Source organism: Hevea brasiliensis, chromosome 16, assembly GCF_030052815.1.
Source record: "Hevea brasiliensis isolate MT/VB/25A 57/8 chromosome 16, ASM3005281v1, whole genome shotgun sequence".
Lineage (NCBI taxonomy): Eukaryota > Viridiplantae > Streptophyta > Magnoliopsida > Malpighiales > Euphorbiaceae > Hevea > Hevea brasiliensis.
The window spans coordinates 64,442,325-64,586,503 of record NC_079508.1 but is presented as its reverse complement, the minus strand read 5'-3'; the positions used below and the strand labels follow the sequence as shown (position 1 = coordinate 64,586,503).

At 35.0% G+C, this 144,179-nt stretch overlaps 11 protein-coding genes, 1 long non-coding RNA gene, 1 other non-coding gene and 1 pseudogene across 23 annotated transcripts; 8 read left to right on the top strand and 6 right to left on the bottom strand.

The window, feature by feature from the left end:
* Nucleotides 1-7,390: 7,390 nt before the first annotated feature.
* LOC110658890 (nuclear transport factor 2) lies at nucleotides 7,391-14,003 on the bottom strand. 4 transcript variants are annotated; one of them, XM_021816658.2, is made up of 10 exons: nucleotides 13,920-14,003; nucleotides 13,780-13,839; nucleotides 12,260-12,446; nucleotides 11,131-11,425; nucleotides 10,784-11,019; nucleotides 10,529-10,706; nucleotides 10,113-10,234; nucleotides 9,941-10,006; nucleotides 8,130-8,193; nucleotides 7,391-8,020 (listed from the first exon to the last, which is right to left on the bottom strand). In XM_021816658.2, exons 3-10 carry the CDS (start codon nucleotides 12,443-12,445, stop codon nucleotides 7,782-7,784), a joined length of 1,386 nt encoding a protein of 461 aa, XP_021672350.2. In that variant the 5' UTR covers nucleotide 12,446; nucleotides 13,780-13,839; nucleotides 13,920-14,003; the 3' UTR covers nucleotides 7,391-7,781. The 4 variants fall into 4 exon arrangements, with proteins under 4 accessions (XP_021672350.2, XP_021672349.2, XP_021672352.2 ...); XM_021816657.2 differs by having other exon boundaries at nucleotides 13,780-13,975; XM_021816660.2 differs by having other exon boundaries at nucleotides 10,892-11,019; nucleotides 13,780-13,975.
* Nucleotides 14,004-16,119: 2,116 nt separating this feature from the next.
* Nucleotides 16,120-17,851, bottom strand: LOC110658861 (phenolic glucoside malonyltransferase 1-like). The gene has a single exon (XM_021816626.2). The coding sequence runs from the start codon at nucleotides 17,633-17,635 to the stop codon at nucleotides 16,208-16,210; it is 1,428 nt and encodes a 475-aa protein (XP_021672318.2). The 5' UTR covers nucleotides 17,636-17,851; the 3' UTR covers nucleotides 16,120-16,207.
* A 36,828-nt stretch (nucleotides 17,852-54,679) lies between these two features.
* LOC131174742 (uncharacterized) lies at nucleotides 54,680-55,680 on the top strand. The gene is made up of 2 exons (XR_009144973.1): nucleotides 54,680-54,791; nucleotides 55,363-55,680. It is a non-coding gene; the product is annotated as an uncharacterized LOC131174742 (long non-coding RNA).
* A 9,279-nt stretch (nucleotides 55,681-64,959) lies between these two features.
* Nucleotides 64,960-66,563, top strand: LOC110672953 (phenolic glucoside malonyltransferase 1). Its single transcript, XM_021835889.2, has one exon. The coding sequence runs from the start codon at nucleotides 65,060-65,062 to the stop codon at nucleotides 66,458-66,460; it is 1,401 nt and encodes a 466-aa protein (XP_021691581.2). The 5' UTR covers nucleotides 64,960-65,059; the 3' UTR covers nucleotides 66,461-66,563.
* A 2,588-nt stretch (nucleotides 66,564-69,151) lies between these two features.
* Nucleotides 69,152-70,726, top strand: LOC110672995 (phenolic glucoside malonyltransferase 1-like). Its single transcript, XM_021835953.2, has one exon. It carries the CDS (start codon nucleotides 69,235-69,237, stop codon nucleotides 70,639-70,641), a length of 1,407 nt encoding a protein of 468 aa, XP_021691645.2. The 5' UTR covers nucleotides 69,152-69,234; the 3' UTR covers nucleotides 70,642-70,726.
* A 2,197-nt stretch (nucleotides 70,727-72,923) lies between these two features.
* LOC110672957 (phenolic glucoside malonyltransferase 1-like) lies at nucleotides 72,924-74,371 on the top strand (annotated as a pseudogene).
* A 7,660-nt stretch (nucleotides 74,372-82,031) lies between these two features.
* Nucleotides 82,032-84,204, top strand: LOC110672943 (transcription factor TCP13). Its single transcript, XM_021835877.2, has 2 exons — nucleotides 82,032-82,211; nucleotides 82,687-84,204. The coding sequence occupies exon 2, from the start codon at nucleotides 82,787-82,789 to the stop codon at nucleotides 83,885-83,887; it is 1,101 nt and encodes a 366-aa protein (XP_021691569.2). The 5' UTR covers nucleotides 82,032-82,211; nucleotides 82,687-82,786; the 3' UTR covers nucleotides 83,888-84,204.
* Nucleotides 84,205-88,602: 4,398 nt separating this feature from the next.
* LOC110673002 (transcription initiation factor TFIID subunit 8) lies at nucleotides 88,603-92,723 on the top strand. Of its 4 annotated transcripts, none has more exons than XR_009144944.1 (3): nucleotides 88,603-88,657; nucleotides 89,063-90,463; nucleotides 91,830-92,723. XR_009144944.1 is itself a non-coding variant. In XM_021835961.2 (2 exons), the coding sequence occupies exon 2, from the start codon at nucleotides 89,161-89,163 to the stop codon at nucleotides 90,301-90,303; it is 1,143 nt and encodes a 380-aa protein (XP_021691653.2). In that variant the 5' UTR covers nucleotides 88,603-88,657; nucleotides 89,063-89,160; the 3' UTR covers nucleotides 90,304-90,525. The 4 variants fall into 4 exon arrangements, 1 of the variants encoding a protein (XP_021691653.2); XR_002498399.2 differs by having other exon boundaries at nucleotides 91,790-92,723; XR_009144945.1 differs by having other exon boundaries at nucleotides 88,627-88,657; nucleotides 89,092-90,463; nucleotides 91,790-92,723.
* Nucleotides 91,625-97,025, bottom strand: LOC110673001 (protein LONGIFOLIA 1). Its single transcript, XM_021835959.2, has 5 exons — nucleotides 95,964-97,025; nucleotides 95,301-95,353; nucleotides 93,198-95,198; nucleotides 92,972-93,122; nucleotides 91,625-92,648 (listed from the first exon to the last, which is right to left on the bottom strand). The coding sequence occupies exons 1-5, from the start codon at nucleotides 96,118-96,120 to the stop codon at nucleotides 91,843-91,845; spliced, it is 3,168 nt and encodes a 1,055-aa protein (XP_021691651.2). The 5' UTR covers nucleotides 96,121-97,025; the 3' UTR covers nucleotides 91,625-91,842.
* Nucleotides 97,026-102,719: 5,694 nt separating this feature from the next.
* On the bottom strand, nucleotides 102,720-107,771 carry LOC110672940 (uncharacterized). Of its 4 annotated transcripts, none has more exons than XM_021835872.2 (7): nucleotides 107,634-107,771; nucleotides 104,710-105,328; nucleotides 104,546-104,627; nucleotides 104,323-104,389; nucleotides 103,703-103,888; nucleotides 103,496-103,556; nucleotides 102,720-103,190 (listed from the first exon to the last, which is right to left on the bottom strand). In XM_021835872.2, the coding sequence occupies exons 2-7, from the start codon at nucleotides 105,101-105,103 to the stop codon at nucleotides 103,018-103,020; spliced, it is 963 nt and encodes a 320-aa protein (XP_021691564.2). In that variant the 5' UTR covers nucleotides 105,104-105,328; nucleotides 107,634-107,771; the 3' UTR covers nucleotides 102,720-103,017. The 4 variants fall into 4 exon arrangements, with proteins under 4 accessions (XP_021691564.2, XP_057994118.1, XP_057994117.1 ...); XM_058138135.1 differs by having other exon boundaries at nucleotides 104,710-106,627; nucleotides 107,634-107,740; XM_021835873.2 differs by having other exon boundaries at nucleotides 103,046-103,190; nucleotides 103,693-103,888.
* A 13,007-nt stretch (nucleotides 107,772-120,778) lies between these two features.
* On the top strand, nucleotides 120,779-129,022 carry LOC110672967 (putative methylesterase 11, chloroplastic). 2 transcript variants are annotated; one of them, XM_021835923.2, is made up of 5 exons: nucleotides 120,779-121,389; nucleotides 125,864-126,103; nucleotides 126,755-126,898; nucleotides 127,548-127,679; nucleotides 128,402-129,022. In XM_021835923.2, exons 1-5 carry the CDS (start codon nucleotides 121,033-121,035, stop codon nucleotides 128,678-128,680), a joined length of 1,152 nt encoding a protein of 383 aa, XP_021691615.2. In that variant the 5' UTR covers nucleotides 120,779-121,032; the 3' UTR covers nucleotides 128,681-129,022. The 2 variants fall into 2 exon arrangements, with proteins under 2 accessions (XP_021691615.2, XP_021691617.2); XM_021835925.2 differs by having other exon boundaries at nucleotides 120,780-121,389; nucleotides 125,867-126,103.
* Nucleotides 129,023-129,577: 555 nt separating this feature from the next.
* Nucleotides 129,578-131,306, top strand: LOC131174749 (protein SPIRAL1-like 2). The gene is made up of 2 exons (XM_058138646.1): nucleotides 129,578-130,554; nucleotides 131,138-131,306. Exons 1-2 carry the CDS (start codon nucleotides 130,312-130,314, stop codon nucleotides 131,189-131,191), a joined length of 297 nt encoding a protein of 98 aa, XP_057994629.1. The 5' UTR covers nucleotides 129,578-130,311; the 3' UTR covers nucleotides 131,192-131,306.
* A 1,259-nt stretch (nucleotides 131,307-132,565) lies between these two features.
* Nucleotides 132,566-133,230, bottom strand: LOC110672969 (60S ribosomal protein L39). Its single transcript, XM_021835928.2, has 3 exons — nucleotides 133,076-133,230; nucleotides 132,832-132,935; nucleotides 132,566-132,747 (listed from the first exon to the last, which is right to left on the bottom strand). The coding sequence occupies exons 1-3, from the start codon at nucleotides 133,076-133,078 to the stop codon at nucleotides 132,699-132,701; spliced, it is 156 nt and encodes a 51-aa protein (XP_021691620.1). The 5' UTR covers nucleotides 133,079-133,230; the 3' UTR covers nucleotides 132,566-132,698.
* A 9,676-nt stretch (nucleotides 133,231-142,906) lies between these two features.
* LOC131175042 (small nucleolar RNA R71) lies at nucleotides 142,907-143,013 on the bottom strand. The gene has a single exon (XR_009145201.1). It is a non-coding gene; the product is annotated as a small nucleolar RNA R71 (small nucleolar RNA).
* Nucleotides 143,014-144,179: the final 1,166 nt, after the last annotated feature.

The following is a 144,179-nucleotide window of genomic DNA, read 5'->3' as shown; positions in this document are numbered from 1 at the left end:
GACCTTCTTCCTTTCTTCTGCTTGAAAGGGGGTTTGAACCCAGAGGGATGCTTCTTGTAATGTGCTTTCTTCTTTGTCTTGCATTCACAATTCTTTTCCTTGCATTTAATGGCAAGGTGAGACTTCTGGCATACATTCTTCAAAGCTTTGCTGTTGTCAATGATATCTTTGAACAGCTTCTGTTGTTCGCACATTTTATCCAGACAAGCCAGAGTCATTTGATGGATTTCTCCTATAGTGATAGCATTCATTGCTCTTCTGGTAGCAGCAATACTTCTATGGAGTTCTGGTTGCAATGCTTCTGGTAGGGAGGCAATATAGGTATGCCGGAGGTTGACATCATTGTAACCATTAAGCAGATAATAACGTTTAGTCATGCGGTAGTGCTTCTCAATGTCCGATCTTTTCAAAGAACGGCGCATATCAAAGAACTCTTGTCTTAAGCGCTTGTATAAGGATGCATCTCCAGAAATTCAAAGAAAAGGCGTTGATTGCTTGTAAGGAGTCAGTGGCAAAATTGAGCTTTCTGATATTCTCCAATGGAGGAAAACCAGTCTTGTAATGTGCCAACAGTTCGAGAGATGAATTCTCTGAGTATAGCATGGGAGTCAGCACCTTCCCGGAGCATTTGGACATCAAGCCAAGCTTTAAATTCTGCAAGGCGGTCTCTCCATCTTGATGGGGGAACATCATTTAAGGTGAACCATGGGCCTGGCACGGCTGTTGTGGAGTGCTGGTAGCCCAAAGTCTAGAATTGGTTCATCATCGAATTTCAACATGGGGGTCTTGAGGAGGCCTGTAGGGCTGTAGTGCCACCGTAGAATCGTGGTTGGTGAAGGACTGTTTGGGAGGCTGTTGGTGAGGATCGACCATGAGCGATGTCGTGATATCCATTCGTCCGTCCTCACTATCATCAGACGAGTCTTGGAAGAATCTTCTTACAGTTACGCTCAGAGGGTATAGACACCATATGTTGTGGAGGAGGATCATGATACATTTTGTCCTTCCCTTTATCAATCTTCCTTTTTGAAGGATGGGATTCTTCTGAAAAAGATGGACTCTTTTGCTCATATCTGGCAGGTGTTGGAGTAGGTCTGAACAAAGGAGATGGGTGATATGTTGGAGGTGGTTCATATGAATAGTTAAAAGGTCCAAAAGGAGAGTAAGCAGGTTCAGGTGTAGGAAGGAAAGGGTTAGAAGTTGTTTGGGCAGAGAAAGGGCTGAATGGGCTGAAAGAGACTGGGGCTTCTGTGGGCTTGTGCAAGTCTGCTTCAACTTGGGCTAATTGTTTCTTCAGCCTTCTTATTTCCTGTTCCTTTTGATTGAATTCTACACCAAATCTCCGTTGCTGGATCAAAGCCTTCAAATCTCTATCAAGCTGGGTAATTCTGCTTTGGAGATCCTTATACATGTTTTGGGCAAAAGCAGTGAAGGAGTCAATCTTTTGATCAACATGCTGAGTCCTGGTGAGGACCTGGTCAATCTTGGAATCAATACGCTGTAGCGTCTTATTCTGGACAGCAGCATTCTTGGTTTGCCAGTTTAAAACTTCTTCAGCTTGAGTGATCGGGGTTGTCTGACCTTCACTATCAACCTTAGTTGAGTGAATGAAAGGTCCGTGGAGATCTTGGTCTGCATTGTGCCAATGGAGGAAAATCGCTTCATAGGAGGCGGTGAAAACATCATACAAGGTTGTACTAGGGAAGTGCGGGAAGAGGAGAAGAAAGCTGGTTTAAGAGGGGTAGTTTCTTTCCTTCCTTTCGATGATCTCAAGGGCAAGCTCATAGATAGGAAGAGGCTTCTTACATTTGGTTTCCTCATGGATACCAATCCATGGGCTACTATCTGGATAGTCTCTGCTGAGAACTTGTTGTGGCTTGCAAGAGGCTCTTCTTGTTTGTTTGGTGAGCTTCCTCCAATTTTTGTCAGACAGGGGATGGTCATATTCATTTTCCCAGTAATTGTCTTGACAATCACAATCTTCATCGCATGCTCCAGAACACAGGAGATCCGAGGCGGTGACCATCTATTTTCTGAGGATAGATGTAATGATTGTCTGGTGTTACTGCTCCAATGGGATAGTAGTCTTGCTCCTTTTCTAATGGCTGGACCATCATGGTCTGGAATACAGGCAAAGAGCCTGTAGAATGTCGAGGAGGTTGAAACGTGGTTTGCACCGTTCCATCAGGGTTTCTCCTGAAAGAAGACTCAGTGATCTGGATTGGCTGAGAGGTTGAATGAAGCCTTTCGTAATTGGTTAACCAATCCTTTGGAATGAGCTGTTCAAGCTCATTTCTAGGCAGTTGCCTAGGTATCTGAACAATTGTTGGGGTGGTTTCAGATGTTGTCAATACAAGCAGAGCATCATTGGAGACAGATGGCTGTGAAAGATCTACAGCATGATCTTGCAATCTGTAGATAATTTGATGGTGTAAGGTGGCCATCATCGAAGAGGTCACTGGGCGATGAGTTGAACCTGGACTTTAAGGGCAGTGCTAAGATGTGGATCTCTTAGCGAGAGATTATAGTTTGGGAAGAATGTCAACACCACGCTCCCAGCATGCAAAGTGGTGAGGCAGGTTCCTATAACCGCATGTTCATACTGCAAGAATCGTGTATCAAGGAGAGACACTCTGAATGGAAGACCTCGTCTCCCATGTAGGCGAGGATAAGTCAGACTCCAAAGTGAAGATGAGAAAACCCTTCTTGTCTCCATCCGGGATGAGTGCGGAGGGATTTCTAACGTCACATATTGTTCGATGAACTCGAGAGAGCATTGGTCCATTCAGGCTGAACATATTCTTTTGACAAAGATCTTCGGGATGAAATGAGAGAACGATAGATCGGTTAAAGATCCGGATCGTCTATAGATGTTGTATGGTGAGAAGAGGAAGGAGGATTCTCCAACCCGAGCATCTTCGTAAAGTGGATATTTCTACGAGATTATCAATTCTGGAGGATAGTGTTCGTCGAAGTGGTGAAGAAAAAGAAAGAGAAGAAGTGAGGTTAACAATCTCTGAGGGAGAAGGGGTTTGGAGATGAGTTTCTAAAACAGGGTTAGGTGTTTGACAAGCCATATTTGGTACGTGGCGTTGTGGCCAGAGATCGCTCTACCTTCTAAGAAGGAGTTAAGCAGTTACTGGTTTCCAGCCGATATACCAAGGTAAGAGAAGATGGCGAAAGTGATCTGAGAAATTAAGAGAAATACAAGAGTTTGAAGATTTCTCCCCTACTTACCAATGAAGTATGTATAATACAAACATAATCAGGCTCTGATACCAAGATAAGCCGGGAGCCCTTACCACACATATAATGAACTCATGCTATGCCTCTTCCCTCTCCATAGGTACTCTCTGGCTGTGCCCTTTTGTTCATTATACATGTGATAACGGGACCGTCGCACCTTAATGTCAAAACAAAGATATTTTTGATACACAGGATCCTCTTAACGAGGCAAGTGTAGAGCATACGTATCTCTGATTATAAGAGTATGATACACATTCAAAGGTTTTCGGAGAGAAGGAGAAGAGTTTAGAAAGCCATGGAAGAGAACTTCAGAGGATATTATTAAAAGGAAACTAAGTCTGTTTACAACTGAAGAGAGCAACTCCTTATATAGGCGAGGAGGCTCTTGACATTACAGGCAACCGGTTAGAAACTGGCTACCGACACTCTTAAAGCAACATAAATAAAGACAAATACACATTATTACATTATTGACAAACTTTTGCTTTTATCATGGAGTGGTGGATGATGATTGAGGTGTCAAAGTCGAGTCATCAGTCGATTCCAAAAAGTCTTTTGTTGGTGAGCAGGAGATGGTGGGTCACTCTGAATGGCATCTCGTGACTCTGTGTCCATTGGATCACGAGAATCTTGCCACATGGGATGGGTCCAGTCAATAGGCTCATCGGTGAGAACGGTTGGGACCGAGTTATGTACAACTCACATGGTGAGGCACTAGTCAATTGTAACTATTGTTGTCACAAAGGTACTGTGCTAGTTGTCTTCTCAATGGTCCCATGGCATTTTTGTCAATAATTGATCCTTCGTAGGTCCACCAGTCGTATTCAGATGCAGGTCGGAGGAGTCCATCGCCTTCTAGAGAAAGGCCTATGAAAAATGAACAAGGTCCTGATGTTGGGCTGAGTAGCGATGGGCCTGTCTTCTATTCCATGGGTGTCTATGATGCGCTTCAGGCTGTAGCGCCATGCTGAAATGGGCTTGAACCATTCTAGAAATCGAGAGTCCTGTTAGTATTGTTCATAACATCACGTCACAGGCCATGAGGGGAATTCAGTCTGTGGAATAGAGTGTAACCATGCACCGGAGGAGCCATAGTTCTTCTAGGATGAGTTCTGCCGGGTTGGATCTTCAAACAGTGAGAAAGGGTTATCGAGGATAAAGATAATGAGGAGGAGTAATCCCCTTAGGGTGTTTCTTGCACTCAGGTAGTGAAACAGGTGATCCCTTGCGAACTTAGCCATTTTTGAGATAGGCTGGTTTGGTGAACATCCAGGGGGAAAACTGTCTGGAGTAGGAACCAGGAAATTGTGCATTGGAGCTGGAGTATGTGGAGAGGATGAGGATGATGCCATGAGGATCAAGGGGAGTGAAGAGGAAGCTTGGATTAGGTGAAGGATTTTTGGCCTGGATAGAAGGTCAGGAACCAAGTTGTGCTTTCCTTTGATATGCTGGACTGTGAATTTATACTTGGCGAACCAGTCCTTAAGCCTCAGTAATTGTGGTTCAGGAAGAGACTTGTTTTGAAGTCTAGAACCTTTGGGAAGGATGAGTGTCCATGACCACGATGAAGTGGTGGCCAATCGGATGAAATTGAATCTCTTTATCCCATTTTTGGTGACCAATATCTCTTTATAGACTGAATGATAATGTTTTTGAGGTTCGGGAACTCTCCACTAGCATGTCCATGAGATATGCTTTTCTCCTTGAATTTCTTCGATGAGGATGCACTTGGTGTCACTAGCATCGATCTGAAGGATGCGGCATCCAATCTTTGGAATCTTTAGTGGTGGCGGGTTTAAGGCCACTTCTTTTAATTTTTGATCGCACATGTCATTCTTCCCTCCATGGTGGGGATCCTTTTTAAGCATCTTTGCAAGTGTGGGCGGCCACATGCGGGATAAACTTCTGATGTAATTGATGATACCAAGGAATTGTATTTGTTTCTTGTCAAGTCCTTATCGAAACTTAATTCTTCCGCAATGTGAGGTCGGTTGGTATTTTCCATCCTTGAATTTCATTCCAAGGAAGTCGATGTCGATTTGGGCGATGAGCTCTTCTTTTACGATAGCATAATTCCATAGAATCCACGATTGTTGAAATGTGGAGAGGAGTGTCCTATGGGCCGTAACATCTTTGGAGAAGAGAAGGATATCGTCTATGTAGATAAGAGCACCGTAGTATGGGCTCAAATATCCTTGTCATGGCCTTTTGGAAAAGCGATGGGGCCGTCTTAAGGCCGAATGGAAGGATCTCCATTGGTATTGGGCCGTAGGAATGCGCGATCTTGGGCCTATCGGAGGGTTAATACCCAATTGCCAAAAACCACTTTGAGATCAAACTTTGAGAAGATATGGGCTTCATGCGCTTGAGTGAACAAGGCCTCGGGCTTTGGTAGCGGAATTTGTCATCTTGAAGGAAGTGGTTGAGGGCTTGTAGTCAATGACAAGCCGTTTCTTTCCTCTTAATCGCTCAGATCTTTTTTCAACATAAAAGGCCTGGCAGGCCCACTGAGAAGAAGTGGGTTCTATGAGACCTTGCTGGAGGAGTTGTTTGCACTCTTCTTGGGCTAGAGCCAAGTCTGTAGGGTTCATCCCCGGGTGTGATGCCTTTGTCGGATTGATATCTTCATTAAGCTTGAACGGAAGATTGACAAAGAAATCGGATTACGCCACGGGTGGCGATGATGAAAATGTGCATGGGAATCAAGACGGGGCCGTAAAGCGACTCCTTGTGTTCTTGGAACTCGGTGAGGCATCAGAATATAACCTTGGGACAGTAAATGGTGAAAGCTCCTCTTATACTTCAATCCTGTAGGAGGATCTTTAAATGCTTACTGTTGATACAAGTCAAAGCCTATCAATAGATCCTTGTCGGAAGATCAGGCAGATGACCCTAGTCCAAAGGATACAAGTGGGGAAGAACCGGATTCCAATTGGGTGCTTAGTGATAAGGCTAGTTTTGAAAACATTTCCATCTGCGACCTTAAAGTATTCTTCATGAGGACCCAGATTCGAGGGTAAGATGGTGGGTTCATCATGCTTTGTGAGCCCGGTATCCGGAAGCCAATGACACTAATGGTAGTTCATACTTACCGGAAGAATATGGATCGGGACTAAAGGAATTGGAATAGTGTCTGGCCATAGGTGGATTGGGAGGATTGGATATGTTGGGCGGGTAAGACGGGTAATGGGCTTGATTCTTCCGAGGTGAATGAGTAATCTTCTTACGATCCTCTATTCCAAGGCAAAGATCGTGTCATCAGCTCATCTGGATTCAACATCATCATGTTCCAGGGAGATGTGAGAGGCCTGCTGTATGTGTTCTTCCCTCCATGGTGGGGGATCCTTTTTAAGCCCATCCTTCCTCCCCCAATCTTTCTTGAATCATAATCATAACATGGGTGAATTGATTACATTGGATGAGAATAATGGCTCCCTTAAGAAAAATCAATCATATTACCCAAGTGATGAAATAAATCTCACTCTTTCTTAGCAAAACAATTCTGTTTTTAGGGTCATATCTCAAATCATATGATTCGCAAAATCTTTATTTAAGAACAGTTCCAGTCTGAATATTATGTTAGCATTTAATCCCAAAAAAAGTTGGGACGGCTATCATCGCATTCAAATAAAACCCAAAAAGGAATCTGCAAACGACACGCAAAAAATCAAGAGAAAATCAGATGGTGGAGCCCAGGAAGGGCCAAGTTGCACTCTTTTGCGTTTCCAAAATTCTGTGTCCAGTGATCTAGTCTGGGTTGGTGCCACGTGTATGCAAGTTGTTAATAAAAGTTCTCGTTTCAGAGCCTTAGTTGCAGGCAAACAGCTAAGCCAAGGAAAAAGCCTATCCAAGTTGCAGATGTGACGTGTCCCGTATTTTGTGGGAAAAGTTAATGATGTCATCGCCAACCGTCGTGTCAGAAGATGCTCCCTTTTTATCATTAGTCCTTGGGATCGGATGGTCGTTTGAAGAAATTTAAAGCTAAAGTTTTATATGAGCTTAAGTTTGACTAAATTGATCAAAGAAAATAAAACTCTATTTCAATTCGATCATCATGATGGGGTTGTCATTATCAATCATGGTTGATTATAACATTCTTATTATATATATATATATATATATATATATATGATGTGCCAAAATGTAGCCATGTACAGAAAAACTAATTTCATTTCTAGATTTGAGTTCCTAAGACATTCTTGCAAATGGATCAATCCATTGCACGGCTGGGATCACCCATGATTACATCTTTGCAACTTCCCCACTAGAGTAACAACAGGAGTTTCTCTAACAGATCACCTTAATCATCGTAGAAATTTCTAACAAATCATAGGGGGAACTAACCTAATTCTATAAAAGAGATCCTAAAAACGGTGGCTAATGCCTTCTCATCTCAACATTACTCCAATTCAGAATCCACAAGTTATTTCTCAAATCAATATGCCTAAAGCAGATCCCAGACTCTTTAAGTGTTGCGCACTAAGGATACCAAAAATATGCTGCCAAAAAATCAAGGTGTTAGGTTTCATGCAGAATTAGTGGTTATGCTTTGCTCCACTTGACCGGCCACCTCTCCCTCTCCCTTGCTGGTAACCTTCACCCCTCCCACTTGAACTCCTGCCTCGACCAGAAAATTCACCCCGATTACCAAACTCATTCCTGCCATAACCCCAGCCACCACCAAAATTTGCACGGCTCCTGAAGCTGTCACTGTGAAATCCTGCCTTTCCAGAAGGAAACCTACCTCTTCCACTACTACCAACTGCATCCACAGCTTTATAAGATATTTGGTTTGATTATTGTACTAAGTTATATGTGAAATACTCAATATTCAGTCCAATGAAGAAATGACTACCAAACATGGAATAAATCTTCTCAATTACCTCGAGTGGTGGTTCTCTTTATCTCAATAACTACTTGATGCCCTCCAACAGTCATGGGTGATGCCTGCAATAGAGAAAACACATTATGATTAACTTCCATTATTAACCATAAAGAAACCGAGAGTAGTACAATATGACCTAGAAGCATTACACATTTCTGAGGATTTAACCCAAAATCGTTTAGAGAGGAGAAAACGAATCCATATAGCCGACCCCAAATTTTTTGGATAAAGGCTTAGTTGAGTTGCGTTGAGTATTAACCATAAAGAAACCCATCATGCACAAATTTGACATTGAAATAAACTATGAATGAATAATTCCAACTTCTCTAGCAGCTCAGTTGAAGTCCATTAATAATCACAGAAAATATAATAAAATTAAAGAACCAAATCAATCTAAATGATCATACTGATATTGAAGAACAAATATAAATTCATATCATATACATTTAAGTATTATTATCAATGTGAGAAACAATGGCAATTTTGAACAGTTGATTAACCATCTTCTCGAAAATATGTAGTTCCAGTCAAATATATAACCTCATATTTCATCTGATTAAATACAAGCATATAACTTCTAGTAGTTAATAATTATTATGCATTAGATAGAGAAATTACGTTGCTTTACAAAAGCAAACCATCCAACTTACCAATTCAATTATGGAAAGTACTTGTAGTCTTGCGCGATAAGACAATATATGCTTTTTCATTCCTTACCCTACCTCCACTCTTGCTAAACAAAGGATAGATTTCACAACTAATTCCATCACAAAATAAGGACCTCTCATTTTAATTTTAAATCAAGTGCTTTAATTCCTCTTCTTGTTCCTCCTTGAATATTATGCATTTTACAGCCAAACTAATCTTAAAGAGGCCTGGCTACCTTATTTCTATCTTCAATATCTTACCATGATAAAATAAATTATTTCCTTCTAATAAATATTCAAAACTCACACCCCCAAACCCCTTACATTTACTTTAATAGAATTCACAATGGCATGCAAGTTAGTTCCACCAATTAAGGGCGGAAAACCATTTTCTTTAATTCTTGTATAGAAAATGATTTTTCAATGCCCCTTCCATTTTATCTATCCCAAAATATTTATAAGCCGTTTCTTGCTTACACCAAAACATCTGAAATATGACATATCTTGCACACACACACACCAAAGCTACTGCCTTGTCTAGCTAAAGAAGCCTCATATTACTTCTACATTTGCATGTCTAAATATTTAATTCAACAGAGGAAGCTGGAAGCCATGTGTATATAAGGACAAATATGCACTCTAGCATATAGGGAGAAGGAACCACTGTTCACCTCTTACTGGACAACTGTCATCAGTAAGTTGATCCAATATCCAGAACAAGAAAGATGCAAAGCAACAATGAGAGGAACAACAAATCCTCCATGGTTTCATATTGCCATAATGAAACTAAACCATCAACACAGGTAAATGGTAAGATTCTAAGAAGGAATAGACCTTGTGCCACTTTTCAGGGCTGATTAATACAAAGTTAGCTTTGCCTTTACAACAGAAATCAAAGTTCCATTAGCTTTCTTAAGTTGTTTGCAGTTGACTAAGGTCAAGTTCTCAAAATGACAGTAGTATAGACAAAAACAATAAATAATCAAAAGGTCAAAATGAAAACAAGCATTTCCTGGAGGTTAGTACAAAGAAAAATGTGCAGCTTAGCTTACCACATGGTTGCAACAAGATCACTCGAGTTTGATGGAATATATATCAAAACTGATCACCAAGCAACATCTTAATAATAGAAGGCGCAAAAAAAAAAAAAAAAAAAGAAAACCTGAATAGCACTCCTCATGGAGCTCAAAGAATGAAATTCCACAAAACCAAAACAGTATCCCTGTTGCTGCACAGACATATATATTAAACAAAGAGCCCATTAAATCCTTATCAGGTAAAATAAGATTGATTGGGCAGAAGTCAAGATGACATGCAAAACATTTGAGACCAACCTTATTATATCTGACTTGGACACCTCCTTGCTTGATTGGTCCAAATTTCTTGAACTCCACCTCAAGCTGAGCAGGCATCATGTTGTACGGCAAATTACGGATATAAATGGAGTGGCCTTCAGCTGTGAATGTAAAGAAGTAACTAGATGTAGTCATGTACAGTTGAATTAAGATACTTTATGTACTTTAAGTAAGACTCTTTAAATGAAAATCCCATTGACATGTATAAAAACCTATCCTTTCCATTACAGTCCCTTTATGTACATGATTTTCTAGTTAGCATGTACATGAAGCACAAAATTTTGTACAGTTGAAGCCACTTTCAGAAAGGACATAGTGAAAGGGAAGGCTGTCAAAAAAATGTCTGGAACACATCCACGAGTGTGCATGTGCATGCACTAGCAATGGCTAGTTACCTTCCTCTTGAGCATTGCTACTTTCAGGGGTTTCATTGCTGCTTGGTACTGATGCTTCAGGCTCTGTGGCAGGTGCTACTGACACAGACTGGTTCTCAGGTTTCTTAGGAGTCACTTTTGCAGTACCAGTAGGCACGTAAACTTTTATTGGAGCTGAACCCCCTCTTGCCACTTTAACCTACAAAAAGAATCATTGAAAATTAAGATGTTATGCATTGCAAATACTTTACTGAAAATCTTCATCTACAAACTCACAATTGATGCATAAGATTTCTTTGGAATGTCCTCTTGAGTGACAGAAGAAGCAGATTCAACAACAGAAACATTGTTCCCATTAGAATGAGATTGAGATTCCACAATCACCTCCTTTTCATAAATTAATTGTTTCTCAGTTTCCACAGGATCATCAACTTTCTCATCAACTTTTTTATCTTGCTCCACAATTGACGTTGCTGGGTCTGGTGCAGGAGCATCAGGAACATGAGAAGGCTCTGAAATTGGAAATCAGATGACTTTCAATACTTGTGAAAGCAAAGGCAGAGAGATAGAGAGAGCAAGAGAACAAGCAATAAACAACAAAAGCTGTTAACACAAAAGCTTACCTGAATCTGGGATTGAGGGGACTGTTGGTGTATTATCAATACCATTAACCGGGTGATTCTCTATTGGTTCATTGTCTTCCACATACCTGAAAACATCATTCAGAACAAAATACCCATTGTCCTGTGGTGCAAGAAAAAATGACTGGGAAAATTTCCTTCTCAAGTTGTCCTGGCCCATCAAGCATCCAGTTACCAACACAGTAACCCCTTCTTTATAAGATTTTTGGGCATCTGCTGTTTTTATTTCTGCCTTATAGTCCTTGAAATTAAGTGAAAGTATCTTTTCATTGATACCCTGTTCCACAAAGAAATATCTATGTTATTTCTTTGCACAAGGTGTCTCTGCAGTTATTAGGAAGTTAAATATTTTGGTACCAAATCCTTAGGCAGAAGACCATCTATCAGCTTCAAATTTCTATAACAAATAGAGATTTGGCCAGAAGAGAAAATGATCAAGTAAATTACACAGCGATGATTGCGAGAAAGGATGCACTTCTCATTATTTATTTGTTTATAGAAGAGGAAAACTGAAATTTTGCTTGTATCCAGAAGACAAAGCTCCTCAAAGGGTTTCATTAATTCGGACACATGCAAAATTTGGTGTTGTACAAAAAAACGTAAACACAACAATCCCAAAAAATGAACATTTGACTGCAAAAAGAACATCAATCTGAAAACAGACATAAAAGACTTAATACTTGTAAGGACAACATTCTGTATAAAACTTAATGCCCAAAAAGGCAGGTATTAATGCTATCTCATCAAATAAATTGTGGTACCTGAAACTTAAAACACCCGCTCTGCTAGAGATCATGATATTAACAGAAGAACATTGGATACAACAATTGAGAGACCACTTGACTTTCTTGAGTGTGTCCAAATCACAATACACCATTGTTGCACATTGATTATCTACTAGTCCTCAAAAAGCCACAAAATAACATGAGAAGTGACTAGACTAACCAAATGATTGAACACCCAGAAGTCAATTTACATGACACAGAAGGGTTTTTCTCATATTTTTCCCCATTAAATACAGTTTTCTGTTCACCTAAATTATTTATGTGGATCCAACCAAAATAATAGGATCATTAGCACAATATGAGAAAAACTCCAGCAAGAAACGTACTTGCATGGTTGCCACTGATGTCATCACACCATTGGCATCCGGCCGGCTGAGCACACTTGAATCCTGATAAAATCTATAAACCAATTCTGGTGAGGTGTGAAGAATATGGTAATACTGTTCAACAAAAGCATTTCCAACCACTTGGGCACTAGGGGTAGTTGGGTTGCTTGCTGATTGCAATGCCATTCTGCCAAAAAAAAAAAGAAAAGGAAAAATAATAAGAATAAAACAGCACTTTCTAATCTGCAGGAGAAAAAAAAAAGAATTTGAATAACTGCATTTAGTGCTTATCAGGACAAGGAAACTCATATGAAATACAAATTCGTGAGAATCAATAATTACAGGGAAAACATAACATTATTCTCAACGTGAGAGGCCAACAAAGGCAACTGTTGCTTTTCAGCTTCTAAGATTTTATAAAAACAAACAAACAAATGCAAATAACCTATACAGCGATCCCATCGCCAAAAGAAAGACCAAGTCATGAATTATAACGAGGATTATTGTTAATTCTTTCTTTGTCTTCATCTAGAGTTGAGACTGCAAAAAACAGTTATGACATGGACTTAAAGTTATTACAACACTAAACTCAAGACGCAAGCATACCTCAGCTAATTTTAGCACCAAATCCAAACTTCAAGATAGTTAACAAGGTGAAAACTACCAGTAAATTAATGTGCTTAATCATATATAAGGGACTGCGTCAAAAGCCAAAAGTTTGCACTGGCTCCTTCATTCCAATATATTCACATAAGAAATGCACACGAGTGTACACAATGTTAATGTGTAGAAATCCATCAAAATGGAAAACCACGGCAGGCTGAGATTGACACCAGAGAAGTAGCTAAAACTTGCCATCATAACCACTGTTACAAGAATACTCTTTCAGCAGGAAGAGTAACATAAATTAAACTAATAATGAGACCAATTGATCAACACCAACAAAATGGACATTATAGGTAATATACTCACATTTAAAGCAATAACTATATCGGCATCCTAAGAGAAACCCTAAATTTACCAAGAATTTAGAGACCTCTTAGAACCCCACAGCTTCTGACTTCATGGCCCAACCAGACTCAAAAAATCCCAAAATTTGCCAAACTAAACAAAAGGAATGAGATCATGGCTACATTGCTCGGATCCAAATACCAGCAAACCTCAAAAATTAAACCTTAAAATCCCTTCGAAAACTCGAAGTTTCCATTAGTGGAAATAACAAAAAAAAAGGATAAAATCTATTAACATCTTGACCAACATTGACACTAATAATGACAAAAACCCATTAAAATTAAATACATAACAAATCTACTCTTATTCTTAACGAGTAGCAACTACCCATTACAATGCCTGATCAACAGAAGAATATTAGAATAAGCCCACTAAAAAAATAGTAAACAAAAAGGAAAGAGAGCCGCAAATAAAACATGAAATAGAAAGCAGAACAAATGTAGCATGTATGAAAAAACATTTAAAAAAAAAGGGTTGTGATCTGCCATGGAGAAGGAGCTAAAAAGTACCTGATATGAGATGTTAAAGCTTGGAAGAAGGAGATTTGCGAGGAAGAGATAGTACAGTGCCTTGAAGAGCAAAGAGAGAGGCGAGGGAAGAGAAGAGAAGAACAGTCAGCGCCCAAAAAAGGGAATAAACCGAAAGCTACCTGTAGAACTATCAAGGTTTGTTTTTCTTGTGTTGGAGCGCACAAGTTTTTTCGGCTCCGGTCAGGTTCCTTTTGTGAAGTTTGAGTCTTATGGGTATTGTTTGCGTCTTGGAGTAACATTATCCTATTCTCGTATAGTCCCACTCCCACCCCATTCTCGTTCCACCTAGTCCTGCTGCTAGCCCCATAATTTCCCTAGGCATTGTTTGATTGGGATAAACAAATTACTAAGCAAAAAAATTATCTTATTTCATTTGCATTATTAAACTAACATTTTAAGAAGCAACGTCATTATATTTTTATTATTATGGAAAATAATTCATCACACTTAGAGTGATAACGAGTCATATATTTTTTTATATTCAACTAAATTAAGTCTTATTAAGACAATTTTAGATAATAAATATTTGTTTTTGAACAGTTTTAAATTTGAAAATTGATATTTATTGGGTATTGCTATTTTAATTAATTCATTATGAAATATATATTTTTATAATCATATTTATAATTTTTTATATTATTTATAAATATAATTTAAATATTTTATAAAATAATTAAATTTTATAATGTAAATTATTAATTAAGAAATATATTTAATATATACTTATAATTAAAATACATAAAGTTTAACAAGCTTTAAACAGATTCATATTAAAAATAATATTTGAACTCAATTTTGAATATGGTGATGTTCGAAAATATTATATATATTATTAACATAATTTATTAATGTATTTTTTTATTTATTATATTTTAAATTATATTAAAGATATTATTTTTTTAATAACTTATGAGCAAATTTAATTTTTAAAAAATTAATTTGTATATTCATATCATAATTTTTACAAAATTAATTTCTAAGACTTTTACTTTTTTCGATAGAGGCTTTAGAATAATTTTTAAATGGGCTATAGCCCATATAATTGAAAAAATCTCTTTTTCTTTTAAGTAGGAAAAAGGTCTTAAATTGTTACTGTTCATAAAATTATTATTGGCTATTTTTTTTATTGGCCATGTGGCAGTTTATATTAAGAGTTAATGTATTTACATATAAGGAATTTTTTATTTTGGAAAATTATCTTAATTAAATATTTTAAATCTTTGAAATTTTAGTAATATTTTAATATTACTAAAAAATTTGAAAGAGTCCTAAAACTTTGACCTCTTCAATTGCATTCATTGTCAATTTAATTTCTATTATGAAATGTATAACAAAGGAAAAAATACAATTTTTTTTTTATTTATATATTATTAGAGGGATGATTGTTGATATCTTTTAATTTTGGGGAAAAATTTTATTACAGCAAAGAAATTGAAATTATTATAATTTATAACTATAAAATAAGGGGAAGAATTTGAAAGTAATTAACCGTTTTACACTAATTGAAAATTTTATGATCATTTTATAATATTATGTTTTATATACACGAGTTTTCAGATTATTTTCTGGTATATAATTTATTCATAATTTAAATATAATTATTTATCTTATTTATGTATATTTATATATAAATCACATTTTTAATTTAATATTCTCTCACTGAAAAATTCTTTTTTAGATTCTATAAACAAGCCGAGCATTAAGTATGTCCTGAATTCACACAAAGAAAAAGGTAAATTTAAATTTATCTATCTATTTATTTATATAAAACTTGAAATTGGCACGTGGTGAATTTTCTCTCAAATATTTTTATTATTAATTATCACTTTATTATTTAATGTTATTATGTTAAACTAAAATAGGGTTAATAAAATATATATATATTTTTTAATAATAGAAATTCATTGGCCCATTTTCTTGAGATAGAACTTTAAACATAAAAATTTAATTTTTTTTTTTAGAGTAAGACTCATGTATTTAAAAAAAAAAAAAAATAGCAGGTGCTCCACGAGAACCAAATAATCTCTTGTTTTTAGTATATATATGTTTTCAGATGGCCGGTTTGGTAGACAGCCTAATCATTTGTCTCCTTGCAAGCTGACAAGGCAATGAAACAATAGGGGTATTTTCAGATAGACAACAAGCGTATGCATGGTTGACGGTTTCATGATGAACAGCATTAAAAAAAAAAGAAAAAAAATCTTTCACAATATAATCACGAAAAACCAATTTTTAACTGGAGCGACTTCCAATGAAAATCAAAGTAATTAAATAATAGAAACTCAAATCCTCAATCAAATAGAAAGTAGAATCAAACACTATCATGAACAATAGCATTTAAAACTAAACAACGATAATAAATTATTATGAAAGATCCAACTAAAAATACTAATACTGAATAGGCAGCTTAAAGATCTTTAAGGCCTTTAAGAAATAGAGAATCAAATATCTCCATTTCATTTTTCTTCAAAACGATACCAATCTCGACTCCGCCACTTCCATCTTTGCTCTCCGCCATGGAAATGGATCCATTAGTTCTATCAATGGATGTAATTTCCACCTTCTTTGGCCTCCCCCACCCAAAATCCGATTCATAAACCTGGAATCGGGGTGAACCAGCAACCCCAAAAATTTCCATTGTTCCTGGATCCATCTCCAAAAACCTTTCAAGACTATCTTTTGCCCCTTTATAAGGTCCTTTCCCTAACCCTTTTATCAACTTGCTAAAGCTCTGTGCGACAAAGGCAAGCCCATTTTCTTCCATGAGAACTTCTGCTTCTGTAACATCAGTATAGGCGCCAACACAATTGCCAAAATAATTTGCAGGTAGTGGAGGCTCTAAACGAGCTCTACAGTCTGCCGTAAATCCAATCATCACCTTTCTATTTCTTTCTAATCCCCTAGCTTTAACTATGGTAACCACTGTATATGCAAAAGTAAGCACAAAAGTTGATAAATGCATTGGGTTTGTCTGATCTGGATTTTCTTTAGGAACCTCAATTTCCAATTGAAAAAGCACCTTTTGCCTGAGTTTCTGTAGATCTTCACGAGACAACTCGTAGGTTCCTCTCACTGGGTTGGCTGGTGAGCCATAAGACGGCAGGAGCTTCAAGGTTCTGGGGTCGGCATCAGGACTTAAATACTTAAAAATGCTTAACCAATTGTTCAAGAACACAATGTCAAGCCCTTCTGGGTCCTGAATAATTGTCCGATCAAAAAAGGGAGTTAGCTCCGAGGACAAACTTGGGTTCTTGTCCTTTTGACTCTGTTTGCAAATGTAGGCCCAAGCTCTAATGAACATGGTTACGCTTTTGCCATCAAGGATGGCATGGTGGGAAGAGATGCCAATGCAAAACCCCTGATTAGGAAACAATGTTATTTGAAATGATATGATATCTGCAGTGAAGTCAGATACCGGCAACTCTGGTATATAAGGGTGCGACTCAACTGCATCACGAATCGTCCTATCTGAAAGATGGTGAAAATCAGCATCAGACTCTGCAACTGAGAGTGAAAGGGCGTTATTTGGGGCATAGAGGATGAAGGGTTTGTCAACATGTGGCGGCCAGTTAAGTTTTCCGGCGAGAGGGAGGAAGTGGAGGAGAGTAAGAGAGAGAGAGTCCTTGAGTTTGGGGAGGATGACGGAATGGAAAAAAGCAGGGGTTGAATCGGCGAGTTCATAGAAGAAAATGCGCTCAACTGGGTGGAATTTGAACCAGAAAGTGTCGAAGAAAGTGAGCGGAAGAGATAACTCGGTGGCTGAATAAGGAGAGTCCGAGGATGGGGTGACTTGACAGATCTCCAGAACTCTTACTTGATTATTGGTCGATGCCATGAGATCTAATCAACAGGGAGAAAGGAGAGAATAACGCAAAGAGATTTGTTTTTCCTTCTTATGAGCTTTACCTATACTACTTTATGATGAAATCAATACATAGAACTTCTTACGTTTTATAGGGAAAATTATAGCACAATATGTGGTGTACTAAACCAATGAAATGAAGACAAGTTTATCATATCAATATGCCGAGTCTACAAAATAATTTTTCATTTTTTTTTGTAAGCTAAAGAATTTATTAGGTATTTTTGAAAAAAAATATAAAGAATTTATTAAAAAAAGCCATAGCTAGAAACTGGATATAGAGAAAGGCATAATGGCAAAAAACAAGACAGCAAGCCAAACCTCTCAACAGAGTACAAAAAACACGAAAAGGACCTGCAGCGAGATAACTTATGGCCACCTCCAAACAGAGAAACCAAAGAAAACCCAACCAAGCCAAATCAGACACTGAAAAAATCGAAGCCAAGTGCACTAAAGCCCCAATCAGAATTACAAAGTGGAGCCAAGAGGGATACCCAGGCCAATTGCAGCGCCACCAAAACAATCAAATGGAGAGAAGAGGCTACAGCAATTCTGATCCAAGACCCAAGTTTCATTCTTTAATCTTAACCAAAGCTTGACGGCCTCAGCCATTAGCGCACACAGCTGTGAGTAGAGCCTTTGTTCTGCTTCCTCCACCACTCTCAGCCTCTCCCAAGCCCTCCTTAGTTCTTCCCTCTCTTACCGAAGGAACGGAAGCGTGAAAACACAAGTACTATTGAATTCAAAAATTTTCACCTAGGATAACATGCATGCAAGATTTATTTTTATCTATTTGATTACAATGATAAACAACATATTAAAACTCTTTTAATATGTTTTGGATCTGTATTTGCCATTTAAGATTTTAAAATTAATCAGATTAATTTTAGAACCCTAGATTAAATCAAGAATGATTACACTAACCTCTTAATGCACTGCAGCGTGTTTGCGCCTTTGAGATTCGTCTTCAGGACACCAGATGTTGTCCCTCTAGCTTGTCCACACCAAGAACACCTATGGCAGCCCTTGAGCAGCTTCTAAAGCCTTTTCTATTAATTAGAAATTCAAGTTCTGCCTTTTAAGAGATTAGAGATATAAACAGGACACTAGAAACAATTTCTAGTGTTCTTAATTCAAGAGATTGATGGCTAATCTCTTTGAATTGATGAGAGATGAAGAAGAATAGATAAAAAAAAAACCTCAAAGTAGCGTGACAAATGAGAGGAGTAGCCGCTGGTTGTTTTTTTTCTTTTCATAACAACACTTAAATAGCTATATTAATACATTAAATCCTTGTCACATTAGCTCTAGGTTTAAGTGACCCAATCACATTGTGCCAAGTGTCAAACCTATATTTAATATTGATTTTAATCATCTTACATGATTAAAGAAAAAAAACATTTAGCAAGTTTATGTGTAATCCCATGTGTCACCATCTCATGATGCCACGTGTCACACTGTGAAATTACTAAAATGCCCATGTGTCTTAATTTTGAGTTCTTAACCCAAAATAATTATTTTTCTTCTTCTAATTAATTTATATCAAATATAAATTAATTAATTAATCTCTATTAATTAATTTCTCATTAATTAAATTCATATTTAAATACTTTAAATACAAATTTAACCTATACTACACATCCAATTAATCTAGATTTGGTTTCAAGTCATGCTAGGGACTTTGCAATTTAATTGCAAACCAAACCTATTTAATTAATCAATTAAACTCTTTAATTAATTAATTAAATCATATTTAAATATGTGATAACTTGTGTATGTGTGTGACTTACTAGGCTCATCACTAATTGGCAATGAGACATGATATCAACTCTTAATATCATCAGAACTCTTTCTTACCATAAATGATTTCTCTAAATCATTTTATGTACCTCATAGACCATGGTTAACACCTAGCATAATATGCCATGGTCATCCAATTAGTAATAAGATTTACCTTAAATGAACCTATAATCATATGTTACCATGCACTAGAATCTCTCTGTTACAAAATTCCAACTCAAGCTGGAGTCATGGTTTATGTCAAACTCCATTTACTATGAATATTATGTTCTCTTTTAATTCCAGTTCTTGATTAAAAGATTTTCTCATCAGAAACTCTTTTCTGAATAAATCTATCTCTGTCTGGCAGAACTTGAAACATCAAGAACAATTAAATGAACATAGAATTTTATCTCTATTTACTTAGAGGAACAGATTCCATCTTGATCAACACCTACCTCTATATATAACTAGTAGGAGCCAACACATGCCCATATACCCATACATAATACAAGTATGAAAGCAGTATCAAACTCAAACTACCTATATACAAGATAACTGTGTTATCTTAGGTCTAAAGATTATATGCACTGATATGATTTATGACAAAACATTGACAAGAGTAAACTCCATGTGCTTGTCATAAGTGTCACTGGTTCGGCCTACTTATCATTTATAAGTGCCTATCATGTTTGTTATATGGCATGAGACTCACCATTCCATCTTATTTATATCTCATATAAATAACTTGGGAACAAATATGAATACAATCTTTCTGGATAAGTCATGTCCTTATTATGAAGTATCCTCGATTGTGAACCTATTTATAATACTTTATGCTAGAAATATTGTCACTCATATTCTTAACAACTTAAGAATAATATTTCTAATAAAATATCAATGGACCTTTTCTATTACACATAAATATATTATGTAAACGGAAAAGTGGAAATGCCTTTTATTAATAAAATTATGTACAAGATACATACTAAATGATATGCTCTATGGCATATTACTAACACTTGCTTCCTTTAATTTAAAGCTCTTTCTTGCTTCTTGTTTCGCTTCCCTAGCTGCTGCTGTTGTTGCTCCTGCTTGGCTTGGCTACACCCATTTCTGTTATCCTCTTCTCAATTTTTTTTTTCTAATAATTTTTCGTTTTATATGTGAACTAGCAAAGTCATGTGCTTTGTCACAACCCAACCTATGGGCCGGACCGGCACTAGGACCTGGGCCAGCCTAAAGCCCCCGAGGCCCGTAGTAAGCCTAACTGTTCATTTACCCAATTCTAAGGCCCATTTGGGCCCAATTTCAAGAAAACAAACGGACAGTCCGCCATAAATGGACTTTCCAACGGGGAGTTTTCGACTCACCCGACCTGTAAACACAATAAATACTCAATTGGGGAGCTCAGCTCACCCTCCACATACTCATCAGCATAAAAATAAATGGGAGCTCAGCTCCCTCATCCAATCCATCAAACAGACTTAAAATATTAAGTTTACAGGTCCAACATGAATATAATATTACAGACCAATTTCAAATAATTACTGCTAACACATGCGGAAATTCTAGGAGTAATTAAAGTTACACAATATTGATAAACAACCTGCGAGGTAAAAAGGCAGGTTAACCCAGAACAAAATATCCTCCTGTGGCCTGTAAAAATTTTTGAACAGGAGTGAGCGTTCGACTCAGAGAGTAAAATATCAATCTTAACTATAATCTCTATAACTATCTGAACTAATGCACCCTGTAGAGTGAAATGCAACATAAACAACATTTTCACATCATAACATCAAAAAGGTAATTTGGAGCACTCACACACCCTGTAGTATCAATCATATCATATGGGAGCTGATCCCCTATCTGACTCTCTTAAATCCAACTGGTGCGGCCAATTACTCAAGCTCGGACTTCCACTTAATAACCAAATCGAGGGTCCCAAAATTACTCAAGCCGTGACTACCCCTCGAAGGATCGGGTCCCAATGAATTACTCAAGCCGTGGCGCCTGGTCTATCCATAGTCCACACCACATCACACGCACGCCAACGCACGCACCGCTCCAAATTACCACCACAACATTCATGGCACATTAACGATTATGAATGCAACATAATTCGTGCCTAGAGTTTAACTACATAAATATATGCATATAAGTGATGCATGGGCATCTGAACATATAATAATATCGAAATTACAATTAAAATTAATATTTTACTCACGGACTTGTGATGGTCACCGAGTAGTGGGCGGAGGAAGAGAAGGCTGTCGGCTCACGACAATTTTATTACAATCATTTAATAAATTTGACTCAATACAAACAAAGAAAAAGACCAATACGTCCTAAGTCGTGCGAAAATCCGTGAGTCCGCCTATACCTAGGACCTACCCAACTGCAAAAGGGTTCAAAACACACTTCTATACTCACAATCCATATATCAACAGTTCAATCATATCACACAGCCCTCCCAGGCCCATCAAATCAGTCATCCATCACAATACGCAAAATTTCAATTTAGTCCTTATTATTGATCATTTTTGCAAAAACTGCCCAAACAAGCTCTAAAAATTATAAAACTTTGCCCCGCGGTCCTTAGCAATATTACTAAGCTATTGCAAAAAGAATCGTAATTTTCTAAGCTACCACGAATATTTTATGGATTTTTAATCCTATTTAAGCACTAGAAAATTACGTAAAAAGAAAGGTTCGGGTTTACCTTTGCCGATTCCGACTTCGGGAACGCGCTCGGGATGCCTGACAATGGTGGGGTAGCCAAAACCTCGATCCAATTCGGAGACTTTTCCGGTAGTGCATGCGTAGGAAATTCACAGATCCGGACAACTGTCGAATTTCCGCGAATTGAGGATACCTACACGAAGCCCAATAATAATATATAAAATCAGGGGTGTTACATTCTCCCCCCCTTACAGAAAATTCGTCCTCGAATTTTACACAAGGCAGAATAAAGTACATGATTGCACATTGAACAGATAAGGGTACTTGCTACGCATGTCCCGTTCTGACTCCCAGGTGCACTCTTCCACTGACTGGCTCCTCCACAAAACCTTAACCATAGGGATCTGTTTTGATCTCAGCTGTCTCACTTGGTAGTCCACTATGGCTACAGGCTGCTCCTCAAATGTCAAGTTCTCTTTTAGCTCTATCACATCCGGCTGCAGTACATGAGAAGGATCGGGAATGTATTTCCTGAGCATGGAGATGTGAAACACGGGATGAACGTGAGAAAGGTTGGGTGGTAGCTCCAACCGGTAGGCAACTGCTCCAACTCTATCAGTAACCTCAAAAGGTCCAATATACCGAGCTGCCAACTTGCCCTTCTTTCCAAATCTCACGACTCCCTTCATTGGAGAAACCTTCAGGAATACATAGTCGCCCACTGCAAACTCCACATCCCTCCGTCTGGGGTCTGCATAACTCTTCTGCCTACTGAAAGCTGTTTTCAGTCGTTCCCTGATTAAAGGAACTACCTCTGAAGTGTACTGCACTAGGTCTACATCATGCACCTTCGCTTCCCCCATTTCCGTCCAACACAGAGGAGACCTACACTTTCTTCCATATAGTGCCTCATAGGGTGGCATCCCTATGCTGGAGTGATAACTGTTGTTGTAGGCAAACTCCACCAAAGCTAGCTGCTCATCCCATTGACCTCCAAAATCCAAAACACTCATGCGAAGCATGTCTTCCAGTGTTTGGATTGTCCTTTCAATTGTCCGTGCATGCGAGGGTGGAAAGCCGTACTGAAGTTCAACTGTGTGCCAAGTGTCTCCTGCAACTTTCTCTAAAACCGAGAAGTGAACTGGGGCCCTCTGTCAGATATTATGGAAGCAGGAACTCCATGCAATCTGACTATTTCTCGAATGTAGAGCCGAACATACTGTGCCACAAAGTATGTAGTCTTTACAGGTAAGAAGTGAGCTGATTTGGTCAAGCGGTCTACAATTACCCATATCGAATCATATCCTCGCGTGGTACGAGGCAACCCAGTCACAAAATCCATAGTGATCATTTCCCACTTCCATTCTGGGATAGGGAGCTCTTGCAACTTCCCTGACGGTCTCTAGTGTTCAAACTTCACCTTCTGACAAGTCAAGCACTTGGACACAAAGTCTGCTATGTCTCTCTTCATGCCATTCCACCAATAGCTATCTTTCACATCATGGTACATCTTGGTGGAACACAGGTGGACATCATGCGATTGTGTAGTGTGCCTCTCGCATGATTTCATTCCTGAGGTTGTCCACATCGGGCACACATATCCTAGAACCTTGCACTAGGGCGCCATCATTGGCAAATCCGAACTCACCACCTTCACCTTGCTGTATTCTTTCTATAATCTTCATCAATTGTTGGTCTCTGTGCTGGGAAACTCTAACTCTATCCCTCAAGTCTGGCCTCACTGAAAAGTGAGCCAACAATACCCCCTCATCTGAAAGATCTAGGTAATCATCTCTGCTGAAATGTGCGCCAAACTGCCAGAAGATTTTCTGCTTAAAGCATCTGCTACTACATTGGCCTTCCCAGGGTGGTACTGGATGGTGCAATCATAGTCTTTCAGAAGCTCCATCCATCTCCTCTGTCTCAAGTTTAAATTCCTCTGTTGGAAGATGTACTTTAAACTCTTATGGTCGGTGTATATCTCGCACACTTCACCATACAGATAGTGTCTCCAGATTTTCAGTGCAAAGACTACAGCCGCCATTTCCAAATCATGGGTGGGGTAGTTCTGCTCATGCCTCTTCAGCTGCCTTGAAGCATAAGCCACTACCTTTCCATTCTGCATCAAAACACACCCAAGGCCAACTCTGGAGGCGTCACAATACACGGTGTATCCTTCACCACTCACAGGTAGTGCCAACACAGGGGCAGTGGTTAGACACTCCTTATCCTCATCATTATAACTGACTCTATCGAGCTCTCTTCCTGTCCTTTGCATCTTATCCACTTCCCTTTTCCTATTTTTGGTATTGTTGGTACCTTTTCAACCTGCTGTACTTATTCCTTAATTTTAGTCCTATCTCATCCTTACACCTTTTCCTTTAAAGATGTCTATCCCATCATCAACTTTAACTTTCTTTTTATTTCTTAGTCTTATCTTGATTACTAGTTTCATTACTTCAAGAATTCTAACCCTATGATTTACTCCTACCAAAGACATTCTTCACCTTATGTAACACTTATAATTACCCATAGAAAATTTTTCTTGTATCACCTTTTTCCAACTTAACTATCGTAACATTATCATTCCCTACCTTAGTAGGAAATTGCTTATCTGGATGAATATGAGCCCCATAAACTATAAGTTCCATCTGAACTAACACTGTAGGAAATATGTGTCATGCCTTAATTCCAAACAAGATACTTCACGTGTTCATTCTCCTTAATATAATCATATATCGCCCATAGCTTTCTAAACTTCAACCTCAAATTACCCATCAGCAACAATTTCATCTATTGAAACTCATCCATAAATAGTACTTCATCTAGCTCATAGTTTAAAACAGTCGCAAGCCTTAGTAGCTAACTCAATTTAACTCCTGTCATTACTCTGATCGTCCTTTCATACTTAACACTAGGTATGCGCTTACTGTCATTCTCATATCAGGAAATTATGTATGAATTTGTGCCTACCAAACTCTCAATAACTAGGTCTCCTTGTCTCAGTTTCTGTTCCTTATATAACCTTCTAGAACCAAAAGCACAAGCTAAACTTGAAAAGAAAGAAAATATCCTCTTATATTCAACTACGCCCGATTGTCCATATAATAATGTTTAACCTATGTTTCTTAGTCTTTCTCTTCAAATTTCATCATCTCCTAGCACAATTGTGCTCTACCTATAAGGTATCATCTGCATGAACCCTTTACTGTACCATCGTCCTTCCTGCCATAATATATATATTTTTTTTAATTTATTAACTTTACTTATACTCGACCTATGATTCATATCTATCATCGTTTATATTGTGCCCTTAACTTTTGTTGATTCCTGAAAGATTTCTCTCACTAATAAATTCTTCCAACACTAATTCCACCCTTATCTAGGGTCATTAATTTGATCCTTGAACTTTCTAGTGATTTATAACCATCCAGACTTGTCACTTTTCGTTCTACCCCTACTATTGTCCTGTCGTTATTGCTTCACTACAAAGTGATTCTGTTGATCACACTAAAAATGTTTGCCTGACATTCATAACAAACCTCTAACTACCTTCTCACTATCTCAAAAGTCTAACCTAAAACCTATGTGTCATTATCTATCATTCTTTTCCTCTCATCATACCTATTTGATCCCTTAGACTGACTTTTATTCAACTTACTGCTTACTAACTTCTCTTTCTCTACCTATTTAGGTAGTCCGCAATACCATCGCACACCTTCTAACATTTACTCATTATTATTGTATTCCATACCTCCATCACTATTCTTGCTAATATGGTCCCATTTTGGGTTCTCCATCCTTGTCATTCACCTTGCCAAGAATAACACTTAGCCTACCCTATATCTTAACTTTGTTCCTTCTATTATGCGCCATTCAGATTGTCCTTTCATTTATTTCTTTTGTCTTACCCAAAATAGAACTTAACTATTCTATTCCTGGTTCCATTCTTCTTCCTAACATGACAGCTGTACCTACTAACTATATCTTTCAGAGTCTCTACCGCGTTATCACATATCTGTGCTACTCAGATTTGGTCCTTTGACCACTCTAGCTAGTACTTCCACTAGCATTTAGATTATATTGCATCTGCAATCAATTGTCCAAACTTTCATTCTGCACTTTCTTTATCCATTGGCCTTCTGTGATTTATCTTCGCTAATTTATTACTCTTAACACTATTATAATTAGATTATACTATTATTTTGAATAATTTGAAATTAGAAAGGAACTCGAGAAATTACTCATACTTTTATTGTATGATCTCTATTCTTATCCTTTAGCTTACATAATACCCTTACCACCTCGAGAACTGATTCTGTAGTAATTTTATTTATTTGTTATTATTATTATTATTATCCATGTTTACTCAATTAGCCAAAACTTAAGGTTCCGGGCATCCAAACCCGTCATCCAATTCAAAGGATTTACATCCATCGTGATCTGATTATATATGATTCCTATAATAGAACTTGCATCCTCATGAGATACAGAGCCAACTTCTCTCTACCACACTCTACAGTCCCATCTGGGACACTATTTTATTGGTCACCATTATTAGTAATAACTTTCGATCCCTTCTGAAAAGATAGGACTATACCATAACTTGCTGCAACAAAGGTACTACATTTACCACCTTGCCCAAAACCATGTCAAATTAATGACTCTCCTATCATATTATAACTCTGTGAATCATCAATTCATAGTTCCGACTTTCCCTAGGTAGTAGGGTTGTACTTTATTTCATACTGATACACACAAGGTATACTATTCTCACTAAGTTCTAACCAAATGTTTGTCATACTGCAAAAACCATCCAAAATTCCATCTTGAATACTAGATAATCTCACTCTATAGGTGTCACCTTTACTTTGCAACTAATCCAAACCTGCAGTCCGATGGCAATTATTATTGAAACTCTAGAACATGCTAGGGTAACTGAGTCACTGACTCTAGTTATCACCCCACTGTGACCTCTCAATATTCTAACTCTAGACCCCTAACTAGGAGTTCCCAACTACTCTGCAGATATAGAACTCTGTTATGGTATTACTATACCAAAACAGAGACTGCCTGCAAACATCCTCATCATAAGCACTACAAGGAAGTACGCAGCTCTACACAATAATCTCATGTTGGTACTATAATCTGCAGCTTACAGAGCAGACATCGAGAACATTGTATAGTTACTACGATACGTCCTGACAGACTAGGTCTCCTAATTTCTTATCTCTCTTGAATCTTCTATTATCATAAACTTATTCATGCGGGTCATCCACCGATGACCGGCAATGGTATCCTCATCCTTATCTAGGGCAACTGTACTTTCAAGACTCACTTTTATGTACTCGTGTCTTACACGAAATGGGCACACCATTTAAACCCATACAGACAAAAATATAACATTTCTTGGAGTACGTATCCTCATGATAGACCTCACATGTCTACTAACTCTATTTCACATTTCTGTGTACTCCACGAAAATCAAGACACTAAGCGAGGTAATCTTATATTTCAGAGATATAACGTAGAATCTAGAAACAAAGAATTACAGGAAAAGACGAAAGCAGAATCCTATACTCGCATGTGACTCCTAGTAGACTCTTCCCAACACTTAGATAATTTTTCCCTATGAATCGGAGCCTAAGCTCGATACCACATCTGTCACGACCCAACCTATGGGCCGGACGGCACTAGGACACAGGCGACCTAAAGCCTCCGAGGCGTAGTAAGCCTAACTGTTCATTTACCCAATTCTAAGGCCCATTTGGGCCCAATTTCAAGAAAACAACGGACAGAGTCCGCCATAAAATGGACTTTCCAACGGGAGTTTCGACTCACCCACTGTAAACACAATAAATACTCAATTGGGGCTCGGCTCACCCTCCACATACTCATCGAGATAAAAATAAATGGGAGCTCGGCTCCTCATCCAATCCATCAAAGCAGACTTAAAATATTAAGTTTACAGTCCAACATGAATATAATATTACAGACCAATTTCAAATAATTCTGCTAACACATGCGGAAATTCTAGGAGTAATTAAAGTTACACAATATTGATAAACAACTGCGAGGTAAAAGGCGAGTTAACCCGAACAAAATATCCTCCTGTGGCTGTAAAATTTTTGAGCAGAGTGAGCGTTCGACTCGAGAGTAAAATATCAATCTTAACTATAATCTCTATAACTATCTCGAACTAATGCACCTGTAGAGTGAAATGCAACATAAACAACATTTTCACATCATAACATCAAAAGGTAATTTGGAGCACTCACACACCTGTAGTATCAATCATATCATATGGGAGCCGATCCCTATCTGACTCTCTTAAATCCAACTTTGGTGCCGAATTACTCAAGCTCGGACTTCCACTTAATAACCAAATCGAGGGTCCCAGAATTACTCAAGCCGTGACTACCCCTCGAAGGATCGGGTCCCAATTACTCAAGCCGTGATCGCCTGGTCCTATCCATAGTCCACACCACATCACACGCACGCCAACGCACGCTCCAAATTACCACCACAACATTCATGGCACATTAATGATTATGAATGCAACATAATTCGTGCCTAGAGTTTAACTACATAAATATATGCATATAAGTGATGCATGGGCATCTTGAACATATAATAATATCGAAATTACAATTAAAATTAATATTTTACTCACGGACTTGTGATGGTCACCGAGGCGGGCGGAGGAAGAAGGCTCTCCCTCACCTAACAATTTTATTACAATCATTTAATAAATTTGACTCAATACAAACAAAGAAAAAGACCAATACGTCTAAGTCGTGCAGAAAATCCGTGATCCGCCTATACCTAGGACCTACCCAACCTGCAAAAGGGTTCAAAACACACTTCTATACTCACAATCCATATATCAACAGTTCAATCATATCACACAGCCCCTCCTGGGCCCATCAAATCAGTCATCCATCACAATACGCAAAATTTCAATTTAGTCCTTATTATTGATCATTTTTGCAAAAACTGCCCAAACAAGCTCTAAAAATTATAAAACTATGCCCCGCGGTCCTTAGCAATATTACTAAGCTATTGCAAAAAGAATCGTAATTTTCTAAGCTACCACGAATATTTTATGGATTTTTAATCCTATTTAAGCACTAGAAAATTACGTAAAAAGAAAGGTTCGGGTTTACCTTTGCCGATTCCGACTTCGGGAACGCGCTCGGGATGCCTGACAATGGTGGGGTAGCCAAAACCTCGATCCAATTCGGAGACTTTTCAGAGTCGGTAGTGCATGCCTAGGAAATTCACAGATCCGGACAACTGTTGAATTTCCGCGAATTGAGGATACCTACACGAAGCCCAATAATAATATATAAAATCAAGGGTGTTACATGCTTTGCTTTTTGTTTTATATTTAATTTCTTAATTATATTTTATATATTTTAATAATTAAATTAAATTTTCTTCTCTAGATAGCTTTAAGGAATAAACTTTAAATTTTTTGTATTAATGAAAGTAACAATATTCATAAATTATAAAATTAATTTTTTTTCAAATTGAACTTATTTTTATTATACATTTAAATTTTATACTTTGTATAATAATTAATAATTAGTTTTATATATTTAATTTTAATTATTCTGTTATTTAAAAATATAATAAAATACTTTAAATTTTTTTATTTTTAACTAATTACTCCATATATTATTTATATCAAAATTATATTGAATTAGCTAAAAATAGTGTATTATAAATTTATAAAGAAGAAAATATTATTTAAAATGTAAAAGATACCAAAATAATGATTAAATTTTAATTTTACTTTTTAGAAGGAATGGTTCGATTTTAAATTAATTTTAATTTAATTATAATATATAATAATCCTTATACATACAGGAAATCAATTTTTCTACAAATATAAGTAAGAAAAAATAATTAAAACTAAATAAGTTATTTTTTATATAATCACATATGAGTATAAAAACAATTAAAGAAAATATTTTTTATATCGATAAAAATAATTTATTAATTAATAAAGAAAAAAATCACTTAATAAGAGTCGAGGAATTTTCTATTAAGATGCGTGAAAATTAATTTATTAATTTAAAAAGAAAAGAAATCAATTAAAAATAAGTTGAGAAATTTTTATTAATATGAGTGAAATTAATTGAAAAATAATTGATCTTACAAACTTATTTAAAAGATATCTAGCATTAATTTAATTATTTAACTTAAAGTATTAAAATTTTAATAATTAGTATTAAATATGTCATGACCTAACCTATGGACCGGACCGACACTAGAACCTGGATCAGCCTAAAGCCCCTGAGACCCGCAGTAAGCCTAACTATTCATTAATCCAACTCTAAGGCCCATTTGGGTCCACTTTAAAGAATTCAACCGGATAGAGTCTGATCATAAAATGGATCATTTAACAGGGAGTTTTTGACTCGCCCGACCTGTAAACACAATATATAATAAATTGGAGAGCTCAGCTCACCCTCCTCATAATCAAATTATCATAATTCAAATGGGAGCTCGGCTCCCTCATCCAATCCCATCATGCATGCAAATAATAATTTTTACGGGTCCAACATAACTTTTGTAATACATGCCCATAATAAAATAAGTGCTTCTAACACATGCGGAGTCTAAGTGTTTAACTCAATAGTACAAAATATATTATATACTTTCAATGGACCTGCGAAGAAGAAAAGCAGGTTAGGCACAACAAAAATCCTCCTGTAGCCTGAAAAAATAGATGAACAGGAGTGAGCGTTCGACTCAGAGAGTAAAATATCAATTTTAACCATAATCTCTATAGCTATCTAAAGCTAATGCACCATGTGGAGTGAAATGCAAAATCGTCATATATTTCATACAAATCACATCAAATAGGCAATTTGGAGCATTCACACACCCAACACTGTCAAACAATACATATATGAGAGCTGATCCCCTATACAGCCCTCTGTATCCAATCACTGCCAGCGAGTGTCTCTCAAGCCGGACTTTTGCTTAATAAACCAAATACGAGGTCCCAGCGAGTGTTTCTCAAGCCGTATCTACCCCAAAGGACCAGGTCCCAGCGAGTGTCTCTCAAGCCGTGTCTACCCGTCCTGTCCATATCCACTACTGTACTACGAGCACGCCACGCACACACACTGCTCCAAATTACCACAAATAATATCCATAGCACTTTAACAATTATGAATGCAATATAAAATGCGCCTAGTTTTTAACTACATAGATACATATTTATAAGTGATGCATGAGCATGCTTGAACATATAATAATATCGAAATTACAATTAAAATTAATATTTTACTCACAGACTCAACCGAAGTCACTGTAGCGGTTGGGTGGAGGAGGAAGGCTGTCTCGGCTCATTTGACAATTTTATTACAATTATTTAATACATTTGACTCAATACAAACTAAGAAAAGACCAAAGATGTCATAAGTCGTGCCGAAAATCTAGCAGAGTCTCCTCTATACCTAAGACCTACCTAATCTGCAAAAAGGCTTAAAACACACTTCTATATTCACAAATCACATACCCACAACTCTCACATCACACAGCCCCTCCTGGGCCCATCCAAATAATCAGCAATCACAATATGAAAAATTACAGTTTAGTCCTTATAATTAATCCTTTTGCAAAAACTACCCAAATGAGTTCTAAAAATTTGCCCCGCGGTCCTTAGCATTATTACTAAACTAATACAAAAGGAATTATAATTTTCTAAGCTACCACGATTATTTTATAGATTTTTAATCCCATTCAAGCACTAAATAATTAAGAAAAAGTAAGGTTCGGGTTTACCGATGCCGATTCTGACCTCGGGAACGCGCTCAGGACGTCTGACAACGATGGGGTAGCTAAAATCTCGACTCAATTCCAAGACTTTTTTGATGGCCTGTCTATCCAGCTTGAAATTTACAGACCTGGGCAACCATCGAATTTCCGTGAATTGAAGGTACCTATACGAAGCCCACAACACGGGAGTTAATATATAATTTTTACGAAATTTTTTAAGCTCATTTAGTGCTCAGAAAAATACTACGAAATTTCGTGGGACCCACTGAAAAACAGTGTTGAAAAATTTTAAAATTTATATTGTTGCGAATCTCTTGATGAGTGGAGTGCTCCGGTACTCTCGGTTTTCTCATGGGGTTCACGGTTTGCAAGAAATCTAGCCCAAAAGTCAAAATAGACTAAAATTTCTCGAACAAAAATTGGGCAAACCGCTCGATGGATTTTAGTATTATTAGTGTTTATGGGAAGCTCTCGAGGTGTAGAAGAGATTTGACACAACATCCGGTCTGATCGGTGGCCGGATCGGCCGAATTTTGGCCTAGAAAGCGAAGCGACGCGCATGCGCAGGGGGAACTTCTTGAGCGTTTTTCGGCCGCCTAAAGCTTCAGTAGGCGGCTAAGAGGGACTGGGGCAGCGCGCCGGAGAGTGGGGAGGGCTGGGGTGGCGGCGGCACGGCGAGGGAAGGTGAGAGGAGAGAGAAAATAGGAGAGAGAGAGAGAAGAGACGTCGGGCACGCGCTAGAGGAGGAAGAAGAAAAAGAAAAGGCTGGTCCGATTCGATCGGTCTGATCCAGTTCGGTTTGATTCGATCGGTCCGATTCAGGATACAAAATTTTAAATTTTTACTTTGCCTTGGGACTGAAAACGAGATCCAAAATTTCTGAAAAAATTCTAGAAAACTTAGAAAAATTCGTAGAGTCCAAATATATTTTTAGTTTTGCCACGTGGTCTTTAAATTAATTTTTAAAAATCATCAAAGTTTTATATTTTCGAAAAATCGAACCCGATTTCTAAAAATCGAAAAATTTCAAATAATTTTCTAAAATTTAAATAAAATAAAATATTAATATTTACCCACCAAAATAATAAATCTAAAAATTAGAGGTGTTACATTCTTCCCCCTTTATAAAAAAATTCATCCTCGAATTTTACACAATGCATAATAAAGTACAGAATTACACATTGAATAGATAAGGGTACTTGATACACATGTCCCGCTCTGACTCCCAGGTGCACTTTTCCACTGACTGGCTCCTCCACAAAACCTTAACCATAGGGATCTGTTTTGATCTTAACTGCCTTACTTGGTAGTCCACTATGACTACAGGTTGCTCCTCAAACATTAAGTTTTCTTTCAGCTCTACTACATCCAGCTGCAGCACATGAGAAGGATCAGGTATGTATTTCCTGAGCATAGAGATATAAAATACAGGATGAACATGAGAAAGGTTGGGTGGTAGCTCCAACCGATAGGTAACTACTCCAACTCTATCAGTAACCTCAAAAGGTCCAATATACCGAGGTGTCAACTTGCCCTTCTTCCCAAATCTCATGACTCTCTTCATCGGAGAAACCTTCAGGAATACGTAATTGCCTACTGCAAACTCCACATCCCTCCACCTGAGATCTGCATAACTTTTTTGCCTACTGAAAGCTGTTTTCAATCGTTCCCTAAGTAAAGGAACCATCTCTGAAGTGTACTTCACTAAGTCTATATCATGCACCTTCGCTTCTCCCATTTTCTTCCAACACAGAAGAGACCTACGCTTTCTACCATATAGTGCCTCATAGGGTGCCATCCCTATGCTGGAATAATAACTGTTGTTGTAGGCAAACTCTACCAAGGGTAACTGATCAACCCATTGACCTCCAAAATCCAAAACACACATGTGAAACATGTCTTCCAGTGTTTGGATTGTCCTTTCAGACTGCCTGTCTATGTGAGGGTGAAAAGCGATACTAAAGTTCAACTGTGTGCCAAGTACCTCTTGCAACTTCCTCCAAAATCGAGAAGTGAATAGGGCCCTCTGTCAGATATTATGGAAGCAGAAACTTCATGCAATCTGAGTATTTCTCGAATATAGAGTCGGGCGTACTATGCAACAAAATATGTGGTCTTCATAGGCAAGAAATGAGCGGATTTAGTTAGACGGTCTACAATTACCCATATCGAATCATATCCCCATGTGGTACGAGGCAACCCAGTCACAAAATCTATAGTAATCATTTCCCACTTCCATTCTGGGATAGGGAGCTCTTGCAGCTTCCCTGACGGCCTCTGGTGTTCAAACTTCACCTTCTGACAAGTCAAGCACTTGGACACAAAGTCTGTTATGTCTCTCTTCATGCCATTCCACCAATAGCTATCTTTCACATCATGGTACATCTTAGTGGAGCCTGGGTGGACATTGTACAGTGTATAGTGTGCCTCTCGCATGATTTTATTTCTGAGATTGTCCACGTCGGGCACACATATCCTGGAACATTGCATAAGGGCGCCATCATTGGCAAATCCAAACTCACTACCTTCACCCTGCTGTACTCTTTCTATGATCTTCATCAATTACTGGTCTCTGTGCTGGGAAACTCTGACTCTATCTTGCAGGTTTGATATTACTGAAAAATGGCCAACAATACCCCCTCATCTGAAAGATCTAAGATCAGACCTTGATCCATCAACTCATGTATTTCCTGAATCAACGGTCTCTTCTCCGTTGATATGTGCGCAAGCTGCCAGAAGATTTTCTACTCAAAGCATTTGCTACTACATTGGCCTTCCCAGGGTGGTACTAGATGGTACAATCATAGTCCTTCAGAAGCTCCATCCACCTTCTCTGTCTCAAATTTAAATCCCTTTGTTGGAAGATGTATTTCAAATCCTTGTGGTCGGTGTATATCTCGCACACTTTACCATACATGTAGTGTCTCCAAATCTTTAGTGCAAAGACTACAGCCGCCATTTCCAAATCATGGGTGGGGTAGTTCTGCTCATGCCTCTTTAGCTGCCTTGAAGCATAAGCTACTATTTTTTCATTCTGTATCAAAACACACCTGTCGCAAGGTGTTTTGCGGTAGCCTGGATGAACCCTCACTGAAGTGGGAAAGAGTGAGGAGTCGCCACTTTAATTTTGAGGGAAATTAAAGAAAACCATTTGCAAAAATAAATTAAAATGAAACCACTTTAAAAACAGAGATTCTAGGTTCGGGGTCCGCAAACGGGTGGGGAAGGTGTTAGGCACCCCACCTCGTCCCTCAATGAGGGTAAGCAGATTTAACTTCAAGCTCTTTATAAACTAGAATTGATAGTTAAGAAGTTCGAATGGAGATGTTAATCCTTTTGGTAAAAGGGAATATTTGATTTTTCATCAATTCGGGTTACCCAGATACATAAATAAATAAGACGACCCTTAGTGAGTTACTGTTGCGTATCAGTTTTGTTTAAGGGGTTATTTTGCATATTTGTTAGAATTCGATTTGAGAATCGGATAAGAACTCTCCTCCGATCTCTTTTAGATTAAAATTTCGATTGGAGATTGGATAAAAACTCTCCTCCGATCTCTTTTAGGTTAAAATTAGAATTTTTTAGATTGAGAATCGGATAAGAACTCTCCTCCGATCTCTTTTAAATATTTATTAAAATTATGGATTGAGGATCGGATAAGAACTCTCCTCCGATCTCTTTTAAATATTTATTAAAATTTTGGATTGAGAATCGGATAAGAACTCTCATCCGATCTCTGTTAAATAACTATTAAAATTTTGGTTGAGAATTGGATAAGAACTCTCCTCTGATCTCTTTTAAATATTTGTTAAAATTTTGGTTGAGAATCGGATAAGAACTCTCCCCCGATCTCTTTTAAATATTTGTTAAAATTTTGGTTGAGAATCGGATAAGAACTCTCCTTCGATCTCTTTTAAATATTTATTAAAATTTTGGTTGAGAATCGGATAAGAACTCTCCTCCGATCTCTTTTAAATATTTATTAAAATTTTTAGGATTGAGAATCGGATAAGAACTCTCCTCCGATCTCTTTTACTTGAATGGGAGTCGGGTAAGGACTTTTCCGACCTCTTGAAATCTTACATATCGTGAAAGCCTAAGGCTAAGGGTTCTGGCATTCAAAGATGCCGGAGATCTGAATAAGGCTTCTTTTAACTCATTGGTACCTCGTGACTAGACAGGGGATACCAGATTGAATTTTACCGACCTCCTATGTGGTCGCCTTACCAGCACCTTTTGACAGGCGATACCCGATCTATTCCATTTGCTTATCTGAGATTTGGTTTTATTCCGCCTTATGACATCTTACCCAATCGTCTTCTGTGTTAGTCTAGTGATTCAACTTTACTATTTTCCTGACTTATTATTCAAACCTTTTATTATTTTAAAGAAAATCTTAAGATACAGTTACCTTTATTTTATCCAACTACTTCTACGCTACTCGGGACTAGAACACTTGCATTTAGAAGTAACAAAGATTAACAAAAAGAATGGACTGATTAACAAAGAAGTAAACTCGAGAATAACCTTCTTCGCGTTTTTTAACGCAATATAAACTTGGTGAAAATTACAAACATAAAAAAAACAAAGGAAATACGTAAAATAAAAATGAGCACTTGATAAAGCAGCGATATGAGCACTCACCTGTAGGGAGCCAAATCTATTGAACTAACTATGGAATCACAAAACGTAATAGGACTGCGGGCTGATAGCCTGAGGGCTAAGGTTCGCCTTGAAATGAAGGATGCTTCTCTAAAATGTAGTCAGGTCAAAATAATAACCGAGTTTGAATGAAGTTGAGCTTGGACAATGGGAGTGGAAATAAAGATAACAAAGAACTGAAAGTGTCACAGGATAATGAACGAACTGAAAATGGAGAGTTTCAGTATTCAAAAATCCCTTTGTAAGAAAATACTTCAGAAAACTGATTTCTAAAGTTTTTCTTATGAAAGCTTAAAAATAGCAGAGTAACGAACTGAATTAAGTTTCAGAGTCCTTTCGCTATAGTCACCACCTTTTTTTCGTCCTCCCTTGAACAGTTTTCATGCAGGTATTTATAGGAACTGGGTGCTCCCCATGAAGGGTCAGGATTTATTTTGAGGGAGATGGAAGGTTAGGATTTTAAAGGACATGATCTGAGGCTCGGGAATTAAAGAGAATCAGAATGAACGGCTGAGATTCCTTTCAGAATATTTGTCCTTTCTCTCTTCTAATCTGACGGCCCAAAATTTTCTTGTCAAGGGCGATCCGAGGGCTGGGAGTGAAAGGCGCTGGTCTTGTCGTCTTCTTCTTTGATCCAAGGGCTCCAGGCTCGTCCTTACAAGTAAGATCAACGGTGGAGATTGGGATGTACAGCACTGTCATGACATACTCTGGCACATGTCAGTAATGCGGGCGATTCTGGAGCGTGTAGTGGAGATTTCGTCTGCAACGCTTTAACTACCTCGACTCTGATTATGACGACAGTTAGTGGAAGTTGTCTTATTCCCTTTGTTTTCCGACCTCCCCTCCCTTTCGATCTTTCTAACACGATCCTTTTCCGATCTCCCATGCTGGGCTCCCCTCTTCCGACCTCTCTAACTTCGATCTTCTCCTTCATCCGGTCCGGTTCAGTCAAAGCATTTATTCCTTCGATTTTCGAGGCATCTGCTTCATTTTCTGCTTGCAATAAATGCTCAGATTTTCCTTATATATATACCTTCAACGGGAAAGCCCTCCACATTTGATTTTCTCCTCTTCCTTCTCACATTTCCTGTTCTAATTGCTCCAGCAATAGTCCCGGCCATGATAGTGGCTTTTGATCTTTTTTCAATTATTCTTTTTATTCCCCGACTGAAAATTTACGATCCCGGTGATCGAGAAATTATGATAACCTCATTTGATGATAGTGAGAGAACCGGACTAATTTGCCGACCTGGATCGAGGACTTCGATCGTGTCGATCTCGAATCGTTCAGCCGATATAATCAGCGAACCGATTTCGAGCGAGAAGACTGCTAATATTCCCCTTAGCATTGGTGACTGTCCCTTGAAGTTCATTCGGCTTCTCTCCACATTGGGTGTCCCAACGACGGCTCGGTTCCAAGCGATAACATTGATGACGACCTCTCTCATCCTCATAAGAGTCATAATCCCCCCATCTGAGCTGTACATCTGTCCGATGTCGATGGCTGGCCTAACACATCTTTTGATTCAGCCACGAGACTAGGCTTTGACATAGGTCTTTATTAGATGGGATGTACTGCCGATCTCTAGAGGTCACCCCTACGATGTAATCGAACCTTCAATGTAATCCGATCTCTAGAGATCGCCCAAATGATGTAATTCGACTTTTAATGCAATCCGATCTTTAGAGATCGCCCAAATGATGTAATCCGACCTTTTCGGAAATAAAATTTTATTTTGACAACTATCATTTTTATTATTATTGCATTGACTATTTTCCGATCTCTGATGTGTTTATCCGATCCGGTTCCTAACTGAACAACCCTTAATTGATCCGCTTTAATTCACCGATCTGTAACTAGCCGATCTCTTTTATTATGGAATTTCTGGAATATTCGTGAGACGTGTCAGAAAAAGCTGGCGAATCCCGCTAACCGATGCACCGCCTGGAACACTGTGAGCATTAAATGCTCAGACGGGTATAAATAGGGGATGGGTCAGCCAGTTGCTCTCTTATGTCATTTTCTGCATCCCGAGAGTGATTCCAAAATTCTCTCGATTTTTCAAGCTCTTCTGACACCGATCAAGCTCCGGTAAGGGTTTTGATCCTTCTTTTAGTTTAAATTCTCTATTTCCTTTGAAAAAGAGCGGTGCCGATGGTCAGAGAGCGGCAAGCCCCCCTTCCGTTCAGATCTCGTGGTCGTCTGATGAAGTGGAGGTGGTCGGACCAAGCGTGAGACTTGAACCTCCTAGGGTCTCTGTTCCAGCTCGGGGGCAAGTAGCACCATCAAGGCATGTACATTCTTCAGGGAGAGAAAATCTTCCCATGGACGAGCTGCCATCAATCCTGCAAGAAACTAACCTGCAGTCGTTCAGCCAGGAGTACAACATCCAGCCCGATTCATACAAACTCATTAAGTGTCACGGTGATCTTCGAGCCGATCACTTCTTCGAGGAGAACGATATGATCATGGTATACGAAGAGCAATTAAAGGCCGGGCTGCGGTTCCCCCTTGATGACTTCTTCAAGAAAGTTCTAAAATTTCACCAAGTGTGCATAGCCCAAGTTCACCCGAACTCATGGCAGATCCTAGTAGCCTTCAGAGGCCTTTGCCGATCCAAAGGACTCCGTCCTACAGCTAAGGTGTTCGCCGAACTACATAGGTTGACTCGTCAAAAGGACGACGAGTATTGGTTCTTTCAGGCGAAACCACATTGTGGACTTTTTACCGATCTGTCCTCCTCTCTGAAGAATTGAAAGAATCGCTTCTTTATTCTGAGGAGCAAAATTCCGAACGGCTTTGAGGGTTTCCCTCGCAGCTGGCTGCACCAGGGCCCCTTACTTCCTAAGCGCATCACCCTGAATAGGGAAGAAGGCCTGATGGTGATGGAACTGAAAGATCAGGCGGCCAGAGAGAAGTTCTCTTGTTTGGATGCAGTGACAGCCGAACTGCATCACTGGACAATGGAGTTTATCACTGGCGAAGATCGCGGGCTTCAGCTCTCTGACCTCGGCCTCGATATTTTCTATATCTCTGATCTTTGGGCCTTAGCGATCTCACTGACCTTTTCTTTGTGCAGGTATGACGAGCGATGAGGCCTCCAAGGAGAGCTGAAAGCAGAAGAGGGAGGTCTCCCAGAAAGTGCGGGAGATGAAGCGTTCCGAGCTGCTTCAGACGCCCAGGCATGATGCTGGGGAAATACAAGGAGGCTCGTCTTAACCCTCGGGACAGCCGATCCCCGACATAGAAGTGGTTCGGTCTCCTCCTCGCCAAGACGAGCTGCCTCCACCTCCTCCAGTCGCTTCGAGTGCGGAAGGGGGCCCTTCCCAACCTCCTGTGAGGGCCCTTTCCCGCAGCGCTCAAGTTCTGATCCACTCGCTGGAGAAGAACCGGACTGTTCGGGAAAATCCGGGCTTGGCCAAAGTCTTGGGGGCCTCGATCTGCCTTTAAAAGGATCGGGATAGGTTATCCCCGAACAATCTTGATGACATACTGACCCGGACAATGAGCCTGAACGTGGAGAGTTTGGTGAACCAGCATATTGTCCGGGAGAAGGCTCACCATCTGGGTAAGGAGGTCGAGAAGATGGGTCACGAAGTGGCTTCCCTTCGATCCCAACTTTCATCCGCTCAGAACTACATATCTGAAATTGAGGGGCGAATGAAGTTCTACGAGGATAAGCTGGCTAAGCAAGCTCAAGTTCTGGCCGAGTGAGCTCATGTTCTTGAAGAAGTTCGGGCGCTCCGAGCCGGTGAAGTTGCTCACCTCACTGAGGAGCTCAAAGCAAAAGAAGAAGAGGTGATGACAAGGGAGGCCGGCGCTTATGTGAACGCTCATAGGGATCTCTTAGCCGAGCTCAGGAAGCGATATCCCAAGGAGGACTTCTCTTGGATGGTAGATCTGGCTCCCTAGGACGAAGGTGAGGATAGTGAGGAGGAGGCTGAGGGTGAGAGAGGAAGCGAACAAAATGTAGATCAGGCTGGGGGTGATCCTCCAACCGAGTGACTTGTACAAACTTGAAATGAAATGAAAGTTCCCCTTTTGTTCAATGATTGGATGTGGTCAAAAAGTCTCTAAATTGCATAAGCACTTGATTGTCTGAGCATATTAGAACAACAACTAAAAGTGATTATTAATCTAAGTGTAAGAGGTCAGAAAACACAATAAGCATGAGATCGGCTGTGAACCAACGCTAAACGGGACTTGATTAAAATTGGAAATTTGACTTGAACACTTAAGATCGGAATCATCATTAAACCGGATCGGAACCTTAACTTTATTATTCCCAAACTTTTAAATGAGAGATCGGCAATAAGACTGGTGGCACGAAGGCCTAATGTTGGTTCAATTTCGTTTGACAAGAAAGATTGGAAATATAATTGACTGATCAGGGAACTTGACAATTGGTTTGAGAGATCGGTGAGGCTTTAAATGATATGGGGACTTAGTATTGATTAGATTCCTTTTGAGGAGAGATCGAAAATGTGATTGGCTGGCAAAGGGAGACTATGTGTTGGGGATCGGCTTCAAAGTTTATTGATTTCTGGGATCGGCCAAAATATAGTGTCGACAACACCCTAAGCCACTCTGGAGGCATCACAGTACACGGTATATCCTTCATCACTCATCGGTAATGTCAATATAGGGGCAATGTTTAAACACTCCTTAAACTTCTGGAAACTCTCCTCACAATCATCTGTTCAAATGAATGGAACATTCTTTCGAGTTAACTCAGTTAGGGGAGCTGCTATCCTGGAAAAATACTGCACAAAACACCTATAGTAGCCAGTTAGGCCTAAAAAACTTTGCACCTCAATGACCGTTGTAGGCCTAAGCCAATCAGTTACAGCTTCAATTTTCTTGGGATCCACCTGAATGCCTTCATTAGAAATCACGTGTCCCAAGAATGAGATACTTTCTAGCCAAAATTCACATTTTGAAAATTTGGCATATAGCTGGTGCTCCCTCAAAGTCTACAACACCATCTTCAAGTGCCACACGTGTTCTTCCTCAGTCCAAGAGTATACCAAAATGTCATCTATAAATACAGTGACAAAATAGTCCAGGAATAGCCTGAACACCCTATTTTTCAAGCCCATGAAGGTTGCTTGTGCATTGATGAGTCCAAAAGATATCACCAAGAACTCATAATGACCATATTTTATCCTGAATGCTATCTTGGACACATCCTCATTCCTGATTCTCAACTGAGGGTAGCCTGACTGTAGGTCTATCTTGGAAAAGAATCTAGCCTCTTAGAGCTGATCAAATAGATCATCGATCCGAGGAAGTGGATACTTGTTCTTCACAGTCACCTTGTTCAGTTGTCTATAATCAATACACAACCTCAAGGGCCCATCTTTCTTTCTCACAAATAGAACAAGAGCGCCCCAGGGTGAAGTGCTCAGACGTATGAAACCCTTGTCCAAAAGCTCTTGTATTTGCTCCTTTAACTCTTTCAATTCTGCTGGTACCATCCTGTATAGCAGCATTGATATGGGGTTTGTACCCGGCACAACATCAATGCAGAACTCTATTTCCCTTCCTGGTGGCAACCCTGGAAGCTCCTCAGGGAAGACATCCATGAATTCTCTAACAACAAGAACATTTTCTATATTAACACCTTCTACAGATGTATCTCTCATCAATGCCAAATACCCTTGACATCCACGCCTCAACATTTTTCTAGCACTAATTGCTGACACTAAATTATATGGAGCCAAACTCCTGTCACCATCAAAGCTAAACTCTTCCACACCAGGTATGTGGAAATACACATTTTTATTCCTACAGTCTAAAGTGGCATAATGAGTTGTCAACCAATCAATTCTCAAAATTACATCGAAATCCATTACTGGTAGAGGAACCAAGTCTGCTGGGAGGATTCTTCCATCCACTACTACTGGACTACCCTAAAAAATCATATCTACATCTATGTTGTCACTAAGCTGGGTAGCTATAAACAAAGGGCATTCTAAAGTTGTAGGGTTCCTACCCAATCTCATGGCAAATATTGGGGAGACAAATGAGTGCGTAACACCTGGATCTATCAAAACACGAGCCTCATAGGAACAGACTAGAAGAATACCTATCACAACTGCATTGGAAGCTTGAGCATCCTAGTGGGTCAGGGTGAAAACCCAAGCTTGACCCCTACCCTGCATTGCAGAACCCTAATATTGACTTCTACCTCTTGATCTGCCTCCAAATCCATGTCCTCCTTATTCCCAGCCCTGTTGGCCACTGAACTGACTACCTGCTATACTGAAAGTACCAGGATACAATTGACGAGGAACATTTGCAACAGAACACTATGACCCCATCTGTGGCTCGTTGAATACTGGACATTCTCTAGCAAAGTGACCCAACTGGCCATATCAAAAACATACTCCTGAACCCCTCATACAAGGTCCTGAATGTCCTCGTCCACACTATGGGCAAGGTGCAAAAGAGGATCCTGAACCAGACCCAGAACTACTGTATCCTGAACTGTGACCACTGCTAGATCCATACCCTGGTATGAATCCTCGAGATTTGTGTCTAAAACCACCCTTTTTGTTCCTACTTCTTCCTCTGTAATTACTTTGGCCTCCGCTATCCGTAGTACCCATGTGGGGAACACCTGAAGAACCCTCTGCTCTATTTTTCTTTGCCCTTCCACTGTCATCTCCAGTATAGCTAATCTCAATCTGTCGAGCTCGATCAACTACCACATCAAAAGACTAATTAGACATCATGGCCAAGGTTGCATACCTCCTGTCCAGCCCCTTTAGGAACCTCTTCACCTTCATAGTTTATGTAGCCAATACCATAGGGGCATACCTGGTTAATTCCAAAAATTCTGATGCATACTCATCTATGGGTCTGCCATTCTGTTTTAAGGCCTCAAAGGCCCACTACTTTTGATCTCTGAAGATTTCTAGCACAAACTTGTTGATGAACAGTTCCATAAACTGAGTCCATGACAAACCTTCCATCCGAGATAATATGTAATCATTCATCCATTGTCTAGGCATAGGCCCCATGACATGCTGCACACACTCTATAAGCCTCCTATCGGTCAACTGCAACTCCATCCTTGCCTGTTTGCAGCAATCCAAAAACTGATAGGCATCATCTGACACATCATAAGTACTAGGCACCAACTTCTTGGAATTAATTATTTGTTTGTTCCCCTCTTGGTGTGGTGGGCTGCTACTGTTAGGGAGGGTGGACCATATACTGTGCCATCATATCGATGGTTCTCTGTAATCCGACTAAGGTAGCTGTCATTGGGTCTATGGAACCCTGTGCCATAAAAGACTATTCCTGAACTGGTGGTGGCTGCTTCTTTACTTGAGCAGCTCTAAGCCTCCTACCTCACCTCCTTGGGGCAGGCGCCTCATCCTGTGTCGACACTTCGTCGGGCACATCTAGTTATGGTGTAGTGGTAGCTCTTCTGCTTTTATGTATTTTCCTGAAACTCTGCAGCATTAGCCTACAAAATTTAAAACGGTATATTACACAGCTCTATAAACTCATATTTCACACAATTATATAAAGCATAAACTAGAAGCAAAGATGACAATGCAAGGATGAATGTGGACCCTATTCTCTGCATGTGACTCCTATTAGACTCTTCCCAACACTTTAGACAAATATTTCCTATGAATCTGGAGCCTAAGCTCTGATACCACATTTATCATGACCCAACCTATGGGCCAGATTGGCACTAGCACCTGGGCCAGCCTAAAGCCCCTGAGGCCCGTAGTAAGCCTAACTATTCCTCAACCCAACTCTAAGGCCCATTTGGGCCCACTTTTAAGAATTCAATCGGACAGAGTCCGGTCATAAAATGGACCATTTAATGGGGAGTTTTTGATTTGCCCGACCTGTAAACACAATATATAATGAATTGGAGAGCTCAGCTCATCCTCCACATAATCAAATTATCATAATTCAAAATGGGAGCTCGGCTCCCTCATTCAATCCCATCATGTATGCAAATAATAACTTTTATAGGTTCAACATAACTTTTATAATACAGGCCCATAATAAAATAAGTACTTCTAACACATGCAGAGTCTAAGAGTTTAACTCAATAGTACAAAATACATTATATACTTTCAATGGACCTGCGAAGAAGAAGAGCAAGTTAGGCACAACAAAAATACTCCTGTAGCCTAGAAAAATATATGAACAGGAGTGACCGTTCGACTGATAGAGTAAAATATCAATTTTAACCATAATCTCTATAGCTATCTAAAGCTAATGCACCATGTGGAGTGAAATGCATCATCGTCATATATTTCATACAAATCACATTAAAGAGGCAATTTAGAGCACTCACCCACCCAACACTGTCAAACAATACATATATGGGAGCTGATCCCCTATACAGCCCTTTGTATCCAATCTATGCCAATGAATGTCTCTCAAGCCGGACTTTCACTTAATAAACCAAATACGGGGTCCCAGCGAGTGTCTCTCAAGCTGTGTCTACCTAGAAGGACCGAGTCTCAGCGAGTGTCTCTCAAGCCGTGTCTACCCATCTTGTCCATATCCACTACTATGCCACACGCACGCCACACACACACACTGCTCCAAATTACCACAAACAATATCCATGGCACTTGAACAATTATGAATGCAATATAAAATGTGCCTAGTGTTTAACTATATAGATACATATTTATAAGTGATGCATAAACATGCTTGAACATATAATAATATCGAAATTACAATTAAAATTAATATTTTAGTCACAGACTCAACCGAAGTCACTGTGATGACTGAGTGGAGGATTATATACTTTCAATGGACTTGAGAAGAAGAAGAGCAAGTTAGGCATAATAAAAATCCTCTTGTAGCCTAGAAAAATAGATGAACAGGAGTGAGCGTTCGACTTATAGAGTAAAGTATCAATTTTAACCATAATCTCTATAGCTATCTAAAGCTAATGCACCCTGTGGAGTGAAATGCATCATCGTCATATATTTCATACAAATCACATCAAAGAGGCAATTTGGAGCACTCACCCACCCAACACTGTCAAACAATACATATATGGGAGCTGATCCCCTATACAGCCCTCTGTATCCAATCTATGCCAACGAGTGTCTCTCAAGTCGGACTTTCGCTTAATAAACCAAAGACGAGATCCCAGCGAGTGTCTCTCAAGTTGTGTCTACCTAGAAGGACCGAGTCCCAGCGAGTGTCTCTCAAGCCGTGTCTACCCATCTTGTCTATATCCATTACTATGCCACACGCACGCCACGCACACACACTGCTCCAAATTACCACAAAAAATATCCATGGCACATCAATAATTATGAATGCAATATAAAATGTGCCTAGTGTTTAACTATATAGATACATATTTATAAGTGATACATGGACATGCTTGAACATATAATAATATCGAAATTACAATTAAAATTAATATTTTAGTCACAGACTCAACCGAAGTCACTGTGGTGACTAAGTGGAGGAGGAAGGCTGTCCCGGCTCACCTGACAATTTTATTGCAATTATTTAATACATTTAACTCAATACAAACTAAGAAAAGACTAAAGATCTCCTAAGTGGTGCCAAAAATCCGGCAGAGTCTCCCCTATACCTAGGACCTACCCAACCTGTAAAATGGCTTAAAACACACTTCTATATCTACAAAACACATACTCACAACTCAATCACATCACACAGCCCCTCCTGGGCCCATCTAAACAGTCAACAATCACAATATGGAAAATTACAGTTTAGTCATTATAATTAATCCTTTTGTAAAAACTACCCAAATGAGTTCTAAAAATTCTAAAACTTTTCCCCGCGGTCCTTAGCATTATTACTAAACTAATGCAAAAGGAATTATAATTTTCTAAGCTACCACGAATATTTTATAGATTTTTAATCCCATTCAAGTACTAGATAATTAAGAAAAAGTAAGGTTCGAGTTTACCTATGCCGATTTTGACCTCGGGAACGCGCTCGGGACGTCTGACAATGGTGGTAGCCAAAATCTCGACCCAATTCCAAGACTTTTTTGATTACTTGTCTGTTCGGTCCAAAATTTACAGACCCGGGCAACCGTCGAATTTCTGCGAATTAAATGTACTTACATGAAACCCACAACACGGGGGTTAGCATATAATTTTTACGAAATTTTCTAAGCTCATTTAGTGCTCAGAAAAATACTATGAAGTTTTGTGGGACCCACCGAAAAACAGTGTCAGAAAATTTTGAAATTTATATTGCCGCGAAGCTCTCGATGAGTGCAGCTCTTCCATACTCTCAGTTTTCTCGTGGGGTTCACGGTTTGCGAGAAATCTAGCCCAAAACTCGAAATGGGCTAAAACTTTCCGGATAAAAATTGGGCAAACTGCTTGATGGATTTTGGTGTTCTTGGTGTCTATGGGAAGCTCTCGAGGTGTAGAAGAGATTTGACACAAGACTTAGTCCTATTGGTTGCCGGATTGACCGAATTTTGGCCAGGAAGGCAAAGCGACGAGCTCGCACAGGGGGAACTTCGCGTGCATTTTCCGACTGCCTAGAGCGTCGGCCAGCGGCGGATAGGGACTGGGGCGCCGCCACGGCGAGTGGGGAGAGCTGGGGTGGCGGCAGTGCGATGAGGGGAGGTGAGAGGAGAGAGGAAATGGGAGAGAAAGATAGGAGATGTCGGGCGCGCGAGAGCAGGAAGAAGATAAAGAAAATGTCGGTCCGATTCGATCGGTCCGATCCAGTCCGGTTCGAATCGGCCAGTCCAATTCAGGATACAAAATTTTAAATTTTTACTCTGTCTTGGGACCGAAAATAAGGCCCAAAAATTTCGAAAAAATTATAGAAAACTCAGAAAAATTCATAGAATCCAAATATATTTTTAGTTTTGCCACATGGTCTTTAAATTAATTTTTAAAAATCATCAAAGTTTTATATTTTCGAAAAATCAAATCCGATTTCTGAAATCTGAAAAATTTCAAATAATTTCCTAAAATTTAAATAAAATAAAATATTAATATTTACCTACCAAAATAATAAATCTAAAAATTAGGGGTGTTACAAAATATATTTAATGCAATATAATATATAAATATTTGAAATTTTTTTATTTATTATTTTATTATTGTTAGAAGTATTTTCCATATTTGTATTAAAATTTTAAAATAAAATTTTTTGAAATATGATAATTTTATTTTTGTAATGAGTATTAATTTAAATTTAATTTCCATACATATTACTATATTTAGTATAAATAATTTAACTATACATTTTATTATAACTTTACTAAAATATAAGTTCATATAATGTTGACATATAATAAAAATAAGTGAAACAATGTTAATTTGTTAATACTAGAGTAAATTAATAATCTAAATGAAATAATCAAATTTAAGTTTCACACATATTCATATTAATATGATGCATTAACGATTATTAAATATATACATAAAATTAGAAAATTAAATGAATTTATAATTTTTTGTGTAAATAATAATTTCAAATAAGCATTTTGTATACTATGTAAGATTTTTTTTTTTTAAATCATTCAATAGGTGAGAAATTCTGACAAAAAAAAGTTTGAAAACAAGAGTTTTGACATTAATTCATAAAGTTCTTCAAATATAGTGTCTTTATTATTTTTATTTTATAGTTATTTTTCAAAATTTATATATTTTTTTTATGAAATATAAATATGTTTAATTTATTTAATTTTAAGATGTAATTATAAAAAATTAAAGAACTTAATAATATTTAAATATAGTATAAAAATTAAAATTTTATTAAAAAATGTCAAATAGTTTAAGATAAATATTTTGCAGGGTAACATGTATTTTTTTTTTCAAACCATTTAATTGGTGGGCATATTAACAAATCTATTTATACACAGTATATTTTTATTGAATTAGGATTTTTATTAATTAATTAGTTAATATTTTATTGTAATTAAATTAAATAATTATATTAAATAAATAATAATTAATATATTTATAGCAATTAAATAAAATAATTATACTAAATATATTAAAATATTTTTAACATTTTAAAAGTTCGCCGCTCTAGTTCATACATTTGTATATATTAAATTTTTTTTAATCATATGTTACTCATTTTCTATACTCATTGTATATATCCATAATTTAATATTTTTATATATAATTTTTTTATATAATATAACATTATTACAATAATATTTTTTTTATGGCTTGTATGTTAATATGCGTTTATTATTTTTAAATTAAGTAAATGCAATGAAAGTACATCTCTAAAAGTATAATATAATTTTATAATTGTAAATATTTTTTAAATATATATATTTAATTATTTATGTTTTGTTGGTTCATATATCTTCATATTAAATTTTTTTAATAATAAAGTGTTGAATTTACCAAAATTAATTAACTTTTAGTATTTTATAATTTTTATAAAATATATATAATTAAAGATAAAATTTTAAACTTTTTTAATACTATTTAAGAGTTTATCTATATAATAGTAAAATAAATTCAATTTGATATAATTTTATATAATATTAATTTTTTATTGGAAATTTTAATAAAATTTTATTAAAATTTTTTGAAAGCTACTATTTTTAAACTTTAGTAATTTTACTATTCATAATTTTTTAATACAATTTTAAAATTCAGAAAGGCAATCTAATATTCTAATTAGATTATTAGTCATTAATATACAAAATAATTAAAGCTTGTTGTAACAAGTGCATAACCATTTGTGGATAACTAATTATGTATTTTTCTAAATTAAATAAATGAAACCATAGCCTTTTGTAGATAGCCTTATTATGTTTGATTTCTAGAAAAGACTGGTATTCGTGGAGTTGTTTGGCTTGGGCTAGTTTCCCAATTTGTTTGATTTGCTTTCAAGGTTTTCCCTCCCTTTGTTTTTTTTTTTTTTAATTAAATTATATTTATACAATCCTAATCATTTTAAAATTATAATCATCACACTATTCATCTTCCAAGTTGTAATAAAATAAGAATTAACATTTTAATTTATATTAATTAATTTTTGTAAATAAAATAATTTTATAAGGGTATTTTTTGTGAGTTCAGTATTTGCTCATCATTCATTCATATATTTATATATATATACTATAAATGAAAATAAAAATTTCTTATTATTTTAAATAATAATTAATTATCTATTATTATTTCCATTATCCATTGGGGTCAAACGCAAGCAAGACCCAAATTACAAGAAATACATATGTAGAGAAATTTAATGTATATAAATTTAAGAAAAATTTTCACCTATGAAATGTGCATATAATTAGTCATTTGCCCACACGTTGTGTAGGCTTTTAAATTTTTTAAATTATTATTATATAAAATTACCAAGTATTATTTTTTATTTTTTGTTTTTATTAATTTTACACAACTATTTAATTAGATATTGATCCTCATTTGAGAAAATTATCCAAACAATAAATAAAAATTTAATTTGTTATTAAAAAAATTTTATTTAATTTTTTAATATCAAGTTATTGCTCAAAAGATGTGCAAAGAGAAAGGTATACATGTAAATAAAAAAATATTGACCTCTTTTATTTTTTGTTGACTAATATTTATACAGAGAATATGAATGAGCGTACGTATAAGAGATATAAACTATTAATCAATGAAATTAAATAATTTATATATATAATTACATATAATTTATAAATTTTTTATAAAAATAAATCAATTTAAAAATCAATAAAGTAATTTAGTTCGATTCAACTAATTTTTTTTTTAAATTAAATCAAATCGAACCGAAATAATTGAAATTCTTAAAATTTAAAAATTAAATCAAACCAAACTGAATTATCTTAAAAATTGAATCAAATTACTAAATTAAGGTAGTTCAACTTAATTCATTCGCTTCAAACCGAATATTACTCGCATCTAATCAGAACATGGGGTATTGTCCAACAACCTTTGCTTCACCTCAAGGCCCCTCTTCCTTGTTGCCAAAACATCCCCTGCCCTGGAGACCTCTCAAGTCCAAGGCTCATTGCCATCCTTAATTTTCTCATCTCCTCTTTCAATGCCTCAACTGCTGCATTTATCAAACTATATCTTTATACATTTGCACTTAATACACATCCTTAAGTTAAAATCATCAATTAAAAAGAGGATAAATCCATCAACAAATTTGGCATCTTTTTTTTTTTTTTTTTTGTAAAATACTAATTATAAGATAAACAAATTTCTGTATAAAGGAGAAAAAAAGAAGAAACAAAACTTAGCGAAAAAATAAAAAGACTAACCATCCATTAGCAGCAGCCTGCATTGAGGAAGTTCTTGCTTGAAAACTCCGGCGACAATCATTTCTTCTTGATTGATGCCTGCATCTTTGAGGTTAACATAAGAAAGTTTATAGCCCGAGTACACCATGGGACGATGGATTTTGGACCTGCACCAACTGGCAATAAATAGACATTTGGTGATCGTAACATAAGTGGAATTTGAATAGGATGGGAAGATCAAAAGGAGCAATTATAATAATTGAAAATTTATTTTATTATATGCAAAAAAAAAAAAAAAAAAGATTAAGGAATCATTAGAATTCTATGATTCCAAGTGTTTGCAATATATAAAGCCATGTGGCAATATAGTGTGATCTTGTTTCAATGCCCAGTTTTATAATATTTATATAGATAGATATAAATATATAAATTTAAAACTAATAAAAAAGTTAAGCAAGGAGTGATAAATGAAAACGCAGAGGGGAAACTTGCAATATTTATAATTCAGATTACGATTATTAATGTTGCTTGAGGTTCTTGAGTCAGCAAATGATCAGAGTACCGACTATAATGAGAGAAAAGGTGAGGTCGGTGGCCTAGTCAAGGCCACTCCGACGTTCAAGTTAGAAAATATCAAATAAAAATCAAATACTAACAAATAATAATTTAATAGAATAGTGTACCTTGAGTATTATTGTGAGTGATATTTATAGAGTAAGAATGGCACCTTTTTCCATTCTAATCAGGATTTCACAAACTCATACCAGTTCATTTCCCTTTGTATTTTATAAAGGTGTCACCTAATATGCCCTCTATTCTCGGCAAAAATATAGGGCACACTTTTAGCATATAACCAATTCTTAAAATAGACCCGATTATTTTTCTTTGTCTGAATACTTTTCAATTATACCGAATACCCATCCTTTATCTGAGCAATCATTTTGTTAGTCCAAATACATTGTGACCTGTCCGAATACTAAGTATCTTGTCAAAACACTCTGTCTCTTAACCGATCACTTTGTCTTCATAGATACTCGGTGTCTTTCCAAACTTAAAGATCTGAACCACTCGCCATTTAGTTTAGAATTTGGGTCATGCTATATCAATTATATAACTTGCAAGTGAATGTTCTCGAAATCTATGAAGTTTAGAGTTTGAGTTTTAATTAAATTTAATTTTAAAAAATAATAATATAACATTGAAGTTTTTGGATCACCTCAATTCTAGGTTTACAGGACAGATTTTAGATGGGGAAGTCGAATAATCCATAGGTATTTTCCTAGTTTGTTTTAGGAATAAAGTTCAAATTATTTTTTGTATTTTTTATCAATATCGTCAAAATTAACTTTTTAACCGAATAAAATAAAATCTTCTAATTTAAACTCCTTTATGTCTAATGTCTGATAAAAAAAAAATGGCAATTATGATACATGCTTTAAAAAAGTGCACTCGTTCCACTTTATACAATTCAAATAATAGATAAAAAACGAAACTCAAATAAGCCATTAAGGTCCAAATAAAGTTGAATTGTGTTTTGTTATATACCACAGAAGTGTGTAAACTGTAAAAAAATAAAGTAAATATGCAAAATATTAATATTTACGTGGTTCACCCTCTTAACTTAAGCTTACATTCACAGACATGCCATCTTCCATTATCATCAATAAACATAATCATCAATTATAAGTTCCAAACTATACTGCTCATCAACCCGATTACACCTAAGAGAATTCACACTACATAACTGCTCATAGTAAATACATTAGTTAGTATTCTCAGTATTCTCTAGATATAACCCAATATGTTTACTACTTCAACTGTTACACCACAAAGGATGTCTTTTACTATACGGGTAAGAGCCCTCTTATCAATGAATAAGAATTCCTTCCTCTTGAATTCTATGGCCTTTCTCCGTCATAGGTCGAAGCCTCTTTTCCTTCATGGAACTATAATGGGCAGGAGCCCCTTATCAATGGGCAAAGCCATTCTCTTTAATGGGCAAAGCCACTCCCTATAGGCGAAGCCATTCTCTTCAATAGGGAAAACCACTTCCCATTTAGCAAAGCCACTTCCCATGGGCAAAACCAAATAACCTATTCATTATTCATCTATTTATAGTGTTAGTTCTCTCGATCCCAATCTGATTTGGAGTTCAACTCAATTTTTAAATAATAATAAAATAGGAGTTCTACTCTATATAGAAAATATACTTCTATCATATTGAGGAATATTTCTCAAACTCAAATTAGGAAAAGGTCTCTCTCTAAATCTCACTAGGATTTTGAGCCATAATTCTAATAATCTCCACCTTGACTCAAAATCCATCAACCATTACATACCTTGAATTATTGAGTATTATCAAATCATCAATTCTTCATGCTTGAGCTTGAACCCTTTAAATTTTCTATTTTTTAATTTTTATCTTGGGTGTAACTTGCTTCATTCTTCAAAAAAAATCTTCACGTCATTAACCATCTTGATTTCACATCAAGAGTTTCACCTTAATTTCAACTCTCCACCATCACTATTGTTGCATGTGTGACTGTAACAACCCTTAAAATAAAAAAAATAAAAAAAAAAAAATTTCAAAAGAAAAACGGGAGGAGGACCCCCCCCCCCCCCATTTCTCTTCTTTCCCTCTCCTTCCCTTTCTTCTTCTTCTTCTTCCTTTCTCCGGTGACCGGCCGGCGACGTCCCAAGCAGCTCCCCACCGGCCGGCGACCCTCCGGCGACCACCAAGACCACCAGAAACGGCGGCAAGAGAGGGAGAGGAGAGAGAAAACGCGCGCACAGTGGGCAGCGGCTTTCCGGCGCGATTCCGGCTTCGTCCGACGTCCGATCGAGGCGATTCTGGTGGCGTTGGAAAGCTTGTTCCGAGAGCTTTCTTTTGACACCAATTTTGAAGCAAATGGAGGTCGGATGAGTGAGATATGGAGGAGAGAAATTTCGGGTTTTTCAAGCTTTTTCGTCAGATCTACGACGATCCGACCGTTGGATCGACGATCCGAGACCACATATGGACTGAGGAAGAGGAGAGGAACATGGTGGTATGATCAGATTCGGCAAATGTCGCCGGTGACCGGCGGCCGGCCACCGTGCGCGGTGGTGCGCATGGCCCTGAGCTATGGAGATGGTTCAACTTCGAGGCTTCCTCATAAATTTTTGGAATTTTTGAGACACAGATAAACTTCGGGTAAGACAATTTTTATTATTTCTCCGTCTCAGGAGCATAAATACAGTGTTTCTTAAACAGGAAAATTGGAGAAAAATTCTAAGAAAAATATATGATGAAAGTAAAATTATTTGGAGATATTCTATGGTGTTAGTTGAATTTTTGGGTGATCGTAGAATATTTTTGAGAAATATGGATGGATTTTAGTTATATTTTTAGCATGTGGGCATATAAGATTAATTGAAATTAAGATAATTAAATTTTATATAATTGGTTGAAGCTTGAGGATGGAGGTTTAAATATGTGAATATTTAATTGGGTTGAATTAGGAATATGTTAGCTGTTGGAAACTTATAGAATTGAGTAAAATTCTTGAATAAAATATTCATGGGTGACTAGAAAATTACAATTCATTTTGCAATAGCCTTATAATATTATTAAGGACCGCGGGGCAAAATTTTAGAATTTTTAGAGCTTGTTTGAGTGGATTTTTGAAAAATGTCAATTATAGGGACTAAAACGTAATTTTCAAGATTTTGAGTATTGTCTGATTTGGAGGGCCCAGGAGGGGCCATGTGATATTGATGAGATGTGATTGTGGGAATTGAGAATTTAGAAGTGTTATTTGAGCATTTTTGCAGGTTGGGTAGGTCCTGTATAGGGAGACTCACTGATTTTCGGTATGAATTAGGCTGTCTATTGCCTCTTTAGAGTTTTATCTTAACTTAGTACTAATAAATTTATAATTTAATTATTAAGTGATCGAGGTCAGCTATTTTCTGCATCCAGCAGCCACAATAGTCATCGGTGTACAGTGAGTAAAATATTAATTTTAATTATAATTTCGATATTATTATATGTTCAGCATGCCCATGCATCACTTATATGCATATATTTATGTAGTTAAACTCTAGGCACGATTTATGATGCATTGATAAATGTTAAAGTGCCATGTATGTTGTTGTGGTAATTTGGAGCAGTGTGCGTGCGTTGGCGTGCGTGTGATGTGGTGTGGACTATGGATAGGACCAGGCGATCCACGGCTGAGTAATTCATTGGGACCCGATCCTTCGAGGGGTAGTCACGGCTTGAGTAATTCAGGGACCTCGATTTGGTTATTAAGTGGAAGTCCGAGCTTGAGTAATTCCGCACCAAAGTTGGATTTAAGAGAGTCAGATAGGGATCACTCCCATATGTTATGATTGATACTACAGGGTGTGTGAGTGCTCCAAATTACCTTTTTGATGTTATGATGTGAAAATGTTGTTGATGTTGCATTTCACTCTACAGGGTGCATTAGTTCTAGATAGTTATAGAGATTATGGTTAAAATTGATATTTTACTCTCTGAGTCGAACGCTCACTCCTGTTCAAAAATTTTTACAGGCCACAGGAGGAGTTATTTTACAGAGCAACCTGTTTTCTTCCTCGCAGGTTTAACGTCAATTATTTAATTGTTTTACTATCTTTTCTAAATTAAAAATCTAGAACTCCGCATGTGTTAGAAATAGTGTGGACCTTGGTAGAGGTTGTGTGAACTTAAATTTTTAAGATTAATAAATGAAGATTTGTATGGTATTTAAACAGTTTGTAAATGAGGTAACAGGGTTGAGCTGGGCTCCCCTGATTTTAGTTTCTGAAAATTTCTGGGCTAAGTTGGCCCGAAATGAAATTATAACAGTTTGATTTAAATTATTTTATATGCATATTAGGCCTAAATTGCGGGCCTGGTTATGGATTTGAGGAATAGTTAGGCTTACTACGGGCCTCGGGGCTTTAAGTCGCCTGTGTCCTAGTCTTTGGTCCGGCCCATAGGTTGGGTCGTGACAAAGTTGGTATCAGAGCTTAGGCTCTAGATTCATGGGAAATAATATACATGGGAGTGTAAAAGGAGTCTTGTTAGGATGTTACATGCGGAGTATAGGATTCTGTTTCGTCTTTTTCTGTAATTCTTTGTTTCTAGATTCTGCGTTATACCTCGGGAAATATAAAAGTGCCTCAGTTAGTGTCTTGATTTTCGTGGAGTACACAGAAATGTGAAATAGAGTTAGTAGACATGTGAGATCTATCATGAGGATACGTACTCCAAGAAATGTTATATTTTGTCAGTATGGGTTTAAATGGTGTACCCATTTCGTGCAAGGCACGAGTACATAAAGGTGAGTCTTGAAAGTACAGTTGCCCTAGATAAGGATGAGGATACCACTGCTGGCAGTCATCAGTGGATGACCCAGTTAGAATAAGTTTGTGATAATAGAATATTCAAGAGAGATAAGAGATTAGGAGACCTAGTCTGTCAGGACGTATCGTAGTAACTATACAATGTTCTCAATGTCTGCTCTGTAAGCTGCAGATTACAGTACCGACATGAGATTATTGTGTAGAGCTGCGTGCATCCCCGTGGTGCTCCATAATGAGGGTGTTTACTGATGGCCTCTGTTTTGGTACAGCAATACCAGAACAGAGTTCTATATCTGTAGAGGAGTTGGGAACTCCTGGTTAAGAGTCTAGAGCTAGAATATCGAAAGGTTACAGTTAGGTAGTAACTAGAGTCAATGACTCGGTTACCCTAGCATGAGCTAGAGTTGCATCAAGAGTTGCCATCAGACCAGAGGTTTCGGACTAGTTGCAAGTAAAAGTGACACCTATAGAGTGAGACCATCTAGTCTTCGGTATGGAATTTTGGATGATTTTTGCAGAATGACAGACGTTTTGCTTAGAAATTAGTGAGAATAGGATACCTTGTGTGTATTAGCAAGGTGTAAAGTGCAACCCTACTACCTAGGGACGGTCAAAACTATGAATTGATGATTCACAGAGATATGATATGATAGGAGAGTCATTAATTTGACATGGTTTGGGCAAGGTGGTAAATGTAGTACCTTTGTTGCAGCAAGTTAGGGTGTAGTCCTATCTTTTCAGAAGGGATCGAAAGTTATTACTAATGATGATGACCAACCAAATAGTGCCCCAGATGGGACTGTAGAGTGTGGTAGAGAGTAGTTGACTCGGGTATCCCGCAAAGGATACAAGTTTCATTCTAGGAATCATATATAATCAGATCACGATGGATGTAAATCCTTTGAATTGGATGACGGGTTTGGGTGCCCGGAATCTTAAGTTTTGGCAAATTGAGTAAACATGGAAAATAATAATAATAATAATAATAATAATAATAATAATAATAATAATAATAATAATAATAAAATTACTGCAAAATTAGTTCTCGAGGTAGTAAGGGTATTATGTAAGCTAAAGGATAAGAATAGAGATCATACAATAAAAGTATGACTGTAATTTGCTGAGTTCCTTTCTAATTTCAAATTATTCAAAACAATAGTATAATCTAATTATAATAGTATTAAGAGTAATAAATTAGCGAAGATAAATCATATAAGGCCAATGGATAAAGAAAGTGCAGAATGAAAGTTTGGACAATTGATTGCAGATGCAATATAATTTAAATGCCAGTGGGAGTACTAGCTAGAGTGATCAAAGGACCAAATCTGAGTAGCACAGATATGTGATAACGTGGTAGAGACTCTGGAAGATATAGTTAGCAGTACAAATTTGTCATGTTAGGAAGAAGAATGGAACCAGGGATAGAATAGTCAAGTTCTATTTTGGGTAAGACAAAGGAAATGAATGAAAGGACAATTCGAAGGGCGCATAATAAAAGGAACAAAGTTAAGATATAGGGTAGGCTAAGTGTTATTTTTGGCAAGGTGAATGACAAGGATGGAGAACCCAAAATGGGACCACATTAGTGAGAATAGTGATGGAGGTATGGGATAACATAATAATGAGTAAATGCTAGAAGGTGTGCGATGGTATTGCGGACTACCTAATTAGGTAGAGAAAAAGAAGTTAGTAAATAGTAAGTTGAATAAAAGTCAGTCTACGGGATCAAATAGGTATGATGAGTGGAAAAAATTATAGATAATGACACATAAATTTTAGGTTAGACTTTTGAGATAGTGAGAAGGTAGTTAGAGGTTCGTTATGAATGTCAGGCAAACATTTTTAGTGTGATCAACAGAATCACTTTGCAGTGAAGTAATAACGACAGAACAACAGTAGGGGTAGAATGAAAAGTAACAAGTATGGATGGTAATAAATTACTAGAAAGTTCAAGGATCAAATTAATGACCATAGATAAGGGTGGAATTAGTGTTGGAAGAATTTATTAGTGAGAGAAATCTTTCAGGAATCAACAAAAGTTAAGGGCACAATATAAACGATGATAGATATGAATCATTGGTCGAGTATAAGTAAAGTTAATAAATTATAAAATATTATGTCAGGAAGGACAAGGGTACGAAAAAGGGTTCAAGCAGATGATATCTTATAGGTAGAGCACAATTGTGCTAAGAGATGATGAAATTTGAAGAGAAAGACCAAGAAACATAGATTAAACGTTATTATATGGACAATCGGGCGTAGTTGAATATAAGAGGATATTTTTCTTTCTTTTCAAGTTTAGTTTGTGCTATTGGTTCTAGAGGGTTATATAAGGAACGGAGACAGAGTCAAGGAGACCTAGTTATTTGAGAGTTTGGTAGGCACCATTTCATACACAATTTCCTGATATGAGAATGACAGTAAGTGCATACCTAGTGTTAAGTATGAAAGGACGATCAGAATTGTGACAGGAGTCAAATGGAGTTAGCTACCAAGGTTTGCAATCGTTTTAAATTATGAGCTAAAGGAAGTACTATTTATGGATGAGTTTCAATAGATGAAATTGTTTCTAATGGGAAAAGTTGAGGCTGAAGTTTGGAAAGTTATAGGCAATATATGTGATTATATTAAGGAGAATGAACACATGAAGTATTTTGTTTAGAATTAAGGCATGGCACACATTTCCCACAGCCGTGTTAGTTCAGATGGAACTTATAGTTTCAAGGGCTCCTATCCATCTAGGATGAGCAATTTCCTACTGAGGCTGGTAGAGAATGATAATGTTCTGATAGTTAAGTTGGAAAAAGGGGATACCAAAAGAATTTTCTATGGTTAATTATAAGTGTTACAAAGGGTGAAGAATGTGCCGGTAGGAGTAAATTGTAAGGTTAGAATTCTCGAAGTAATAGAACTAGTAACTAAGAAATAAAATGAAAGTTAAAGTTGATGATGGGATGGACATCCTTGAAGGAAAAAGGTGTAAGAGTGAAATAGGACTAAAATTAAGGAATAAGTACAGCAGGTCGAAAAGATATCAACAATACCAAAAAATAGGAAAAGGAAAGTGGATAAGATGCAAAGGACAGAAAAGGAGCTCGATAGAGCCAGTTATAATGATGAGGATAAGGAGGAATAGGTATGCTAGGAACACACTAAGAGACGTTTAAAACAAGTTATTATGAGATGATAGATTAAAGGAGTAGTAGAGCCTCGATCTGAGTGCTAATATGTCAGAAGTAGGCCACATACTAAGAAGCTATAGGAAGAAGTCTAGATATTTATATTCCAGAGAAGGAGTGAGAATTGATAAGTCGCATGGGTTGAGTTGTCAGAGAATATAAACACTTTTGTTACCTAGAAGGAGAGACCCAGTTTACTTTTCAATATTGATAAATGATACACTTGGCCCTTGGAGGAGACTCTACCTGACTAGTTACATAAGATCGATAGAGGTTGGTCTAAGTACCTTAGTAATGACACAAGAGAGATTAAAAATTTAAAGTATAATGGGAGTGAGAAGATTTATAGGTATTAACCACTGAAGTCATAAGAAGAGTGAAGATCTCGAACAAGATGCCTAGATTAGGTGCTACAGGAAAGCTACTCATATGATATCATGGAATAAGGAACATAAGTTATGTCATTGGGGAAAACAGAGATTATTAAAACAAAGGAATGATGACTGAAGTCACCAAGAGACATGTTGGGGCGTAATAAAAGTGAGGTAAGCACTAAAGTTGATCGAAGTTATGAGACATCAAGTCAAGAACAGTGAGATATAGCGAATACTTGGAATGTCAGAAGAATGGTCAATGAATAGCCAAGAGATAAGAGCATCTCTAGATAGAGATGAAGACAAATAGGATACCATAGTAGAATAAGAGAGTAATAGAATGTCATATATAATGTACAAAGAGTTGAAGAATAAATGTTTTACCAATCTCTGCAAAGCTGGAGGAGTAATGATTGCACTTGTTCTGATAATCTTCTTTTCCATATCTCTGGTTTATTCGAAAATTCGAGGACGAATTTTTCTTAAGGGGGGAAGAATGTAACAACCCTTAAAATAAAAAAAAATAAAAAATAATAAAAAAAAAAATTTCAAAAGAAAAACGGGAGGAGGAACCCCCCCCCCCCCCCCATTTCTCTTCTTTCCCTCTCCTTCCCTTTCTTCTTCTTCTTCTTCCTTTCTCCGGTGACCGGCCGGCGACGCCCCAAGCAGCTCCCCACCGGCCGGCGACCCTCCGGCGACCACCAAGACCACCAGAAACGGCGGCAAGAGAGGGAGAGGAGAGAGAAAACGCGCGCACAGTGGGCAGCGGCTTTCCGGCGCGATTCCGGCTTCGTCCGACGTCCGATCGAGGCGATTCTGGTGGCGTTGGAAAGCTTGTTCCGAGAGCTTTCTTTTGACACCAATTTTGAAGCAAATGGAGGTCGGATGAGTGAGATATGGAGGAGAGAAGTTTCGGGTTTTTCAAGCTTTTTCGTCAGATCTACGACGATCCGACCGTTGGATCGATGATCCGAGACCACATATGGACTGAGGAAGAGGAGAGGAACATGGTGGTATGATCAGATTCGGCAAATGTCGCCGGTGACCGGCGGCCGGCCACTGTGCACGGTACGCGCGGTGGCCTTGAGCTATGGAGATGGTTCAACTTCCGAGGCTTCCTCATAAATTTTTGGAATTTTTGAGACACAGATAAACTTCGGGTAAGACAATTTTTATTATTTCTCTGTCTGTGGAGCATAAATACAGTGTTTCTTAAACAGGAAAAATTGGAGAAAAATTCTAAGAAAAATATATGATGAAAGTAAAATTATTTGGAGATATTCTATGGTGTTAGTTGAATTTTTGGGTGATCGTAGAATATTTTTGAGAAATATGGATGGATTTTAGTTATATTTTTAGCATGTGGGCATATAAGATTAATTGAAATTAAGATAATTAAATTTTATATAATTGGTTGAAGCTTGAGGATGGAGGTTTAAATATGTGAATATTTAATTGGGTTGAATTAGGAATATGTTAGCTGTTGGAAACTTATGGAATTGAGTAAAATTCTTGAATAAAATATTCATGGGTGACTAGAAAATTACAATTCATTTTGCAATAGCCTTATAATATTATTAAGGATCATGGGCAAAATTTTAGAATTTTTAGAGCTTGTTTGAGTGGATTTTTGAAAAATGTCAATTATAGGGACTAAAACGTAATTTTCAAGATTTTGAGTATTGTCTTATTTGGAGGGCCCAGGAGGGGCCATGTGATATTGATGAGATGTGATTGTGGGAATTGAGAATTTAGAAGTGTTATTTGAGCATTTTTGCAGGTTGGGTAGGTCCCAGGTATAGGGGAGACTCTGCCGGATTTTCGGTATGAATTAGGCTGTCTATTGCCTCTTTAGAGTTTTATCTTAACTTAGTACTAATAAATTTATAATTTAATTATTAAGTGATCGAGGTCAGCTATTTTCTCGCATCCAAAGAAACACAATAGTCATCGGTGTACAGTGAGTAAAATATTAATTTTAATTATAATTTCGATATTATTATATGTTCAGCATGCCCATGCATCACTTATATGCATATATTTATGTAGTTAAACTCTAGGCACGATTTATGATGCATTGATAAATGTTAAAGTGCCATGTATGTTGTTGTGGTAATTTGGAGCAGTGTGCGTGCGTTGGCGTGCGTGTGATGTGGTGTGGACTATGGATAGGGCCAGGCGATCCACGGCTTGAGTAATTCGCTGGGACCCGATCCTTCGAGGGGTAGTCACGGCTTGAGTAATTTGCTGGGACCCTCGATTTGGTTATTAAATGGAACTCCGAGCTTGAGTAATTCGGCACCAGGTTGGATTTAAGAGAGAGTATGGGGATCGGCTCCCATATGTTATGATTGATACTACGAGTGTGTGAGTGCTCCAAATTACCTTTTGATGTTATGATGTGAAAATGTTGTTGATGTTGCATTTCACTCTCTGGTGCATTAGTTTTAGATAGTTATAGAGATTATGGTTAAAATTGATATTTTAATCTCTTAGTCTAACGCTCACTCCTGTTCAAAAATTTTTACAGGCCACAGGAGGAGTTATTTTACAGAGCAACCTGTTTTCTTCCTCGCAGGTTTAACGTCAATTATTTAATTGTTTTACTATCTTTTCTAAATTAAAAATCTATAACTCCGCATGTGTTAGAAATAGTGTGGACCTTGGTAGAGGTTGTGTGAACTTAAATTTTTAAGATTAATAAATGAAGATTTGTATGGTATTTAAACAGTTTGTAAATGAGGTAACAGGGTTGAGCTGGGCTCCCCTGATTTTAGTTTCTGAAAATTTCTGGGCTAAGTTGGCCCGAAATGAAATTATAACAGTTTGATTTAAATTATTTTATATGCATATTGGGCCTAAATTGTGGGCCTGGTTATGGATTTGAGGAATAGTTAGGCTTACTACGGGCCTCGGGGGCTTTAAGCTAGCCCAGGTCCTAGTGCCGGTCCGGCCCATAGGTTGGGTCGTGACAATGACTTTTTACATGTCACAGTAACTCCTCCTTCAACCAAACTCATCAATATCATCTCCATGCTCTAATACCAATTGTTGTGCACCGCGAAAGCTTGTGAACTGCAAAGAAATAAATTAAACATAAAAAAAATTAATATTTACGTAGTTCACCCTCTGAACACAGGGCTATATTCACAGGTATGTCATCTTTCACTATCATCAATAAATATAATTATCAACTACAAGCTTAAAGCTATACTACCCATCAACCCAATTACACCCAAGAGAACCCACACTATATAACTACTCATAATAAATAACATTAGTTAGTCCTCTCAGTCTCCTCTAGACATAACCCAATATATTTACTACTTTAACTGCTACACCACAAATAGTATCTTCAATTGTATGGACAAAAGTCCTCTCATCAATGGACAAGAATCCCCTTCTCTTGAATTCTATATCCTTTCTCTTTCCCTCCATGGGACTGCAATGGGCAAGAGTACCTCATCAACGGGCAAAGTCATTATCTTCAATGGGTAAAGTCACTCCCTACGGGCGAAGCCAAATAACTTTTTCATTATTCTTATATTTATAGTGTTAATTATCTCAATCTCAATATGATTAGGAATTTAACTCAATTTAGAAATAACAATATATAAAAAATATACATTCATTCTATTGAGGAATATTTCTCATCTCAAATTAGGAAAAAGATCTCTCTTCAAATCCCACTAGATTTTGAGATATAATTCTAACGTGTTTATATCAAAATATATTGATATTAGTAATTTATTTTAAAAGTTCACTAATATACATAAAATTTTAATTATTTTGATATAACTTTTAAAGTTTTACTATTTTTGTCAAATTTGCATTCAATGATATATTTCTTTGTGTGATTTATTTTATTAAAATTTAATAAGACTGTCTAAATTATTGAATTGAAAATTTTTTTGAAAATTGAGATTAAAATTGCAATGATTTTTGATATATAGTAAATTCTAAATGTTAGGGTACATGTTGAAATTTCCTAATTAACTCTTTTAAATACAACAAATAAATAATCACGTTTAATTCACAATAAACTCTTTTTAAATTCAAACTTATGAATATAATTTAATTTTATTATATTATTGATATAGCCCATTTTAATATCTAATACGATGTTTGTTGGCCGGGTTAGACTCACCGAGTTCGATCTAATCTTTTTTTTTTTTTTTTATGATTTCAAGCAATTTAAAATTCAGCTAATCACATTTGATAATTTAAGAATTCACACTAATATCAATTATAATAACAATAATGATATATTTACTAAAATAATTTATACATATATTTTAATATCTTTTTAAATTGCATGATTATTACACTCTACATTTATAATAATAATAATAATAATAATAATAATAATAATAATAATAATCTCACAATTATTATTTTTAGACACAGAAACTGCTTTTATTATTATTATTAGGCCATTACACTTTAAAAAACTCAAGTATTGGATTTTTTTTTTATTTATAGTGTCGAGTACTTTTAGATAAACTTTTATTATATTTAAATTAAATACAGTTAAAATATTTTTAAATAACATAAATCAATTATTTCAAAATATAAAAATAAACATTATATATTCATATAAGAAGGTGCATGCACCCATATCATCACTCAATTTTAAATTAGCTGAAAAAGCTATAAATCTTTACTTTAAATAATAATTTACTCTATTATAACTTACTCTATTATTATTAACTGTGAAATTATATTTATTGATTTAAAAATATTTAAAATTTTAATATATTAAAAAATTAAAATATAGATGTAAAATAATAAAGAAAAGGAAAACTAGTAAAAAAAATCATTGAATAAAATATCGCAAATTTTTTAGGTTTGACTACTGTTTAAATCAATAATAAATAGTAAAGAACATTATTATTAATTTATTAACGTAATTAAGGTGAAGATTTACATTTTTTTTCAATTAATTCGAAACTAATTACTCGGAATTTTTACAAAATTCATATAAAATAAAAATATTTATTATTTTAGCCTTAAAAATAAGTACATAAATATTTTGTTTAAAAAAAGTACACTCATAAACATATTTATTTTTATTGTAAGAATATGAAAGAGGAATAAAAACACATTTCGGAGAGTTAATGTAAAAAAAAAAAAAAAAACACTTATCCGAAGAATAAGCGCAGCTTAATCTAATGGCGATCCTGATATTTAAAAAAAAAAAAAATCTGATTAATCTATTAAAAATATTAGTATATAAAGTACCCAAAAAAATAAAACCTTGATTCTCCATAAATAAAGCCACACCCGCACAGGCCCAGACACCATTAGGTTAAAACGCGTCCCCCTCCCTCTCTCTGTCTAGCAGTATCCATGGCGTCAGCCAACTCGGTAAAAATTTTGGAGGTCTGCCAGGTTGCTCCGGCCATAAAGTCAGGCGAATCAGCCACAGCATTATCTCTCCCTCTCACATTTTATGATGTAAGGTATTTCAGATTTCCTCCAGCTGAGCGTCTCTACTTCTACAAACTCACTGCCTCATCCACTACATTTTTCCATTCTCAAATCCTTCCAATCCTCAAACACGCACTCTCACAAACGCTTGTCCACTTCCTCCCTCTTGTTGGAAAACTCACTTGGCCATCTCATTCCTCCAAACCCATCATCGTCTACGCTCCCAATGATGCCGTTTCACTCACGGTTGCGGAGTCTTGTGCTGATTTTAATCGCTTGGTGGGCAATGAAATTCGTGAAGTATCTGAGTCGTGGCCATACGTACCCGAGTTGTTAGCATCAGATGCAATGGCCTCTATAATTGCTTTGCAGATTACTTTATTTCCCAATAAAGGATTTTCCATCGGCATCGCTATGAACCACACAGCACTCGATGGAAGGAGCGCTTCCATGTTCCTCAAAGCATGGGCTTATATATGCAAGCAAAGCGACAATGGAAAAATTATCCCTTTATTGCCGGAATTAATCTCATCATTTGACAGGGCGTCCATCAGAGACCCTGATGGGCTTGAGCAATTCTACTTGAACCAGTGGCGAGCCACGCCTGGGTTAGATTCAGAGTCCAACCCGCCAAGTGTGAAATTTTTGTCCAAAATTCCAGGAGTACCACATAATCTTGTTCGATCCACGTTTCAGTTAAGCCGTGAAAGCATCCAAAAAATCAGGGAAAATGTACTGGGTTACCACCAGTGCCGCGCTGGGCTAAGGAGTATGGAACATCTTCATCTTTCAACGCTAGTGGTTGCATGTTCTTATGTGTCGGTCTGCTTGGTGAAAGCTAGAGGAGGAGATAGTAAAAGAAGAGTTTACATTCTGGTGCCAGCGGATTGCAGGAGCCGCAGAGACCCTTCAGTTCCACCTAATTACTTTGGCAATTGTCTTTATGTCCTGGACACGGTTGCAGAAGCAGGAATTTTCATGGAGAAAAATGGAGTGGCTATTGTAGCAGAGAAGCTTAGCGATTCAATAAAAGGGTTGGAGAAAGGAATTTTCCAAGGAGGAAAAGAGAGACATGCCAGATTGAGGGCTGAGGGAGCAGAGGTGCAAAAGATTGGAATAACAGGATCGCCTAAGTTCAAGTATTATGAGGAGGATTTTGGATGGGGAAGACCCGAGAAAGTGGAGATTGTGTCCATTGATAAGGTAAATGGTGTTTCGTTGATGGACGATGAAGATGGGGTTGAGATTGGGCTGGTCTTGCCCAGACATGAAACAGAGGCATTTGCTTCACTTTTTCTTCAAGGCCTACATGACTCGTAGCTGAGGCTCCCAAAATTTTCACTTTATTTTCGTTGAAGGGTCGAATTGTATTCAATTTACCTGTACCGAACAATATTAATAATACTAGATAAGACTTGCCCGATGCAGTGATTCCTATTTAAATAGATACATTACAATATTGATGAAAACATTAGAAAATAAAAAAAAATGTAATAAACACATACACAACACAATATGACAAACTATAACAACTTATATATTTATGAAGAACATTTAAAATAAAAAAATAAAAAAATACATATAAAAATATGACAGGGTTAATTTTTCTCTCAAAAAATATGTCAATATCTAATTGAAATTAATTAATATGATATACATCAACAACTTCCAAGTTCTGCCGCTGTTGATGAATCTCTAAATACCTTTCTTTATAAAATGTTTTTTTCAACCCATGTATAAAATAAAAAATAATTATCTTGATAGAAATGCAGATGAATAAACCATAGATATACAAACAACTCACATATTTTTTTAAGATGAAAAACAATTACAAATTGGCATACACGATTGTCATATTAAATTTAACAGTTAGAAAAATTATGTTGGAATAATTAACATGGAAATTCATGCCATCTCTTTCGACTATTATAAATATGAATATATCATGAGAATAAGTGCATAAATAAAAATATTAAATCCAAGGTAATGAGAAGATTTCATTTACGTTCATTAATAATCCATTAATTTTAGTGGGTAACCTCTCTCTGTTTTAATGTCATTGCCACTGAAGGCACTAGTACTGGCTGGTTGTTTTAATCAGTATTATAAAGACTAGTCCCATCTCATTTTCAGGCACTTCAATAGATTAGTTTTCCATTATCTCCATTGTCGACCCACATCATGTGCTCAAATTCTTCCCCTATGCAGCACTTATAGCCTGGCCCTCTCCCCACCCAACCTTACCAATTCTGTCTTTCACACGTTGTGTGTCACCGACACTTTTTTCTTGATTCAATAGTGTTAGAATTTTAAACTCTTAATTTTTTATTTATTAATTTTTAAATTGAACCGGATTAAAAATTCAGGTACTTTATTAAAAATTTTTTATTATTTTTTAAATAAAAAAAGTTATATGTTTTAAAGAAACCAAAAACACAGAAACTGCTTTTATATTATTCGGCCATTACACTCTTAAAATAAAATTGGATTTTTTTTTTTAATTCATGGTAATGAGTACTTCTAGATAAACTTTTACGTATTAAAATTAATTTTTTAATAATAATTTTTTTTATAGCAGTTAAAATTGAATAAAAACAAACCGGAAAAAAATGAAACTCGTATGAAATATCTGAAAAAGGTTTATATACATTAAAAGGACCGATGAGAATTCACTTAGCACAATTAATTTATGCCAGTTCATTAAACAGCCTAACTGACGAGTTTAGGACTTCTGAGGACTTGAATATTGGCCGCTGCTTATCATTTCACTGAAATCATATACTGTTTCATTAAGGTGATATTTGTTTCACTGAATATAATTGATAGCCGATAGAAATTTAAACAAATAAAATAAAGTGTTTGATAAGTTAAAAAAAATAAAATTGATGGGTAATTAATATGATAACTATCAGCTCCATTTTTATAGCTATTTACCATTAGATAATAGCTGATTTGGTTTTATTTTTTATTTTGATCATATTATTTTTTTATTTAATTAAAAAAATAATATTATTAATTTCTTTTATTTATAATTTTAACATTTTAATTAACATATATTAATTTTGTTAAAATATTTTTATTAATAATATAAAATATAAAATATTTATTTATATCTAAAAACTTAAAATTAATTATAAATTTTTTCTTTATCAATAATAATAATAATTAATTTATTATTTTATCTATATTTTTAAAGTTATTTAATTTTTTTAAAATTAAATTATTTTTTTTATTTTAATAATAAAATAAATGATATAATATAATAGATTAATAATTATATTTTTATTTTAATAATATAATAAATGATATAATATATTAATTTAATAATTAAATATTTAATTTAATAAAAATATAAATAATATAATATAATAAATTTATAATTTTATATTTATTTTAATAATAAAATAAATTATATAATATACCCTTTATTAGTCATTTCATCTTTTAATAACAACAATTAAATATAATTTTATTAAATACTTAATATAAATCAACTATCATCAGTTACCAGCTACTAACTAATAATAACAACATCAGCTAACAGTTATTATATGGTCCTAAATCTTTACTCTAGCCCACATTTTGGTCATATATAAAAATATTTTCTAAAAATAAATTTTTTTATTAGATTTAACTCATTATTAAGTAAAAAAAAATATATGACAAAATTTATATATAAATAAAATTTAGATAAAATTTATTTAATAAAATTAAATCGGTGCACTTAACATACTAAAAAATAATATATTAAACAATCATATAAAAATAATTATATTATAAAATTAAAAAAATCGACGAATTATTTTGTTGCTCGACGTGGACCAAGTCAACTATTTATACGCTTTATCCATTTCTAAAATGAAGGCGCGTGCACTCAATGTCACTGAATAACATTCTAGACTGGGGCAAAGGCGGCAAAGTTGTCCATTTGTAGTAACTTGGTCTGTGCTAAAACAAAAAATAAAATTTCTGATTAGTCTATTAAAAAATTAGGTTCGAAAGTACCCAAAACAAATCAACCTCCGATCCTCCATAAATAAAGCCACACATGCATAGACACCATTGACTTACAACCTCTTTGTCTCACGGTATCCATGGCATCACTCAACTCGGTAAAAATTTTGGAGGTTTGCCAGGTTGCTCCAGCCAAAGAGTCAGGCGAGTCAGCCACAGGATTATCTCTCCCTCTCACATTTTATGATGCAAGATTTTTCAGATCTCCTCCAGCTGAGCGTATCTACTTCTACAAACTCACTGCCTCATCCTCAACATTTTTCCATTCGCAAATCCTTCCACTACTCAAACACGCACTCTCACAAACGCTTCTCCACTTCCTCCCTGTAGCGGGAAAACTCACTTGGCCATCTCATTCCTCCAAAACCATCATCGTCTACGCTCCCGATGATGCCGTTTCACTCACGGTTGCGGAGTCTTGTGCTGATTTTAATCGCTTGGTGAGCAATGAAATTCGAGAAGTAGCTGAGTCGCGGCCATACGTACCCGAGTTGTTAGCATCAGATGCAATGGCCTCTATAATTGCTTTGCAGATTACTTTATTTCCCAATAAAGGGTTTTCCATCGGCATCGCTATGAACCACGCAGCACTTGATGGAAAGAGCGCTTCCATGTTCCTCAAAGCATGGGCTCATTTATGCAAACAAAGCGACAATGGAAAAATCATCCCTTTATTGCCGGAATTAATCCCATCCTTTGACAGGGCATCCATCAAAGATCCTGATGGGCTCGAGCAATTCTACTTGAACCATCGGCGAGCCACGCCTGGATTTGATTCAGAGTCCAACCCCCGAAGTATGAAAATTTTGCCCAATATTCTAGGAGTATCAACTAATCTAGTTCGATGCACGTTTCAGTTAAGCCGTGAAAGCATCCAAAAAATCAGGGAACATGTACTGAGTTGCCACCAAAGCCACGCTGGGCTAAAGAGTATGGAAAATCTTCATCTTTCAACCCTAGTGGTTACAAGTTCTTATGTGTCAGTCTGCTTGGTGAAAGCTAGAGGAGGAGATAGTAGTAGAAGAGTTTACATTTTTGTGCCCGCGGACTGTAGGAGCCGCATAGACCCTTCAATTCCATCTAATTACTTTGGCAATTGTGTTTATGTCCTGTACACGGTTGTAGAAGCAGGAATTTTGATGGAGAAAAATGGAGTGGCTATTGCAGCAGAAAAGCTTAGCGATTTAATAAAAGGATTAAATAAAGGAGTTTTCCAAGGAGCAAAAGAGAGAGATGGCAGGTGGATGGCTGAAGGAGCAGAGATGCAAATGATTGGAATAATGGGATCACCTAAGTTCAAGTATTACGAGGAGGATTTTGGGTGGGGAAGACCTGAGAAAGTGGAGAATTCGTCTATATATAAGATAACTGCTGTTTCGTTGATGGAGGACAAAGATGGGAACGGAGTTCAGATTGGGCTGGTTTTGCCCAGACATGAAATGGAGGCTTTTGCTTCACTTTTTCTTCAAGGTTTACCCGTCCTGTAGTTGAGCCTCTCAAAATTTTCTATCTTCTTTCTTCACTTTATTTTCATTGAAAGGTTTGAAATCAAATTAATCGATTATATTGAAATTGAAATAAATCTTTTAGTCAAAATTTTTTTAAGACTTTTAGTTGAATCTTAATCAGCTTTAATTCTTAAATTGATGTTCACCCCAAAATCAGTCCTAAGAGGATGCAATAATTGTCAAAAGTACATAGTTCTTCGCTTTAAGTAAGCCCATCTTACTTTAAATATGAGCTCATCGACGACAACTGTAGAGGCTCGTAATTCCATTCTCGATCTTTTCCTTTAATATTGTTGATCTTTAGTCAAAACTGTATCAACCCAAAATACACCCTAATCAATATATATATATATATATAATTTAAATTAGCCTCTAATGTTGAGTTTTGTTGAATAGATATGTTGTGTAAAATTTCCTAGAATAATTAAAGAATGCATCATATTCAATAGAATTAAAAAAATTACCATTTTTTTAAATTTCTGTTTGGATTTAAGAATTTCTTAAAACTGTTGTTTTTATTGGGTTTCATTATTTTTTGTAAGCTATCTTTAGATATATTATTAATGAAAAAAATAATCAACTTAATTTGAATTTTTCCTAAAAAAAATTGATTTCATTATTGTCATTTATCTATCAAAACAGGTTCAATTCTTACTTCCCTAATTTTCCTGTTAAAAAAAATTACATTACTTAAAACACATGATATGAATTAAATCCAGAAATCTCCAAATTTCTTTTTTTTTTTTTTTTAATTGGTCTCTAATTAGATTGGAACTTCGTTTTCTTTAAAACTAAGCATCCATAAAAAAAAAAAACGCAATTAAGGAAAAAAAATACAGAATCATTTTTGCCCCCTGGATTGCTAGATAATGAAATGCAGCGACTTGGGTTTTCTTAGCCTATAAACAACAGCAACGCTTCAGCTTAACCCGTCCTTTTACTACAAATAATCAAGCAAGGTTTTCAACTCCTCGTGCTCCATTGCATGGTTAGTGAAATTGTTATTGCGAAAATTATTTTTTTAAATATATTAATTAAAAATATTAAAAAATTAAATTTAATTAATTTTAATTATAAGCATTTAAACAGTCTCTGAAACTAAATGCAAGAGTTTTAGTGAGCAAACAACTTCTGTTATGAAAACTCAATTAATTACCAGTATTTGATTTACAACTTAGTACGATTAATTCATCAGTCCTCTTTTTTATTTGCGTACGTTATACCATTAAATCATTCCATGAAAGTTGATTATGATTTGTAATTTATGTATAATTGCAATTCATCATAATGTTAATGTGATTTATCACTTCACATATGTACAGCAACTGATCATTAGTAATAGAAAAAAAAATATATTATTTCCTTAGTGATAGTTCAAGAAAAAAAAAATTGTTTTACAATTTCTTTATCTTTAATATTTCCACGGTGGAAGAGTAATGCTATTATTTATTTTAAAATGTCTTTAACAATTTCTTTATCTTTTAAGAAAATTATTAAGTAAATTTCAATTAATAATAAACACAATTAAAGAATAAAGTTTTGCTCAATGTTATTAAACCTGGCTTGGAGATTACCCGATGAAGGAACCGGATAAATGAGTCAGTAATTCAACAAGTGGATCATTAAAAATTAATTAAATATATATAAAATTATTACAAATTAATTAAATATAATAATTATTAATATAAATAAATAAAAGTATAATTAATTAAATTTTAACTATTTAAATGAAACTTTAAAATTTTTAAGTTATATTTAATAAATTTTAATAATATTTTTGAATTTTATATAAAAGTATTAAGTAATATAGTAATATAGTGCATAAAAATTTATATAAATGTATAATTCTTTTTTTAATATTTATAAACTATTAAATATATGTTAAAATAATATTTTGAAATAAAAAAATACATAATCAACCAGTTTGATCTAAATTTAATATTTAGATTTTACTTATTAATAATTATTATCAGAAAGAAAAAATGATGACAATTTGCAACAACCACAAGCTAAAATGGGTAAAAGGCTACATAAGAGAGATTATTAGATGCATTTAGTACACATGTATCATTTTTCATAATCATAATCATGTAACTCATTTTTTTTTATGTGTAGGAAGGGAATTCTATAATTCTCATATAAATAAAACACCATATGCTTAATTTCTTTTTATCAAGTGAGAGAACTTTGATACATCATTAACATATCAAAATACTGGAACTTTGATACATCAAGAAGCCAAGCTTGATTGTCTCTCAGTCATGGCATCACCCAACTCATCAATCAAAATACTGGAGGTTTGCCGGATTGCTCCGGCCAACCACTCACCTGAGTCAGCCACAGAATTGTCTCTCTCTCTCTTACCTTTTTGGGTTCCACATGGCTGAAATTCCCTCCAAGCCAGTGCCTCTTGTTTTACAAACTCACCCTCTCAACTTCTACTTTTTTTCACTCAGAAATTCTTCCCAAACTCAAACGATCACTCTCGCAGACTCTCCTGCACTTCCTTCCTCTCTCCGGCCGCCTCACTTGGCCTCTTCAGTCTCCCAGGCCCATCATCCTTTACTCTCCAAATGATGCTGTTTCACTCACAATTGCGGAGACTAATGCTGACATTGATCGCCACATTAGCAATCAGGTCCGTGGAGTTGCTGAGTCGCGTCCTTATGTACCGGCGTTGCCAATATCGGAAATCATGTCACCAACCATGGCCTTGCAAGTAACACTGTGTCCTGGTAAAGGGTTTTGCCTTGGCATTAGCACACACCTTGCAGTTTTTGATGGAAAGAGCATTTACATGTTCCTCAAAGCATGGTCTGATATATCAAACATAGTGATGAAAATGGAAAAGCTTTCCCCTTATCGCTTGAAATAACCCCATCATTTGACCGGACAGTTATTAAAGACCCCGCCGGACTTGAATCTATGTACTTGAACGAATGGATGGCCTCAACCATTGCATTCAGAATTGTCGAACCCACGAAGCTTGGAAGTGATGCCATTTTTCATTGGAGTGACATCCAATGACATGGTTCGATCCACTTTTAAGCTGAGCAGCGAAAGCCTTGGAAAAATCAGGGAAAGTGTAATCCTTTACCACCAACAGCAGCAGGCTGCAGGGCTAAAACCCGAAAAACACCTTCGTCTCTCTGCGTTTGTGCTTACATGTTCTTACGCGTTAGTCTGCTTGGTGAAGGTAAAAGGAGGAGAAGCAAATGTTAGAAAGGTAATGTTCGGGTTTTCAGTGGATTGGAGGGGTCGCTCGAGCATAGACCCCCCAATTCAGCAAAACTATTTTGGGAATGCTGTAAGTCTCCATGACATAATTTCAGAAGCAGGAGATTTTATGGGGGAAAATGGAGTTGCCATTATAGCTGAGAAGCTCAGTGACTATGTAAATGGACTAGACAAGATGCTTTTTGAAGGAGCAAAAGATAAGATAGGAAGAATGAGCGCCGTAGAACAAGAAGTGCTGAAGTTTGCTGTAGCTGCATCGACAAAGCTTGCGTTTTACAGTGTAGATTTTGAATGGGGAAAGCCAGAGATGGTGGAAATTCCGTCCATAGATGGTAACGGCTTTTCGGTTATAGAAGGTAGAGATGGAAAGGGAGAAGTTAAGCTTGCGTTGGCCTTGCCCTAAAGGGAAATGGAGGTTTTTGCTTCACTGTTTGCTCAAGGCCTTAATGCTATGCAGTCAATGAACTGCTAATTGGGTTGATCAGTGCATAGTTTCACCCACACTCATAATTATGTGTAAACCTCTGTAAATAAGTTGTCTTCTTCCGTACGAATTAAATTTAGTTGGTTGAAAAAATAAAATGATTCAACACAAATGTATAACTCACCTTAACAACTTTTGCAAATTGATTCTTTTATAAAGTAATTATGAAAAATTATTAACTTAATAAAAAATAAAGTTTTATAATATTTTAATAATATTAAAAACTATTAATTATAAATAACACTAAACAAGGTATAATCACCTTACATTTCATATTTCAAATTTATTAAATTTAAAAATTAATATTATATGTATTTTTTATGTGAAGAAATTTTTTTTTATTAAAATTAATAAATTTTTTAATATTAATTATTTTATAAAAAAAATTAATTTACAAAAATCTCATGAAATTAATTATAAAATTTTATTAAATCATCTTATTTTTCTTTACAAATTAAATTTATTTTACAATAAAATCAAGTAATCATTGAATATATCAATAAATAAATCTTTTGAGTTTGTATTAGATAGGGCCTTTTCTGAACCTATTAATTTTTTTTACTTTTATTGATTTCCCATAAATTTTAAAGAAGTTTGGATAATAATAATAATAATAATAATAATAATAATAATAATAATAATAATAATAATTCTTAACCACTGGGTTTTCATTGAAGCCCAATAGGCCTTGTTCAGCTGAGTTTGAATTGAATTATGTTTGTGGTTGCTGAGCTTCACATGGGCTTTCATTAGAAGCCTACTAGAGAAATTCCTACCTTTTTGTCTTCTGATTTTCTCTTTACCCTTTTTTTTTTAAAAATATCTTTCTTTCCGTACACTAAATAAGGAGATATTTAGTGTTTGAGCATTCCATATGATTTTTTATTAAACAATAAAATAAATTTAATATAGTATTTAAAATATTTAATGAAAAATCATCGCTATATTTAGCATTCCATATGCCTATGATCTATTGTTCAACCAAATTATGGGATAAATTCACTACGTTACCATGCATGCTGATCATCTTGGACGCAAATTCTATTCTAGAGATAAATGCTTCTAATTTACTTATTCAACAATGATTTTCTTGACCAAATGTGTAGCTCAAGATTGAAGTTTATTTTAATACAGCTAAATGTTTGTGTTATGCATAAATTTAATAAAAATTAATTTTTTATATTTAATTTAAATTTTAATATTTTATTTTTTATTAAAATTATTTTTAATATTTTTAAAATTTATCATTAAAATTAGTAAGTCAAACTTTCTTTAAAGAGCTTCACATGACAATTTTTAAAGAAAATTTAGCATGCTGTATAATATATATAGATTTTTATCAATTAATGGTTATCCTCTTTTTATTTAACTAGCATAACGCCTATACTATGCATGAATAATTTATAAATTTTATTTTTTAATTTAATTTTTAATTATATTTTAAATAAAATAAATTATTATTATTAAATTAATTTTAATTTAAAACTTCTCTCTCATTTAATTTAATTTAATTTAATTTATATATATAGATTTTGTCCTCATAATTTAATTTCGATCCTCATATATCTATCAAAATAAAACGAAAATATCGCTGTGAGCTCCTTGAAGCATGCTTATAATTAGTCTCAATAAGTCAAGACATGCTCAAAGACTTTTCGCAGTGTCTATCTCTTTTCCAAATTTCAATTCATGACTAGGGCATGCGCATGCATTATTTTTCATAGCATTTAATTGCTCTTTTCATCAATCAGGTTTAGCCATTTATCATCAATTGAAATGACCCAACAGATTCAAACTATCTAATTTTGGGTCCTGCTTCAGCTTAACATATCCTTGCACTAAGAAAAAAAAAATATTGCTTTATTTTTATTTAAACCTAATTTTACTATAAATTCAAAATATAATATAAAACCTACATATAAAAACTCACGTGTGAAATTGATGAAAGTAACATATTTAAATCTTTGTATTTGATGGATCATAGTTTTGGCATTTGAGTTACAACATCTATATATATATATATATATATATATGATAAAAATTATATTATACAACAGTAATTTCATATAGGATGATCTATATAGAATCGCAATTTAATAATAAAATTATAATAAATCTTATAAGATTTAATTTTATTTATATGTTAACAAAACAAAGAAAGTGTTTGAGCATGACTAAATATAGCGGCCCATGATTAATTTTGCAGTAGCTCACTATCAACATCACATCAACCCTCCTATGATCAAAATGTAGCTGTCTCTGCTCATCACCATATCTCTAATTTATGGCGCAGGCTCAGAGAGAAGAGATCGATCAGATGGATAGAGCAATACCCATGTGAAAATCTTATCTGTCTCTGTCCTTGACATGTACATGTGTGTATATTATGTACTCAATAGGTTTATTTTCATTTAATTTCTCTTCTAAATGGGCTTTTCATTTTTTTCTCTTCTTGTGTTTCCTCTCTTTTCTTTCTTTATATTGGGATTGCTGCTGCTTCCTCTGTCATGCAGTTATGTCGATTGTTAGCCCACGAAAAAGGAAAAGGAACCCTAGAAACAAAAAGGGGGAAAAGTGAGCAGAGACATCAATCAACGATCAGTGCAGGGTAGTCAATAATGCAAGGATATGGCAGAGAAAGAAAACTGCACATTACTCTGTCATGAATTTAATAGACAAACAAAAGTTCAATATTAAAAACTGTTTTTCTTTGTTTTTTTTTTCCTCGTGACGCTTCCCTGCTTCTAAGACACAGTTTTGCTAAAAGATGTATATCAACTATCTTAAAAGTTTGAGATTTCTCTCAAAGTTCTATTATTTAATAGGATTGGGGTTTATGAAAAGAACAAGAGCTACTCCTCGTTATACTGTCTCATCTAAAAAAAAAAAAATAATAAATAAAACAATACAACATTGGGTATAAAATCAAGATTTTACATATACTACATCTTCTTCTCAATCTGTTGCATAAGGACGTTGATGTTAAATTCTGGTGCAGGATTTAGATTTTTATTTTATGATTTTTCATGACTTGTAACCCCAATTGTTAAATTTAATTTGAGCAGCTAATTGAAAATATTCATTTATATTCTACCAAAAAAAAAAAATCTTTTATATATGGGTTTTATGTTCTCAAAGTACATAATTAAGTTACATATTTTTTTTAAAAAAAATCAACAATTCATTTTTAAATTTAGCGTTACTTGATAAATTTAAATTCCTATATATATAATAAGGGGATATCACATTAATTAATTAGCTTTGTTTATCATTTTAATAAAAAAAATGTTGGACAAAATAAGGCCCGCATAAATTGTTGGACCTCAAAAAATATACAACGTTGTATTGTACTTTGTTCTTGAGGAAAATAATTATTAATTACGGATGGATGACCTAATTAATCATCAGCTATGGAGACTTACAGCCTAAAGAAAATACACTGCATTTGGAAGGCAGAACCCTAACGTGAAAGCTGAAAACAAAAAACACAGACAAGAATTTATTTCTTCTCTAGATATTTCTTGACTAAATTTATTTCTTTGTTATTAACATGGTTTTTTCTTGAGTCCACAATGAATAGGGTTTAGTAAAAATTTTCCTTAGTTTCTAATCACACACACATATAAATTTTTCTTGCTCAGACTCAATTTATTATGAATTCAAGATGATATATAATATATATGCACACAAATTTTTCTTGCTAAGACTCAATTTATTATGGGTTTAAAATATATGATATATAATAAGACTTATTTATTAAATATATAAATTCTATGTGTTTATATTTTAATTTAATGATAAATTAAATTTAAGCAATAATTTCACATATATACTCACACATATAATTTGAATCCCTTCTTATATTATTTCTGCCTTGTTTTCACTAAAACAAAGCTAGTTTTTGGTCTCTAATCTCTATTCCTTCGTTAGGGAAAAAAATATGGAAACTTTCTATTTCGTTCATGGATTATGAAACAGAAAGTTCTTTTCTTTGGTTCATCACTCGATATAATTAATTAAATAAAAAAAAAAGGAAAGAGAGATTAGTCATGACCCAGTAGCCCACAAATCCACACTTGATGGAGAATTGAGGGAAAGGCAACCTAGTTGACTAGGTGTAACATAAATGTACGGAAACTAATTAGTAGAGTAGATTTTGGTATGGCATGATAGTTTGGAAACATCTTATTTACGTGCCTTAGTTATTTACATAAGAAAATCATTTTAAAAAAAGTTCAAAAATAAAGTGGAGGGCCATATATCATTTTTCATGTGAAATTGAATTATTAAAAAAAATGTGGAGGGCCATTTATCGTTTATAATGTGAAATTGAATGGATTAGAGCACTATCGATAATGAAATTATTTTACTTTTTAGATTGTTTAATTTTTATTGAAATAAAATTATAAGATTTTATAGTACTCATTATTATTAAGTTAAATTGATTATTAAAATAGAAAAATTACTAGTTAAATTTTCCATTTTAATCTCCACTGCAGCAGATTGCTCTTCCTTGATTAGCTTGCATATGTTTCTTGTATTTTGTTTTCTCTGTGTCCCTTTGTCTTTTGATTATGTTGTTTTGCTTTTTTTAGTTTCAAGAATGTTCACTTTTTTTTTTTCCTTTAGTTTGCAGTGTGGTCTTGGCGTGTTGGTTTTGTAAGTTTCAGATTTTTTTCGCTTAGCATAATACATTTTATGTTGGGTGTAATTGAGTTAGTCTCTTGACTTGGGCTAGCTGGATGTTCTCACACTAAGTTTTTCTTGAATTAATTATTAATAAATGGTTTGCTTATAAAAAAAAATAACTACTTGGTATTGTTATTTTAAAAAATACAATAGTTAATTCTTGGATTTTTTTTCATATATTCTTTTAGTGCTTTTATGGAATAAAATCATTCATGACTTAAAAAATAGAATTACTATATAATTGTGTTTTTTAAATTACAAGAATTAAATAAAATGATCGAAATGGATAAAAGAATAAAAAAATATAAAAATAGAAGGATTAATTAGTTAATTTCGTTAAGAAAGAAAGATTAAATAGTAATATTTACTTTTAAAATGATTAGATAACTCAATTATATTAAAATAACAATAATAATAAGGAGGAGAGGAGGATGGATAGACAGAGGGAGCTAAAGGTGGGGAGGGCATGGTGTATGGATAAAAAGCGAGAGAAAGTTATTAATGAAAATGTCAAGTTAAGCAGGAAGAGTAAGTGTGTGTATGGGATGAGGGACCATTAATTTGGCAATAATAATGGTACCTTTGAGGGTCAGTCAATCAGAACTGTATTAGAAACCTTTCTACTCTTCTTCTTGATATGCCCACCACTGTTTGTTTATATATTCAGTAGAAATCAAAAGCCCTAAAAGTGTTCTCATCCGTCTCTTTCGTCCTGTAAACTACCAGTGAAACGCATTTCTCTCTGAGGACTCATTTGGGAAGTCGTTGAAGGAGCTCATGCAAGCAACCCTTGTCTTCCTTTTTATCACTTCTTGATCCTTAATCTTATCTGTTTCAAAAGAAAATAATAAAATTAGGGTTTTAGTTTTCATAAGCTCTTCTTTTTTTTTTCTTTTTTTTACCCCTTCTCGGAAAAATGAAAAGAGTGGAATTTGTAGCTCTTTATCTTTATAATCTATATTCCTTCCTTTTTATCCTTTTTTTTATGATAACTTTGAAAAGTTTTTTGCGTACTTTTAATTATTGCATTGAATTTCAAAGAAAATTAGGGTTATTGACTTCAGATTTTTAATACTTTTCTGCTTCTTCCATATGCAATCTGAATACGGAGATCTGAATTGATGTACAGACATCTTAATTACTCGATGACGTACCCTTTAATTATATCACGGTTCCTCTATCAGGCCATTTTCTCACTGTTCAGAGGAACACTAAACATGGAATCAGAGCTCCCCAATACCCTTCAGCTTTCTCTTCAAACAAAATGCAGAAACAAAACAGCTTTCGCTCCAAAGAAAATGCAGAAACAAACAAACAAACAAGCTATCTTCCTTCAAGTTCACAGATTTGAGTAAATTCTCCAGAGATCGTCTGCATATATTACAGATTTGCAATTTTAGAAGGCACTATTTGCATTGTCTACTAACCTTGTAAATTTGAGGAAGCAATGAATTTTATGTGACAGCGGTTGCAGAAGTATGCATATATACAGATGCCAAAATTCTGATAAACCCACAATTTTCTTCCAATTTTCTTTGAAAATAATTAATTTCTTACCATGGCCTTGCATATATTAAATATAGCTTTTTCCCCCTTATCATTTTCTTGCCCTAACAATTAGCTCCAGAGACTCGTTGTTCAGCAGAATTTTCAGCAAATAGAAACGAGAACAATAATGCAAGTGGATTAATTATGATGAAGATTTCAGTATGGTTGTCACCGCAGTGAACTTATTTCGGCCATTTAGGGTTATGAAACTGGGATCCACCGCCTCCCATATGAGAATTGAAATTCTAAATCTCTGAACAAGGTGAACGCAAGTCTCCCATAAGCTTTTCAAACAAGAAGAAATATAATTGCGCGTACGTTCTCTCCAAAAAACAGCCTTCTTTATGAGCCCTTCTCCCCCATATCCATTAACTGTGTCAGCTGTTAGGTTTCAACACTACTTCAACTTGCTTCATGCATATATCTATGCAGCAAAACTTAGGTGGTCCTATTTATTGGTGGATGTTTTATAGGCTGGTCCCTCACCTACTAAGAAGTAGTGTCTTTGAATTATCATACGCGCATCGATACGAAAATGTTCTTACAGTGTACTCCACAACATTTTTCAGGAAATTAATAACAGACCTAATTACCTTAGTGTATTTCTTAGTCGTATGTCTTCAATCTTAATTAATTTTCTTGATGTATTAGGTGATAATTAGATAACATATATAAATGCACATTTCACCTTCTAAAAAGCTGTTAGTGACTTGTTTGATTTCTGTCCTGAATGAACTGTGGATGGCGTGCTGCCTCTTGGTCAATGTTTTTTCTTCTTGCTTTTGGTGTATATCTCCTTATCACGTATTTTCACTCCACGTTAGGTGGGATGTATCGTAGAGGTCTACTGATGAGGGTTTAATTCAAGTGTTCGTGTTAAATTTTTCCTGGTTTTCTTAAAAACTTTTAATATAATTATCTTTGCCGGTTAAAAAAAAAAAGACAAAACCTTACTGATAGTCGCATATATAGGCAAACTGGACTATAAACATATCAGCTTATTGTCTCAGTTTTCTGCTCACATTAAGCATGCAATCTTCGACCATGTGACAAGGATTATTGATCAGTCACAACCCACAAAACCCTTTTTGTAGTTGTCGATAAAGCATGCCTCGCCGCTTTTCGAAATGTGCAGATCATGGTCCCCTATTGAATTTTCATATAGTGATGCTACTTTGCTTGTGTTGAGGCAAAAGTTCAATTTATCTATACAGCTGCCATTTACACTCTTATGATCTTAATTGAGGAAAATTAGTCCTAAAAAATATTCATTGAGACAACGATTGCTCAACATGCGTGATAAAGGAAATGATAAGATATTGACTAGCACATTTATTTGACAGATGGCAAGCAGCGCCACGTGGCACAACATATGCCATTGCTTTTCCTTTATGTCTTCCTCCGTGGAGCATGGTCAGTTGAATTCCGGCATCTTCCTTTCTCAAATGGTTCAATCTCACTAGTAAGTTTATTCTCTGCAATTAAAGCCAACTGCTTGGCTTTCAAACTTGTATGCAGCTTGATTGAATTCAGTGCCAATTCGGAAGGGTACGAGGCAAAACAGTGCAGGATCTATACCTTTCCATAATCTGTAAGTCCGATTGATAAATAGATCCTAAATCTTGTATGCGTAACCTAGCTAGAATCAGTTAACTTTTCCTTCTTTACAAACTATTTCTTCCACTGTTCATGAGTGCAAATACACTAGCATCTAACTGTTCATTTTCAACTTTGTTCTATAACTTTTGTATTATCTCATTTACAAACATCTATTATCCGTGTGATTGATGTTTTCCCCTTCGAAACTAGATTAGTTGAGAAATATCTGAAGGGTTATTGACTGATACTGTCAATCCAAGTTCAGTTCCCATAAATACTAGATACCTACCGTGCTTCATCTATTTTCCTTCTTGAATTTTCCTTGCACTTGTGAACTATAGTCTGTTTTGATCAAGATTTCCTTTTCTCCATTTGCCTTCTCTTCGATGTAGGGAAATTGGGGTTTATATAGATCTCTAGTGTTATATTTATTTGATTTCTTATTTTTTGTTTTCTCCTTTTGATAGATCTGAAGCGGGTATATAATCAAGATATACTGCATCAAGAAACTTTACAGCATAATTCTACTGGTTCAGTTACCCATGCACCAACTATGAGAAACATAAGATGATTACTAGTTCACAAGAAGTGGATTCTGCAAGAAAAAAAGAGGGAGACACCAGTCATGGCAAGATTACCAAAGCTTCATCTAGCTCAACGCCATGGTTAAAATTGAAAGATCCAAGAATTGTTCGTGTGTCACGGGCTTTTGGAGGAAAAGATAGGCACAGCAAAGTTTTCACCATAAGGGGATTAAGAGACAGGAGAGTAAGGCTTTCAGTTCCCACAGCTATCCAATTGTACGATCTTCAAGATAGGCTTGGACTTAATCAGCCTAGCAAGGTTGTTGACTGGTTGCTTAATGCGGCAAAGCATGAAATTGATGAACTCCCCCCACTTCCAATGCCACCAGTGAACTTTGGCCTGAATCATCAAGCAATTTTAACTTCTTCTCATGAAGTTGGTGCTTCCCAATCTAACAAAGAAGGGTTCAAGACGAGCAGCAGCATCAATTGGGAGGATCCAGACGGATTAACTAGACCTAATTTTTGGAGCAGTGATGCACTTTTGAAAGCCAAGTCAAAAGAAATTGCAAGGGATTCTGTCCAAGAGAAAGAAAATTGGACAAAAAGAAATGATCAAGAAGATAAAAAGGAAAGCAGTGAAGGGCATAGTAGTTCTCTTCAAGTTCCATCAAGCAGTTTCTTCCCCAGAGCTAGTTATTCTTCTTTACCGGGTTTGATAAATAATGCGATGCCATATGGTTCCTTTTTTCAAGTAGAACATCAAAATTTGCCCTTATCTCATTTGGGAAGTCATGGATTTGCAGCTCAAACAGATGATCTGCACAACCTGAATGCTGTGCCATTACCATCCACCTTGTCTTTATCATCTGGGTCACAAATTTTGGTGTGTCCACCTGGAACAGCACAACCTTATTTCCCTTCACGTGTTACAGGAGCTTCGCCAGAGACTTATCCAAGACAAATGAACCATTTTCAGATGTTGAGTTCCAGCACTCAAAACCTCTTTCCTAATTCGCTCACTCCAAGTCCATACTCTATGAACCAATCTACTAGACCTTTCCGTGCAACCCCTAGGCTTGTCCATTCCCTCAACAGTGGAAGTCATCAACCAGATAATAAGGAAGAGTTTCCTTGTAAATGACATGAATGCGTTACAAACAAGGATTACAAAACAATAGAAGCAAGCTCCCATTTCTCAGGAGAAACTAACAAAGCTTCAAGTTGTTATCCCAGGTGAGAACAAACATGTCCCAAGTTTTACAAGTGTTTGCTAGAAGACGCTTTCTTTTTATGTTGATGTGTTTACAAAAGTAATAATCCTATTCCTATGTTTGGTTTCGTAATTTTGCTTGATCGAGTGTCTTGTGATCAATTCTATGACTTTTTCCTTTCTTTTCTTTCCTAATATTATTAATTCTGTATGAATAGTTTGATACTTATGAACTCTTTATAAGTTCACATTGTCAGTTTAATGACCACAGTGTTCTAATTAATATTGCGCTCAATCTAAAGGTACGGAGAAAAAGAAAAAGAGTAAAGTGAAAAATTGAAACCCTAGAGAATATAAAGATGAACAATAAAAATATGTTGCACAAACTAGCAGGAATAGGGTCACCTCAGAATCAGGTCAATTGGAAGCTTCAAGAAGAGTGTTTTTTCTCTTGCGTATATTGCAGCTAGCTTCAGTGTCAAGAGGACGCAAGATCCAACGAGATGATGGAAGGAATAGCAGCTTTAGATAGTCCAAAGTGACACTGAAAAGTTGCATCCAATACGTATACTGTGGTCCAACATATTGACAAAAAATGAGAAAGATTTTAGGACTAGATCTAAGTTATAATAGTTGGGAATTTAAGTTTGGGTACTCTAGGTTTAAATTCCAAATAATAGAAGTAGCAGAAGCAGATTATTGTTACTTCACTTACAGCTAACCCTGGTAACCACAAATGGACGAACTAGGACTGATCAATAGACTAACTCAGGCACGAATCCTGATTATTTAGTGTATTTGGGCAGTCTGTGATTCAAAAGTACATCAAAATTGTTTAGAAGGAATTAATATTTTGGGCCTAGTGATATTGTCTGGCAATAAAACAGCAACTGGAAGTAGCCATTTATCAGCTTCTCTCTGCAGTACTATAATCATCCTCGATCGATCATCTTCATCACTCCCTTTTAACAATATCCACAAAAAAATTATCAACTTATATGATCAATTTATGGTTATTTTTCCTTATAATGAAGTTATTATTTATGTATCACCAATTTCGCTAGACTTTTTTTTACGAATTCATTTCTATATAAATTATATTGAGTACTTTTTGATTTTTTTTCTCTCATTAACACATTATTTGTTTCGCTATCACTGCACATAAGCTTGGCGTTCAATCTATCTTTGAAAATTCAGTGTATATATATATGTGTGTGTGTGTGAGAGAGAAAGAAATTGAGATAATAAATTGATTGATGAATCAATGAGTTTTAATTTAGTAGTACCGAAATCATCACAAGAACTATTGAGATTTCAAATTCGAATCTAAATTAGAACTAATTATACTCTTAAAAAAAAGAGGATTGTAGACCGATTGATTACTGTTTGATTCATCTAACTACTTGCAACTTTGCCAACCACTTTTGAACATCCATCCATAACAATATCAACAAGTTATTAATATAATTGTTATTGAAAAAAATTGATACTACTAAACTGTAATATGTGTACAAATACAATCATACTCATTGCCATTTGAAGACTCATATTTTAAGGTTTTATCCAAATTAAGAAGTCCATTGGCCATACATTGCAGGACTAAATTTGCAGATATTAATACAATTTACTAATTCTTTTTTTTTTTTGGAAGAAGTGAAAATAATTATTAAAGTAGTTTGAAGTTTAACCAAATTACAAGTCGCAACAAAAAGAAATTTGAGTAAACAAATTAAGTTAACAAATTAAAAAAAAAAAAAAAAATTCCACCATTCTAATAAAAAAAAAAACTTAGGCCATGTTGGTATGTATGCATTTAATTTAAATTTAAAATATCCAAACAATGCATTTAACTCAAATTTAAATTTTTTGACCAATATATATATATAAATAAATTATATTAATTTGTATGGTACAAATTAGTATTTCAAATAATTTAAAGTAATAAAATTAAGTAAAACAATTTATATAATATCAGTCGTGAATCTTAGCAAGGCCATAACTGCCAAAGATTTTCAAAGCAAGTGATATTTGTAATTTTACTTGTTAGCCCTCTGTTTGGATGTGTCGAAAATAGAAGGAAAATAACTAAAAGAAAATAAAGAAGAATTTTCACTTTCTTTTGTTTAGAAGGAAAGGAGAAAATAAAAGAGGAAAGGAAAAAAAATTAATCTTTACTATCCCTTTAGTTGCTTTTGAATTTATGAATTTAAATTTAAGATTTAAAATTTAAAATTTAAAATTTGAAATTCATAAATTTGAAAATATCTCATTTATAAGGGTAAACATTTAATTAATTGAACTGAATTTTTAATTAACAGAATTATTAATAATTCTAAAAATATTAATCAAAACAAAATTAAGAAAAATCAAAATTAATATATCTGAATTAACTAAAAAAATAAAAAATATATTTTATATTATTAATTAATTAAATATTTATAAAATATAGTTATAACTTTTTATTTATAAAAAACAATAAATATGATCTAATATTAATAGAAGAATAATTATTAGTTAAATATTATTATAAAATTATAAAATAATAATCATAAATAATATATTATTATTAAAATTATTATTAATATATTAATAAATAAAAATTTAATTATTTCAATTATCAAATCAAATATAACAGTACTGATAACTAAAAATTAAAAATTTATATAATTACTAATAAAAACTATAATGAACCGAATTTATTCTTATTAAAATAATTAAATTTTATTGGTTTAGTCGATTATAATCAAATAATGCACACTCCTACTTATTTGAATAACAAAATATATTTCAATTTTTAACTTTAAAATGTAGGTGAGTATTCAATAAAATTTTTTATTAGGTTAAATTGGAATTTCAAATAACATAATTAATGTTATTATTTCAAATCCTTACTTTTTTTAGTTTTTATATTTATCTTGGATTTAATTTTTTTTTGAAGTTTCTAAACAAGGTATTTATTCTAAATCCAAATCTATAAATTCAAATTTATAAATCTAAATACAAAATTAGATATTTTCTCTCCAAATTTGAGAGAATAAGAATTATGTGGAAAGTGTTCCTTTGTTATGAAATTGTACATATACCCAATATAAACAAGAAGAACCACAAAGAAAAGAAGGGCATAATGGTAAATTCATGAAAATATAATTGTGGGAAAATTATTATTTATCTCTACATTTTGATAAATTAACTATTTATTATGTATTTTAAAAAATATATTATTTAATTTATGTATTTTATTTCAATTAATCTGTTTAATTTTTTTTCAATTTATTATTACTTAATGAATTTTAATGCTAGATAAATTACTATTTAATTTATTTATTTTAATGAAACTAATTAATAGATCTCTTAATTTTGAAAAGCATTTTATATAGTACTTATAATTTGGTTAAATTACCTATTTAGTCCATCTAGTTATTTTTTCATCCAAACCGTTTTAACTCTCTCTCACTTATTTTTCTATCTTATGTTTTTTCCTCTTTACATCTAAACCTTTTTTTTCCTATTTTTTCTATATTTTTCATCTTATGATATAAAATGGTGCAAATTGTGTAAGTAAAAAGATTAGTCAGTTCTCTTAAATCTTGTATAATCAAGGTAATAGTCTATAAAAATTGTTTTTTAATAAAAAAAACACAAAAATGTTACTAAAATAATTAAATGAAAAATATTAAAATATTTTTAAAAAATGTAAATTTATATTTAATTTTCACAAAATAAAATTTATATTTTCATTTAAGAATATATTTTTTCAAAATATTATGTTTTTCAAAATATATAAATTAACTATTAGTTTTATTAAAATAGACAAATTAAATAGTAATATTTTCAAAATATAAAACTTAACTGATTAGTTTTATTAAAATAGAGAGACTAAATAACAATTTAATTAATAATAAAATCTATTAATTTAATAAAAATAAAATATAAAACTAAATAATAATTTTTCAAAATATATAAATTAAATAATTAATTTTATTAACATATCAAAAAAAAAAAATTTTCCTATCATTATTTTCTTTTCTCTTTATATTTTTTCAAATAAAAAAAAATAATTAAAATTTCCTTTATTTTTTATTTCACTTATAAAAAAAATATAACAAGTAGAAAATATCTTTTATTTTTCTTTCCCCTAAAAAAAATTTCTAAATACATTGTAAGAGAAAATACTTTTTTTTTAATGAAAAAGCTTTCCAATAATTTATATAAGAGAGATAAAAATATATTTTTAAATAATTAAAATATAAAATATTATCATTAATTGACGTGACATATTTTGATTGGCCGAGTGTGTGACTGAGTCATACACCCGGATCTGTGTAAGAAATTCCCAGGGGATTTAAATCCACAGATCCTTTAAACATTTATGTTCTCCGTCTATAAAAGTGACGCCTTGCTCTTTGGAGCTCTCAAATCTCACCTTCTTTCCATTCCTCGGGGTTTTACAAGGGTTTTATTTCCATGTAAACCCTAATTTCCACTATAAATCCACGGACAATACCCTAATTAACCTTTCTTTCTTCAACATTTGTCATTTCCTATCCCGCTAGGGTTCTTTTGCTGATCGATTGATCCCCAGATTTCTGTTTCTATGCTCTCTTAGCTTCCATTGTTTTTTTTTTTGTTTTTTTTTTTTTTTTTTTTTTTTTTATTGTCTTTCAATGTTCGGTTACGTTTCCAAACCCTAGAATGCAAACGGTAAGCATTCAGCTATTTTTGGGTTGCTTTTGTCTAGGGTTTGCTTGAATTTTCATTTGGTTGCTAGGAAAACGGAGGATTGATTTAAAAATTTAGCAATGAATCGTGTTTTTTATGTATGTGGATATGTATGTTTTTAATTGGTAAAATGCCTCTGCTTATATGGTGTTGAAGTTCTTGGTAGTTGCTGTATCTATGAGTTGCATAGATTTTTCTTTCCCCTTTGATTTGTGATGTGCTAATTGCCTTTTTGCCTGATTAATTTTTCACCTCTACATTTTTTAGTGCTTTGGGTCCTTCACATAACTAATAATTAGAGACTTGGGATAGTAATTTGAGTTTTCGCTTAGAATTTTTTACTTGAATGATTGTTGACGTCCTTTTTCTTTCCTACATCATCTCCAGTAAGCTGACAGGGTATAAGCAATGAATAGGTGATTTATGGGCGAGAGAATGGTACTTTGCATGTCCTATCTCAGGCGAAGTGATATGATGTGTTGAATATGAGCCATGGAGGTGGGGAGAGTGGAAGATTGCTTGAAAAATCACAACATGCGAAGAGAAAATCTGGTGCAAGTGGTGATGAATTCGCCCAAGCAATTGCAAAGATTGCTGTAGCTCAAATATGTGAGAGTGCTGGGTTTCAGACCTTTCAGCAGTCTGCTCTTGAAATATTATCTGACGCCACCATTCAGTATATAAGAAATCTGGGAAAGCTTGCCCAATCCTATACAAATTTAGCAGGCAGAACAAATGTTAATGCTCTTGATGTTATTCAAGGATTGGAAGAGTTGGGTTCTTCACAGGGGTTTGCTGATGCTTCTGATATTGATCATTGTATTGCTAGTTCAGGTACGGTTAGGGAACTTGTTCAGTATTTTAGTGAAGCAGAGGATATCCCATTTGCCTATTCTATTCCTACTTTCCCTGTTGTTAGAGAAAGGAAGCCAGTTCCAAGTTTTTTGCAAATTGGTGAGGAGCCTCCTCCGGAGCACATTCCAGCTTGGCTACCTGCATTTCCTGATCCTCAAACTTATGTTCAGTTGCCCACAGAGAATGAAGGGGCCACTGATTCTAACACACGGAAGTTTGAGCTGGCACGGCTGCACACAAGGACTGATAGGTCTCTACCGAACTTGCAGAATTATACTGGCAATGGGTCTGGGGGTCCTTCCTCTGTTGCCCCTGTTGGTGGTTCTGAGGCAAAACTAGCGGTTGAAGGTAACCCATTTCTTGCTGCTCCATTACAGTTTGGAGAGAAGGAAGTTTCCCATGTTGTTCCTCCAGCTAAGCCTTCAAATGAAGCTGCTGTGAGAAATCTTATTGATCAAAATTGCCTTCTGGATAATCATGTGCCAGTGCTGGATACATTTGCTCCACCTATTGAAGCAATGAAGAGCTGGTCGTGTGATTCTGAGGATGGTCAGAAGAAGGTTCTTTTGAATCAAAGACCTGCTGTACAATTCAAGATTGGGGTTGGCAAGAAGTCCTTGGGTATAGCACTAGAATTGAGCTCACAGAATAAGGGTGTTGAGAAGATGAGCCCATGGTCTGGAAAGGATAGTGAGAAGGATGATAAGAAAATAAGGGCTGAGAAAATTCTGAAACAGTCTACAGATAACCCAAGGGAACTGGCTCAGTTGTAAAATAGGTTTGATTAGAATCTGTATACTTGTTTAGGAAACTAGCAGCAGAAGCTGGTTCCTGGTAGTTAAAGTCAAGGCTTGTGGTTGCCAGCATATGGCTTTAGGAGGGAATTACAGATTGTGAAGGGGAATTTTTTTCCCACTTTAAGAAGTTTTGGAGGTATGTGAATGTCAGTTTGTCATCATACGCACTTGTTAGTGAATGATTCTTTTTAGTGGAAATTCTTGTTTCTTCTTTTGTGCTTTGATACTGAACTAGGACATTGATATTGCCACTTTTGCTTACTCTTATTTTTGCGCAACCTAAGGCAAAAAAGCATGGTATAGTGTGTGTTAACACATTTTTATTGAAGAGCTAGATACTTTATGATAAGCATATTTTTAGTGTTTTGCAGTGGGGGTCTAGTTGGAAAATGAGTATCATAACTTTCTGAACTTTCATAATTGCCTTGTTGATTACAATGTTACACTTTTGATGTAGAAAATAAAAGTTGATTATAAATCAATTAGCAGCCTAGGCGTCAACAATTTATGCATCATCTCTCAGCTTGCATTTCTAATGTCTTTATTCCATAATGTGACAAATATGGGAAGTCGAAAAATTAGCAAGCACTTGGTTACTTGTATGTGTGTTGAAAGATGTAGAATTTTGTAAGACAGCCTTTATTTTTCCTTGTCACTATCATGCTTGCTTAACATAATGAGTTCAACTAAAACTGTATTAAGATTGTTTATTTTGTGATAGTGTGAAATTATTTTTAAATAAAAAACCATTAATGGTGAATGTCAACTTATGTATGAGAATTTGTAAGGCTATTTTTATACATAATCTGGTGCAAAGAATTTAGAACTCTGAATTTGGTTTTTGATATTATCTACTCTTGCATCCAAATCTTTTCCCTCCATTTTAGCATTCAACTTTTTGAGAAGAAATGCATTAATGGAGTTAGATTCTTGGATAATGTTTAAGCCACCACTGCTCTCCAGGAATTTCCTTATTGCAAGCTGTTATTGTCTTCTTCTGTCTCTCGTTGTGGATGGTGTTTTGCCTCTCAATGAAGATAGCTTTTTGCACCTTCTTATTTTGGCAATGTTGTAAAATTACCAAATGCTATAGAATACAAATTTGAACCAGGCATTTATTTTTGCATATTCCAAAACTAAAAAGGTGGATGAAACATTTGGATCAAGGCTTGTTTTGTTTTGCAGAAAATTTTTGTTTACTCTGAAACTATATGCAACTTGCTGACCAGAGCTTATCTCTGCATGAAAAAAGAAAGAATAGGCTGTGCCATGTTTTAGTAGAGCAAGATGTGTGCAATACTGGAAAAGTAAGGATACTTATCATGTATTGATAAGAATTTGAATTTTTGTTAAATAGTTGCTTGAACACATACATGCTAGAACTAATCTTTACTCAATAGCTTGTTTTGATTTTTACCCAATATATGATTGATAAAACTAAAATAGTCCTCCAAATTTGAAGAATACGGTGAGGAAGAGACCGAATTATTGTGTCAAAACAGTTCTATGAAAGTACTACTTGGAAAACAGTTGCCTGCGACACCCAGCAGATGGCACTCGTAGACCAATTGGCTCACCAGTCACAACCTCACTTATTAGATCTTTAAAGATCAAGCGCTCAACACCCAGAACTAGCCATGGAATTTCACTTCTACAAGTCGTCCAATGTGTTGATTGATGCATCAAATCTGCCTGTAATATGTTTATCAAACTGTCATTCTCATCATCTAAGCTGCAGCTAGAGGCATTCCCTTGCAGTCTGTCTACCTCTAAGCATAATTCGCCCAAAAGCTGCTGTCCTCTTGGTCTTTTGTCTGCCAGCATATTTGGTGAGTGCCAATGCTTGGAAGAACTTTCCAGACGTAACTTGTGTGCTAGAATTTCATTCACAACATCAAATACAAGTTTTCTTTGGATTTTGATATGATGTTCTGGCTGGAAAGTCTTTGTTCCGCTCTCTTCATCATTTGAATGCGTGGTTTTTGCCTTAGCTTGTTCCAGAGCAAGGAATAAGTTAGGGTTGACTGGGTAGCCTGTTTGTCGGAGGTGAATGGCTGTAAAACCAGATTCAAAATCTCTAAGGAGACCTGATGCTAATAGGATTTCTGAAATGTATTGATGGTCTGGATTTTGGCTACTGAAGTGGGGTGTAATTTCATCAATGATGAGTTCCTCCCGAGCAGATAACATCTGTGTAAGATTCTGAATTAAGAGATGGACGGTCTCCAATTTCCGATGATTGATAAGAAGGTGGAGACTGGAGTTTGTGCTGCTGCTGGAAGAGTGATTTAAGTCCCCTGAATTCCACTCAATCTCATCTTCTGTAGCAAGAAAATTGAACTGGGAATTAAGAAATAACGCATTTTGCAATAAATACATCCATAAGAGTTCAATCTCTTCCTCTCCCTCTCTCTGACTTGTGCATGTATATTTCTAGTATATGATCTATCTGTATTGTTCTTACCATCTGTTCTCTCTTTTTATTATTTTTTTTATTTTGTGGGTTTCTAGCTGTTTCAATCACCAGTGTACTTCTCTCATCTTTTTTCCCTCAAAATATGATTATTATATCATATGGAAAGTGGTAATCTAAGTCTTAAATCATTTCTTAAGTAACTATTAAAAGAGGAACTTGGATCCTTACCTTTGAAGGCAATTGGTTTCTTCTTAATGGGAGATGGCAAGTCATCACTGTAGAATGTTGCATCAAGAACAGACACTGGACTTGGTTGTTCTGAGGAAGCTACCACTAGTTCTGCAATTGATCGATCTTTCATTGATCTTGCTACTGTTTTCTGAATGAGAGAAAATGAATCTGTCAAGTAGATAGTTTGAATGATATACAGATGAATAAGAGGAAGAAAATATACTTTTCGTCTCTGGTGAGCTTGCTGGATAGAGTTGTTATTGATATTATTAGATTTATCAATGCTTGAGACTTCTTCATCAATTTGTGAGGCTAAGCTAATTGTACTCTCGGATTGCAGTGAAATTGTGTCCCCTTGGTGACTTAAATCCCTCACATAACTACCACTATCACTCAATTCGTCATAACTTGGCTCCAGATTTACAGATTTTGGTCTCAGTTTTCTGCCTGGGGAAGCTGCTTCTGTAAGCTGTCTACTGGACTGCCTCTGGTTCCTGATTGAATCTGTTGATTGTGTTGTGGGACGAGGTTGCTTCTCCAAACCAGTCTTTTTATGTGGCTGTCTCAGGTTCAAGTTTCCCGAGCTCTTACTTGAGTTCTCTCTAGTAGTGGACTGAGGCCCTTTTGAAGTTTGCGACAGCTTTGTCGATCTGGCAGCAGTATTTTTATCCACTGGACGAGATGGTAGATTGGATCGGTCCCTAAGACGGTTGGCCCTGGGAGTTAGATCTTTAGCAGTTTGCTTGTCAATTAATTCCTTTCTGCTATCTTCAGAGTCAGCAGTCTGGAGTCCATGCAGAACTGAAAAACTTTGAGTTGGGCTTACTGGGGAAGCAGGATTACTGGCCTTGATGAGTTTAGCAGGTTTCATAATCACTATTGGAGATTTAAAACTCTTTGGTGAACCAGTCTCCCTGGTAAGGTTGGAAATGGGGCTATTACTCTGGAGGTTGTACAGACTTGGTAATTTTGAATTCTGATGGACATTGCTGTTAGTGCGTGCCTGAGTTCCTAACTTTGTATCTTCATTTCTGGTCTCTATTATCTCTGTTGTCTTCTGCATTGCTTCGAGTATTTGTTTAAGAGCTCTGAGATCAGTTCCAGACCTTTTAAACTCCAGTTGTGCCAACTTTTTCTCTATTTCACCATAAACAGAGAGAGAGGTGTTTGGGGCTTTTGGTGGAGTTATCCGACTCTTCAAAGTTGGTGTTTCAGAACCTCTGCTTCCATCTGGCTGCCTCCACGGTGCTGTTTCTATTGGAAACTTTGAATTTGGGATAGGCTTCTTAACTGAATCAACATTTCTCAGCCGAGGTGAGATAGGTTCCTTCTGAAGGTTTCTTGGGGAGCCAGGAACTCGATTTTGCTTGTTCTCATCGGTGGATCTTGATGCTCCGAGGGAGGGATTCTTTTCAACATCTGGGTGTGTTTTGATGTGTCTTGTCTGATTCCCATTGGCTGACATGGAACCTGGGAGAGCTTCCAATCCCATCAACTTGGCCACAACGTTAGACAGTCGTGTATGGCTTTCAGGTTCTTGTTGGTTTAAGAAATTGCTGAAGTTCCTATTCCCCCTCTCTAAATCTCCTATAGGATCACTTGATTTCATTTCAGTGGTGGAACCCCTCATGGATCCTGTTCTGCTGTCCAATGATAGCCTTGGCAACTCCCTAAGCTTTATTGCGGATTTGTATGCGTCTCTTGATTCCCTTCCGTCATAAGAGAACCGTCGAGCATCCTTCAGTCGAGAAGTTGATGACACAAGCTTCTCTTCACTGGATTTGCGAGGTTCTTCCTGAAGCTTGTGAAGAACTTGAAATGATCCCTTTAGACCTGAAACTTTGGGGTTTACAGATTTTGGCTGCTGCAGAGGTCTTGGGGAATCAAAGTACTTCAATGTTTGGCCCCCAGATTCCCCTTTGCTTACAGTTTTGACTGATAAGCCACGGGCTTCTCTGTAGATGGAGTCTTTGACAACATCTCTGAGATCAAGAGATTGCTGGCTTGACTGGAAAGAAGCGTTTGGTTGGTAAATGGGTGAAGGTAAATCTCGAACACGAGTTTCAGGACCAATGGTTTGATTGAATGAACATGGTTCCAGGTGAGATGCTCTGTTGCATTCTAATGATGAGAGACTAGATGAACAGGAGGAGGATGAAAACGAGGTTCTGGATGACTCTGTGGAGACTCTCTGTTTCTCTTTGATGGCCTTGTGCTTCTTTTCCTGCAATTATAAGTTAAATTTGCTTAACAATTTGACTAAAATATTTGCTTCAACAATTTTGCTAAAATAACTCAATTAAAGAATTAAGATTTGAATGCTTACTGTGGTCTTCTGAGATGTACTCTTGGGCTCTATACTATGGTTGCCATTTTGACCTGGAAAAGAGGTAAAATGTTAAACTCTAAGCTGACTAGCTTGGAAGGCATGATAGAGCGAGGGGGAAAAAAGGGCAAAACCATTAACAATTCATGAGAAACTTCTAAATGCAGATCACTAGAAAGTTATTATGATTTTTGGCCACAGCATCATTGTTTCGGTGGGAGTTTAGCAGATGATAGAAAGCTTAAATATTGTGATAAAGATTGAACATTGAAACTTGAAAGGGATAAATTAAAAAAAAAAATGTAATGAAGAGCTTCCAACCCTTGCAATGATCACTTGCCGCAAAGCTGTTGCTTAAAATTTTGAATTTCATATTTCGAGTTTGACGCTGAAACTAACGAGTTTGAAAATTTTACAAGCTGTAACACGAGTCTGTAAGAAGAAACTATCAGGGGTGGAAATGATGTTCTTGCAAATGCTAATTAACAGGGAAGTGAAGCGTTGCAGTTGAAAACTTTTAAGAGCTCTGGTATGAGCGAGTCAATAGAAACAGCATTAATGGAAGATAATTAAACTATGAAATAACTTATTTAACCTCACCAAAGCATCCACATTATTAATGATACTAAGTACTTTCAAGCTGCACTGATAATAGAGAAGTACCTGCTGGAAGTCTCTTGTGGTTTTGGCCAGTGATACGGCGGCCACCACCGAGGAAATGGTGACGGTCAAAGAGTTGAAAAATTCCATTCATACATCCAATCTGTTTCTGCAGATCTGGGTTTTCATCTGATAAAGTATGGATGAATTTTGCAGACATCTCTCTTCAATGGAGAGAACCAAAAAAAAAAATGACACTCTTGTAAAAAGAAACTTCTATAGCATGAAATTCTAACTCTCAGAAGTTTCAACGTTGAGTAACCTTCGAAAATGCGGAAGACACTAAAGATTAGCTCCTTAGATTCTTGCAAGATGCAACAGAAATTCTGCAATGAATATTGAAGGTGGTTGCTCCACTAAATGTATTCTCTTCGCTGGCTAATAACAACTTAGAGAGAACATGGATGATAGCAATAGGTTTCTCTCAGAAGCAAGGAGTGGAGATTATAATTATTTTGGAGTTGTTTCTCCTTTTGGGTATCAGGGAATTTCTTTGAGTAGCGGAAGAGAACGAAGGAGGAGATTTAAAGATAAAATGAAAGAAACAAAGAACCTCTCATCATTACTTGCAGATAATTGTTTATCGGGCTTCACATAACAAGGCAAAAAACAATATCTTCTACCAAAGCCAAGAAGATAAAAAAAATGGGAAAGAAAATGGGAAGGGACCCAACAGCCTAACAGTTTGCCACCAGCCCCACTTTCTAAGGACTGTGAAATGAAAATGCTGCGGGGAAGTTCTGCAGACCCGAGAAGAGATGTTTTTTGGGTTTCCTCACATAACAAAAGAATGCTTTGTCTTTTGGCTCTCTCTATTAAATTAAAAGGCAGCTAAAAGAGGCTAGAGAGTATATGAAGAGGTCTGTATTTTACCAAAAGCCTATGCGAAAATCTGTTTTGAAGAGAATGAGAAAATGGTGCCCAAGTGCCAAGCTTTTTTAATATCTGTATTCACGTATGAGGGGATGTGGAATGGGTGGGTCAAATCTGGTGTATGAGAGAGAGAGAGTGAGAGAGAGAGAGAGAGAAGGGTGGGGGGGGGCTTTATATTTTATAAACCCAAAAACAATGATAAAAAAAATATAAATAATAGGCAAGTAAGAGGAAAAGAGGGAGGAGGGTGGTGGGAAGGAAAGGTGTTCAGTGAATGTGTGGGTCAGATCTGCTATGGTCATTTTCTTCCACTATCATGTGGACAAAATAATGGTGGGTGGGCCTCTGGACTCTCTACAAGAGCATGTGGAGTCTGCCAGGGAGTGGAAGAAAGTATAACAAAGTGGATTTATGTACTGGAAAGCCTCCATTCTCCAATCTCCAATGCCCTTTTTTCAACAATTCCCTCTCTAATCTCCAACTCTCCCAATTTATCATTTATCTTTCTGCCAGTGCCTGTAGATTCCTACTCTTTCTCATTTTTGACCTTTGACCTGACCAAAGGAACATCACTAATAATACCTCTGTTAAAATAATCTGAATCACTCTATCTTTAATTTTTATCAAAGCCCTGTGAAAGAAGGATTACATGGTGTTAATGGGTATTTTAATAATCTATCTATGCAAATTCTGTGTGTTATCCAAGCTTAATTAGATAATCACCTGGCAGAGTCGTTTTCACCATAGGTTAGGTTATTCCATCGATTGTTTATGTGAGTTTCAGATACTTCAGCTGTTACATGCTTTCACATTTTAAGTATGCCAACCAGCTTGGCAATTGGTAGCATCCAGATACACCTTTTATGTTAGCATAAGTTAGGTGACTAAGAAGACCTTTTGCTATATAGCCACTGTTGGTTTTATAAGTAAAGCTCGACTACCCTTTTATTTTTTACAGGGAAACTTGAATACCCTTTATTTATTTATTTATTTTTCTCTTGGAAACATTCAAATTAGTCTCCATCTTTAGGATCTTAACATGTAGATTCAATTAAACAAAAAAAGTTACTAAATCTCAATTAATCCTGAAATAGACATAGTTTTACATGAAAAAGCTTGAATGCTCTTGTATTTTGGTTTTAGTACTTGTCAAATTAATGCCAGCAGGATAAGCTGCCAAAGCAAAGCATCCTTGGCTATATGTGCCCTTAAATTCGTACATGTATTAAAGCAGATCATGTGGTCCAGGAGACATGGTTACCAGAATTCAATGGAAGACGATACTAGCAATTTTAGGCCTAAGCGGTTGGATGCTGGGGCTTTAAAACATTGTGCAGAAAACACATAGACATTAGATTCCAAGGGCCAGAGGATAGGAGCCTCTTAGAAGATGAGTCATTATTTGGCCTTTATCACAGTAACATGGGACTGTAGTGTAACTTGATAGGCTGTGACATATGGTACTTTGCATTTGTTATTTGGGTAAATGAGGACTTCATTGGTTGGAGTTCCTTCTGTTTTCTTATGCATGATCTGCACATATCAGTCTCAGCTTTTCACAGGAAATATAACAAATTAAGGAAAGATGAGAAAGATGGAACATGATGCAGAAGCATTCTGGATAAGACAATAATTTAAAATAAATTATATTCGATCTCTCTTTATTTTTCTTATTTTAGAAAAATCAAATAGTAAGATCAATATTTTCTATAGATTATATAAATATAAAAAAAAAATAAAGAAATCCTTCAATTATTTCTTGAGTAGTGTACTGCAAATGATTTCAGAACTAATCAGTCTGATGAGAAATTTTAACACCATGTCCATTACCAAAGTACGATTCCTGATTCTGAAGGATAATGATAATACAACTTAAATTAAGGAAGATGCGGTCCTCCTTTTTATCTACCAAAATATTATAAATAATATTCTCATTTTTATTGAGTGTAATTATAATTCTTTTTTACTGCCATTTGTGGTCCTTTCTTTATAAATATAAATTTTCTTGCTGTCTTCAAGTTGTAATAGTGTTAAAATTTCATTTATTTTTTGTCAATTTCATCAACCCAATTGGGTTTTGATTTTATTATTTTTCTTAAGTTATGATGCATCATAATATTAGAGAACTTACCATGAATTTTCAATTAAAAAAAAATAAGTAATTTAAATTATAACAATAAAAATTATAAAAATAAACAGGAAAATAATCCTATAAAATGATTTATATAAAAATTAAAATAAATTAAAAAAAAATTAATAAAATGCAAGGCGGATTGAAAACTTTTGCGATAGCTAAAAATAGAAGCTTATTAGTTGGGCTGGCTACGTGGAGATGCACATGGAATTTGGAAACTTGTTAATTTATTAATAATTGACGACATGCAAATAATTAAAAATAAAATAGAAGCAAGGGAATGGGAATATTGAGAGAGGTTTTTCTCTTTCTAAATAATTAAAAATATTATTGAAAAGGTCTTTATGAGAAAAATAGTTGAATATAATAATTATGGGTGAAGATATACATGTGAATACGAGAATTAGGTGAAAGGATTGCATGAGCTGGCCGCAATGAAACGCGTAGTTGAGAAGCAAAATAATTCAAATACTATTAGTAATATAAAAAGCTCAATAATTAATTGATTATTTCTACTTCTTAGTAATAATGCAAACGCTCTGAAAAGGTTTAGAGCAATTTTTCTATTTCGGCTTACTCATCAAATCGGTGGAATGGAAGTAAAACATTAAGAGTTTAAATTAAAATTTATGAGTGAATCAAATCAAATCAAATTTTAATTTTTAGTTAAATTGGTCTAACCGATCGATCAAATTCGATTTTTAAACAATGGTTCAGATAGCAAGAGAGATTTATTTAATTTGAAAGATCTCATGTTTGAACTTGGCCATTAACCTCTTAGTGTAATGATACATTCCCATCTATGGAAATGTTCAAAAGTTTAGCTCTGACATAAATGCAGTGAAAATATTATGGAATATATATATATGTGTAAAAGGTGTAATATTTTTAATCGGAAATATCATCAACCTATCTGTAAACTATTTTAATAAGAAATCGATTTTATGTGATCAGATTGAAAACCGATCCATGATGGGTTGTAGGTGGAATCTCTCTGATGGACTCCGTATATATACATTTATTAAAAAGCAATGCACATAATAAGCCAACACATGGGGGATATGAAAGGTGGATGAGTGCTTGTGAGGATTAAATTGAAAATGATATGAAAAAGGGGGTGCAAAACCACATGCATAAAGTGAAGGCATCACATGACATGGTGAGGGATAGCCCTTAACTTCATTGGGCAGGGACCGACTAAGCCAATTTCAATTCACAATTATCCTAAACTATGTTCCAAGAAAGTATTACTTCACAGCCCACCATGCATGATTGCCACATGATGTCTTCCACTTGATCAACAATTTTATTTTGTGGGTTTTGCAAGTCAACAACAAATGATAATAATAGTAATAATAATATCTAATTTAATCAAAATAAGCTATTACAAGTTCCTATTCACATTCCAATGTGTTTCTTAAATCACTCTAGGATTGGGTGACCATTAAACAAGGAATAGTTGCATTTGTTTTGTGAGTGTCATTTTCAAGGTGAGGTTAAGTCAAGATTCCATCTTATCCCTTCCTTTCACATGGGAGAGATTTCAAGTCTTAATAGCTCTATATATAAATCTTAGAGGTATATACTGTGGATGAAGTTTACCACATTTAAGAAAGAACGTGGTGGTTATTGAGGCTGCCGTAATGCCCAAGAATGAGCGGGTGAGACTTAAAAAATATTGTAGGAAGCTTTGGGGAAAGTGGACCCAGATGATGAATTGCATACGTAAAGCCCTTAATTAATACCAAGTTCAAATAAAGATGGTTAGATTATAATGTTTAAAATGGATAATTAGGTATTAATATGGAGTTATGGAGCCTGTACATTGTGATGATATTTATGGGTGGGAATAAGCATGTTGTTATATGTCTATGTCTCTGTGATTATCATATTTATATGCATCTCCGAGATGCCATACCAACATGAAGAAGAGGACAAGGCTGTACCATACCCACCTTTTGAAATTGGGAACCATAGAATGTGACGCTATATGATAGCTGCATTGTCTCCTGTTGTATGACAGTAACAAACTGTACAAGATTTCTTGTGGAGTAGGATCAAGAGGAATGGGCTTTTCTGGGTCCTTCAAACTGTGCAGAGTCAGTACCAAATCTCTGTGCACACAAGAAAAATAAGATATATATATATATATATATTGCCATGCTCAAAAGTCATTAAGTTATGCCCAAAATGTAGTCAGCAACTTTGCCACATATTTATGGATTGGCCAATGGCCGTCGTTTGAAATTTTGCAGTCTTCCATTTATTACTATCATCATCTGCCCTATCCCATAGACTCTGGTGATCCCTTGTAATGTCAATAATTCCTCACTTTGGTCGAGATAGGATGACCAAAACTTTATTATACATCAACTAAATTGAATTTCTGGCATAATACTAAGTGATTCTGTGGTTGTGGTTTGAGTTTCTTTCTCATAATAACAAAAAAAAAAAAAAAAATTACTTCTTATAAGCTCCAGCACTTGTGATCGTATCGTCCTAAGCATTGTCACATCAACTATGATCAATTTAGGAACATTTTCCCCAAACCTATAGCACTGCAAACTATGTTTGGTTTTGTAACATGGTTTTGTTGTTTCAACCGTCAATTCGTATCATATTAAGTAGGTTTCTCAAGGTATTGAGATTTGAGAAGACATTTCCATTAACACCCCACCTTCACATTTTGTCATATCAATTTGCACTTGGTCTTATCCTAGTGTTCCTCCAATATAGTCATGTCAATTATATGCACATTTTTCATTTTCCTCCATTAATTGTAACCAATGTTTGGTCGCCTAACTACAAAAAATGAACTTGGTCCAATAATTGCTACTAGAGTCATGACTTTTTATTGTCAGTTGTTTTGCTTCTAGATGGTGTCCTTTGGGCGTATGTGCATGCATTTCCTTCTAACTCTTTGTGGCTAACAACTGTTATGACTTTGTGCTTTATTCATCCTTGTGAATTATTGACACAGCCCTTTTATTTACCCGTGGATTTAGAGGATCAAAACATTGGTTTTATCAGAAATGAAAGAGAAATATTTCCGTTCTCTTTTCCTTTTCAAATCCCTGCCTTTTGGAAAATAGTTGCAGCTTCAGAACGCAGGTTGGTAATCCAAGCAAAGCAAATGGCAGGAAATCCAAACCTCATCTCTCTGAAGTTTAGTACCATTGAAGCTTGTGCCTATATTCTAGTTACTATGTTCTCATACTGTTCGGCATAGGGAAAAATGCCAAATTATGATCAATCCAGACAGCTTCCTAGAAGCACGCACCATCCTGTAACCTGCGCATGCTCCAACATGCCAAATTCAATCAACATCATCACCAGAAAAGGGCAATGGTAATGCACGTGGTAGAGGCTGGAGCTCCACAAACATCACATAATTCAACAGAATGCCAAGAATCTCATCCACTTATATCAACATTAGATTAATCATATCATTGCCATTAATTATTATGCTTAATGAAAATAAATTGAAATATCCAAGCACCAGGAAAGATCCATAGTTGTATCCAAGCACCGTTTATTATAAAGCAGTAAGTTGCTGTACATGGCACATGAAAAATACCTATAGCCAACTGAAATCAAGTGAGACGTTCCTTGTTTCCCAAATCCCTTTTAAATGTGCTCTACATGGCAAAAAGGCTAATTTCACGCATAAAATCAAAATATGATAGAGCTTTGAGAAGAGTTATTTGGTCTGATCAGATGGAGTCTTCTCAATGAATGTGCCTTCTACTCTATAGAGAAAAAGTATCAGTGGTAATTATCCAATAATAAGAACATAAGAGGGGTGAATTATCCACAATGTCAATCCGATTTTCAATTCCAATATCCAGTTTAACATCAAGTTTTGTCTATTGAGTAACCTACAGACTCTATTCTTTAGACTTATGAATTGCCAGAAGCCTACAAATATGATGTATATCAGCAATTTGAAATTTTGAAGAAGAGCAGCTCCCGCCCTCCCTCTTTCTTTTAAAAATCTTGCGTCCAATTTAACTAGCAAAGTCATATCCAAAATTAACAGGGAAATAGAAATTATCTCAAGGATGGGAACGGAGACAATGTGCTCATAACCTGGAGGTAGAAACCCCAAGATGCACTTCTTTCAGTGATCGGTTTTTGACCAAATGGGTGTTGCTCTACAAACTTCTGTACATCATCAGCTTCAGCCAGTCCCTCCAAATACACTCTAAGATCACCTCCATCACCTGATATTAATTGGAATCAATTGTTAACAGTTTGCATCATCTTACTCCAATAGAACAAATCAAGTAAGATAGCTAACAATCTAGAGCAACAAAAATATCATGCAATTAATACATGACATATTGCACATTTTAATTTGCTATTAAATTGTTCTTTAAGCTGAAGACAAATAAGGCTAGGATAAGAACTGCCATGGTCTAACAGTGCACATCACCATAAGTTAAAAGACACCGGTTAAAAAGTTTTGAATGGCACTAGATATCTTCAACATTATAGAGCAATAAATTGTACCAAAATTTTGTCTTACCTAAAGCATTATCCTTGCTGTCCTGACAATGGTATGAATAAGGGAATATTGCAGTGTGCGCCTACAAAAGAAATGTAAACACACATCAAAAAGTAGTAGTAATAATACTGATAAATAACAATATTATTAGTGGTTTGCCAAAAAGATGATAAAAGAAATACACAGTAGTGGCCAATAAGAAGAAAAATATGGATTACCAAAGCTTACAGGATTAAGCAATGCTTTGTAAGGTGAATCATCTAATAGCAACGTATCTGATTCATTATAAAATCTCTTCTCCCAAGGAAGTTCAGGATCATGTTTTTCCCATATTCTCCTTAGTTCCTTAAAAACCAAGGGTTTATGCTTGTTTTCAAGAGTGTTGAATTGTGTCATAGTACAGCGAGATAGATCCTGCAAAATCACTATTATTTATAAGAACCCGGTACAACTATCCAATGTTTATTTCCATTTCCATGGCAAAATATTGCAACTAGAAAATATTTCAATTTTAAACTAACTGATGAATGGAATTATTTCCACATCCATAGTCAAGTATTTTAGACATTTTATGTTTAGTCAATGCAATCGGGAGGCAATCAGTGCCATGGCTGAATGCCATTGGATTACTAGACTAATGGAGCTTCTATAAGTATCAGCTATGGAGCTACCACACACTCATAGGTAAGCCACATTTCTTGAGGGAAAAAAAATGGATATTGGCAACAAAGAAACCAAAAACAAGGAGGTGAAATAAATTTGTTTATGCCAGCAATATACTTACGGATTGTCCAATAAACTGTAAATGCAAAGCCTACGGAAATTGAAGTACATGTAAATGTACTTACCCAACAAAACATTAACTTGTGCTTCATATCTCCCATCACATAGTTAATAACGTCATCCATATTCTTCCTGAAAAAAATTTAAAATGTTTTGCAGTCAATTATTATATACTAAAAAAGATCACTAACATATTGAGAGCAGAAAAAGGATGATTCTTTTAAAACCACAATTAAGTGAAACAATCCCAACATTCACAAGAGAAAGACAATGAATTAAGAAGAGTACTTAATTCTTGAAGACCAAATGCCCACTTCAAATCTCTCAAAGCAGAAGTTTAGAAAATCAAGACAAAAGGGTCTCGTAAAAACTGAAACAAGAAAGCAAAATATTAGATTTAATTAACTGAAGAATAAAACCTAATTTAAATGATATTCAGTTTCAATTCTCACTTGCTCGCCCTCTAATTCTTATGTCTGGTTTAAAATTCTTTGGAGAAGAAGAGACTATATCCACAAGCAACCCATTCAAATCAAGAACAAGAAGTTTTTTCTTCAAACGTCTAGCTGGTGGTCTTATTGATAAAGAAGCCAAACTTTCTGAAAGAGCATTTTCTTTGTCACTGCTAACAAGTGAAATATGTTTATTAGTTTCACCTCCATCTGACAAAACAATAGCCTCTTTGTCTCCTTTATCCAATAAACGAAGAGATGACAGCTCATTCATCTCATTACTATGAGAATGGCTACCTTCCTCAACCTGCTTATGAACTGAATCACTAATATCCTGCACATCATGTTTTCCCCTATTTCTGAAACTTGGTTGATTTTTGTGCTCAAAGCTCATTATTGAAGGATTATTGGTTTCCGCGTGTGTGTTCAAAATTATAAAAACTTTGAAAGAGGCAATTTGATTCCACTAACAAGGAATCTTATATTTCACTCTTGGTGAATAAGTATCCTTGAAATCCTCGATATTTTCAAATGGCAGTTGTTTTCTACTATTTTCTTGACCATATCAGTTTCACATGTTCTAAAGTCTTGTGTATCATTCCCCTCATCAAATTGAGTCCTGCAAGTTTGGAGAAAAGAATAATAAATGGCTTTCAACTATATTAAATTAAATATCATACAAAGAAAAAAACAAGTAACACATTAAAAATTAGCATAGCAAAACCAAATATGATACAAAATTACTGAGGAAAATCTGAGCCTGAGATAACATAAACCTAAAAGTTATAGTATATGACCCATTTTAGGAGCAAATTAATCATTGATGATTTTGGTCAAACTTAAGATATTCTAGACATTTCTGAGCTTCATTCATTATTAATCAAGTCTGTCCATTCATTCAAAATTCAACTGAACTCATTTGTCTTAATCTTAGCTGGAGCTGGATATATGGATCATTAGTTTATTTTATTTAGGGCCGAATGCTTTGATTTGCAGTGCTACTGAAGTAAACCATTTTAACTCGTATAGTTTATTATACAACTCTCCTCTTCTTTGCTTCTATTACTTCAATCCAATCACTCTTCCACACTAATGCATGAATAAGTCTTTGTAGAACACAGCCAAACCATCTCAAACATTCCTTCATCAACTTATCCTCTATGAATACACAAATTGCTGCCCCACAACATTTTCTGGTCTCTATGTATTCATCTTAACATTCTTACTTTTGAATGCACTCAATTTTTGCATATATTGTTGGGTCACCACCCAGAGCTCATACCCATAACGCACATAGATCCTGATCACCATTTTATAGGATTTATACTCTGCCTAACAGAAACTTTCAGAAGGCATAGCTTAACAGTGGCAGTCTTCCACAGCCTTCCACATTCAATTGTATTACAAATTCTACCATTCACAGACAAATACCAAAAGACCACCAAAGAAAATGGAGAGAGAGAATTAACAGTAGATACTTTCTAGAGCTCAAAGAAGATATTTCAGTGTTGTAATGAATCATATCACGTACATTACAACAACAGCAACCAGTGGAGAAAACAAAAACCAAAATATGACGAGGGTAGCTAAGGAACAGACATTCCACACGCAAGAGGGAGAATTTTAGAGAATATATGCTGCTGTAATTTTATTAGTAATAATCTGATCTGAAATAAATAAAAACATGGGATATTTATAGAGGTTTTTAAACCCCTAAACATAAAAGGAAAAGAACTCTACAAATTAGGAGAATTTAATAAACCCAAATACAGCAGGAAACCTAGATTATATAGGTAAGTAGGAGAAAAGTAGATTTAGATAAAATCAAGTCCTAAATAATGTTGGAGACAATCCCCATTAATTTCCGCAGCTGCTGGGGCCAATCCTTGAAGTCCTAAGTAAAATAGGACTGCTTGAACTGAAATAAAACAAAAGAAAACGTTGCTGTTATATTGGAACAGTGTGGTCATACTCTGCTTTCCCCCTGCTCACACGCATGCTCTGTTTTTCCCCTGCTTTCCTTCTAGTTTTCTTTCTTCTTTTTTTCCTATGTTGTTTCTCACATTTTACCAAAAATTCTTCCACTAATTTCAACGACATCAAAATAAAGCCTTACACCACCCCTGCTTCAAATGTTAATTGATTAAACGAGTTTATAGTGCCTAAAGTAACAACTAGTCTCATTCGAGACTCACAAATTGTCAGCTAATTAACAAGGATCAATTGTCAGTAAGTCCTAATGATTGCTAAAGGTAGTTCAAGAAGGTAATGAAAAGCAGGAAAGCAAAGGGATGGATTTATTACGTGCAACTAAATTCTGAAGCTGTACAACTGTACAAGGCATTAAAAGAACAGCATGAAGGTCAAAAATAGAACAGAGAAACAAATATATCATAGAATTTGCCATGCCACAATCGAAAAGGCACATTCATATCCATAGAGCTAACCAAGTGAAAGGAGATATAAAGTCTCCTTAAATAGTTCAATAAATGAGCTAGGAATACCAAAAATGAAAATTTAAATAAAACTAAAGGAATAAAACAGATTGCTAGTACTGAAAGTATGTTTTTGCTAAGATAAAAAATAAAAAAAAATAAAAAAACTCTAAAATAATGAATCATTAGCATCATTAAGCTTCAAACTTGTGATAATAAATAAAGCCAGACTTTTAAATGTCAGATTCAAATTTAAAAAATAAAAAAAAAGAACCCCACAAATTAAGAAAAAAATAAATAACTAATCATGTTCAATGGTAATAAAAAACACTCAACAGAAAACAAATAAGAACCCTTTTATTCTCACAGCAAGTTGCAAAAGAAAAAAAAAAGGATGGAAAAGTATATCCCATGTTTCCCTTGTCCTAAAAGCTCAAATACTATCGATTATCTAGAATTAAGAGAAACAGAGAGAGAGAGAGTTGCTACCTTTGGAGAATTGATAATGTGATTTGGAGTGTTGGTGATATCGTTTGGATGTGAATAGAAGACGGAGGATTATTTGACTTTTGAGAGAACAAATGAATGACAAAGAAAATGAAACAGAATTACAGGAAACAAAAAGGAAGGAACTGATACTCACTTTGTTAGGTCTGGTTCAGAGTATGACCGAAAGTGGGCCATCGTAGGTTAAGTGGGCCTATATTCATTGGTCAGTAAAGCCACCAATTATATCATTGAATCTTACAAATCTTTTATCCGACTAATCTTTGAATTTTCCAATTTGCAAAAGATAACATCCGTTGATATCATCGGGCGGGCAAAATCCATACTTTTCGAACCCGAGTTCGATCTCCGAATCAGTGTGAGACTTAAATATTGTCTCCGTTAGAGAAAATGTTAATAGGCTCGGGTTTTTGCACTCGCTCTCGACGGTCTAAAATGGTGATAAGTTTCTCTAAGAGGTGGGTTAAATCAATTCTGGACTTAAAAGGCTAATGATGTTTTGATATCATTCTTGCTCCAAATAAATTTTAATTGAACCCACATTTACTCTATGGATACAATCTACTTATAATAAAACTTCATATGGGTTAGATGTAATTTTATCTTTAACGAATAATTCAACTTTTAATGCAGGTTGTTGGTTAAATACTATTAATGAAAATAGTCATTTATTATTTTTAATAATTGGATTTAGAGATTCCTTTATTTATCATGCTATTGCTCTAGATTTATATGCTTTTCATATAGTTTCTTTTTTTTTATTAAAAAAAAATAATATATCTATTATAAGCTTGAACTCATATAAAAATAAGTTTAATAATTATAAGACTAAATATTTATATCAAGATATGTGTAAAACTAATTAAAACATATATGAAGTGTATAAATTTATATATAAAAATTTAATTTAATAATTAATAAATTCATTTTTATATGAACTCAAACTCCCATAATCGCTTTTATTAAGTGCTGAATTCCTACATGGGTTGCGAGGATAAAGCAGAACAAGGAATGGGAGAGAGAGAGAATAAAAAGGAAAAAAAAATGGGAAGATGTGAAATAATTATTAGATTGGCATATATAGTTGGGAATTCAACAGCTAAGAACAGAAGGCATGGGTGGCTATTTTTCAAGGTTAGTGATGGGATTAAAACGATGTGTATGAAATGGGTGAAAGTGGACTAGCTGTTATTTTTACAAGCCCATCTAGCTTTGGCTTGAGTTTAGTTCAGTTTTGCAGCTCCATTTTTTCTTAGGCCCAATTTAGCTCTACAATTTCTCTCAAAGCATCGAAGTAGCAGAGAATCAATCACTCTCACATACTGTTCATTTCAGCTATTCCAGCTAGCCATTCCAGCTAAAAATGACGTTACAAGTTATTGTAAATTAGTTAGAATCACCTGTAAATATGGGAGGGTAGCATAGAGATTTTTTCTAAAATAACTTCGAAAGCATTCTTTTACTTGTATATAAACATACCATTATTCAATGAAACAACATAGCTTTTGCTCATTTACAAAATTTATTAGCTAAATTCTTCATGGTATCAGAGCACAACCTGTGCTACTGATAGATTGTTCTTCTTAGTAAAATACAACCCTCTAATTGCCTTTCTTTCATTCTGCCCTTAAGCTATTCTAGAGAATGCTAATATAACTGAGACATCTGGGACTGGCACTGGCCCTGATACTCAGGTTGCTATCAATGAAAATGGTGTTCTTCATCTGCACAACTCTGACCACCCAGGCATGATACTTGTAAGTGCCCCTCTGACTGGAAAAAATTATTTATCATGGAGTATATCCATGGTGCTTGCTTTGAGAGCCAAGGACAAGCTTGGATTTGTTGATGGGAGCTGTGAAATGTCTGTTGCTGGTTCTGCTACAATGGACAAATGGAAAAAGGTGGATAGCATGGTGACCTCCTGGATCCATCTCAAAAGAGTTGGTGGATGCCTTTATCTATGCTGTTTCTGTAACATCCTCACTTACATAGTCTGTACGTTATACTGTGCCGATGACTGAGGTTGTCTGGGCAGACAGCCAGAGTATAGACAATCAGAAATGTCTGGAACTACACTTCGGTGATAGTGAACAGACATAAATTGATGAAATAAATACAAAGAAAATACAAAAAAATTAAGAAAAAATAAAAGAGACGAAGTGCAATTAGGTTAAACGAGCCAGAACCGTAGCGATGGGTGATCACACCGGGAAGTTACGGCGAGGACCGTTGACTAGCCCTAGACTGCGGGGAACCCTAAGAAATATTTTCGGGACTTAATTAAAGGTCTACTGAGGTATAATTTACATTGGAAATATCAAAAAAAATTTAGTGAGTCAGTATAAATGAAAAACGAAAATTAAAGAAATCGGCGGGTCAATAAGTTAATCGGTAGCACCTAAAAATTCGAAATACAACCCGAAAAGAGGCATTTTGGTCATTTGACACCTAGAGTGGACTTTTGACCTAAATGTCTATGAGAAATAAGTTGTATTAAATTTTAAAAATTCTATGAAAATAAAAAATTGGGTATTTAATATAAATAGTGGAAGATTGAGGGCATAATTGTAATTTTAGGAATCTTGGATTAATTAATCTTTTAGTTATCATTAGTGCTCCACTAAGTATTATTTAATGGACTTATATAAACCCCAAAGTGGACAGATTTCTCCACTTTCACCTTCTTCTTCCTCACATTGTCATTTGGCCAAAATTAGTTTCTCCATTGCTCCTCCATAGTCTGCCATGGAAGGAAGCTCCATGCAATCCACTTCAAGCCACTTTTCACACAAATTTCTTCACTAAAGCTTGCACACTCAACTTGGGCAGCATATTAGGAGTAAAAAGAAGAAAGTTTAGTGAAGTTTAATCAAGCTCAAGTTGAGGTTAGTGTTAGTTTTCTTATCTTCCTTAATTAAACTTTGTATTAAGGTTAAAACAAATTGAATGGTTAAGAAAAAGTAAAGAAATTGTTAAGTTATGGGACTGTCCATTTTTGGCAGCCATAAGAGGTGAGTTTGCTTGAGTTTTTCCTACATTTAAATGATGGGAATTAGAACTGATTTGGTTAAATTGACGTATTAGCAACTTACTTCCCATGTATGTATATTGAGCACTTGAATTTAGGGGTTTGGAAAGTATATTTGAAAGCCTTAGCAAACTGCCATTTTTGGCAGCCTTAAAGTGCATGGATTTGTGCTTGATTTCATGAATTAAATTGATGAATTATGGTAATTATGGTTTAAAGGCAGTGTATGTGAAGTAATAGTGGAATTATATGTAAGAAATTAAGTGATTCATGTATATGTGTATGTTGAATTATACTTTGAGAATTAGGGTTGTAATATGTGCATTGAGCACTTGTGTATTCTGCCCAAATTGAAATACTTGAGTTGTGATTAATGAGTATTATAAGTGCCATGTATGCTTATTTGGAGTTTGGAAGAAGGAGGAGATGGAAATTGGGAGTGCTTATTGTGTGCAGGTTGTGTGATTGATGAAGACAGTGTATAATTTGAGTCATAACCTAATTTGTGTGATCCCAATTGGTATGAGGCCAATTGGAGGCAAAATTAGACATAAAATGGACCAATTTTTATGTAGAAAACTTGCCAAAATTCTATCATGAAAATGACCAATTTAGTGACCTAATCCGGACTGGCAAATTGAAACCCATAATTTTTGACCATATGAACAGTAGTCAATCAAATGACCATAACTCACTGTAGACAGGTCCAAATGATCTGAATTTTATACCGATGGAAAGCTTAGACATAGGACTAAAACTTTGATGAAGATTATAAAACCCAGAAATGCCATTTACTAAGTTAAATTACCTGCACAAGTTGAGGTATCAAAACTGTCCAGAACCATTGCAACCCAAAATTTGATCGTATGAATAATAGTCACTCATTTGACCATAACTCACTCAAAACAAGTCCAAATGACCTGAAATTTTTATCAATAGAAAGATTAGACATAGAGCTATAACTCTTATGAAGACACCAAAGCCTAGAAATGACCAGAACCAAGTCAAATTATTTACCCAAGTTAGGGTACTAAATCTGCTATAATTGAGTTTCACCTAAAATGACCTAACTTTGCATTAAAAATACAATCTTTCCAGTTTTAGTAAATTGATCATATCTTAGTCTATACAACTCAGAATGACCTAAAATTAGTGCCAAAGATTCAATAAGAAATAGAGCTATAGATTTGCTTCTTTGACCAAAATCTAAAAACTAAGGGAAAAAGAACATTTAGCTAAATCAATCTAGCATACCAAAACTGAAAAATTGACAATACTATACAATAAAGCCTAGAAATAAATTGGCAATAAATGCCAAAGTGTGAGAAATGTACAATGTACTATATTGGCATCATATTGAAATGCAAATTGTGACATGTTGATTGTCACACCTTACCCCTCTGTAAGGCATAACATGATCCCGTAGAATACCTAATGAACTACCGAACTTCACCTACCGATAACTCATTAGGTACCCTACAAGGAATTTTAAAACAATTTTCTTATTTTTGACAAGTGGTGAGCATTTTCTAGTAAGTACTTAAAACATTTAGTTAAAATTAAAACTAGTTAATATTTTTGGTCCATTTTAGTTTTCCTCAAATTCTATAAAAATTTTGACAGAGTTTCCTCTGTATTTTGAGAAAACCGTTCTTCAAATACCTGTAAAAAAAACACTTCTAAAAATTTTTCTCAACCACTACTTCAATTTCATACTCAATCCCAATCAATTTCTCAACACATTTATCAACTTTCAAATTTCAAATCCACTATCCAACGATCATCAAAATATTAGCAATCCATTTCATTTAAACTAAATAAAATAGTTGTACTCATATTTCATTAGAGACAAAATAATTTATATACATTCTTACAAATTTTACATCAAAAGAAATACAACTAAACTTTATTACAAATTTCATATAAATTTTTGTACAAGCTGCTCAAAACCCATTTACATGTCCATACATTTATGTGCAATATATACATCAAAAGAAATATTTACAGTTAGGGTATAAATTATACCCGAAGACTTCAAGCTGATGACTCCTCACACCTCGAAATTTCGATCACGCTTCCTCTAGTCTCTCAGATTCACGACAAAGAATAAGCTATCGCTGAGTACTAGGACTCAGTGGTACACAACATACTAAATAATTTTTATGCAAAATATAAATCACGTTTATTCCAAAAATTTGACTAAACATGAACATTAAACACAAAACATGAATTATGAGGTTTTAATGCAAACTAAGTTCATTTCGAAGTATCAAAACACGTTTCATAAATCCCACAGTTAGGTCATGCCATTCGAAACAAATAGAATCTCAATAGCCAGAGCCTAAAGAGAAATCACATCACAAGGCTAGCTAGCTCAAATATATGGATATCCATTCACATCCTCTTCTACTGACACACCTCAACACTTCTCCAGAGAAGGAATCAAAATTCGAAACTAATTACCTCCACTAGTCGTGCTAGTGAGGTGTTCAAATATATGGTCATGACACTGTGGTTTCAAAACTTATCTTAACAATTTGCTAAACATTGTCATTTCAATATACATAATAACTTTCAACAATTTAAATCAAAACATCATAAGAATGCCATAATTCAATATTTCACATTATTCAAAACAGTATGCAAAAGATGATTATAAAAAGTATACGTTGTGCACAAACCTCAAATGAGTCGCCCCTTAGCCTCGACTCGGTTCCTCGGGTTCCTTCCCGATATTCTTTCAACTGAAACACACAATTTTACAATGTTTCAGTACTAGAACTTAACACAAATCCAAAATAAATTTAGTTTCACATTTACCTAGCTCTAACGTGTTAAATTCGACGTTCTTGAAATTTTGTATTTCGGGTTACTATTCACTATACTATTCAAGTCAAATAGTTGACTTTTTAAGGCTTAATAGGTATGGGAACTCCAACTTCACCCACATACCACATTTTGGTCATTAAACTTGTTGGTTTTGGTCATTTTCTCAAAGCTTAGGTCATTTTGGCAAAATTGCCAATTTTCGGTTTTGGTGCTCCGAAGTTGCACTGTTCCATTGGTCAATCTACTGTTGGAATTTGGCAAAACTTCCTTCATAGAAAATGTTTTTTATTGTCTTAAGTGTATTCTCATTTTTGGATCACCCCAATCGGAGTTTTGTAGCTCAAGTTATAGCCAAAATACAATTCTCGCTCACGCAATCGCTCATGCTGAGATTTTGGTTCTGGCAGATTTTTTATCCAAATTCATTCAATAATTTGATCAAGTTAAGTCCATAATTTGGTCTAATTTCCTCCATACGAAATGTTATACTACGTCTTAGGTTTTCATCGGTTCAAGAATTGCCTAAATCGGAGTTTTCTAGAGAGAGTTATAACCCTTCAAACATTACTGCTCAAATGAAATTCTGCAGAATCGCAGGTACAGTAACTCAACTTTGCTCAATAATTTGAATGGGTTAATGGTATAATTTGGGGTGGTGTTCTTCATGAAAGTTTTAGATCTATATCTTATCTAATTGCTGGTAAAATTTCAGGTCAATTTGACCTGTCTAGCTCGAATTATGACCAAATGAACAGTTACTGTTCATTTGGTCAGTTTGGTGCAGAGGCAGCCTGCTCTCATTTCACTTTGGTCAATTGGTTCACCAAGTTTTAGTCAGTTTTTTGCCATGGTTCCTTAATGAAAATTGTGCTATTTTATGTCTATTTTTATCCCCAATTGGTGGTATATCAATTGATCTTGTAAAATTTCCTTTTTGGTCCTTCAAAGTTGGCTTGGTCATGCCCTACGAATTTAACTTCCATTCTCACAATTTCCACACATCTCTTTTGGTCATTTTTGATCATTTTTCATCTAACATTAGGTCAAAGTCATCATTTATGTATTTCTCCAAAATTTGCCTCTAAATCCTAGGCCTCCAAACCCTAACCACACTAAATTGTTACATTTGATTAATTCCATGCATACATACATGTTTCTTCATCTCAAACAAGCTCACATATGTATTTAAATCTATCAAACCATGCAAATATACCCATATACACATGCTGGCCGAATTTCACTTTAGTCCCTCACACATATTTTTTTTATTTTAAGTTTATTTCTATGCTCTTAATGCTATACATACACTAATTAAACTAAAAACTTGAAGTTTGCATTACTTACCTTGTTAGGTGTTTTTGAACTTTTTCTTTCTCTCAATTTTCTTCAATTCTTTGATGACCAATCTTCCTCTCAAGTGATTAAATCAAGTTTTTATGAAGCAAGTATGGGAGGATTTGGGGTTTAATGGTGGTTTCAAAGCTTGAGGCAAGCTTTAATGGGTTTACAATGGTGAGGGAGAGAGAAACGTAAATGGGAGGAAGATGAGGCTTTTTACTTTTTTTTTTCTTTTCTTTTCTTTTCTTTTGTTTTTATCCTTATGGAAGACTTAAAAATCCATTTAATTAATTTATTAATTATATGACTTATGGCATCATGCATGATATCATGCATGATGTCATCTTCCTACACTTTTTTAACTTTTTCATTTTCTCTTTTTTTTTTTTTTCTATTAGTTCTTTAATTTAATTCTCGATCCCGAAGTTTTCTTTTCTCCGATTTTATTTGACAGTTAGGTCAGGAGTCAGCTCTCGGGGTCAATTGACCAAATTGCCCTTCGCCGGTTCAACCCGGTTTGCAATTAATTTCATATTTCTTTCGGCTCCCTGACCTAATTATTTGACTGGCTTAACAGATCTTTTCCATGATTTTCTCTTTTCCATGATTTTCTCTTTTCCACTGTGTTTATAAGGGTCCTAAGGACCGCAGCGTCACTTTTTACGATTCGAAATTTGAGTTTAAAACGACTTCGCAGTTGTTCCCGAGAAGGTCACCCATCGCTGTGACTCTCGGCTCGTTTAACTTCTTATGTTCTGTTTTTCTTATTTATACTTAATTAATTGAACATTACTAATTATTTGTGTTTGTGGCTTATCTAGTTGTCTTAAGTGTGGTTCTAATCCCCTTAACTGTCCGGACCGACACCGGTCACCGGAATAGTGAAATCTACCAGGCTATGCAAACGGTGTGTTACATTGATACTAGAATCAACTTATCCATGATGTATAAAAAGGTCAACATGTTCGTTGACCAGTGAAAGGCATAATGACGTATAAACCCTAAGAATAAAGAATTAAATATGTAATCTTGTAATATGCCCTAGTTTGCTTAGTTGACTAGTTGGGATAGGTTGGCATGCCAATAGGGTACTGACAGCTGTATTGTAAATGACTTCACGCCACACTATGTTTTATAGCTCATTATGCCACACTATGATTTTAATAGCCTATGGCTATACGGATTATGTTATGATACTTGGCTTATTGCCTTACTGACTAGTTATATGACTTTTTAGCCACACTGTTTGCACACCGGGAGATACTTTTGTGACCGATGGTGTGACGGCCCGATGTACTAGGTACCCAGTGCTATTTTATCCATTGTTTGCACACCGAAAGATACTTTGTGACTGATGGTGTAACGGCCTGAGGTACTAGGTACCCAGTGCTATATCCATTTATCCAGTCTGATCGGTATATGGGCTACACGAGCAGTAAATTAAAACATTATTCAATTCAGATAGTTAAGTATAATGAAATTTCAGTACAATTAAATTAAGTATTGAATGAAATGAGTAAAAAAGATTAGCAATAGAAACATAACAAAAATACAATTTGCAGAACTGTAGAGACTTGAAATGCAATATAGTTAGAATAATTTGTATATTGAGTATATTTACTGAAAGGTTATAAACTAAGCACTTCCAAAGAGGAACAAACTAGTATATAAGATAGTTGATACTAGAAATACCATACCAAATTAAATTGATTCCTGAGTATCCAAATTATGATTTATTTCTTTCTTTATTTGTATATATTATTTATTGTTATATTATTACACCACTAAGCAGAAATACTTAGTGCGATGGAATTGTTTTCCTCGCGCAGGTACTTCAACTGAGATTTTGGAGTCCAGATCTACAGAAGTGTCAGAAGAGTTCAAGGTTGTCACCTCCTCAGTAATACATGTAGATAGGGCTCACATTAAGCATATAATGTATTTTGTATATTTTAACTATTTCTTATGTTGTAATTCAAATTAAGAAATTATATTGAATAAGTCTGTGATTTAATTAAACTGTATAATATGTAGACTATGAACTTATGTAATTAGTTGACAAATTATGTTACTTAATGGAATCAAACATTTTCATATATGAGTTGATTCTGAATATGAATGAGATTGAAATTGTGAATATGGAAAATATGTGATATTTACTACACTAATCATATTTAATAAACAATGTTAGTGCCTAAACCATTTTTGAATAAAAATATCAAGAACTGTAATGAAATCAGATAAGATCAGGTGCTCCGGCACACCGTGTGGTACGCCTTGCTCGGCTACACTGTAGACGGGTGAGGGGTGTTACAGCTTCATCCAAGGATCTGTGGGAAGAAATCAAAGAGAGGTTTGGAGAAAGTAATGGACCTCTCCTCTACTAACTCAAAAGAGAGATAAGCAATCTAACTCAATCAAATGCATCTGTTATGGTTTATTTTACTAAACGTAAAAAATTATGGGATGAATTGACATGCCTTAAGCCTTTACATGTTTGTGAATGTGGGGCTTCAAAAAAAAAGGATGAGATTAATAGTGAGTACAAGCTTATACAATTTTTGATGGGTTTGAATGAAACTTACGATCAAACTAGAAATCAAATTCTCTTGATGGACCCCTTACCAAGTGTGAACAACGCATATTCCATGGTGTTAAGGGTGGAAAAGCAAAGAGAAGTTCACACTGATTCAAGTGATAAATTTAATTCTGTCATGGTATTAAAGGGACAGTTCCAGAAGGAGAAATCTCAAGGTAAGAAGAAGGAATTTGGACAAAGGGAAAATAGATCCTGTGATTACTGTAATGGAAATGGCCACACACGAGAAACATGTTTTAAGCTAAATGGTTATCCATAATGGTTTACTGAACTTAAACAAAAGAAAGGGAAAAGTGAGGGCAATATGGCAACAAATGCATATGAAAAAGTAGTTGAAATTAAGGGCAAGGCTGAGCATAAAATTGAGAAGGCTAGTGATGACTGGTCAAGCATAATCTAGCAGGAGATAGCTAAGTATATGTAGAACCAAAACCCTACTGTTAATGAGGCAAGTTGTGTTAATTTCACAAGATTTGTAGGCAAAAATCCATGTAGCTACTCTTCTAGCAGTAATGGTGAGGAAAGAGGCTTTTGGATAGTAGATTCAGGAGCTTCCATACACATGAGTCATGACTTCACTCTTTTTCATAACCCTACAAAATTAAATGGCCATAGCATAGTTACCTTACCAGATGGAACCACAAAGCAAGTTTTGTACAGTGAAACCAGTAACTTGAGCCCAAAAATACACCTACACAACATACTCTACACACCAACCTTCAAACACAATCTATTATCAGTTAGTGCACTTGCCAAAACTTCCAAAATAAATGTTAAATTCTTCACTAATTACTGCCTTTTACAGGACCAAGTGACTGAGGAAGTGATAGCAAGGGGGAAGCAGCAAGGAGGATTATACATAATAAGTAGTAGGTCTCTTAGAAATAAGCGTAATCCTGGATTTTCTAGTAGTAGCTATGTTCCTGTTTCTAAGACTCACTGTACTAAACCTCCTTTGCAAGTGAATGAAGTTTACTAATCTTCTGTTATACCTAATTCTTTTGAATTGTGGCATTCCAGACTTGGACACATTGGAAGCACCAAATTATCACATATCACATCAATAAAACCAAAGAGTCAAGATCATCAAGTATGTGAGGTATGCCCACTTGCCAAACAACAAAGGCTTAGTTTTCAAAAGAGTAAAATTACAATAGAATGTGTTTTTGACTTAATTCATATTTATTTGTGGGGACCATACTTAGCGCATTCTATTTCACAATCCAAATATGTTCCTACTATTGTTGATGATTTTTCAAGAGTGACTTGGACATACCTGTTACATGATAAACTAGAGTTTGCAACACACTTTTTTGAATTTTTACTCATGATACAAACACAATTTCAAAAGAAAGTCAAGGTGATTAGATCAGATAATGGCACAGAATTTATAAATCAACAATGCACAATGCTTTTCAAATCAAAGGGAATAATACACTAAAGAACTTGCCCTTACTCTCCACAACAAAATGGAGTTATGGAGAGAAAGCATAAGCATTTGCTTCAAGTGGCAAGAGCTTTGATGTTTCCTTCCAATCTATCAAAGAGTTTTTTGGGGAAAGTATTTTAACTACTACTTACCTCATAAACAGGATGCCAAGCACATTTTTAAATTGGAAAACTCTATATAAAGTTTTGTTTAACAAAGTACCAAATTATGACCATCTCATAATTTTTGGCTGCCTATGTTTTGCAACTAACATTAAACCACAAAAACATTAGTTTGAGCAAAGGGCTTTAAAATGTGGTTTCATTGGATATGCTTCTAGTTTCAAGGGCTATAAATTATATGATTTGCAAAACAAGGCAATTATTATTTCAAGGAATGTGGTATTTTATGAAAATTGCTTTCCATATTCAAGTGGAAATTCTGATGAGCAACTTGATGATCGTGTCACCCCTCTATCATTTTCTGAAACTGAATCACCACCACCAACATATTTTCAGCCTACTTCTAGTCAAACACCTAACCTACACGAGTCACCAATTACCTCTACTACATCACCTGTTGTAGATATTGATTCACTTCCTTCCCCTTCCACTAATGACCCTCCCTTAGATTTAGAATCCACTACTGTTATACCTGTCAGAAGGAGGACAAGGACTACTACAAGACCTAGTTGGCCTAATGATTTTGTTGCTCACATTGAAAATGGAAACTCAAGTGCTGCCCCACTTGCTAACACTTCCAATGATCCTGCAGGTACAATTTCTTTATCCACTATCCCTCATTTTATTTCTAACCCTCAATATAGTCATGACTATATAAACTTCATAGCAAATGTGTCTACTATACATGAGCCCCAGACTTACCACCAAGCTAGGGAGGATAGCAACTAGATGCTGGCAATGCAAACTAAATTAGAGGCGCTGGAGAAGAACAATACCTGGGTATTTACCACCCTTCCACAAAGGAAAAAGGCCATAGCATCCAAATGGGTATACAAAGTAAAGTACAGACCAAATGGGACAGTTGATAAATGCAAGGCCAGATTGGTTGCCAAAGGATATAACCAATTGGCAGAGATTGATTATCATGACAACTTCTCTCCAGTGGCTAAATTAGTCATTGTGAGATTATTTTTTGCTATAGCTACAAAGTTTAACTGGCCTATACATAAACTTGATATCAATAATGCATATATATATATATATATATATGTGTGTGTGTGTATTAGTGGATGTGTTCCCAAGCTTAACTTTCGTTATTTTAGAATAATTCAATTCAATCAATTTTTACTTGTCGATCATCATATTCATAATGACAAATATCAATTATTTTTAACTTTAAAAAATTTATTTTTTAAAAAATAAAAATTAAGTATAATTACATAAGAATTAAATTAATTTTTTTATGCATTATAATAATTTTTTATTTACTATTTTTTTTCCTATGAGTCTAAATATTTTTCACAATGTAAATTTTAAAATTAAAATATTGCCAAGTAAACTTTTTTTTTTTGTTAAATAACAAATAATTAACTTGAAATTGAAAAAAATCGGTTGAATAATTTTTTTTTTTATTAATTATCAGTCTTGCAGTTCAAATTGAGTCAGATGAATAATTTTTTAATGAGAGTAAACAAAATCCATTAGAAGAACTTGTTGGAAAGAAACATCAAATAATTTAATAATAATAAAATAAACATTTAAAATTTATTTTAGTATTATATATTATCGAATGTGTTGTTACGGCGAAACACGAAGGTGCCACGAACGCGAAGATCCCACTTTCCGCCAAATAATTTTGTTTGACCTTAAATAGAAAAGTTGAAATAGAAACCATTAAAATATATACACACATTTAATTAATTTTTACTAAATAAATAAACAAAGGGGGAAAAGCTCACAATACTCAACAACTACAAGGCATCATTTGCCATCAACTCGACGAGTCCTATGAAGTGCCCCTTCTAAAACTCTTTAGTGGCCTCCTGCCGTCAGCACCGCCACCGATCACCTTCGCCGTCACTGAATCCCGACCTTTCCGTTATATCTATCTATTTACCTCTCCATTCTCGCTATAATGTATATATCGCATATTGATTTCTTTCTAGTTTTCCTTCTATCTACATGAACCAGCAATGGGCAACCTCTGCACCTGTTTCGCACCCAAAACAGTGAAAAAAAAGAAATCCACAAAGCGTTCACCCGGTAACCCACTGTCCATTCCCAATTCAAGCAACCGGTGGAATCGGATCCGGTCCACGCGCAAAGACAGCACTGATTCCTTGATTCAGGAACAGGCTTTGGCTGCCGCCATTCTTTTTAGGCAGCACCAGCAACAGAACGGGTCCGGTTCATTGCCGTTTGATCGGTCGGCTTCGCTGCGGTACCCGAATAATTTAGGGTCGAAGAAAACTCAGCTGACACGAAGCTCCACTTCGAGAGCCCTGTCTCTTACTGACCCGTTGTTGCAGCCTCACCAGCTTGTTAACCAGGTTCACATCCTTCTCCATTTATATATAGTGTTATTTTGAAAATATAAGATGTAGTGTTAATTATGGACATTCATACGAATATGGTTTTGGGTTTTGTTAATTATGGTATAAGATTTGTATTTGTTAATTTATTTTACGGGTTTTGGGTTTAGAGAGCTGTAATGAAACTGGCGGGGGATTATTTGCTTGTGCGGTTAATGGATTTTGGGATATTTTGCGATGTAGCTGTTAGTTTTGGGAGATGGAAGATCTTGTGATTTCCATGTAATATCGCCTGGTTATGGTTTTGGGTTAAGTCTCTAATTTATGGTGATTAGGAGGATGATTTTATTGCTGCTGTGTTGTATTTTGTTGCCTTTTTGTTGGAGAGAAAAATAATGTTTTTTGGAGGCCTTAGCTAGTTTTAGGAGTTTGATTAATTGTGTCTCTGCTAGTCTGGGTCCTCTGAGAGTGATAGTAATGATGGCCCTAGATGGTGAAGCTTCGTCTTTAATGATAATATATTTTATTTCTTATTATTTAGTCGTCCGTACTGAGGTTTTAGAGGCCTAAATTGGGTCGTGGGTTGGATTAATAATGTTTGCCTTGCCTTATTTTTGGCTTTTGTTCTGTAGATTGTATATTTTTGGCATTTAATGACAACAATTTTTTTCCCTAGTTAGGCAATGATTTTCAATCTCTCTCTCTCTCTCTCTCAGTTTCAGGATGTGCTGATCTCGTGATAAATTTTTATATAGATATCAAAAGCTTTTGGACAATTAATTGACCAGTATTCTTAAGCATGCCTCCTTGTGAGGCTTAACCATAACTCCATAAGCACATAAAATTTCATGAGCTTGCTACTTCGAGTAATCTCTTTATTTTCTGTCTGCTCTTAAATGCCATTAAGATCAGCGGATCTTTGGAGATAAGCAACTTGAGGGGATTTTGTTGAGTGATAGACTTACACATTCACGTTCCCCTTATTTTATGCCACTTCAAACTATGTTAACTACTCCAGTTAATTAATTTATGGATTTATTTAGAATTTAGATGCATACTTTGTTTGTGCATTCCACTTGGGTGAATGTGTGTATGTGTGCTAGTTATTGATATAGAAAGCAGGTTGTCACAATCACATGTTTTCCGACTTCTGTGAGAATTGCAACTGAAAATAGACAACAAGGTTGCTTTTGCAATTCTCATTTTATGATGCATAATATGTAACTTGTGGTAAAACTGTCACGACCCAACCTATGGGCCGGACCGGCATTAGGACCTGGGCCAACCTAAAGCCCCCGAGGCCCGTAGTAAGCCTAACTATTCATTAACCCAACTCTAAGGCCCATTTGGGCCAAATTTCAAGAATTCAACCGGACAGAGTCCGACCATAAAATGGACTTTTCAACGGGGGGTTTTTGACATACCCGACCTGTAAACACAATATATATCAATTGGGGAGCTCAGCCCACCCTCCACATACTCATAACAACATAAAATAAATGGGAGCTCTGCTCCCTTATCCAGTCCTTCAACATGCATAGAACAATAAGTTTACATGTCCAAAATAACAATTTATATTGCAGACCCAATCCAAATGAATATTTCTAACACATGCGGAAATTCTAGAAGTTTATAAAATTACACAAACATAAATGGATGACCTGCGAGGGAGAAAAGCAGGTTAACCTCAAAAATATACTCCTGTGGCCTGGAAAAATATTGAACAGGAGTGAGCGTTCGACTCAGAGAGTAAAATATTAATTTTAACCATAATCTCTATAACTATCTAAAGATAATGCATCCTGTAAAGTGAAATGCAACATCAGCAATAAATTCACATCATAACAGCAAAAAGGTAATTTGGAGCACTCACGCACTCAGTAATATCAATCATAATATATGGGAGTTGATCCCCTATAAAGCTCTTTTAAATCCAACCTGTACCAGCGAAGAACTCAGCTCGGACTTCCACTTAATAACCAAATCGGGGTCCCAGCGAAGAACTCAAGCCGTGTCTACCCCGAAGGACCGGGTCCCAGCGAAGATCTCAAGCCGTGTCTACCCGTTCTATCCATAGTTCACACCACATCACACGCACGCTAACGCACGCACACTGCTCCAAATTACCACAACAACATCCATGGCACTTTAACAGTTGTGAATGCAACATAAAACGTGCCTAGAGTTTAACTACATAATTATATACATATAAGTGATGCATGGGTATGCTTGAACATATAATAATATCAAAATTACAATTAAAATTAATATTTTACTCACAGACTTGACAGCGATCACTGTGGCGGCTGGGCGGAGGAAGAAGGCTGTCCCGGCTCACTTGATAATTACATTACAATTATTTAACACAATTGACTCAATACAAATAATGAAAAGACCAAATACGTCCTAAGTCGTGCCAAAAATCCGGCAGAGCCTCCCCTATACCTAGGACCTACCCAACCTGCAAAAGGGCTCAAAACACACTTCTGTTTCACAATCCATATATCCACAACTCAATCACATCACACAGCCCCTCCTGGGCCCATATAATCAGTCATCCATCACAATATGTAAAATTTCAATTTAGTCCTTATAATTGATCATTTTTGCAAAAACTGCCTAAATGAGCTCTAAAAATTCTAAAACTTTGCCCCGCAGTCCTTTGCAATATTACTAGGTTATTGCAAAAAGAATCATAATTTTCTGAGCTACCACGAATATTTTATGAATTTTTTAATCCTATTTAAGCACTAGAAAATTACGAAAAAATAAGGTTCGGGTTTACCTTTGCCGATTCCGACTTCGGGAACGTGCTCGGGATATCTGACAATGGTGGGGTAGCCAAAACCTCGATCCAATTAGGAGACTTTTCCTAGGAGTGCATGCGGCCGAAATTCACGGACCTTATTAACCGCCGAATTTTCGCGAATTGAGGATACTTACACGAAGTCCAAAACACGGGGTTAGTATAAAATTTTTACGGAATTTTCTAAGCTCATTTAATGCTCGGAAAAACACTACGAAGTTTCGTGGGACCCACCGAAAAACGGTGTCGGAAAAATTTGAAATTTATATCGCCGCGAAGCTCTCGATGAGTGGAGCGCTCTGGTACTCTCGGTTTTCTCGTGGGGTTCACGGTTTGCGAGAAATCTAGCCCAAAAGTCAAAATGGGCTAAAACTTCCTGGGCGAAAATTGGACAAACCGCTAAATGGATTTCGGTGTTCTTGGTGTCTATGGAAAGCTCTCGACGAGTAGATGGATTTAGACACAAGACCCGGTCCGATTGGTGGCCGGATCGGCCGGGAAGACGAAGGGTCGCGCGCGCGTGTCGCGTCACTTCGGACGCCTTTTTCCGGCGTTCCAGGGGCCGGCCGGCGAGTTGGGGCGGCTGGGGACGGGCGCCGGTGGGCTGGGGTGGCAGGGAAGGTAGCGGCGCGGCAAGGGGAGGAGGGAGGAGAGAGAAAACGGGAGAGAAGGAGAAGAAGAAAAACGCGCGCGGGAGAGGAAGAAAAAGGAAGAATAAAGGACGGTCCGGTTCGATTCAGAATACAAAATTTTGAATTTTTACTCTGCCTTGGGACCGAAAACGAGGTCCAAAAATTCCGAAAAAATTTCAAAAAACTCAGAAAAATTCGTAGACTCCAAATATATTTTTAGCTTTGCCACGTGGTCTTTAAATTAATTTTTAAAAATTATCAAAGTTTATATTTTGGAAAAATCGAACCCAATTTTTAAAATCCGAAAAATCTCAAATAATTTCTTAAAATTTAAATAAAATTAAAATATCAATATCACTCATAAAATAATAAATTTAAAATTTTTGGGGTGTTACAAAAACCATGGGCGTGAATGCAAGAACCAACTGATGATATTGCAAGTTTGCAACTGAAACTATACAACTATGTTGCTATTGCAATTTTCATTTTATGATGCATAATACGTAACTTGTGGTAAAACCATGGGGATGAATGCAAGAATCAACTGATGATATTTTAACTAATTAAAAAGTCCAAAAGGATAACTAATTAGTTGTAATAAACATTGGAGTCATTGTGCAACCAACAATTTCAGATCTGAAAACAATTCAAATTAGCATAACGTCAAGTATTTTGATCATTTCAGGCATCCCTTAACTTTAGAGGATCATCCTAGGCTGTAGTTCATTGGAGGATAATTATTTTCTTTCTCCATGTCTGATTTCATGTCCAGTATATATATATATATATATATATATATATATATATATATTGTTTATTTTATTGTAAGATTTAGGATCCTTATTTTGTGTTACCTTTGTTTGAGCTTCTTCTATAAATTTTCAATAGTAAACAATTCCCTTGGGACGTTTTACATTGTAATTTCATTTCCTAAACAAGTAACAGTTAACAAGTCTATATTGAATAAAAGTTTTGGTTCTTTCTTTCTCCTTCACTTTTTTTTTGCTCTTACTGTCAAATCCATTTTTTTTCCCCTAACTGCTCTCATTTTCAGCAGGATATTAAGCTCGATGAACTTGAGACGAACCATTTCGTTCTTGTGCATGGGGGAGGCTTTGGTGCCTGGTGTTGGTACAAAACAATAGCTCTTCTAGAAGAGGGTGGTTTCAAAGTTACTGCAATAGACTTAACTGGCTCTGGGGTTCATTCTTTTGACACAAATGACATTACCAATCTTTCTCAATATGTGAAACCCCTTACCAATTTTTTTGAAAAACTTGCTGATGGGGAGAAGGTTCATTTCCATTTCTTTGTGGCTCGTCTCTGTCTTTTTATATGTGCTACTTTTTCTGCTTGCAGTTGGGTTCCTAATATTTACCAAATTTTGTGAAATTTACTACAAGTATCATCAACAGTACCACAGTACTCTAGTTGGTTTCTCAGGAATGTTCAATTAGATAGGGAATGTTCAATTGGTTTCTTAATATTTCAGATTTTGTTGCTAAATAGATTAGTGTTTGCACACTCCTATTATTTAGATTTTTGCATAGTTTTTTCTTCTGCTCAATACCTTTAAACATCATTTTTCTAATTATATGTAAACAGAAACTTTTCTTGGCACTCTGCTGTTTATTTAAAACTTTTTTGAATTAACCAATCTGAAAATTATCAGAAATATTTATCATGGGTCTCACTGATTGCTTCTAAAATGCATTGAAGTACTTGATTTGCTTTTACTAATTTGAAATGGAAGGTCTAAATCAAAATGGGGCACTGTTTTCCTTTTTCGTTAACATTGAAGGCAACTTGGTGTTGACTCTCCCTTAATTTATTGCCTTTCTCATATGAAATTGGGGGTTCTTTTTTGAGTTATTTGCTTTTGCATTTGAAAAACATAAACCAGTGCAACTTTTCTTGAGATATATTATTGTGCTAAATAATGCAGGTGATTTTGGTGGGGCACGATTTTGGTGGTGCTAGTATATCGTATGCAATGGAGTTGTTTCCTCATAAAACTTCAAAGGCTATTTTTGTTGCAGCAGCAATGCTGACTAATGGACAGAGTACTCTTGATATGTTCTCGCAAGAGGTTTACTCTTTGCTCTTTCTCTGTTGATTCAAATGCAACCGTTGGTTTGGAAACAGTTTTATATGTTTGAAACTTCACAAAGTGCATTCACTGATGACATAATTTAGGATTTCTGTTTTATAAAGTTCTTACCTTAATTTTTTTTTTAATTTGTACTGGAAAGATGCTTACCCCCCTTTGGAATGCATGCTCATGCATACACACAAAGACATGAAATCTAGGGAAACATAAAACTATTTTTTTTTTCCTGAATCTTTTATATAATTGTTTCTAGATGTAGTTCTATACTGAATGTTAAGGTTTCCGCCCTTTTTTTTTCTGCCTGCATGTGAATGTTTTAGTTATAAGATCCATTTTGGATTTGTAGGAAGTTATTTCTCCATCGTCTAACATAGTTATGGTTAGCTTTTACTTGAGGACATGACGTCCAAACATTCACTGGCCTCATGATTAATGTATGGCTGGATAACTTTAGATCTGGAATGATAGTTGTTTAGTTTGCACGTCCATTTCATAAAGCACATTTAGATGTAACCCTGCCATCTCGGCTTTCCTGAATATATCTCTTCTTGTTATTGAAGTACTTCAGGTGTATACTATAGGTTGTTTGTCCCCCTTCTCATCCATACTAATTCAAGTATTATTGCAGGCAAATTCAAATGATTTGATGCAACAGGCACAGATATTTGTGTATGCAAATGGGAATGGTCATCCTCCAACTGCTATTGAGCTGGACAAATCATTATTAAGAGAGTTGCTGTTCAACCAGAGTCCTGCCAAGGTATGCTTGATTTCATGAGTAATTGCCGTTAAAACCGCATCATTTGTTGTTAAACATGTTCAGCTGGCCGCTTAATTTCTTCATAATCTAGGTACAAGACTCTTTGTCATTATTAAAATTTGAGATTAGACAAGAAGAGATATTCTAAGTGATTTGGGAGGGAAAGGGTCTCATCCTCTTTTATAGCAGAATCATTGGACAAAAAAAGGAATTTTGAACATGCAGATCTATGCACATACTGGCATTTAATAAAAGTTTAATTAATGGCTGCTGGGGGAGTCTTATGAGGAACTCTGACTAGCAAAACATATGATCGTTTGATAACTAGCAAAAAATATGATCTTTTGATAATCATTCTTTAATGTGATTGATGGTAGAGACTTGGCCTACCATATTGGTTGCACCTTAACTTGGTGGCACTGCATGATTATGATTCTTTGTGTGTGAAAGGTGTCGTCTTGGATGGGGAGGTACTCAAGTATCAGGCACAGTTAGGTTCATATATGGTTAAGTGTGCAATTTTGATGGTTTCTAGTTAAAAATTTAAGGGCACATTTGAAGTAATACTTCTTCGAAAAGCTGAATTGGCTTATTTGGCTATTTGGTTTGGCATTAATGCTGAAGGAAACTCAACTAGTAAAAGAAAGGCTTACCATGTTTTTGTCTGGGCTTTTGAGTTTTTCCTTACTGTTGCTCATTCCTTCTTGTATCTTTTGGTTCAGGACATTGCATTAGCATCTGTTTCAATGAGGCCAATCCCTTTTGCACCAGTTTTGGAGAAGCTTTGTCTTTCAGATGTGAAATATGGAACAGTTAGACGGTTTTATATAGAAACTGCAGAGGATAATGCCATTCCTATTACACTACAGGAAAGCATGATAAACTCAAGCCCCCCGGAAAAGGTTTTCCATTTAAAAGGTGCTGATCACTCACCTTTTTTCTCCAAGCCTCAAGCCCTTCACAAGATATTGGTAGAGATTTCTAAGATGCCTTCAACTTGATAGTTTGGTAACTAGATGACATATTGGAGTCCCCGAAAGCTTCATTGGAAGTGGTACAGAATTGCTGCTCACATCAGGCTCTTCTCTGCAAGTCATTAGAAGAGAAGATTTTGAGTTGTGTAAATGCGCTGTTAAAAAAATTGTCATCCATTGCTTAATTTCCATAGAAAATTTCAACTATCTTGTCAGAGACCAAATATGTTTATATCCTTCCTCTGTCTCGTTTTTCTATCTATTTTTTTTCACTTTTTTCTTTTTTCTTTATTTGGTCTTGTTATCCTATTTTACTCGATAACAGAATATTTATAACGAATTTATGTTGGAAATTGCTCACTTCAACAATTGCAGAAAGGGGAGAAAAGAAAGGTATAGTGTAACTGTGGCCATTTTCTTTGGATCTTGGTTCCCTGTTTTTGGATTGTTGGATTCTTGGAAGAGAAGGGAATTGCATACAGGACCACTATGGAGGAGGGATTAGGATATTATTGGTTGCCAAGGCCAAGATTTGAATTTGTGGTATTTTATATTATGAGATGGTTATGCAATTATTAGATTACTAAATCAATAGCATATGATTTTTTTCCCCCTCAGAGAAGGCATATATTTCTCTTTTTCGATCGAGTCCTGTACGATTAAATGGTAGTATGACAAAATTTAATGAAGAATACTTATGTTGAGCATTTGATCAATAAACTATTTATCTAAGTGGAAAAAAGAATAATTTTCCATGGTAAGATTTTTTGTATACAAATAAAATTCTGTAATAAAATCTTTTTCATAATTGTTATCAAACAATAGCGTTAGGTATGTATTGGTCCCGATCGCAATGAACAGTGCATACCCATCTGTAGAAGAGACCCATTCCCCCTCCCAAAAATAAGAAAATAAACATATTGTTGATGGTGGAAGTTGTTATGAATTTTAGCCATGCAATCAATGGATTGATAATGGCTAATTATATAAATTAAATATAATATTACGTTCATTATTATTACAGTTATGCTCCTCTTGCTTTTCTTGGCTCCTCGTTCGATTTCTCTTGCATTGCGTTCATTCGTTTTTTCAAGAGATAAAAAGAGAGAGGAAAAGTATGTCCATTTCAGATTTTATGCTTGTTCTTGTATCTATGGCATTGTATATCTTTCTTGTCTTGATTTCAATTTTCTTTTTCTCCTCTTTCCCATTTAGTAAATGATCTTTTCATGTTCATATTTCCAGTTTAATTTCTTGCTTTGTTTCTGTCTTATTGTATGCATTATTTGTCTCCTTTGAGCATTTAACATTTTGGATGTGGACAGAGTTCTTGCTCGTACCAGAAATTGTACAATATTCAGAATTCAACATGGTTTTGGTTCTTTATTTTCTTCATTTCTTGATGTTGGCTGTCAGATCTTAAAGGGTATAGTCAATTTTGTTATACATTTTGTTCTTTTTGATGGAGTTTCTAAAATGGAGAAATTTATTGTCATTTTGCCCCAAATTGTTTCTTTTATATGATCATTCCCCTTTTATCTTGAAAGGGAAAAAAAAAATCCACTACCTTGTGTTCAACTGCAAATAATTTTTCAATTTTCTCACAAAGTGAAATACAGGTACCAGATTTTGTATTGAAAACCCAAACAATAGCATAAATGGGTCGTGGAGTTAGCGCTGGTGGCGGACAGAGTTCATTGGGCTGCCTATTTGGCGATGGAGAGACTACTAACAGCGAATCGGCTGCTAAAACTGTGGGACAAACTGCAAACAATAGCCTTTCTCAGAAACCTGCTGCTTCTTCACCACCAATGGACAAGCAAATTCCTGCAGGCGTCCATGGAAATCTCAAAAATAATTACCATCGAGCTGATGGCCAGAACTGTGGTAACTTTATTACGGTATGATCCAAATTCAGCTACTACCTAAATGTGATTGAAACTAGGCAGAAGCTACATTTATAAGTATAGTGTGGTTTATTAATATATGGTATATTATAATTTTTATTGAAGACGAAAGCATAAAAAAGGATTTATGAATAAGTTATAATTGAAATTTTATAAATCATGCAAGGATAAAATAAGGATACTAAACCATTCTTATCCAACTCAAAACCACTTTTTTGAAAAGCAATCTTTCCAAGTAAGGAGTGAAATTATATCACATATTATGAAACCATGATAAATCATGATCTGTCGTTTTATGCTTGTTCATCCACTGGGGACTACCTTTAGAACGGGAAACAGAACAACTGATCCTACCTTGCTTGTAGGATTTAGATGATTCTCATGCAACTACAACCTGTTCTAGTTGCGTTATTACTTGGGCACCATTACGCTTATATAAATTTACTACTTTGCGGTAAAAAATGTCAGTTCCTCGAGTGGCTCGAGTTACTTGTTCAACTTGATCGCTGCTTACTCCTGCAATGGCATGCAATCGATAATTGAGATGATTCTTGTTGCTTTCTATATGTGAGTGCAGGATCGGCCGTCCACCAAAGTCCATGCTGCCCCCTGGCGGTGGATCTTCTCTTGACTACCTCTTTGGTGGGAATGGGAATTAATTTGTCTACTTTCCTATGCATGTATCATTTTTCTGGTGTTAACACCTATTCTTCTAAGAAAATTAAATATCTCTATCTTGAAGGCTCTGGGCCAATCCTGTGCATTTTTTTTTTAGTCTGAGTATAATCCTTGCGCACAGTTACGAGGTGCAGCCGTCGTTTGGAACATGATCAATTGCGTTGCTGGCGCATCATTTCGATGATGCAATTGACGAAACAAAGAGCATAACGTACAATTCATTCTTTTTCAAAAAAAACAAAAGTACAATTCATCCTCGATTTTGTGTCGCACTCAATGGTGTAATTTAATTCCATTGACACTTCCATAATTTACAATTTATTTATACACAGTTCATCTCCAATTCAACGCTGCGTTTATGCTGACCTGCTCATTAGCAAACAGGCAGACAAATTGCCCATCACACATACAAAATTAGAATCTAGAGAAGTGTTTATTTGATGGAAAAGTAAACATATTTCTTTTGCATATGACACTTCCATCTCTGCTTCTTAAGAAAAAGATATGATACTGATGATGGATGGTTTATAACTAAAATGAATTGAAAATCTCAAATCAATTGCCCAGATCCGACACAAATCTATTTTGGCAATCCCAATCCTGATCATCATAACTGTTATATAAATTAAATCATCTCGTTGTCTTGATTATATGCTCTCTGTAAAAAATGGGAAGAATGGGGGAACATTCCAACAAATTGGTAAATTCTACTCGGTTAAAAATACCATCCTCCCTTCAGATTACTGACTACAGCTTCTAGATAAGATACAACGTTCTTAAAACCAGACCAAAAGCTGAACTAGGGCTCTCCCTCTCCGCCTCTCTTCCAGCCTCTCCCCCCTTCTCCGCTTCTCTCTTGCCTCTCCCTTGTACCATGAGTGTATAAACTTCGCCAAACAAAATCGAATGCAGAATTCAGGATCTTACTCACAAAAACCATCCAAAAACCAAAATTTAGGCAATTAATTCATTTCGCCACCAAGTTTTATCATATCAGGGATACTTGAACACCCTACGAGCTATTAGCTCCTTTTTGTCAACTGAAAAATCACAAGATCAAGCACAACGATATCAACTCTCTCACTTGCATCCTCATATGCCACAGGCAGCTCTAGAAATCTGAGCACTTAAAATCTATTGTGTTTTATCTTACAATAATGACCAAAATGAAAACAATGACCTCTAGGGATTAAAAGGAATTCCTACATTCAATCTCACGACACAAACTCTCAGATGTCCATCATTTTGAAATAAATGACCCTAAATCAAAAAACATTTGGGATTAACAGCCAGAAGCAAAAAAAACCGAATAAGAACACACAGAGAATGGCCAAAACAATGGCTTAGTTGCATTTCATATTCAAATTAAAACATAATACCTTCAGAAAGTTAATTCCACAAAAAAAAAAAATCCCGTAATCTTAAAATAAACCCTAATGAATAACTAATTCAAAGCATTCTCAGAAGCCAAGCTTCGTACGACGCCAGTGCCTGCGCTTAGCGTTGTACCTATAAATCCCCAAACATTTTTAACAAAATTAGCCAATGACTACAAGGATTTGTGGGATTATTAAATTGAAGGAAAAAAAAAACCTGATGGTATTGTCGGTGCGCATACGAATCCAATGAGGGATAGGCCTGTTCTGTCTCATCTTCTTCGCTAGCTTCTTCTTAATCTTGAAAGTCTTGTGCGACGGCTACATTTTTACACACATCAATTTCCAGAATCAGATAACTTATACCGACGCATATAACCATGATACATATAAATATATATATATATATATATATATATAGAGAGAGAGAGAGAGAGAGAGAGAGAGAGAGAGAGAGGCACCATTTTTTAGTATTCTTCTTCTACTCGAGCGCTTGCCTGCCAAGATGGGTTGAGTCTGCGATGCTTGAAGCGGCGGTGTTAAAAACCCTAGAGCGCTGAAGGAACTGAGGAAATATTCCTATGTAAGTTCGGTTGGTGTAGGATTGATCACGATCGTCCCCTCGTGTTTGTCTTGAAGTAATTTTGATCGTTCGATTGTCCAAACCGACTGTGACTCATTTAATAGTAGGCCTGAGTACACGGTTTAAACTGAATCGAATCAAATCATTAAAATCTAATTAATCGAAATATTATATTTTAAAAATTAAATTGAACGAAAATAAATAAAAAATTAAATTAAATCTAATAGCTCTATTTTGATTTGATTTGATCAATTTTTGAGTTTAAATAAATTTTTTATTTTGAATTTAATTTTAACTTTAATTTGAATATAAAAATCATTAATTAATGAAATTAAATAATTTATATATATATAAAATTAAATGTGTCCATAAATTTTTTATCAAAATAAATTAATTTAAAAATTAATAAAATAATTCAATTCGATTTAATTTAATTATTTTTATTTTTTAAAATATAATTAAAATTTTTAAAATATAAAATTGAATTGAATTATATTAAAAATTAAATTAAATTATCAAATTAAAATGACTCAATTTAATTTATTCAACCCAAATTAAATAGTACTTATCTTATTTACTATGTACCAACCTAATGGTGTATGATCCATGCAAAAATAAACTATAAATTTATAATTTAATAGTATTTGGTAATGCATATTTATTTCTCTCAGTCAGATGTAAAATTTATTTATTATTTTCACTAATCTAAAAATTAAATCAAATTGAATATTAATTTGGGTTTTTATTGATTCGACTCTCTTTAGTTAGCACTTTTTAGAAAATTTAATTTTTAATTTAATTTAATTTAATTATTTGTTATAAAAAAAGTAAAATAAATATTATCATCATTCCAATAATTATAATATATATATAGAGGTAATGATTTCCGAAATAATTGTGTACTTTTTTATTATAAAAGATAAAAAAATTTTAAATCTGCAGCAATTTGCTATTGGTATCGATTATTCGTTTTAAAATTATAAAATATTACATTCAAAATTTAATATGAATTAAATAGGAAAATATATTTCATAATGATGTCCCAAAATATGTCCAAGAGGAGGTGAATTGGACTTTAAAAATAATTTTTGATTCTTACTTAAAACCTTTAAAAATTGCAGCTAGGTTCAACTAAATTGACTAATGTGAAAAATGAACAATACAGCTCTATTGACAAGTTGATTCAAAGTAAGGCTATATGCAATCAGTATATTGATCTAAAAAATTATATCAGCATTCAGCAGAGATATCAGTAATCTGAATAAATTTTTAACACAGCAACCAGAGCAGTATACCAGATATACTAACTGACAGCAGATCAAATAACAAGCAGATTATATCAGATATCAGCAGATTTAGCAGTAAACTGATTTTCTCAGTTGCGGAAAATTAATAAAGAAATGGCCTCAACTTTCATATCAAGAAAACATATCAATCATAAAGTTAAAATGCATAAATGTAAAGAGCAAGGGTTGAGAAAATGAACACTGAAATTTTTATAGTGGTTCGGCTTCAATTAGCCTACATCCACTCTCTCAAAGATCCCACTTTGAGTCTTCACTTCACTATTCTTATCTTTTAAAGGCAAGAGACAAAAAGACTTTTACAAATCTTCTCACCAAAGCTTTTACAAGTAGCTTCACACTTCTACCAAGTGTTATCTCAAACACTTTTCACAACCAAGCTTCAATAGGTGCTTGAATGACCTCTTATAAATGATAATAATGTGTTTAAAACTCACTCTTACTCAATACAATAGAATCTATAAAGAAGAGTTGAGTAAATAAGCCAATGATGAGCAATAAAACACTTTGAGCACTTTGAATGAAAGCTTTTATGATTTTGAACAATGGAGAGTCTTTCATTAAGTGCAAAATGGCCAAAGGTAGGTGTATTTATAGCTTTGGAACGTTTTTTACCGTTGGAGAACTCATTTGAACGTTACAGATACGAATTTCAAAAAAATAGCCGTTATTTTATCGTTTTCTGCGATGTTGTGCAGAGTTGAGACAGTTAGCATACTTGAGAAAATAGCAAACCAGTTAGCATACTAAAATAAGTAGCAAACCAGTTAGCGTACCAGGAGAACTTTTCTGCATAACTTTCAAAGCTATAAAACTTTACACCAAATCATAGTCAAATACTTTTTAGGCCAATAATGATATTTAAAAGAAAAATCTTTTGAGGGGTTGAAAATAAGCATCATTGACTTTTACTGCTCAATTCTTTTCACAAGTAATCCTAAAAATAAAACTTAACTTCTATACTATATGTACCTTCAATTCTGATTTTCAATGTAGCCTTGGAATGTAACATTTTCTTCTTTTATCTCCTTTGATTCGTCCTGTGTTATACTTAGAATGTCATCCTTTCTTCTGAAGCACGAATCCATCATGAAATCCTTGTGTCTTTTTCTTTGAGATGCACATCACTTAAAACAATGTTAGTTTGATTCTAGTTGAGTTTTGGTATCATTAAAATCTATGCTCCTTTGAGCTTGTGGGGTCAACAATCTCCCCCTTTTTGATGATGACAAAACTCAATTGAATCACCATGTAAATATTAATAAGTGTGAGTATGTGTATGAATGTATATGTGAGAATAACTCCCCCTATGTATGTGCTTATATCAACAATTAATCACAAATAACTCCCCCTTAATAATTTCGATGAAATATTCATGAGCATTTTCTTAAGGAGTCAAGTGTGACTAAAGATACTAACTAAATATGCACAATATGCACACTAATCACAAATTGTATATCATTCACAAGTTATATCAACAATATGCACATCATAAAGTTATATCAACAATATACTATTCACAAACTATATCAACCACAAGTAATCACAAACTACATCAATCACAAGTATCAAGATTACCATTCATTACTTTTCTCCCCCTTTTTGTCAGCATCAAAAGAATATGGGAGAAATCATGCACACGCAAATTCAGTTTAAGTGCAGTGAATAAACAGTCAAAACAGTAACTGATATAGCAAACTAATTGAAGTTCAGAAAAACTACAAGCAGCAAACTAAGTAGCAAATTAAGAGACAGACTGTTAGACAAAATTCAATCAAAATTCAGTTTATCCTTTCAGCCTAGTGCTTCTTCTGATTGGTTTTGGAGCAGCCATCTTCAACTTCTTTGGCTTGACAGGTTTATCACTCAAGGTTTGAAGAATCTCAGCAGCCATCTCAGTTCCTGGTGTCAAGGGAATAATAGGACCAGCTGCTAACTTAGTTGCAGCAGTAGTACCAGATTCTGCTGTCAACTTTTTGCCAATTTTAGCCTTTTTGCCAGATGGTTTACCAGTTTGCTCTTTCTGCTTACTGCTTTGTTCCTTTGGAGCTGTTTTTCCCTTTCCTTTTCCAGGAGCAGCAGGAGCAGGAATTTGAGGTTCTGTCTCAGATTCTGAGTCACTCATTTCCTTCCCACTGCCTTCTTTGCTGCCTCTATTACCATTTCCATCATCAGAATCATCTTCATCTTTTTCAGTTTCCTCTTCTTCCTCTTCTTCCTTTTCTTCCTCTTTCTCTTCTTCTTCTTCTGTTTCTTTTTCTTCCTCTTCTGTTTCTTCTTCTTCTTCCTCTTCTGTTTCCTGTTCTTCCTCTTCTTCTTTCTCTTCCTCTTCTTCTTTCTCTTCCTCTTTTTCTTTTTCTTTCTCTGTTTGAGGAACAGAACCAGTAGCAGCCTTACTGGTTTCTCCAGCTTCAGTGGTTGAAATGCCCAAAGAACTTTGATTTTAAACAATTCTTCCACAATTTTGTACATTAACATCAAAGTGCCATCAACTTTAGAATCAAGAGCATTCATAAGAACAGTTTGAAAACCTCTAAATTTCTGTAGCTCTCCAAGTTCAATTTCAACAAATTCCCTCAAGTTGTTTACTTCTTCCAGAATTCCTTTAACATTTACAGTATCGCTTGCACTATCCTTGGAACTAGCACCTTGTTCAAATCTAAGTTTTCTACCATCATCATCTTTTTGCAGACTTGTAATTGGGATCATATTTGTTCTAAGTTTCTCAGTTTCCAAAGGGATCCCAAAGTCTCTAAACAGACCATTAAGAAGATGGGCATAGGGTAGCTTGTAAGGTGGTTTCCATTTCATGATTTGTTTCAGCATAAAGTAGGCAAGATTTTCAATTTGATTCACAATATGCCAAATTATGCAGAGATCAAGGGTACTTAAATAATTTGGACTGCCAGTTCTAGGGTTCAACACATAAATGATAAAACTATGAAGAATTTTGATGTGTTGATGAGCATGGGTAATGGTAGTTTTATCCTTTACTTCCCCTTTAAATACTTCAGCCTCAAAATCTCTTTTGTTAAATCCACCAACAGCAAAAACATCTTTGTGAGAACAAATTTTATTCCCACTGTTTGAGATTCCTAGGGCTTTGGCTAATCTATCAACTGTCACTTCATAGACTTTCCCTTTCATTTTTACCTTAAAAGATTCATCTTTGTCAGAATCATCAACCCTTAAATTCTTATAGAATTCTTGAACTAAGTCCACATATACTCCTTCAGTGTTAGAGCACAATTTGTCCCATTTTTGATATTCAAACAAGGATTGTAAAGGAACAGAAACTTCAGTAAAAGCAGGCCAGTGGATATACCTGGGTTCATGAATGGCCCTTTCCATATGTATAATTGAAGCTTTTGAAGTCTTTTTCTTTTTGGTTCCTTTTTCTTAGACAGGCTCACTGGTTCTTTTCTTGGGTGTTTCTTTTGATTTTCCAATTACCAGAGGAGCATCTTTTTGTGGAGGAGGAGACGCAGGAACACTTGCGTCAGTGGAGTCTGAAGACGATAAATATGTGGGGATTTTTGCTTTGCCTTTTCCTTTTTCTCGCGCCATAATCAATCTCAGAAGCCAATTAGGCCGCTAGGACAGTGAAAACTGGGTTCACCAATTTAATGATGTGAGTAGTTAATATATATAACTATTCGAAGCACATCAATATATTTCTAGCACAACTTAGCACAATGTCATAAAAATAAATCAGATAGTAAGAGATACTCGGGTTCTTAAGAACTAATGGCAACCGATTCATGATTTTGTTATATATCATATTTTTACGAAATGTTAATGCCCCAAAAAAAAATCCAGCAGCACATTGCGAAATCAAAACAACCAAAATAAGCACAAACAAAATGTAAAACACGATTCCATTAAAGTTTCATATTTGATACCTGAGATTTGCAGAGACAGAGAGTGCGAATCGTTACCATGCGTGTCAAAAACCAAAAAACTAATCCAACAAGAGATAGTTTCTTTCGGCAGATTTAGACAAATAACGGAAATGAAAAATATTGGGGATTTTCTAACTTGAAACAATCCATTCAATCGATTCACAGCCAATGGGTTTCGGAAATATTTAAGAGCAATGAAGGGAGACGATGGTTTTGGAAGGTTGCGAATGGAATGGGTTTGCAGATGGAGCGAAGACGCGTTCGTTCAGGTTTTTGAGAGATGAAGCGACTGAAAAGAGAAGGAGTTTTGAATTTTAAAACTGAAAGGACACAATTGTAGACATTTGCAGAGAATGGGTAGCGTGTATCAGTGGAGTTACAGAGAAAAAATTGATGGTTCCAAAAAAAAATTTGAGTCCCGCGCTAATTAATGTGTTAAAAGTATGTTTTGCCCTTAAAATGCATAGAGATACAATACTCTAAATAGAGGGGCATTTAAGTAATATGCTCTTTAAACATGCAGAATAGGCACTCGAAAAAAAAAATTTAGAGTTTTAGTACAGTCAAACCTGACTTCCAGTTTGCCAACGAAAAAGTAGGAGCAGTGGTAAAGCATTTAGCAATCACGAAAATTAGCAAACAGACTAGTATGCCACTGTGATCAAATTCTGCAGAATACTGTTCATATCTGATAAGACCCAGAATTTTTCAACTTGCACCAGAAATATCAGAATGCATTTTTAACACTACAAACCAACATAGATCACTTCATTTTTATATAGAAACATGAGAATGCATCAAAACTTAATCAAAAGCATCAATCATACCAAGTTCTCTTCTTATTTTGCAGAAAATTTCCTCATTAAGTGGCTTTGTAAAAATGTCAGCAAGCTGTTTTTCAGAAGGGACAAATTCAATTTGAATATCACCATTTTGAACATGATCTCTAATAAAATGATGTCTAATTTCAATATGCTTGCTTCTAGAGTGTTGAACAGGATTTTTTGATAGGTTTATAGCACTAGTATTGTCACATCTTATGGGAATGTGATCAAATTTAATTTCAAAATCTTCAAGCTGTTGTTTCATCCACAAAATCTGTGCAACACAACTTCCAGCTACAATATATTCAGCTTCCGCAGTAGAAAGTGCAACAGAGGTTTGCTTTTTACTGTGCCATGAAACTAATGCATGACCTATAAATTGACAAGTTCCAGAAGTGCTTTTTCTGTCTACTACCAAAGAAAATCAATCATCAGAATCAATAAGATCAAATGATTCACATTTTGGATACCATAAGCCAATGTTGTGAGTGCCAATGAGGTATTAAAAATTCTCTTAACTGCTACAATATGAGATTCTTTTGGACATGATTGAAATCTTGCACATAAACATACACTAAAATGAATATCTGGTCTAGATGCTGTCAAGTAGAGTAAAGAACCGATCATACCTCTATAAAGTTTGTTATCTACCTCTTTACCTTTTTCATCTTTCACCAATTTAATTGTTGAGCTCATGGGAGTTCCGATACTTTTCATATCCTCCATTTTGAACTTCTTTAGCATATCCTTTATGTACTTGGACTGATTTATAAAAATTCCATCTCTCATTTGTTTAATTTGCAATCCAAGGAAGAAAGTAAGTTCACCCATCATACTCATTTCAAATTCACTTTTCATCATGTTTGAAAATTTTCTACAAAGCGAATGGTTAGTAGCACCAAAAATAATATCATCTATATAGATTTGCACAATAAGCATGTCTTTTCCTAGTTTCTTAATGAAAAGAGTAGTATCCACTTTTCCTCTTTTAAAATCATTTTGAAGCAAAAATTTACTAAGTCTCTCATACCATGCTCTAGGAGCTTGCTTTAAATCATAGAGAGCTTTAGTAAGCTTGTAAACATGATTTGGAAAGTGAGGGTCTTCAAAACCAGGAGGTTGAGCTACAAAAACTTCTTCATCAATATATCCATTTAAGAATGCACTTTTAACATCCATTTGATAAAGCATGAAATTCTTAAAACATGCAAATGTACACAACATTCTAATAGCTTCAATTCTAGCAACCGGAGCAAAGGTTTCATCAAAATCAATACCTTCCTCTTGATTGTATCCTTGAGCTACTAGTCTAGCTTTATTTCTAACTACATGTCCTTTTTCATCCATCTTATTCCTAAATACCCATTTAGTTCCAATAACAGAATGCTTTTTAGGTTTAGGAACAAGTGTCCACTGTTATACTCATTTCATATAGGCATTTTAGGGTAGTTTTGCATCCATTTTGCCCTTATATTTTAGTATATTTTATGTTTTTAGCTTTATTTTAGCTTATTTGTTAACTTTAGATACTTTATATTTGATTTTTGTAATTTTGTTGTTTTTGATAGGATTTTGTGGCAAATCGAAGATCAATGAGTGCATTAGGAAGTGATTTGAAGAAATTTGGAGTTCTTCAAGCATAGAGGAAAGTTGAAGAAATCAAGCATTGAAAGAGTAAGTTAGCCGAAATTTGCTTGAGTTTTTGCTTAAGATCCTGCTTAGGGTAAAGCGGCAGTGCTTAAGGTGTAGCACAAGTCAAGCATGAGCAGAAAAGTCTATTTTACTCTAAGTCTGCCGAGATTTGCTGAAGGTCTGCTTAACCTTAAGCAGACAGTACGACCAGAGGCTGAAATTTACTAAGAAGCTGCTTAGGGTTAAGCCGAACCCTAAGCAGACTGCCCAGAACGTGAATAGTGCTGCTGACTTGGATAATTTTACACCTCATTTCCTATCCACTCCTTGGCTCTTATTTACTTTTACGACAATTTTTAGGGACCATATAAATTCATCATTTCATTATTTTTGCCAAAAGAGGAAAGAGAGGAAAGATAAAAAGGAAAGAAAATTTAATAGAGAGAGAGAGGAGACGCCATTCTCTCTTGGGGAGGAGCTGCTGCACCAGTTTTGGAGCTCCAGAAACCAAAGATTTTGGTTCTTCTACTTGGGTTTTTCTATTTTAGTCCTCTTATCATGTTTTTCTTTACTTTTCCATCAATATTTCTTGTAAATACCATCATGAGTGAGTAAACTCTTTAGATTTCAGAGTTGGGAAATATGTTTTAGATTAATTTGTGGGTTTGGACTGGGTATTTCCTTATTTTACATAAATATGAGTTTTGATTCCTTCCTTGTGTGCTTGATTTACTTGCCTAATGTTGGTACCCATTGGGTATTGTGTTAATCTTTGATTGAAGGACCGAAAGGTGAAAGTCATTGATAGATAATCAGGGATTGGAACTTAAAATCACCTAGATTTAGAAATAAACTAGGATTTTAAGAGGAATTAATTATTGGTTACAAAACTTAATGGGTTTTAAAGTAATCAAATAACATACGAAAGTAGGTTTGGTTATTTTAGAACACACTTTGGTTTGCTTGAAAAAGATATCAAAGAAATTTAGAATCAATTTCCTTCAAACTCTATTTTTTCCTAAAATTGGAATGCCCAAGACAAATCCCAATTAATTTATGCATAAACCCCAACTCTGGAATTACTTTTACCATAATTAGACTTTCATTTAAATTACCCATTGTTAATTTAGTTTAATTACGAACTAGAATTAGAATTTATTTGTTTGCCCTTTTTACCCATTCCAATTAGATTAATCAATTTACCTTACTCATTTATATTTACCATTTATTCATTAATCATTAGCCCAAATAATCGCTTCATTCATAGTTTAGTAATCAAACAGCAAATTCTCGTGGGAACGATACTTGATTCATCACTTTATTACTTGAGACGACCCGTATACTTGCGGATAAGTCACACCAAGTTTTTGGCGCCGTTGCCGGGGATTTGATTTTTATTTGATATTGAACAATTGTTTGTTTGGTTAATTTGGGCATTTTATTTTATTTCTTTTTACCATTTTTCTTTGAGAATTTGTTTATTTTGTTTTTCAGGTGCTTTATTTTATGAGAAGGACAAAAAATGAAGAAATCAATCTATTCTTTGACCCAGAAATAGAAAAGATAGCAAAAGCTTTAAGAGCAGAGTCTAAGAGGAGAAAAGCTGAAATTAAAGCTCAACAACAACAAGAAAGAGCACAAGAGCAAGAGGAATTACAAGAAGAAATGGCCAACAACAACAATAACAACCGCTCTGTGAAGGATCATGCCTATCCTAACATTGGAGATTTCATGCCAAGTATCACAAGACCAAGGGTAGAAGCTAATAATTTTGAATCAAGCTCAGACTCGGATGGTGCAACAATCACAATTTGGAGGAAATCCAAGTGAAAGTCCACATGTGCATCTAGCACACTTTCTTGAGATTAGTGATATGTTGAAGATAAATGGAGTTTCTGATGATGCAATTCGACTCAGATTATTTCTTTTTTCTCTGAAGGACCGAGCTAGAGAGTGGTTACATTCTTTGCCACCGGGTTCTATAACAACATGGGATGAACTTTCTCAAGCATTTTTAGCTGAATATTTTCCACCAAGCAAGACAGCTAAGCTAAGAAATGAGCTAACTTCTTTCAAACCTAGAGATGATGAGAGCTTGTATGAAGCATGGGAGAGGTACAAGGATTTGCAAAGGAGATGTCCACATCATGGGATTCCTAAGTGGATGCTTGTTCAACACTTTTACAATGGAGTTTCACCAGCCATTAGAAGTACAATTGATGCATCTTCTGGAGGTGATCTTATGGAGAAATCTGAAGAAGAAGCTTTTTCTGCTCTTGATAAAATTGCTTATAACAACTACCAATGGAGTTGTGAGAGGAATGAAATCAAGAAACCAGCTGGTATGTTTGAGCTTGATGCTATGAATATGATAAATGCTAAGTTTGATGCTTTGACAAGGAAGATGGACAAGCTAAGCATGAAAGTAGATTCTTCAGCCGGAGGTTCTAGTAATTCAGTAGAAGTTAGAGCTGCAAATGTCAATTGTGCAGCTGATTTTTCTGCACTTAATCAAGATTTTTCAAGTGAGCAAGTGGATTACGTGGGGAACTACAATCAAAGACCAGGTGGTAACTCATTTTCTGCAACTTATGATCCAGCATGGAGAAACCACCCCAATTTCTCTTGGGGAGGTAGACAAGGGCAAAATCAGAATTTTCAGCAACCTTCTGGATATCAACAACATCAGAATTTTCAGCAGAATAGAGGTCCTCCTCCTGGAATTTCTAAATCTCAAAATGCACATGCTCCACCTCTACCACAATAAGCACAATTAGACAAGACAGCTAGATTGGAATCTATGATTGAAACTCTACTTGTGAGCCACCAAAGTCAACAAGAAATGATTTCTCAATTAGCATCTAAAGTGGATCAAATGGCAACACACAACAAGATGTTAGAGAATCAAATAGCTCAACAAGCTAGCTCTTCAAGTAACAAAGCATTTGGGAAGCTCCCTAGCCAGCCAGAAAATTCAAGGGAGCATTGCAAGGCTATTACATTGAGGAGTGGAAGAATATTGAAGAATGGAGATAAAAAGATTGAAGAGAAAATTGAAGAAGAGAAAAACAGAGAAGGAGATAAACAAACTGAAGCTGAAGTTAGAATTGGAGCTGAGAAAGAAAATTCAGTGGAAGAAAAAGGAAGTAAGGAGAAGGAGAGCAAAGAAGAAGAACCAAAATATGTTGCACCTAAAGCCTACATGCCACCTTTACCATTTCCACAAAGGTTCCAGAAAGCAAAATTAGATAAACAATTTGGGAAGTTCTTGGAGGTATTGAAGTCTTTGCATGTGACTATTTCTTTCACTGATGCTTTAG

Coding starts and splice junctions, on each gene's coding strand:
- LOC110658890 (XM_021816658.2), bottom strand. CDS start 12,445: ATGGCATTGCAATCAGCAAGCAACCCAACTACCCCTAGTGCCCAAGTG. Junction 10,007..10,112: donor TCCAAGTCAGATATAATAAG/GTTGGTCTCAAA, acceptor ATGTCTGTGCAG/CAACAGGGATACTGTTTTGG. Junction 8,021..8,129: donor AAAGAGAACCACCACTCGAG/GTAATTGAGAAG, acceptor TATCTTATAAAG/CTGTGGATGCAGTTGGTAGT.
- LOC110658861 (XM_021816626.2), bottom strand. CDS start 17,635: ATGGCATCGACCAATAATCAAGTAAGAGTTCTGGAGATCTGTCAAGTC.
- LOC110672953 (XM_021835889.2), top strand. CDS start 65,060: ATGGCGTCAGCCAACTCGGTAAAAATTTTGGAGGTCTGCCAGGTTGCT.
- LOC110672995 (XM_021835953.2), top strand. CDS start 69,235: ATGGCATCACTCAACTCGGTAAAAATTTTGGAGGTTTGCCAGGTTGCT.
- LOC110672943 (XM_021835877.2), top strand. CDS start 82,787: ATGATTACTAGTTCACAAGAAGTGGATTCTGCAAGAAAAAAAGAGGGA.
- LOC110673002 (XM_021835961.2), top strand. CDS start 89,161: ATGAGCCATGGAGGTGGGGAGAGTGGAAGATTGCTTGAAAAATCACAA.
- LOC110673001 (XM_021835959.2), bottom strand. CDS start 96,120: ATGTCTGCAAAATTCATCCATACTTTATCAGATGAAAACCCAGATCTG. Junction 95,199..95,300: donor GTACATCTCAGAAGACCACA/GTAAGCATTCAA, acceptor TTATAATTGCAG/GAAAAGAAGCACAAGGCCAT. Junction 93,123..93,197: donor AAGCTCACCAGAGACGAAAA/GTATATTTTCTT, acceptor TCTCTCATTCAG/AAAACAGTAGCAAGATCAAT.
- LOC110672940 (XM_021835872.2), bottom strand. CDS start 105,103: ATGAGCTTTGAGCACAAAAATCAACCAAGTTTCAGAAATAGGGGAAAA. Junction 104,390..104,545: donor ATTTGGTCTTCAAGAATTAA/GTACTCTTCTTA, acceptor AATTTTTTTCAG/GAAGAATATGGATGACGTTA. Junction 103,191..103,495: donor CAGCAAGGATAATGCTTTAG/GTAAGACAAAAT, acceptor AATTAATATCAG/GTGATGGAGGTGATCTTAGA.
- LOC110672967 (XM_021835923.2), top strand. CDS start 121,033: ATGGGCAACCTCTGCACCTGTTTCGCACCCAAAACAGTGAAAAAAAAG. Junction 126,104..126,754: donor AACTTGCTGATGGGGAGAAG/GTTCATTTCCAT, acceptor TAAATAATGCAG/GTGATTTTGGTGGGGCACGA. Junction 127,680..128,401: donor TCAACCAGAGTCCTGCCAAG/GTATGCTTGATT, acceptor CTTTTGGTTCAG/GACATTGCATTAGCATCTGT.
- LOC131174749 (XM_058138646.1), top strand. CDS start 130,312: ATGGGTCGTGGAGTTAGCGCTGGTGGCGGACAGAGTTCATTGGGCTGC. Junction 130,555..131,137: donor ACTGTGGTAACTTTATTACG/GTATGATCCAAA, acceptor ATGTGAGTGCAG/GATCGGCCGTCCACCAAAGT.
- LOC110672969 (XM_021835928.2), bottom strand. Junction 132,748..132,831: donor CGCACCGACAATACCATCAG/GTTTTTTTTTTC, acceptor GGGGATTTATAG/GTACAACGCTAAGCGCAGGC.